Source organism: Rhinopithecus roxellana, chromosome 5 (assembly GCF_007565055.1).
Source record: "Rhinopithecus roxellana isolate Shanxi Qingling chromosome 5, ASM756505v1, whole genome shotgun sequence".
Taxonomy (NCBI): Eukaryota; Metazoa; Chordata; class Mammalia; order Primates; family Cercopithecidae; genus Rhinopithecus; species Rhinopithecus roxellana.
In genome coordinates this window covers 9,052,892-9,156,366 of record NC_044553.1, presented here as the reverse complement: position 1 = coordinate 9,156,366, position 103,475 = coordinate 9,052,892, and the positions used below count along the sequence as shown (strand labels likewise).

General features: G+C 39.0%; 3 protein-coding genes across 5 annotated transcripts; 1 reads left to right on the top strand and 2 right to left on the bottom strand.

Moving 5' to 3' along the window:
* Nucleotides 1-3,527: 3,527 nt before the first annotated feature.
* GNPNAT1 (glucosamine-phosphate N-acetyltransferase 1) lies at nt 3,528-18,554 on the top strand. Of its 2 annotated transcripts, XM_030930992.1 has the most exons (7): nt 3,528-3,761; nt 7,304-7,347; nt 10,424-10,591; nt 11,855-11,917; nt 13,407-13,534; nt 14,582-14,643; nt 16,851-18,554. In XM_030930992.1, the coding sequence occupies exons 3-7, from the start codon at nt 10,438-10,440 to the stop codon at nt 16,996-16,998; spliced, it is 555 nt and encodes a 184-aa protein (XP_030786852.1). In that variant the 5' UTR covers nt 3,528-3,761; nt 7,304-7,347; nt 10,424-10,437; the 3' UTR covers nt 16,999-18,554. The 2 variants fall into 2 exon arrangements, with proteins under 2 accessions (XP_030786852.1, XP_030786851.1); XM_030930991.1 differs by lacking the exon at nt 7,304-7,347.
* Nucleotides 18,555-20,591: 2,037 nt separating this feature from the next.
* On the bottom strand, nt 20,592-72,308 carry STYX (serine/threonine/tyrosine interacting protein). Its single transcript, XM_010372070.2, has 11 exons — nt 71,936-72,308; nt 51,817-51,849; nt 49,392-49,445; nt 44,713-44,810; nt 40,170-40,230; nt 39,396-39,432; nt 38,961-39,000; nt 38,818-38,868; nt 36,976-37,048; nt 26,685-26,778; nt 20,592-24,571 (listed from the first exon to the last, which is right to left on the bottom strand). Exons 1-11 carry the CDS (start codon nt 71,990-71,992, stop codon nt 24,498-24,500), a joined length of 672 nt encoding a protein of 223 aa, XP_010370372.1. The 5' UTR covers nt 71,993-72,308; the 3' UTR covers nt 20,592-24,497.
* A 2,156-nt stretch (nt 72,309-74,464) lies between these two features.
* On the bottom strand, nt 74,465-96,168 carry PSMC6 (proteasome 26S subunit, ATPase 6). Of its 2 annotated transcripts, none has more exons than XM_010372071.2 (14): nt 96,034-96,168; nt 94,950-95,029; nt 94,817-94,856; nt 94,528-94,580; nt 91,852-91,919; nt 91,496-91,610; nt 88,734-88,821; nt 84,589-84,650; nt 84,378-84,501; nt 83,359-83,420; nt 81,466-81,586; nt 81,257-81,337; nt 78,445-78,516; nt 74,465-74,962 (listed from the first exon to the last, which is right to left on the bottom strand). In XM_010372071.2, exons 1-14 carry the CDS (start codon nt 96,158-96,160, stop codon nt 74,844-74,846), a joined length of 1,212 nt encoding a protein of 403 aa, XP_010370373.1. In that variant the 5' UTR covers nt 96,161-96,168; the 3' UTR covers nt 74,465-74,843. The 2 variants fall into 2 exon arrangements, with proteins under 2 accessions (XP_010370373.1, XP_030786913.1); XM_030931053.1 differs by lacking the exon at nt 96,034-96,168 and adding an exon at nt 95,835-96,025.
* Between the last annotated feature and the right edge of the window lie 7,307 nt (nt 96,169-103,475).

The following is a 103,475-nucleotide window of genomic DNA, read 5'->3' as shown; positions in this document are numbered from 1 at the left end:
GATAAGGAAACAGAAGTTCAAAGATGTTACATAGTTTACAAAAGTCTCGTAGCTAGTAGCTCCCCTTCCTTGCCTTGTATCATAATTTTTGAATTATTGAAATCGCAAAGTATTTTATTCTTAAGCAATAGTATTCAAAGAACCCCATAGATCGTATACCAGAAATTATATTTTTGGCTCATCTTTGTGAGAGTAACTTTCAGTTAACTAACTCCTTTACTGATTTAATGGCTTTTCTGCAGTAAACTTTCATTATATCAGTGAGCTGATGGCATATCCCATCTCTGTTTTATTTCTTGATTTGTACACCTCATATGACTACAAAAGAATTAATATGAGGTAATGTGAACAGGATTGTCTGGTGTGGTGGTGCATCCGTAGTCCAGCTACTCTCAGGCTGAAGGCAGGAGGATCCTCTTGAGCCCCAACAGGTTGAATTCAGCCTGGGAAAATAGAGCAAGACCTGTCTGTCTCTAAAAAAAAAAGAAGGAGAGGAGCCAGCAGCGTATAGGCATGATAAAATAAAATAAACAACTACCATAGGCCTGGGCGTGGGTGGCTTAACAACTGTAATTCCAACATTTTGGTGGTGAGTCCTGGCAAGTGGATCTTGAGCTGTAAGCCCAGGAGTTTTAGACAGGACCTGTTGCAAGGGTGGCAAAAACCTGGTCTCTACAAAAACATTTACGGAAATTAGGCAGGCGCCATAGGTTGTGCAGAGTGCCTGGCAGTCCCATCTATCAGGAGGCTGAGGAGTCAGGAGAGATAACCTGAAGCTTGAGGACGTGGAGCTGCCTGCGATGCCCCATGATTGCATCACTGCACTCACAGTCCTGGGTCGCAGAGCATAGAAACACTGTCTCTAAACAAAACCAAAATATTTATAAAATAATAACATTATGTTACACAACTAATCTTTTCAAGCTATATGGCCCTGCCCACGTTTTTTTCTTATTCAGTTGCAATTCATGATTTCGTCACCATAACTGTGTATGTAGGTTGCCGTTAGAAAACGGTTTTTTTAATAGCAAAAAAGTGAAAGTGTAAGCAATCTATATAGACATACAGAACACAAGACTTGTAAGAGGTACCGGCCCAGAGGATCTCATCACTTCCAGATTCCTCTCGCTTACCAATTGGGCCATAAAGAACCCAATTTCATGCAGTATAGCACAAGTCGAGGATCACTCTGGCCAGTACAGTTAACCCCTTTCTTTGCCTGTAGGTAGGTTCAGTTGGCAATGATGAGCCCAAGATAACAGGAGACAGTCTCAACTTCCGGTTTAATGGAACCATTGGCATGTCCTTTGGTGATTTGTATTCATTTTTCTAGATTCTTAGAAGAAATGCTGCATTCCCCAATTTTTTTTTTTTTTTTTTTTTTTTTTTTTTTTTGAGCAGGGAAGTCTACATTTGTAGGCCCACGGCTGGAATACTAGTGGCGATGATGGTTCATTCAGTTCTCGACTGCACCTTCCCACCTCGCCTGGGCCTCCGATTTAAGCAATTCGTACTACTGCAACATCAAGACCTCTCTTTGGAAATAGCCGGGGATGGGGAAAAATTACAGGTATGCCGCCACCACACCCAACTAATTTTTGTATTTCAGTAGAGGATGGGGTTTGGGGGGGGAGGCCCCCGTTGGCCAGTGCTGCTTCTTATCCCTCTCCTGAAGTCCTGTGTGTCTCGACCCCCCCCTCTGCCTCCCCCTTGGTATGTCGCGGATTAAGGTTGGGTGCGGCCTTCTCACGTCCCACCACAACAATACCGTCATTGGCACAGATAACGCTTTATATTATGTGAAATAAAACACAGAGTGATTGTCAATGATTTCACTTTGAGAAATGATTCTAATGATTTGTGCCTGAACGAGTAAGTTTAAATATACTGGCAGCACAGTGGCTGAACGCTGTAAATCCCAGAACTTTGGGGCTGAGGCGAGGCAATACGAGGTCAGGAGGTTCAAGACCAGCCCTGGCCAACATAGTGAAATCGTTTGCTCAGAAAAACTAAAAATTAGCCGGGTGTGGTGGCACACGCCTGTAGTGTCCCCAGCTACTGGGAGGCTGAGACTGATTATTCATCAACGCTTGATACCCGGAGAGACAGATGATTCAGTGAGACCGACATGCCCTCATGTGATTACCAGCCTGTGGTTGAAGCAGAGAATGATACCCAATTACCCACCCATACGCAAAAAAGGAATATCCCTGATAACCCATTTATACTGGTTTAAAGGGCAGAAGCTCGGTGCCTGCGGGTACTCAAATTATATTTTCCTCTTAATGTTGCGCACACGGAAATAGATGATAACAATCCATGTCATTAGTATAAAGAGTTGTATTTCACTAAGTATTAGCAAGTTCCCGTGATATAGATATATAGTTTTAAATTAGCCACTGTTTCTTGTTGAAGTGGGAGTAGTAAAATAGATGGTAGTGTCATCAAGGATATGTGTCGTAAGACTGGATGAAAATCAGATACAGCTGGGCACAGTGGCTCAGCCTGTAATTCCAGCACACTTGGGAGGGCTGAGGTGTGGACAAAAGATCAAGAGGTCAAGAGATCGAGACCATCCCTGGGCCAAAAATGGTGAAAAACCACCATCGCTAAAAATGACAAAAATTAGCGGGTGGGCAGTGAGTGCAACAGTGTCCCAGCTACTCGGAAGGCTGAGGCAGGAGAATCACTGGAACCTGGGGAGTGTTAAAATAGGGACAAAGTGCTACTTAGGTAAGACACTTCAGAAATGGGGCTCTGAAAAAAGTCACTTTTCTTCTCCTAACGAAAGGTTTCTAAACCTCAGCACTCCAGACATTTCAGGCCAGGTAATTCTTTGTTGTGCGGCGCTGTCCTGCCCATTATAAGGCGTTTAGCAGTATTCCTGGCCTCTACTCACCTGTGCCCTCCACCATCTGGAGATTCCAATGGCACCTCTCTCCCAGATGAGAGGCTGAAAATGATTAATACATTGCCAAATGTCTCCCGGGCGGCAAAACTGTTGCAGTTTTTATTGGATGAACATGAACTCCATGTTCATCCAATAAAGGGTTTGAGGGACTGAGAAATGAAACAATAGTCTCGAAGGAGTAGAATGCAGTGGCCCCAACTCCTAGTTTCATGAAGGCAGGAACTGTGACTCAGAGGCCTGGGGATGCGGAGCTCTGAGTTGCCAGTTGGTAGGAAAAGTCCTAATTAATGGATTGAATCATGAAGGGAGGGCAACAAGGGACAAATGGAGAGGGCCAGTGGTCGAGTCTCAGGATCAAAGAGGCCCACACTGGTCACCACTTACGCTGCTGGGCTGACTGCTAGGTAGACGTACGCAGATAAACTGAGACAATGACGCGGTGGGAATGGCCTTGTGGAGGGAGGAGGAGGAGCCGGGAGAGCCCAGCTTTGGTCCGGCGGCCACCGCCCCGGGCGCCAACGCGAACCTCAGGCCCCGCCCCTCGTCCTCCGGGTCCCGCCCCCGCTCTCCGGGACCCGCCCCTCGCTCGATGGGCCTGGGCCGGTGGCGCCTCGGCCGGCGCCTCCGTCTCCGCCTCCGCCCGCCTGTGCGCGGCCCTGCGTGAGGGGGCAGAGGCGGGGTGGAGGCGTTGGCGCTGCCACGTCTGGGCCGCGGTTCCCGACTGTCGCGCGGGCGGTGGAGGAGGAGGTGGGGCTGGCGCTGAAGCCGGATCCGGATCCGGTGCTGTGCACCCTGGTGGGGGAGAGTCCGACGCGCCTGGCAAGGAGCGCCGACCGCGGGGCCTCTACGGGTGAGGAGGGACCGGGGCCGGGGCTCGAGAGCTGGACCTTGTGTCCTGGGGGCTGGGGCGGGCCTGCCTTCAGGTTTATCTAACAGGTGTGACTGGTGCCCCGGCGAGACCCCGGGGGTGTTGTGAAGGAGCCGGGCATTAATCCTCGCCAGCTGGGTGCACATGGTGTGGAGCGCGGGTCCCAGGAAGTTGAACGCACGCGCGCCTGGAGCAGAGAGGTTAACGATGATGGCCAGCGGTCCGGCCATACGAGGGTCTTGGCCTGGCAGGACTGGAACTGGGACTGGGGTCGGAACTTCGCTTCCCAGACTTTGGTGTGGGAAATGAGACAGTTGGTCGCGCTCTCTGCAGCCATCGGTTTTGAATGGGCACGAATGTCCCAGGCCCCTTCTCTTCTCCTGTTCCCGGGCGCATCCCACGGTGGTCGGGAGCCACTGAGGCAGCTGCTCCGAAGACCACCTCCGCACCGACTAGGTCGGCGCTTTCCCCACGGTACAGAGGGACATCCTTTGTCTCCTTTTCCTAGGCTCCTACCTCTAGAAACACCGAGTAGTGTACTGTGATTTCTGTTGTAGGAACTGATGTTTATGTAAGCCAAACTAATTTAAAATTTTCATACAAAATTGAACGGACGATTATACGATTCGTTTTGTTAGGATAATCCCTCATGAACGAATCCTAGAATGGATCTCAAGAAATTTAGGCAGGATTTGCCAAATAGGGGAGAGAGCGCTAGCTGTATGGTATGATGATGTGAAGATTGGGGTCTGCTGAGGATGGTAATCGAGGTCAAGATGCGAAAACAAGAGGATTCTAGCCCCAGGTCACTTATATGCTGTGTTACCTAAGGGGCAAGTCTTGGGAGTTCCAGGTTCTCCAGCTTCCTCATCTGTAGACTGGGAATAACACCTAGATTGTAAAGGTCAAATAAACTATCAGAAAATACTTTTGAAAATTCATGCAGTTACAGTTTAATAAACATGGCCAGGTGTGTTAAAAATCATTAACGAAATAGATTCAGAATGGATTCTTGTTATCGAAATTGTTATAAAATGAATATAGAGGAATCCGAAGTCCGCCCCTCCCCCATTCACCTGTACTTAGAAGGTGCCCCAGGAGCTCTTGAGAAATACATAGGGTGGTTTAGATTTGGCCTTAGATTATGTTTTTAAAATTTGTAGATCGACTTTTAAAATCTTCATCTCCGGTGTCTATTACTTGTTGCTCTCAGTTGGTTGCTTCTAGCAGTAGCCTCTCTCCCCAATTCGTATTCCAATCTGATACCGAGGCTCAGAAGCCAAATAGTTGAAATTTTGTTTAAAAATATTCAATTGAGTGAAAAAATATTAAATTGACGTGATGACTAGTAAAAATGAATTTGGTGTATGTTTTCCGCGGTATTGTGGCAGTTTGGGAATTTTTTTTTTTCTGTCCTTCTGGATTTTCTGAAATGTGACCTACAAGTAAGTCTTATTCGTTATTCATTCACTAGGCATTATTGGGCTAGGGTTAGGCTTAAACGGGTCTTCTAAAAGCCCGCTAATTTAGCAGTTAATCAGAAAAGGTTCTGAGGAATACTTAAGGAGGGTTAGTGTTTACTATACTTTTTAATCTAAAAACTTTAAAGATCCTAATGATACGAGATTTTGCTTCATGCAACTGTGCAATTTTATTTGCAGAAATTTCCTGGTTTTGCAGTATCTGGGCACCTGAAGATGCTAAAAGATTATTTATGTAAAGTTACTTATTTAATTATGTTCTAAAACCCTTTGGAACTGGGTTTCAAGTCATATCTTGCTTCACCTTGCCCAGTACATTAGTTGGGCACCAGCAGAATTTTACCGTTTGAGGACAGAGTGAGCTAAAGTGGGCCTTCAGTATGGCTCTGTTTTGTAGAAGAGCCCATAAAAACATTTTTGATCTTAATTTGATTGCCTGGTTAATAGATTCTTATTTCAATCTGGAATGCTTTGTTTAATGTGACTAGTCTGATTCCCATTTTCCAAATGTAGGTTCTAAGTGCTGCTTATGACTTAATTTTTAACCCTTGTACAATAATAAGGTAGGGAATATATCTACTCTAGTGCATCTTCAGTGTAATGGTTAAGAGCAGAGTCTGAAGTCATACTACCTAGCAGGACTGGCTACGTAATCTGTAGTAATCCAAATTAAAATGCAGAGTTCTTTGTTAAAAAATTAAGAATTTCAAAACAGTGGCAGCAGGGTATTAAACTAAGTGCAGTGTGCCCTCTGTAACGGCACAGGTCAGGGGCTTCTGAATCTGGCCCTGTTGCCTCATTTTGAATCCTCACTCTGTTCCTTATTGGCACTGTAACCTTGAGCAAGTTACTGTGCCTGCTTCCTTATCTGTAAAATTGGGATAATGATACATCGTTCATTGTATTTTTAAGAGTTAACATATAGAAAGTTTTCATTGTTAGCCAATATTATTTATTTTTATGATCATTTGTGGAATAGGACTGTCTCTAAAGTACAAGAAAATATTAGTATTTCCTGGTTAAAACTTATTAGTTAAGGGCTTCATAATCCTAGTTGTTTTCCTGTATACTTCTTCCCTCTCATGAAAATTATTAACCCTATTTTTCATGTTTTCTAGACCACATTTTTATTGTAAACACAGACTTTATAGGAAAAAGGAATCTAGTTAAATGTGGTTAAGGTTGATTTAAATTCTCTTTTGAGTTTTCTTTGAACTTTGTATTTACAACTATGTTTAATAGCGTGACCAAAATGTTTAAATAGTGTGCTGCCTTGAGGAATTTACGTTTTTAATACTGTACACGTTTCACTTTATTAATAAATACTTAGCCTGTTTATCTACATACCTGAAAAACAATGTTGCTACCTACCTTTCAGATGAGAGTACACACAAAAACCTCAAGGATCCAATTTAGACAAAACATTAAAACACATGGATTCAAATTCATCTATTAAAAACTTGTTTCGGCTGAGCATGCTGGTTCATGCTTGTAATTCCAGAACTTTGGGAGGCCGAGGCTGGAGGATCACTTGAGGTCAGGAGTTCAAGACCAGCCTTTCCAACATGGCAAATCCCCAACTCTACTAAAAATACAAAAATTAGCCAGGCGTGGTATAAGTCTGTAGTCCCAGCTACTCGGGAGGCTGATGTGGGAAGCTGAGGTAGGAGGATCACTTGAGCCCAGGAGTTCGAGGCTGCAGTGAGCTATGATTGCACCACTGCACTCCATCCTGGGTAACAGAGTGAAACCCTGTCTCAAAACAGAATAAAGCAAAACAAAAAACCTATTTTGAATGGATATTAAACTTGTTAAATTTGAAATGACTGATCATCACAATTTCTGTATTTTCCTTAATATTGTTAGAACTAGGTATAGTGTGTGCAGCATAATTTGAATCCTTGTGTGTGTGTGTGTGTGTGTGTGTGTGTGGCCGGGGGGACCTCTCAGCAGTTTACATTATAAACTGCGTTATTCTTTTCTATGCAAGAATGCTAACTTTTGGTATAACATAAACATAACAGCCTGTCATTCTTTTTGCAGTCCCTGTAACCAGCACAGTGCCTGATTCATGAATTAAAATAAAGGTGAAAAAAATGAAAAAGAATTTATAAACTTGAATTTTAAATTTATTGCTAACTAGCATGTATCTTATTGAGTACTTGCTGTATTCCAGGTATTGCTAAGTGCTTGATTGCATACAGTCATGCATTTAATTCTCCCAGTAATTTCATCTCCATTTTACAAATGAGGAAACTACATTCTAAGAGCTTAATTACCTTAGTACGTATCACACAGTTGACATTTGAACACCAGGTCTGAATCCAAAGCTCATGCTCTTTCTATGCCTAGGTTTAAATCCTGGCTTCACTAGTTTTGTGACCTTGGGCAAGTTATTTAACATTTTCTCATCTGTTAAACTGTAGATAATAACCACACCTAACCTGTAGGATGGTTGAAATAAATGAATTAGTAAAGTTCTTTCAATAGTCTGGCACATAGGAAGTGCTAAGCAAGTGTTAACTTCTGTTGTTACATCACATCACACTACCTTCCCATAACTACTATATTGTAGCACTGCTTATATAGTTACATAGGATTACACAGGCAGAAACTTATTAGTTTAAGGAAAAGTTAAGAATATTAGCCCTAAAGCATACTGTGACTTATGCAATAAGGAACAATTGGGAGTTAGGTTATTGGGCAAATTGTTCTCTCATTAAAACATGGTTTAACTGGATATAGAAATAAGTTGGGGACTGCTTTTTTTGGATCTCTAATCCAAAAGTCCAACACTCCAAAATTTGAAACTTTATTGAGGGCCAACATGATGCCACAAGTGGAAAATTCCACATCTGATTTCATGTACAAAAAGTTTTCCATGCACAAAATTATTTAAAATATTGTGTAAAGTATTTGTGCTATCCGTATAAGGTGTATATGAAACACAGATGAATTTTGTTTTGACTTGGGTCCCATCCCCAAGATATCTCATTATATATATGCAAATATCCCCAAATCTGAAAAAAAAAAAACCCAAAATCTGAAATATTTCTGGTTCCAAGCATTTTGGATAAGGAGTACTCAACTTTTAATTGTTGGGAAGCATCTGTTTCTTTCAGCAATTCTGTGCTGCACAGAAGCCCCCTGGCCCCAGTTTTATGCTTTATATGATTTGTTTTTCCTCCTTCCTATCGTTACTTCTCTGCTATTTAGTCTCAGTTTTAAAACACTACAACGAGTGAGAACCTGCTCATTTCTAAATGTTCAAAAAAGAGGGGGAAATATCATGATCACTTTTCAATAGCATGAAAAACACCAGCTGTTTTTAAGCTGCTTAGATGCAAGTGAGAAACTTACACTATACATTTTAATTTTAATTATTTAATTTTTTTGAGATGGAGTTTCACTCTTGTTGCCCAGGCTGGAATGCAATGGTGTGATCTCGGCTCACTGCAACCTCCACCTCCCGGGTTCAAGTGATTCTCCTGCCTCAGCCTCCCAAGTAGCTGGGATTACAGGTGGCTGCTACCACACCTGGCTAATTTTTTATTTTTAGTAGAGATAGGGTTTTGCCATGTTGGTCAGGCTGGTCTCGACCTCTGGTGATCTTCCTGTCCCCGCCTCCCAAAGTGCTGGGATTACAGGTGTGAGCCACCATGCCTGGCCCACACTACAGATTTTTAGAAAATCGGCTGTGAAAACAAAATCCTTCAGTGTGTATCTATCATAGCCAAGGTAAAGTATTTCTGAGAATGCCAAAAAAAATTAATTTGAGCCTGTTCATCAATTATCTTCTATTCATAGTTCATTTAAAACAAAACAAAAAGCTACATGTGGCCAGGCATGGTGGCTCACATGGTAGCTCTTACATTTTTTATATTATGTTCTTGGATTTTATTATTGAGACAAGAAGTCATCTGTTTCAACAGGAAATTGCAAGGGGAAAAAAAATTAAAAAAAAAAAGTCATCTCTTAGTCTTACTTGCCAATAAAGAAAACTTTCAGCCATGCGCGGTGGCTCATGCCTGTAATCCCAGCACTTTGGGAGAGAGAAACTCTGTCTTTAAAAAAAAAAAAAAACTACACGCCCAATAAGTTTTCTTTTTCTTTGAGAGGGAATTTCACTTATTGCCCAGGTTGGAGTACAAAGGCACTATCTCAGCTCACCGCAACCTCTGCCTTCCAGGTTCAAGCTATTCTCCTGCCTCAGCCTCCTGAGTAGCTGGGATTACAGGCATGCACCACCACACCCATCTGATTTTTGTATTTTTAGTAGAGGCAGGGTTTCCCCATGTTGGTCAGACTGGTCTTGAACTCCCGACCTCAGGTGATCTATCCACCTCGGCCTCCCAAAGTGCTGGGATTGCAGGCATGAGCCACTGTGCATTGCTGAAAGTTTTCTTTTTTGGCAAGTAAGACTGATAGATTACTTTAAAAAAAAACAAAATTTTTTCCCCTTGCAATTTCCTGTTGAAGCAGATGACTTCTTGGCTCAATAATAAATCCAAGAACATAATGTAAAAAATTTAGGAGCCCATGAAAAGTCAGCTATACATTAGTAGCACAAACCCAGAGGAAAAACGTGTTTTAAAAGACCTGATAATAGCCGGGGGCGGTGGCTCATGCCTGTAATCCCAACCCTTTGGGAGGCCGAGGCGGGCAGATCACCTGAGGTGTGAAGTTCCAGACCAGCCTGGCTAACATGGCAAAATCCCGTCTCTACTAAAAATACAAAAAATTAGCCAGGCGTGGTGTCACATGCCTATAATCCCAGATACTCTGGAGGCTGAAGGAGGAGAATCACTTGAACCGAGAAGGCGGAGGTTGCAGTGAGCCGGGATTGCACCACTGCACTCCAGCCTGGGCAACAGAGTAAGACTGTCAAAAAAAAAAAAAAAAAAAAAGACCTGATAATAAATGGGATTTTATAGTTTAAAACTTACTAATTTAGTCACTTAGCCATTTTTTATCTGATAGTAGGCATGATTTTTCTATTTATCTGTAGTGGTGGAATTTAATGTTAGATTCAGGATAGGTTGCAGTAAAATATCTCGCATATCTGCTAAAGAATGCTTCTAATTGCATTAAATTAACTTTCTCAACAGTCATAATTTTCCTTTTATTAAATAAAATGACTTAATATTTACATTTTTATTTTAGACCTTACTAGAAAGATGAAACCTGATGAAACTCCTATGTTTGACCCAAGTCTACTCAAAGAAGTGGACTGGAGTCAGAATACAGCTACGTTTTCTCCAGCCATTTCCCCAACACATCCTGGAGAAGGCTTGGTTTTGAGGCCTCTTTGTACCGCTGACTTAAATAGAGGTAATGTACACAATCCTGTATAAAATTAGAGTTAGCTTTCCATTTTTCTCTATAAACATTATGATGCAGATAATTTTTAAAAAATATTTGACTTTTGGACTTTTTTTGTATAATACTTAGTTTTTAAAGTGATGGACAGTCGATTCCAATGAGTGTGTGTCATGGCTAAGACCAAATATTACTGTGAAATATTTAAAATGAGTTAAATATGACATCACTCCTTCCTAATTAAGCCAAAAAGATTTCTCATGAACAAAAATTAAATTATCATGTATAATGACACATAAGGAGGAATCTTAAGCTGGTTGGGGAATGAGGGTGGAAATAATTTTCCTTGAATAAGTTGAAAGGGTTTTTGTAGGTTTCTTTCTTTTTTTAACATGTAAATTCTTCAAGTTAACTTCCTTAAACTTTGGTAATTAAAAGTCAACTTTGTACTTTTCACAATTATCCTCTTTGCTAGACAGCCTGAAGGGCCTAATTTTGGCCTAATTAATTATTGAGTGTAGAAAAGTTAAGATTTTCAGAATTCCAGGTGCAGTTTCACATTAATTTCAGGTAACACTAATGAAATTCACTAGAAATTACAATTTTAAAGAGTGTGTAATCTTAACAGTGTTACTTATACTTTTTTTTCTTTTTTTTTTTGTTTTTTTCTGAGACGGAGTCTCGCTCTGTCGCCCGGGCTGGAGTGCAGTGGCCGGATCTCAGCTCACTGCAAGCTCCGCCTCCCGGGTTTACGCCATTCTCCTACCTCAGCCTCCCGAGTAGCTGGGACTATAGGCGCCAGCCACCTCGCCCGGCTAGCTTTTTGTATTTTTTTTAGTAGAGACGGGGTTTCACCATGTTAGCCAGGATGGTCTCGAACTACTTATACTTTAATTTGCAAATATTGTATTTGGCCATATTGTACCTTTAAGTAAAACCAAATCACATATTTGGGAAAATTTGGCACCCTTTACATTGAACTTAATGTAAAATATACATTGAATAACGTATGTTCTGGGTCTATAAACATTGGATATTAAGGTCAGCACTATTTAAAACATCTTATGCAGGCAGAAGCAATGGTAAAACCTGTTATTATTTTTGTTATATGTAGTAATTATAGAAGAATAGGGTTCACTTTATATTCTAATAATTAAAAGATTATAGAAAGTTCTAAAAAAAAATTGCCCATAAGCCCACCTGCTTAATATATTGCTTACTTTCATACTGTCTTCCTTTTGCTCTCGTAATTTGAAATCTGTTTTTCAAAACTAGGTTTTTTTAAGGTATTGGGTCAGCTAACAGAGACTGGAGTTGTCAGCCCTGAACAATTTATGAGTAAGTACTATAATCTCTTTTTCCTGAAATAAAGGGAAACATGATTTCATTTTTGTTTAGAGCTGTTTAATGCCCACTTCTGTTTTTGTTCAAATAGCTGGAAATTATTCAAAGAACAAATTAGCTGTTTTCTTATTTAAATTAATGTGGCTGAGTTGTTCTAGAATCCAAATGTACCAGTAACTTTGTTTTGCAAACTATCTGACTACTTTATTAGATAGTTACTGTACCATAGGACCTAGGTGTTAGCTCTAGAGGTTTTTCATTTTATATTGTAGTATTTCCCTTACTGTGGTTATATTTACATAAATTTCATTACCGAATCAAAGTTAAGACCATATGCTTTAAATTTATTTTGGGGTTTATTTGTATTGAAGTTTAAGGTTAGCAGGTATCTTAAAGAGTCAGTCCACCTGACCCTGTCCCCCTTCTTTTAGACATATGAGAAAATGGGAATTTAGAGAGATCCAAAGACTTGCCCAAGATCACAGGTAGTTATTGCTACGGTGAGGAATAAAACCTTAATTCTGTCCAGTGCTCTACCACTGCTTTTTCCTGTTATAAAGGAAATGAAGTATTATTATCATTACTAAATATTTAGTAATATTTAATAGCTGAGGACTTACAATTCTTCATTTCCTTATAATAGGTAATTTTTGTATTGAACTGTTTGACCCTCCTGAGAATGAGGACCATCATTCTGATTCTCATTTTTATTTTCATTCATTGAATTTATTTCTTTTTCCCATTTTAGATCTCTATCTGGAATGAGACTATTAGCCTCAGTTTTTATTCCTGAATTTTTCTTTGTGTGCACATCAATTAGATGAGAAACCATATTATTTCAGCAATAGTACTGACAATCCATTTGAGGGGAAGTATCTTTGCACCTATTTGCTATGTGACTTGGAAACGTTACTTGGAAACAGATATGTTTTACCTCCTTGCAAGGTGCTCTCAAAGCAAACAAGAGCAAGTCATGTTATCACAAAACACTTTCCATCACAACGGGAAAATTAAAATCTATTTTGTAAAAATATTTTGAAACCGAAAGACTAAAAATTCTAGAATTGAGCCATGTAAACATGCTCTTGTTAAAATGTGCATAGGTTTGTTATATTTGAATATCTATTGAGTATAAAAGTTAAAGAGATCTATTTAAAGTAAATGAAGAAACTGAAGTTTTCATTAGTCATGGAAGTGGCAATATCAGCCATTTACTTGTATTTTAAGTGTTGTTCATCTAAAATAGCTGTATTAGTCTTTATTTTGCTAGCAGATAGTTTGAATGTGTAGGTTATATTCCAAATGATACTAATTGCTGATATTTCAACTACTTGGTAATATTTTCTTTAGAAATGGAAGGTAAATTACTATAGTAAAATAGCTTTAAACATTTAGTAATTAAGTCAGCTAATCCTAGTATTTTTCTGGCTCTGCATAAAATTGAATGTCTACTGTGTAACAGTTTGTTGTCCAATTTCCACAGAATCTTTTGAGCATATGAAGAAATCTGGGGATTATTATGTTACAGTTGTAGAAGATGTGACTCTAGGACAGATTGTTGCTACAGCAACTCTGATTATAGAACATAAATTCATCCATTCCTGTGCTAAGGTATGTGCTGCTTATAAGTAAAATGGATGGGTATTTTCTAGCACAACTGACTGAGTTTCCATTAGACAAATCTGTTTTCTCACTGGTTTTTGGTGCTTCTTAGAAATCCCTTTTCCCAGTGTGTTCTGAGAGCTTTAAGAAAGAAAATGTATTAACAGTATGAATTGTATGCTAAAATTGTTCTGTAAGGTGGATCAATTTGGTATAGCCATAGAGAAACCAAACAATTTAGCAGTAATGCACAAAATCCCTAATGTTACTCTTAAAAAAACAATACTTTGAATATACTACATGAGCACAAATTTGTTTCCAGATGATAAAGGGTTCAGAATATTATTCTGTTTGAATTATGATACATCTAATGCATGTAGTGCCCTTTCATCCTTGAATAACTCACATAAAACAGTAAATAAAAAAAAGAGAGAAAACCTTAAGTAATTCAGTGAGAATAAGGTAGGAACACTTGGGATGTGTTCTGTGACACTTAAGAATGTCGGTGGGGTTTCTGTACTAGACATTAATTTTATTTGGATATCTAAAATAACTTTCTAGCAAGCAAGGAGTAGAATGATCGATATATTCATGAAAAGGTTACATTTTGGTGATGTTGATCAACATCCTAATATTTGTGTAAAGACAACGGGGTGGGAAGGTTGGGGACACAGCCAAAACAAGTTTAGGTCACAAGTTGACTCATATACTATTTCCTCTAATAAGTAAAAACATCTTTAAATTATTAACTTTTAATAGTAGTACTCTCATACTAGTAGGAAACAAACTTTTGGGCTAATCAGATTTGCCCTAGCTTCTCTGTCATATTTAAAAACAAAGGAAATGTTCAACTATTACAGAATATTCTATGATCTCTTTCTCATAAGTTGTAGAAATACATACTAAAACAGCCTTCACTGTATAATATTTTTTGCATTTGGTTTCTGTGAAGTTCAAGTTTACAAAATATACTTCTTATTATCAGTAAATTCTTACTCGTTTTAGCTAAAAACAAAAGTAAATGCTTACTCCTTTAAACATTGTAAATATTTTCAGAGAGGAAGAGTAGAAGATGTTGTTGTTAGTGATGAATGCAGAGGAAAGCAGCTTGGCAAATTGTAAGTAGGCAGAAACAAGGTAACCCTGGATAAATTTTGTTCCAATTTAGTTTCTTACCAAGATACTTGTTTGAAGTTCTTTTTGGCTTCATTAATTTTGAACTCACTCCAATAGTTTAGACTGAATTTCATGAAGAAATAAAGTATTATTATACATATTTTGCCTTAAAGTTTGAAAATTGGAAGCATACTTCTTCATAGACAGTAACATCTTGAAATTATTAACTTTTCATAGTAATACTCTCATACTAGTAGGAGATAAACTTTTGGGCTAATCAGATTTGCCTCAGCTTCTCTGTCATATTTAAAAACGAAGTGTTCAACTATTACAGAATATTCTATGATCTCTCCTTCTCATAAGTTGTAGAAATACTGAAACAGCCTTCACTGTATAATCCCCTATATGTTTATCTAAATCATTTAAAATAAATATAAATAAGTGGTATTGATTTATTGCCCTTTTATACGAACTTGCATCTTATAATTTTTAGTTTTTGAGACAGGGTCTGTTTTTGATGGCTCTGTCACCCAGGCTGAGGTGCAGTGGCTCAATCTCAGCTCACTGCATCCTCAGCCTCCTGGGTTCAAGCAATCCTCTTCAGCCCCCCAGTTAGCTGGGACTACAGGTGTATGCCACACCTGGCTAATTTTTAAAAATTTGTAGAGGTGGGGCCTCATCATGTTGCTCAGGCTGGTCTCAAACAGTCCTCCTGCCTTGGCCTCCCAAAGTGCTAGGATTACAGGTGGGAGCCACTGTGCCTGGCCTAAGAACTTGCTTTTTAACATTAGCTCTTCTGAGTTTTAAGGAATTAAAAAATATTAAATACCTGCTTATGTATCAGATGCTATTCTAGATATTTGGAATACTTCAGTGAACAAAACAGACCAATTTCTTGTGTTCTAGTCCATTTAATTTTATACTTTTTTTTTTTTTTAATAGATGGGGTCTTTTTCTGTTGCCCAGGCTGGAGTGCAGTGGTGCGATCACAGCTCACTGCAGCCTTGAATTCTTGGGGCTCAAGTGAGCCTCTCATCTCAGCCTCCCAAGTAGCTGGGACTACAGGTGCACACCACTGCATCCAGCTAATTTTTTGTAGAGACAGGGTTTTGCTATGTTGCCTAGGCTAGTCTCCAACTTCTGGATTCAAGTGATCCTTGGCCTCCTAAAGTGCTGGGATTATAGGAATGAGCCACTGCAGCCAGCCAGTCATACTTCAATCAAGGTCTTTTGGTTTTTTTTAAAAATAGGATTTTTTAGTCTGTTCAATCATGGGCAAACCCTTCAAATTTATATATCTTTTATAGTTTTTATACTCTAAAGCACTCAGATCCACACTTTAGTAACGGGTTTGGATTCATTAAGAAACTTTGTATAGATGACTTGCTTTGTTTCTACTTCATATTAATAAGACCAATCTTGAGTTAATCTGATACACACCTTCACAAATATTAAAGCAGCTTTAAAAATGATTAAAGAGCAAAGCTATTATGTACTCATTTTATGTGGGAATGTTGACTGCTCCTAAGTTGTTTAAATAGACTTAAAGAAGTTTTACCAAAAAAATTTGGTCATTTTTTTTTTAAATGTTTTCAGTGTTAACATACATCTTACAATTCGTTTTTTTTTTCTTTTTTCTTTTTCTTTTTTGAGACAGAGACTCACTGTGTTGCCCAGGCTGGAGTGCAGTGGCGCAATCACTACTTACCACAGCCTTGACATCCCTGGGCTCAGGTGGTCTTCCCCCCTCAGCCTCTGGAGTAGCTGGGACTTTAGGCATGTGCCATCATGCCCTACTAATTTTTATATTTTTTGTAGAGATGGGGTTTTGCCATGTTGTCCAGGCTGGTATCAAACCTCTGGGCTCTAGCGATCGCCTGCCTTGGCTTCTCAGAGTGCTAGGATTACAGGTATGAGTCACTGCACCTGGCCTTAAATTTCATTTTTAAAGAGGGCTTAGGGTGAGTTTAGTATTTGTCCTATTTATTAGTGAGCTGGAGATTACTAGATAAAAGTATATTTGACTCTAAGTAAAAATGCTTTGGTGATTTAAATGCTTATCTACTTACATGAATGCAATGGGAAAAGCCATAATCTAAACCTGTTTCTAAGGAAACTTAAGTTTTACAACATTAATTCATATTGTTACTAGAATCAATTTTTATTAATAAATGCTATCTCCTCACCCTCCCCCCTTTTTAAATTTCAGGTTATTATCAACCCTTACTTTGCTAAGCAAGAAACTGAACTGTTACAAGATTACCCTTGAATGTCTACCACAAAATGTTGGTTTCTATAAAAAGTTTGGATATACTGTATCTGAAGAAAACTACATGTGTCGGAGGTTTCTAAAGTAAAAATCTTTTAAGAAAATTGTCAAAGGGGCTAATGCTACAATGGTACACTCTTCCTAGAGTTGAAATATTTTGTTGCTGCAGCCGAGTGACCTCCATAAATACTGGACTGAAAAAACATTGTAATACTACAAGTATAATGACATTTAGAAGATTACTTTGGGCTGGTGGGACATGCTGTGAATTTAGATTACAGATGAATATTATAAAGGGGATGATTTTTAACCAAAGGAATATATTTTTAACTTGAATCTTTTCTTGCATTGTATTTTTCTAAAAGTTTGGCTTCATTTCTTGAGTATGGGTAATAAGGAGTTATATGTCTGCTATCTGTGTTGCTCAGTTAAAAAAGTATTCATTGAATAAGGCTGTTTCTTATCACATGCATAAAATTAAATATTTTTGTTTCAAAGAAACATCTCAATACACTTAGGGGTGTATTGTTTCCCACATACTAAGTCAGGGTGAATAAATTAGTTATTATAACTAAACATAGTCTAGTCCAACATTCATCTCAATACAGGCAAACAACCTGATCAGCCTTTTAAAGAAGTAGAAGAAATGAAAATTATTTGACAAGATTAAAACAATTTATATATTATACTAAAAGTTTATATAGTATAGTCTATGTAGATTAAAAAGTACCACTTGTCTTTTCTGTGAATTATAACTATTCATTTGTTAAAAACGCCTAAAAGCAATTATAGTGGGACATCTAAGGTCCTTTTTAAACAGTGAATTAGTAAACCTCAGCATATGTGTTTCTACCCTGATTTATTTTTTCATGGGTATCTGAAGCCTCTAAGTTTTTTCAAAAATGGAGTATCACAAAATTGAGTGAAACACAATACTTAAAAATGTATTGTACTAGATTTGCCAAATTCATAAAATGTTGATGGAAGCTTTACTTTTTACTGTGATTATAATGGCACTATTCTGGTCATTATCCTGTTTTATTTATTTAAATTTTTTAAAGTTGAAGAATTAAATACTTTAATGGTTCTAATCTTTTGCATTCCATGTTACATTAAACCTGTTCATATGAGTAGTCTTCTGTTAGAATCACATCTGTGCTTTTCTTGAGTCTGCTATTGAACTATTAGATTACATCATAATTCATAAAATTTTAGTTTTATGTGCTCTTTGTAAAACGAACTTGCAAAGAAAATACCAGTGTTTCTCACCCCATTGACTCACGCCACGCCATTTTGGATTTCCCTCCATGCAGCCAGCTATAGTTGGCTTTCCAAAACAACAGAAATCCTTCACCAAGAATGCGCTACTTACCTGCTTATGGCCTATGCAGACGAACTGATCTGTCCTTTGTGAAGCACAACAAAGTTAGTTCTGTCTTTTCAGAAGTCCTACAACCTTGGCAAAGAGTAGTTTTATCAGGTAAATCCTGGTAATTAAAAACCCATGTTAAAAATTAGCCCCCCGGGCGCGGTGGCTCAAGCCTGTAATCCCAGCACTTTGGGAGGCCGAGGCGGGCGGATCACGAGGTCAGGAGGTCGAGACCATCCTGGCTAACACGGTGAAACCCCGTCTCTACTAAAAAATACAAAAAACTAGCCGGGCGAGGTGGCAGGTGCCTGTAGTCCCAGCTACTTGGGAGGCTGAGGCAGGAGAATGACGAGAACCCGGGAGGCGGAAGTGAGCCGAGATCCGGCCACCGCACTCCAGCCTGGGCGACAGAGCGAGACTCCGTCTCAAAAAAAAAAAAAAATTAGCCCAAGCTGGGCACAGTGGCTCACGCCTGTAGTTCCAGTACTTTGGGAGGCTGAGGCGGGCGGATCACAAGGTTAGAAGTTTGAGACCAGCCTGACCAACATGGTGAAACCCTGTCTCTACTAAAAAGATAAAGTTAGCCGGGCATGGTGGCACGCGCCTGTAATCCCAGCTACCCAGGAGGCTGAGGTGAGAGAATCGCTTGAACCCAGGAGGCGAAGGTTGCAGTGAGCCGAGATCACGCCACTGCACTCCAGCCTGGCGACAGAGCGAGACTCTGTCTCAAAACAAAACAAAAATTATTAGCCTAGTTAAAGGTAAAACTAAATGCTTTATTACCTTTCTTACCACTGAACAATTTGAGGTAAAATCATTCACAAGGTTGGCACTTCAGTAAATTCCTTTAAATAGTGTTCCTAAGATATCTCTTAAATCTTCCCATAGGAAATAGAATTACAGGTAAGGTACACCATACAAAAATTGTGTCATTGAGAACAATGGTGATGTGTAGTTTTAGTTGAGTATGTTTATGATTTTTGAAGCCATATGGTGACAGTAAATGTAAATATGAAAAAATGCTACATAAAACACTTCTAAATTTTTTTTTTTTTTTTTTTTTTAAATGCTCCTTGTGGAGCAGGACTACCCCACAGGCAGTATACCCACAATAGCCTCTTTTTTTTTTTGAGACAAGGTCTCGCTCTGTTGCCCAGGCTGGAGTGCAGGGGCACAATCACCACACACTGCCGCCTCAATCTCCTGGGCTCAAGTGATCCTTCCACCTCAGCCTCCCATGTAGCTGGGACTACAGGTGCATGCCACCACACCCAGCTAATTTTTAAATTTTTTTTTGTAGAGATGGAGTCTCTGTTACCCAGGCTGGTCTCTAACTCCTAGGCTCAAGTGATCCTCCCGCCTCAGCCTCCCAAAGTGCTAGGATGACAGGTCTGAGCCACTGTACCTGGCCCACATTTTTTAAAGAGACAGTGTCCCACTCCATCACCCAGGCTGGAGTCCAGTGGTGTGATCACAACTCACTGCATCCTCCAGTTCCTGGGTTCAAGCCATCCCTCCTGCCTCAACTTCCCCAGTAGATGGAACTACAGGTGTGTGCCATAACACCTGGCTTTAACTTTTTCTGTGGGGTCTCACTATATTTCCCAAGCTGGTCTCAAACTCCTGGGCTCAAGTGATCCTCTGCCTCAGTCTCCAGAGTATCTGGGATTACATATGTGGGCTACCGTGTCTGGCTGTTCACATTTTTGAGCACTGTTTGCTTGTGAAAAGGTATAATGAAGTAGTTGTCATTTATACTGTGTCTGTTTTGTATATTTTTGTTTCATCAACTAAGATGCATTGTAACATATCTGAAATCTGGATATATTATCAATGGTTTGTCATAGTTGTTGTTAGCCATATATTGCCTTTTAGTGGTGCCTAAAATAATGGTGTAGTTGTGAGGTGATCTTAGATTTGATGAAGCACAGTATGCAGGTAGGCCTAATGGAGGAAGATGGTACTATAAAAGCAAGACGTATTTTTTTTTCCGTAATGACTGAAAGCTGTTCTATGGATGACCTACCCTTTCCTTTAAACACGATTCTCTTCACTTCCAACTCCAAACTTGCTCAACTAATCCTTAAAAATAAACTTGAGGTGGAATTTGAGGCTTGCCTGGAGTACAGACCATAATTTTTTTTGTGTGTGTAACCACAGTGTTTTAGAGTATACTCTTAAAGTGCTTCTCAACATTCAATGTTCATCCACTCTTAACTAGGAATAAATTTGGGTTACTTTTACCCAGTAGATAACAATCTAAGTAAAGAAGTTTTGAGGTATAAGCAGCAGTATGAATGAGCTTTTCAATATTTTGGAGGTATAATGGCACAGCAGTTTTAATACAACCACCAATCTTCACAAAATAATTTTAATACTTTGTGCCTGGGCTAGCAGCATCTTGCACTGTGACATTCCTATACAGACATAAGCATTTTATCCAAGTACAAATGTTAAAAGCAGAGTAACTTAAGCAATTGTATATACAAAGGTATATAGACACTGTAGGTTATTTTTCTTCTTGAATCATTTTTGCTGCATAGTAAACTGCAATTACATGTCAGTATAATGTTACTGATCTATAGAATACACTTTGAACTGTGAGGTATGGCAACTCCCTATGAGAGAGAGCTAACATGTAAACCTGAATATTTTGAGTGATTTTTGTTTTAGCTGCCACAGATGGGAAAGACAAAAAAAAAAAAAAAAAAAAAAAAATTCCAGCATTCGAAGACCCTAGAGACCTTACTTTTCTAATCAGTAATAAAAAAAAAAGGTCTTTCAGTACTTCTCACCTATTTTCTAGCATTCCCTTATTGGAGCACTGGTGAACGAAGAAAGAAAGAAAATACTGAGGTGAAGCTATGTTTGTTATGAGATTATGGATTAAATCAGTTATTAAAAAAAAAATCCGCCAGGTAACTGCTCATTTACTTTACATCAAGTTGAGATCTTGAGAGAGATACATATATATCTCAACTTTATAATTCAAGATTGCAGTTAAATATTTCTAATTCACTTGAATTACCATATTAATAAGACAATTAGAAACCTTATATTTTCTTAATACGGACATGCTTAACATTTTCTGACATTACTTCTAAACTCAGATGAAGCATAAAATCTCCCCACAACTGTTCTAAAAGTTAAGTGGTTGAGCTGGTAGCAAAAGCTATCATGGTTTAACATTTCCACCATAGAGTAGATACAAGTAAACAAAGGACACTGCTGTTTAAACATCTAATAGGTAAGAAATTAACATGAACCAATTAACTGAAATTAGAATACTGCCATTCCAGGTTTGAATACTTTCAATACTCAAGTTTCATATTTTCAAAATGAACAGTAATACAGTTTCCCTATGTTTTGATAACAATTTCACTATAAATTATGGGCCCAGATTACACTTTTAATGTTGGAATTGGGTGATCACTCCCACTTTAAATACTCTAGAAAATAAATCATGATTAAATTTATCATAGTTAACTATCACAAAACATCAGTGGTAATAAAGGAATCACAGAAATGGAATCAAATAGAATAAAGAATAGGAAGAGCTACCAGAACTACTTGAACATTAGGTAGACAGATGTAAGAAAAACAAACTTGTAATATTCCTATATGAAAGAATAAACTTAATGGTTTGTCTGCATTAATATTGTACTCAGCCGGGCGCAGTGGCTCAAGCCTATAATCCCAGCACTTTGGGAGGCCAAGGTGGGTGGATCACTTGAGGTCAGGAGTTTGAGACCAGCCTGGCCAAAATGGTGAAACCCCATCTCTACTAAAACTACAAAAATTAGCCAGGCATGGTGGCATGCGACTGTAATCCCAGCTACTCGGGAGGATGAGGCAGGACAATCACTTGAAACCGGGGAGGTGGAGGTTGCAGTGAGCCAAGATTGCGCTACTGCAATCCAGCCTGGGTGACATTAGAGACTCTGTCTCAAAAAAAAAAAAAAAAAAAAAAAAGAAAAAAAATATATATCTATATCTCTAGAGTACTCAAGATGATGAGAGTCCCTTTTCCCAGTGTTTGTGAGAGACTAATATACAGTACTGGGCAGGCACTTTAGTGACAACATAAAAATTACAGTGGATAGAAAAAGTGGAAAATTACCAGCTACAAATTATCAATAACAAAATCTGTTCTTTTGGCCAGGTTACTAGATTGGATATATGTATATTTATGAAACAAGTTTTTAAAACCTAAACTTACTATTATGAAGATTCTTTTAAGCAGAGTTTCTGCTAAATTAAGTATCACAGATTGTTATTACACTGTAAGAGATCTTTGCTGACCTGCCCAGTAGTGATCTATATACAGGAAAGCTGTGTTATCTGGAACTTTTATCAACTGGAATTTTAGAAAACCCAATGCAAATCTTGACCCCACTAGACCATTGCACACCAAAGGACCTAATCACAAAGCAGAATACTGGATGACAACCAGATTAACAATATGCTGTTTTCACAGTTGTAAGATAAGAGAAGGGAAGGGGAGGGAAATCAGAAGAGGAATATCACCTGGGTCAATAAGAATTAACTCTTAATTAACAATTTTAATTAATCTCTACTCTCCCACTATGCTGGATAAGAAAGCTTTTACTGTATTATCACATCATAGAGAGGAAAGCAAAACAAGTAACTTGGTATAATAGGGTACTTTGCATAGTACCTCTTGGTACCAAGGGAACATAGAGAAATCATTCCCATTAGTAAAGCACCTCAAGAGAGGATTGAGAAAAGTTAGATACAAAGGAGTTTTGTTTGTGCTACCCTAAAGTCATCCACTATAAAAAGTTAAAAACACTCCTCTCTTCCCTTACATACTTAAAATAGCAAAAGTGTTTTCTTAGAACTTTTATACACACAAACTAAAATATAGCCAAAAATCCATAAAGTGACTTTACTAAAGCAAATTATAGGGCAGATATGGACTAACTGAATGTCAAGAATGGATTAAAATGCCAATTTAAAATACAATAGAGTCTCCCACAAATCACCTTCCCCAAAGAAAAGCTTCTGTCTGAGCCGGAACAATCTCACAGAATCATTAAGACAACATAAAAGCGAAGAGTAAACATTCTATATTCCAAATATTTACTAATGTTTCTTCCAGTCTCATACTTTCAGTTTAAACTAATTTATGGCTTAAAAAGAAAGGAAATTACACAAAAATGTTAAGAACTTTTCAGTGTTCTACATACTAATTTAGAGGTCATGAGGATTTAAGTTTTTTAAAAACGATGCAAGGCACTTTTCTTTTTTGGGGCTTCATTTAGAAAAAAATGGTGCTACATTGGTTTATTAGATTCATTTAGAATCTAATTTATTTAGAATCATTTTGGACAAAGGAAAAAAGGGCTGGACAACTCTGAAAAGAACAAATACAACATTTGGCTTTCACCGCCAAAAAATGCAAAAAGGAAAGTCACTTGAAAATCTGACACTATCCTTGTTTTTAAGCACTTGGTACTATAAATGAAAACATTTTCCTTTTATCATTGAAACTGTAGTTTTCTTTAATATAGAATAAACAAATTAGGAAAGTAATAAGAAAGGAAGCAATAATTAGATCACGTTAAAGTAAGGACAGCTAATTAGGGTCATGATTTAAAGATTAATAATGGAACAAGAAGTATAAAAAATAAAATGGTAATTAAGCTATTAAGTTATACTAAAAAAGAAATGTGGCAGGTTCCTGCATTTTGTTAATGTTTCTGTAAGAGGCTCCATCATAAAACTGAACTGTAAAATTATGTTAAAAATGTAATATATAGAACAGAAAAATGAATTTTTAGCAAACCTTAGCAAATTCTTTTGTTATAAATTACCCAAACTTTATAAACAATCCCCCCATACTTGCATTTTGTTTAAAGTAATAACTTTATATCATACAAATAAACTTCAAGTATGAAAAGTGCATTATTGCAATAATACCTCTTTGCAAGTCCAAAATTCTTGGTTTATAATAAAACTTGTAAAGTGTGTGTGTGTGTGTGTTTTTTTTTTAAAGGAGTAAAACCATCAGTGCCATCTACTGCAGAAGTCCAACATCTTAAAATGTTGCTCAACAAGTTGCAGAGAAGTATGTCTGGAAGCAACATGTAATTGAAAAAAAACCTACTTATGTTTTTACCATTTTACATTATAATTGTCTCTTGTATTTTCTCCTTCCCAAATAGAAATTCACACTTTATAATGTTGCTCTTCAGTCAGCCATTCTGTGCAGTTGCCACTTGCATGTTTCCAAAATCATCCTCTTCTTCATGTGTTCTCTTCAAACTGCCTAAAAGTTATTGCATGAAGATTAAAAGGGCACTAAAATAAATTCATGTTAAAACGTTACAGCGAGTACAATTTTGTTATTCATTAAGTGATCATGTATACACTGTGAAAATTCCACAACTGAACTTATAGCAAAATTTAGTAAACTCCTTTGTTATCTACATTACCTAAATATTATAACTTTTTAATCTTCATGACAGATTTTCCTTCTCAAGTATTAAGTATGTCTTAGATATTGCATATAAAATAAATAATAATTTTTGAACTAGTGTGAAAACAGACCTTTTAAAGAGATAATACACAAATGTTTCGTCATCAAGTTCATTGTTTTTCAGGCACCATAAACATGTGACTTAGGGCATAAAATTTAGGAAATTAATCTTGTATTTGTATAATTTTTTGTAGATAATCTTTTTGCTTTCATAGAGGCTGTTATGAAGAGCAGCTGAAAATATTTTTCCACTGAAGCTATGGAAGTCTAGGTTGGGAGAAAGGAAGGCATGTAGCATATAAAGAGATTTTCTTTTATCTATTCTTCACATCAGCATCTGCTAGTACAGAAATCTCCCACATAGAATCAAAGCTATCTCTATATCCCCAAAAGTCATAATCAAGAAATTAGAATCTCAATGGAGGAAAACTTTAGGGAACAGTTAAACCAGCAGAGGGTCCGCTGTGTTTTTTGCCTAACAATGGCACGACCTTAAACTTATGCCCTATTGGACTCTTACATCATGGTAATAATAATGTTAATTCAGAGGGCACATTCTAATATGAAGAATGTTTCACTATAAAATTAATAAAGATAAAAATATAGTATCAACACAATTGAATGAGAAAAAATATCCTAGCCCTTAGGCTAAACCCAGAAGCTGTGAGTAAGTTTCAGATGAAGTGCTGTGCTTCTATGGGAACTCCAAACGACTACGGGTTGGAGGAAGAGTGCGTTAATCATCATGTCTTCCTGAGGAGATGACATATGAACCAAGAATAGGGAGACTAAATGTGACGCATTTTAGGTGGGGAAAAGACACACACAGGAAACCCTCAGTAGTTGTTTTCTGAAATGCAGACATAAAGAGGAACAAGGAGAGAAAGAAACTGAAAAATCAGAGGACTTTATGGCATTCTATAAACTTTTGTAGGAATGAAGCCAAAGGAGGCTTTGGCAAAGGAAAAATATCACTATTAGAAATATCTTTCATGGGAATAAGTCTGGCCACTATGTACAGAACAGACCAAATAACAAAAGTTTGGAGAGGAGGCAAATCTGGACCTGAACTAGATTAAGGTCACTATTAAAAAAAGGAAGGAATGTTAACAATACTGACAAAACAGACCCAAAGGATGTGGAAAGCAATTATTAGATAGATGTGGCGAAGGAAAGAAAACAGTCAATTAGGAAGTTGAGCCTTGGGGATGAATATACAGTCATATCACTCACTATAGGCAGTGCAGTAGAGTGCAATGAATTCTATACTTGTGGATCAGATTACCTATCCTCAATTTCCAGGTCAGTGCTAACTAGGTATATAAGCTGTTCTTACTGCCTTATATAACTGTTGGTTCAAAGGTTGAAGTGAACTGCAGGGTAGGAAAAACTGGAAATAAATTAAAAATACCTTGTGTGCTTTATTAGGAGAGAAACAAAGGTGATAAACACAGGTAGCACGGTCTTGGGAAAGGAAGATTTTGAGAGCATGCCTGGATTAACTTTGAAAATAAGGGGTTTAGGGTACTTCTGAAATAGCAACAGAGGGAGGAAAGGATGGAAATATTGATGGCAAGAGAAAAACAGCTCACATTAGCCACCCTACATGCTATATTAACCACCCTTTACTTTTAATAAGATCACCTAAGCATGTTTAGGGTCCCTTCTCCAGATTCTTCTTCTTATTTTAATCTTTACAACATGGATGTACTACTACTTAAAAGACTTACGCTTATTACAGTACACATTTATTCATTATAAAATGAATCCTTTTGAATTATCTGAGCTCAATAGTTAAACAAGTTTTCTAAACAATTTAAATTGTTCAGTGTAACCTGTAGCAAGTTCTCCACCTTTCATTATCTCTCTTCCCAAATTTCTCCAAAAAGAAAAAAATCCTTACCTGTGGTACCAGAATGAACAGATAATGACCTTTCTATCTGGAGTGGTGACATCATCTGTATTGTTAATTTTGCTAGGTAGATGGCTTCATATTCCTAAAAAAAAAAGTTAATTACCTTGAATATATATTTACATTCTTGGATACCCAAAATAGTGATTAATATGTACACTTTTGGTATTCTTCATCTGTACTGAAAACTCTAGTGCCATATTGTATGAAGATAAATGGAAGTTTAAAATTCCTGTCTCATAAATTCAGAACTACTGATAACACTGATAACTATAAATCAAGTCTGGCTAATAGCTTGCGCTAGGGTACTACATGCTGAACTGCAGTCAGTATGGCATTAGCTATAATGATCTCTGACTTCATCTGTTTAAAAATAACCCAAAAAACACCAAAAACCTAAATTGGCAATCTCAATAGTCCTCTGCTTCCAGTTATAAGAATAAAGGCATTTTTGTTTTTCTCTTTTCTGAAAACAAGGAAAACATTGGATGAAACTAGGAAATATCCATTACCCTGAAAATGAGAAGAAGGAGGGGAAAAGGAATTGATTACCAGCTAGGTCAGGAGAGCGGTTACCTTTACTGGAGGGAGAAACAGATTTGTGTTTGAGAAGGGGCATGAAAAAGGCTTTTGGTGTCCTGGTAAACATTCTGTTTCTGTACTTGGGCAATAGTTACATGGATGTTTATTTACATTTTATGCATTTTCTATATGTGTATTATAATTTCACAATAAAATTTTCAAAAAATAGAACCATACTAAGCTAGGCATAGCAGATAACTCCTCTGTGGGCCAGAATAGGCACAGTTCATAGCTCGCTAAAAAAGGTGACCTAAAATAAAACCAACAAGCCCTTGCATGGTATGACAAAGTCAGGAAATATGAGTGGCCTATGGGAGAAGGTGGGACATATTAAGGAAAATGTGAACATGTATACCTGCCGTTTTTTGCAAGCAGCAGGCTGTAAGTACGGTAAGGAGGAAGAGAAACTTGGTTGTATGTAGCCAAGCATCAGTTGATCCTGGATAGCTAAAAGTAAAGGCTAAATCAGCAATTCTAGCCTGGATATACATGAGAATCACCTGAGGCACTTTAAAACCTACATACCTAGGCCCCACCCTCACAGATTTTCATTTCATTGGCTTGCGTAAGGATTCCCCAGGTGATTCTAACATACATCAGTGTTTATCAATTTAAACAAAATAAACCTGTGATATAAGCTGCTCTGCTTCTTACTCACTGATTTATGCCACCAAAGGAACCTGGGAAAATTCAAGCTATCTGCCTTCCCCAACCACTCCTCTGGCCCCTTTCCCACAATTTTATTCTTGGGTAAATAGCTGATCTAAGACGAATACCTCCAGTTCAAAGACGACTAATAATCAAAAAGGAACCAGTGTTAGGTCTTACTCAAAGATTTTACAAGGAAAAAACCAAAAAAACAGAAAAGCAAGAGTATAACCAAACGTCATAAAGAAAATGCCATAAAACTTATACCATGAAGCAGACGAAAATTATGAACAAATTAATCAAAGAAAATATGGCAGTTAACGGGATTGAATGTTTGCATTCCTCTGAAAATTCCTATGTTGAAGTCCAAACACTTAATGTGGGGACTTCGGCAGGTAATTAAGTTGGGATGAGGTCATGAGGACTGGCCCTAGGATGAAATGAGTATCCTTCTAAGAACTATGCTCCCACCTCAAACCACTAACACTTATTCCTCTACCTCAAATGCTTTCCCCCAAATATGTGCATTTCTTCAGGTCTCTGCTCAAAATACCACTTTTCAGTAAGCCCATTTCTGACCACCCTTCTAAAAACGCAATTCTTGTCCCACCCTCCTTACACGGCCTTATTTTTCTTGGATCCATTACTTCTGACCTACTACATTTTGTTTGCTGTCTGATTCTCCCACTAAATAAATTTCATGAGGTCAAAGATTATTGTCTGTTTTGTTCTCTGCTTTACTGTCAGTGCCTAATTAAAACAATGCCAAATAAATACCTAATGAAACAATGCAGCATGGGACATGGAAAACAACGTGAGAAAAATCAAGTGGAAAAAAAAAAGAACAAAGCTGAAAATAATTACAGAGAAAATAGCAAGTAACAAAGAAAAAAGGGAACATAAACTATACCGGGGTAAGGCATACACTAAAAAGAAACAGAAACAGAACAACCAAAAGGGCAAATACACAATAGAAGACAACTTTCCTGATATAAGGGAAGGCTTGAATTTGCAAGTGGTAAGAGCACACTATGACTCAGAAAAAAACTGATGTAGAGCAATCATCAAGATACATCCTGGCAGAATGTAGTGGCTCATGCCTGTAATCCCAGCACTTTGTGAGGCCAAGATGGGAGGATCACTTGAGTCCAGGAGTTTGAGACCAGCCTGGACAATATGGCAAAACCCTATCTCTACCAAAAATAATTTAAAAAACTAAGCCAGGTGTGTGGCCTCACACCTGTAATTCCAGCACTTTGGGAGGCCGAGGCAGGCAGATAACCTGAGGTCAGGAGTTCCAGACCAGCCTGACCAACATGGCGAACCCCTGTCTCTCTACAAAAAATATAAAAATTAGCTGAGTTTGGTGGCACATGCCTGTAATCCCAGCAACCCGGGAGACTGAGGCAGAAGAATCGCTTGAACCCAGGAGGCAGAGGTTGCAGTGAGCCAAGATTGCGCCATTGCACTCCAGCTTGGGCAACAGAGTGAGACTTCGTCTCAAACAACAACAACAAACAAAAAACTTAGCTAGGTGTGGTAGTGTGTACCCGTGGTCCCAGCTACTCAGGAAGCTAGGGTGGGAAGATCGCTTGAGCCCAGGAGGTCAAGGCTACAGTGAACCATGATCGCACCACTGCACTGTAGCCTGGGTGACAGTGCAAAACCCCTCTCAAAAAACAAAAACACAAAAAACCAGGATACACCTTGATAAAGCATCTTATGGTCATCTAGACGAGGGGTCCCCACCCCTAGACTGCAGACCCCAGAATCGGTCCATCGCCTGTCAGGAACCGGGCCACACAGCAGGAGATGAGTGGCACTCCAGGGAGCACTACCACCTGAGCACCGCCTCCTGTCAGATCAAGAGCAGCATTACAGTCTCACAGGAGTGCAAACCCTATGGTAAACCTATCCCTCCCTATGGTATGCGAGGGGATCTAGGTGGCACACTCTTTAACTAATGCCTGATGATCTGAGGTAGAACAGTTTTGTCCTGAAACCATCTCCCCCACCACCCCATCTACAGAAAAACTGTCTTCCATGAAACTGGTCCTTGGTGAGAAAAAGGTTGCAGACTGCTGATCTAGACAACCTTCTCCTGACACAAATCAATTCACCTAAGGGGGGAATCTTAAAATTGGTCTGCCTTCAAACTTTACTAAAACAATATTTAGGCCAGGCGCAGTGGCTCATGCCTATAATACCAACACTTTGGGAGGCCAAGGCGGGCAGATCACCTGAGGTCGGGAGTTTGAGACCAGCCTGGCTAACATGGTAAAACCCCATCTCTACTAAAAATATAAAATTAGCTGGGTGTGGTGGCATGTGCCTGTAATCCCAGCTACGCAGGAGGCTGAGGCAGGAGAATCACTTGAACTCGGGAGGCGGAGGTTGCAGTGAGCCGCTATTGCGCCACTGCACTCCAGCCTGGGCGACAGAGTGAGACTCCATCTCCAAAAAAACAAAAAAACAAAAAATATTTAATATCAGATCTGTGTACAAAATCACTAGGAAAAAGTATTAAATAAAAATTTTATATCTAGCCACTGTCATTCAAATATAAGGGCAAAAGAAAAATATTTTCCAATATACAAAGGAATAGTTTCCATGGGAATATAGTTTCCATGAACTATCCTTAAAAATAATACTCAAAGTCCAAGAGTTTAATAAAGACACTGGGACAGGTAATAGGATTGGCTGAATCTTATTGAAATATAGGATTAAGGGCTGGGCACTGTGGCTCACGCCTGTAATCCCAGCACTTCGGAGACTGAGGCGGGTGGATCACATGATCTCAGCAATTCAAGACCATCCTGACCAACATGGCGAAACCCCGTCTCTACCAAAAATACAAAAATTAGCTGGATGTGGTGACATATGCCTGTAATCCCAGCTACTCGGGAGGCTGAGGGGTGTGAATCACTCAAACCCAGGAGGCAAAGGTTGCAGTGAGCCGAGATCACACCCCTGTACTCCAGCCTGGGCAGTAGAGTGAGACTTATCTCAAAAAAAAAAAAAAAAAGGAAAAGTAAATAAATAAAACCTTAAAAATTATGTAACAAACATAAACACATCAAAAACTTTTAAACTATAAAAAGAAGTTTAAAAAAAAGGATCCTTTTAAAACAGAAAGCATAATATGAAATAATATAAGATTGTACCTGTCATTTTCAGTAAATGAAAGTGGGTTAAATTCACCTGTTAGAAAACAGATGATACCAGATTTAATAGCAAAACTCAATCCTAGACTATATTGAGGAAAAGCATCTAAAATCAAGTGATTTAGAAACAGAGCGCCAAATCATGAATGAACTTCCATTCACAATTGCTTCAAAGAATAAAATACCAAGGAATCCAACTTACAAGGGAAGTAAAGGACCTCTTCAAGGAGAACTACAAACCACTGCTCAGTGAAATAAAAGAGGACACAAACAAATGGAAGAACATATCATGCTCATGGATAGGAAGAATCAATATTGTGAAAGGTAATTTATAGATGCAATGCCATCCCCATCAAGCTACCAATGAGTTTCTTCACAGAATTGGAAAAAACTGCTTTAAAGTTCATATGGAACCAAAAACGACCCCGCATTGCCAAGACAATCCTAAGTCAAAAGAACAAAGCTGGAGACACCACGCTACCTGACTTCAAACTATACTACAAAAGGCTACAGTTACCAAAACAGCATGGTACTGGTACTAAAACAGAGATATAGACCAATGGAACAGAACAGAGTCCATCAGAAATAATACCACACATCTACAGCCATCTGATCTATGACAAACCTAACAAAAACAAGAAATGGGGAAAGGATTCCCTATTTAATAAATGGTGCTGGGAAAATTGGCTAGCCATAAGTAGAAAGCTGAAACTGGATCCTTTCCTTACTCCTTATACGAAAATTAATTCAAGATGGATTAGAGACTTAAATGTTAGACCTAAAACCATAAAAACCCTAGAAGAAAACCTAGGGAATACCATTCAGGACATAGGCATGGGCAAGGACTTCATGTCTAAAACACCAAAAGCGACGGCAACAAAAGCCAAAATTGACAAATGGGATCTAATTAAACTAAAGAGCTTCTGCACAGCAAAAGAAACTACCATCAGAGTGAACAGGCAACCTACAGAACTGGAGAAAATTTTTGCAATCTACTCATCTGACAAAGGGCTAATAACCAGAACCTACGAAGAACTCAAACAAATTTACAAGAAAAAAACAACCCCATCAAAAAGTGGGCAAAGGATATGAACAGACATTTCTCAAAAGAAGACAAACATACAGCCAACAGACACATGAAAAAATGCTCGTCATCACTGGCCATCAGAGAAATGCAAATCAAAACCACAATGAGATACCGTCTCACACCAGTTAGAATGGCAATCATTAAAAGGTCAGGAAACAACAGGTGCTGGAGAGGAAGTGGAGAAATAGGAACACTTTTACACTGTTGGTGGGACTGTAAACTAGTTCAACCATTATGGAAAACAGTATGGCGATTCCTCAAGGATCTAGAACTAGAAGTACCATATGACCCAGCCATCCCATTACTGGGTATATACCCAAAGGATTATAAATCATGCTGCTATAAAGACACATGCACACGTATGTTCACTGTGGCACTATTCACAATAGCAAAGACTTGGAATCAACCCAAATGTCCATCTGTGACAGACTGGATTAAGAAAATGTGGCACATATACACCATGGAATACTATGCAGCCATAAAAAAGGATGAGTTTGTGTCCTTTGTAGGGACATGGATGCAGCTGGAAACCATCATTCTCAGCAAACTATCACAAGAACAGAAAACCAAACACCGCATGTTCTCACTCATAGGTGGGAACTGAACAATGAGATCACTTGCACTCAGGAAGTGGAACATCACACACCAGGGCCTATTATGGGGAGGGGGAAGGGGGAGGGATTGCATTGGGAGTTATACCTGATGTAAATGACGAGTTGATGGGTGCAGCACACCAACATGGCACAAGCATACATATGTAACAAACCTGCACGTTATGCACATGTACCCTAGAACTTAAAGTATAATAATAATAATAATAAAAGCCTGAAGGCAAAGGAATAGGAAAACTCAAAAGGGAAATGCAAGCAAACAGAAAGAGTAGGATTTACAATATTAAACCAGGTTAATTGCAAGGTAAAATAACCGAAATCTGTCCGGGCGCAGTGGCTTACACCTGTAATCCCAGCACTTTGGGAAGCCGAGGTGGGCGGATCGTGTCAGGAGTTCAAGACCAGCCTGGCCAACACGTTTCGTGAAACCCTGTCTCTACTAAAAACACAAAAATTAGCCGGGCTTGGTGACGCACGCCTGTAATCCCAGCTACTTGGGATGCTGAGGCAGAAGAATCGCTTGAACCCAGGAGGCAGAGGTTGCAGTGAGCCGAGATTGCACCACTGCACTCCAGCCTGGGCAACAGAGAAAGACTCTGTCTAAAAAAAAACAAACAAAAAAACCCCCAAAAAACCCTGAAATTTAAATAGGGTACAACTAAAATAAAAACCTAACTTGAATTTTTATGTACCAAATAGTAAGTACAGAAAACAAACTTGCAAAACCGAAAAAGCGGAAAGAAAAAGTAAACATAAAAATAAGGAAAAAATAAAAATACAGTAATAGATTCCAGTTCACTGATTTCAGCCCAAGACAGATCAAGTGGACAAACACATTTAACTTTATCCCCTGAAAACAGAATACATCTTCTTTTCAAATGCCCATAAAATTCATGACAACAACTACATATTAAACCACAAAGAAAACATCAAAAACAATGTACTAAAAAACATTCTCTGATTACAATAAAACTAAATATGAACAAAATTAAAAATTTTGAAACCCAGTCACCTATACAATTAAAAAAAAATCTAAACATACATTAGATTTAAAAAAAAAACAAAACTGAAATCACAGACTATCAAGCTATAACAATAAAAATAATGCCGATGAGAATCTGCAGCATGCGAGTAACACAATGCAAACAGGATAATTAGTGGCCTTGAATTTTTTAAAGAATAAAAAGAAACCAAGTTTTCAATTCAGGAAATTCACAACCACAGCAGCAAACAACACTAAAGCAAAGTACCAAGCAAGCAGAAATTAGAATACAGAAAAATGGCATGGACTAACCAGAAGAAGAAAAAAAATAATAGAACCAAAAGATACTAAAGTACAAGATACTATTTTCCGTAACTCTATGTAGAACTCTTATGAAATCGATGATTACACAGAGTATCATAAATACTTCCAAAGTGACCTGAGGGGTATCAGAAAATCAAACCAGGCCAAGGTGGGCGGATCACCTGAGGTCAGGAGTTTGAGACCAGCCTGGCCAATACGGTGAAACCTCGTCTCTAATAAAAACACAAAAATTAGCCAGGCATGGTGGCAGGCGCCTGTAATCCCAGCTATTCTGGAGGCTGAGGCAGCAGAATCACTTGAACCCAGGAGGCGGAGGTTGCAGCGAGCTGAGATTGCACCACTGCAGTCCAGCCTGGGCAACAGAGCACAAGACTCTACCTCAAAAAAACAAAAAAACAAAAAAAAAAAAAAAGAAAAAAAAAGAAAGAAAAGAAAACCAAACCGATACACCGAATGAAGAATGTTGTCTGAGAATTGGTCTACTGTCAAAATATATGAATGAATGAAATAATGAATAACTGAATTAGATAAAACATTATGGTCAGATATTTCACGGGTGCCATATACTAATGCATTAAGAGACAAGTAACTCCAATCTAATTTAAATTGATCCATGGCACAAAGAGAAACGGAAAGTTTCCATTAAAAAATGAGAACACTGATAGAGACAGTAAAACCAGAAAAGGATAGTATAGAAAAAAAAAAAAAGACAAACCAATTTACTATTTAACTGATTCCAAAATCCTGAAAAAAAAAAAAAGATTAGCAAATACAATCAAGCAATACATTAAGAAAACAGTGTATCATAGCCAAGTGGGATCCATTGCTGGACCAAAAGGATGATTCAATATTAGGAAATCTAATCTAATGTGATCCAGTAACTCAAGTCACCATATTAACAGTTCAAAAACTAGAACTAGCACTTTAAAAAAGAAAACTTCAGACCTCTAAAGGACACACCAGAATTTGTTATAACGAACCGAGATGGCACCATTGCACTCCAGCCTGGGTGACAGAGCAAGACTCCATCTCAAAAAAAGAAAAAAAAAAAAGAAAAAAAAAATCATTTTTGGCTACTGATGTTAATTAGGGTAGGAGGAAATAGGCACTCCTTGTTTTCTGGTGGTATAAGTTTATATTATTTCATCTTTTTTGGAGACAATCTGGAAACATCTATCAAATTTCAGATGCACTGGAACCCACCAATTCCACTTCAGTTACCTTACAGGTATATTCACACAGATACACCTATCAGGATCTTTCCAATATTCTTTTTTTTTTTTTTTTGACACGGAGTTTCGTTCTTGTTGCCCAGGCTGGAATGCAATGGCGTGATCTCGGCTCACCACAACCTCCGCCTCCCAGGTTCAAGTGATTCTCCTGCCTCAGCCTCCTGAGTAGCTGGGATTACAGGAATGCATTATCACGCCCAGCTAATTTTGCAGTTTTAGTAGAGATGGGGTTTCCCCATGTTGGCCAGGCTGGTCTTGAAACTCCTGACCTCAGGTGATCCACTCACCTCGGCCTCCCAAAGTTCTGGGATTACAGGCGTGAGCCACTGTGCCAGAACCATTTTCTTAAACATATGCATATACTGCTCTTTCAAATACAAAAATTAATTTTAAAAAAGAATGTTTTTACACATTTAAAAACAAGTAAGAGTATAATTGGATTGTTTGTAACACAAAGGATAAATGATTGAGGGGATGGATACTATTTTTCCATGATGTGATTATTACACATTGCATGCCTGTGTCAAAATATCTAATGCACCCATGTATATACCCACTATGTATCCACAAAAAAAAGAAAAGCTTAAAAAATAATTTTAAAAAATGAAAAAAACAAGAATGTTCTCTACAACATGGTAAAAGGTAAAGAAACTTATAAAGTTAGAAGACAAACATTTTACATGAACAGGTTGAACACAGATGACACTGTTTCTCTTTTGAATGTAGTAAAAATTAAAAGTAAATATTAAAATAAAAATTAAAGCTTGGTAACTACAACAATATATTTTGTAATAAATATTCTTGATGTTGAAACATGAGCTTTATTCCTACATAACTGGATGTAATCAGCTAGAGCACATTCTGCAGCCTATGATTTGGCCTCTTGGAATAAACTGAATAACCTGGTCTAATCAGATTAATTCACAGATTTATTGTCTTCTTCAGTGCATCTGCCAGGCATCAACAAAATATGAAACAACATGGAAAAGATAAACATGTAATGGAAAAAGCTGTTACAGTTAGTATACTTAGAATCAAAACTGTCTTATGCTCTGTGTGATCAAAATGAAGAAAAAAAATCAAAAACATTTCTAACAGTCATTATTTTACCTTAGATTTGATAATGTGTCTTTAACCTTTTTTTCTTGGTAATGCCAGCTTTTAAGAAAAAAACTTTTAAAAAAATTTTTTAGGGATGGGGTCTCACTCTGTAGGCCAGGCTGGAGTGCAATGGCACAATCACTGTTCACTGTAGCCTCAAACTCCTGGGCTCAAGCAATCCTCCCTTCTTAGCCTCTTGAGTAGCTGGGACCACAACCATGCACCACCACGACTGGCTAATTTTTGTTTATTTTTTATTTTTTAGAGATTGGGTATCATTTTGTGGCCCAGGCTGATCTCATACTTCTGGCTTCAAGTGATCCAAACGCCTTGTTTTCCCACAGTGCTGGGATTACAGACAGGTATGAGCCACCACACCCAGCCAAGAAAATTCTTATAAATAGAGATATAAACTTGAATAAAAGATCAAAATAGTCAGATTATGGCAATTTTAAGTATTTACAAAGTAAATTGTACACCTACATTACATGTACAGAGGATTTTATATCTTACTTTCCAACTACCTTAAAGAGGAAGAAAAGAGAAGTTACCTGAAGTTGATGGACAAATCCAGCATTAGGATTAATACAAAATCTTCTTTCTTGAACATAAGCAAAAGCATCTCTGAAAACAGAAAAGAATATTAATGTGACAGCATTATTTAATGAATTAAATCATAATCATACAACTTAGTATTAGAGACGGGTAATGAGTTGTAATGGAAAAAGCATGATGAGATTAAATATAATTCCTTTGCTCACCAGCTATATGCTTATGGCAGCTTGCTCAACTTCTCTAAGTTCTATTTTGTCCACTGGTAAAATGAAGAGTCTAATAACACCTACCTTGGGAAAGTACTATGAATAGGAGATAAGTGTAAAGTGGCCAGATGCAGTGGCTCATGCCTGTAACCCCAATCCTTTGGGAGGCCAACACAGGAGGACTGCTTGAAGCCAGGACTTTGAGACCAGCCTGGGCAATGTAGTCAGACCCCATCTCTACAAAAAACTTAAAAATTAGCCATGCACAGTGATGTGGTATAGTCCCAGCTTCTTGAGAGGCTGAGGTGGGAGGACCGCTTGAGCCCCGGCGTCTGAGGCTACAGTGAGCTATGATGGTGTCACTATACTCCAGCCTGAGAAACAGAGGAAGACCCTGTGTCTAAAATAAATATATAAAATGTAAGCATTTTGTGCATATAGTACAAGTTCAAGCTCAAAATATTATCGTTGGTTAAAGAGGCTTATTTACTTTTGTTGTTATGAGGCTTAAATTAGATAAAAGTGCCTATAATAGTACTGAGCTCACAGCAGAGACCCAATAAAACAAGTTATTTCCAACATTAATGTTCTGACAAAATTCCGAATAAAAAGAATATATACAACATAAAGTCCATCAATACATGTTCAATCTTTTTTCAATTAAATATTTGTATTCAGGCCGGGCGCAGTGGCTCACCCCTGTAATACCAGCACTTTGGGAGGCTGAGGCTGGCGGATCACAAGGTCAAGAGATCGAGACCATCCTGGCCAACATGGTGAAACTCTGTCTCTAATAAAAATACAAAAATTAGCTGGGCATGGTGGCGTGTACCTGTAGTCCCAGCTACTAGGGAGGCTGAGGCAGGAGAATTGCTTGAATCCGGGAGGCGGAGGTTGCAGTGAGTCGAGTTCACACCACTGCACTCCAGCCTGCCAACAGAGCAAGACTCTGTCTCAAAATAATTAATTAATTAATTAATTAATTAAATATTTGTATTCAAATAATATTCTTTTAAGAATAGATATTTTCAAGCAAAGTTTTCCATTCTAATTTAAATATAAAAGGGGACTGAAATAGAAAGAGGTATCAATGATTACTACAAGATTTCTAATTTGTAGAACAAGAAAAACTGAGGAAGGAAATACTGTACATTGCCCAGGCTTTTGCTTTGTCTTAGGGTAAGAAGCTCATGACCACCCCCATCTTTTAAAAAATCTATATAGAATGCTTGGAAAAGATGATTTTTGATAAGACTACTCTGAATTGTAAACAGATGCTGCACACAATTCCTAGGTAATTTTTCATCCAACTATTGTTAAAGTAGAACATGACAAATTAGCCTTTTAAATAAGGCAAGCACTAACATTTGTGTTCAGGAGTTTTCATACTCAGACCAACCAATTCTCTTGTTGTAAGTAGTTTTTCATAGAATTTCCATATTAGCCTATGCATATCTATACAACTAGATAAATTAGGTTGAGACTAACCATGGAATAAGGGCCTGCCTAATCAAACATGACTACATGAAAAATAATCAGGGGAATAAGAACTTCAAACTTCCAAACCATTCCCATTAAGCTTCATTTTAATGAGAATTTAAACTGTGGCTAGGTTTTAGGGTATTTTCTTACCTGTACTTCATTCCAAATGTTTCCATAATGTACGCAATAACAAAGGCTGCACTGAAGAGGGGGAAATACTTTTAGAAAACAACCAGAAAATACAACTCATTAATTAAATGTTACAGAAAGAAAGATTATTTCTAACTTCATACCTTCTGGAGATCCCTGCATTTCCATGCACAAGAACTTTTCCTGAAAAACATGAATTCGTTATTCTAATAGAAAAACACCTGAGTCAGCAGCTGAACTATATTGAAACCACAGTAAAGTAACTCCTTCCTTATATACTATAATCGCTTGGATGTTTATTTTCAAATCTTTACAATTTGTTATTATTAACTGTGTAGAGAATATACCAGACTCTTATTAAAGAAATTGAAAGCTCACAGGGAATTTGAAAACAGTTTACAGGGATACTCCAGAAAGCCTATCCAAATGAAACAAGTAATTGGGAAAATAAAAATTTGGGAGTAAGCTACTACATGTAATTGTAACTTCCATATCCTGCATTTAGGACAAATACCAACTAAAAAATTAACAAATAATCAAAATATAAACATTAGTTAAGGAAAGGAAATATTATTTACCTCCCGTTTGTAAGCTCCCATCAATAAATTCCTTAGTCTGGAGGCAAAAGACATGTGGATTAATGTAAGCATAAAATAAATGCATATAATGAAATAAAATGAAACCTATTGAAAATAATTTCCTAATTTATAGGTATAAAAATTATCTTAATTCACAAATTTCCAAAATGCTACAAATAATTGTCTTGTAGTAGACATGTCCAAAAAAATAAAAAATAAAATAAAGAAGGCAAAATTTAATTTGAATCTAATACATTCACAATATGATTCCTCAAATTTCTGGAGATCATAAAAAAATTTTCTACAAATAATTCATTTTTTTAAAAAACACAATCACATAATTTTCAGTCATAGCAAAGTAAAAGTAGTAAGCTTTACAAGCACAATTAACGGGGCCGGGTGTGATGGCTCACACCTGTAATCCCAGCACTTTGGGAGGCTGAGGCGGGCGGATCACCTGAGGTCGGGAATTCGAGACCAGCCTGATCAACATGGAGAAACCCCGTCTCTATCAAAAATACAAAATTAGTTGGGCATGGTGGCTCATGCCTGTAATCCCAGCCACTTGGGAGGCTGAGGCAGAAAAATCACTTGAACCCAGGTGGCGGAGGTTGTGATGAGCCAAGATTGCGCCATTGCACTCCAGCCTGGGCAACAAGAGTGAAACTCTGTCTCAAAAAAAAAAAAGAAAAGAAAAGAAAAAAGAAGAAGCACAACTAAGAAGTCAAATCATAAATAAATTTAAATGTTATTTTTTAAAATACTGGTACCTACCATAGGGAAAAAACGTATTATATTTTCAACTGGATTATCTGCAATATCCAGGACTAAATATCTGAAAATAGAGTATTTTGTGATAAGCACACTTTAAGTAAAACACTTAACGTATTTTTAAAAAATAACTCATTATTTCTTGGTAACCATGACAAGAACGCAAAACAACTTTCAAAGTATCATATTCCCAAGAACTGTGTGGTAGATTTTACATTGCTTGAAGGCATTAAAACCTGAAACACCATGTTAACATCTCTGATATTTTAGTATTTAAAAAATCCATTAGCCTGGGCACAATGGCTCATGTCTGTAATCCTAGCATTTTGGGAGGCCAAGGTGGGAGGATCACTTGAGCCCAGCCTGAGCAACAGAGGGAGACTCCATCTCTAAAAAATATTAAAACATCGGCTGGGTGTGATGGTGTGCACCTATAGTCCCAGCTACTCAGGGGGCTGAGGTAGAATTGTGTGAGCCTGGAAGTCAAGGATATAGTAAGCTATGATTGGGCCACTGCACTCCAGCCTGGGCAACAAAGCAAGATTCTTATCTCAAAAATAAATACATATTTTATTGGCATATAATGAACCATTTGGCTAAAATAGAAAAATCACAAGCAGGAAGATACATTCCTCTAGATCAGAGTGGACCTAGAAATAAAGACAAAGGTACCTGTAATCGTTATGTTATTCTTTTATTTCTATCAATTTCTCTAAGACCAGAAGATTGTTCTCTAAGTGGTCCTGTGACCCCTGCTCATAAAACTACAGAGGACATTTCAGAGGAAGTCCAAAGTCTAAAAGAGAAGGAACAAATAAAAACAGAAGGCATGGTCTATGGAACCATGACTCAAACATCCACTGTTTGAACTAATTTTTAGTAAAGCAAAAAAAAAAAAAAAAAAAAACCCGCTGAGAGACCACCTGTCCTGAATTTTACACTTTACAAAATACTTAAAAATAAGGCATTTTTAATATGTTAGCTTGTTTTATTTTGTAAAAAACTTCCATTTCTAAGCATTTCTAAGACCACTGTTTATTAACACAACTATAGGCAATTAGCTAAGTTATTAAACTAGTTTCAAGGACAACTTTGCATTAAAAATTACAGTTCTTCAATGATCAGTTACCCGGTAACAACTTCAAAGAATTCAGGACTTTAATACAGAGAAGCTGAGGCCAAGCATGGTGGCTCACCCTTGTAATCCAGCACTTTGGGAGGCCGAGGCAGGTGGATTGCCTGAGGTCAGGAGTTCAAGACCAGCCTGGCTAACATGGTGAAACCCCATCTCTACTAAAAATATAAAAATTAGCCAGGTGTGGTGGTGCACACCTGTAATCCCAGCTACTCAGGAGGCTAAGGCAGAGAATCACTTAAACCGGGAGGGAGAGGCTGCAGTGGGCTGAAATTGTGCCACTGCACTCCAGCCTGGGTGAGAGAACAAGACTCTGTCTCAAAAACAAAACAAAACAAAAACACCGCAGAAGCTGAACCCCAGGATCTGAGGAAAATCCAAGATTTAACCCACAAGGATTTCAACAATGACTGTAGCCTGAAGTGATTGGGAATTCCAGTTATATAAAACAGCTCTTCAAAGGAAAAATGTTAACTCAGAATGAAATTAAATATTTTAATGCATAACATATTCTGTGTCAAGAACTACTAGTAGAACTACCAATCTCTAAAAACTAGTACTATAAAAGTTTAAGGAGAAATGGTTCTTCCATTAGGATAAAGAACCTGCACCAACAACATTATAATTTTAACAAAAATTCTGTACACATTAGAAATGAATAGTATGATTTTTTGGTTGGTTTGTTTTTTCTTAAGATTAGTTTCACCTTATATAGTTTGATATTTTAAAACACAACATTCTCATTTTCTTTAATAATTCTATGCGTATACACATAAATACACATACACAACAGAAAAAGACTTTGGGAGGCCGAGGCAGGCAGATCACGAGGTCAGGAGTTCGAGACAAGCCTGGCCAACATGGTGAAATGCCATCTGTACTAAAAATACAAAAATTGGGCCGGGTGTGGTGGCTCACGCCTGTAATCCCAGCAGTTTGGGAGGCTGAGGTGGGTGGATCAAGAGGTCAGGAGCTCAAGAGCAGCCTGGCCAAGATGGTGAAACCCCGTCTCTACTAAAAACACAAAAAAAATTAGCCCGGAGTGGTGGTGGGCCCCTGTTATCTCAGCTACTGAGGCAGCTGAGATACTACTCAGCTGAGGCAGAGAATTGCTTAAACCTGGGAGGCGGAGGATGCAGTGAGCCAAGATCATGCCATTGCATTCCAGCCTGCGCAAAAGAGCAAAACTCCATCCAAAAAAAAAAAAAAAAAAAAAAAATGAGCTGGGAGTGGTGGTGTGCACCTGTAATCCCAGCTACTCAGGAGGCTGAGGCAGGAGAATTGCTTGAACCCAGGAGGCGGAAGTTGCAGTGAGCCAAGATCATGCCGCTGCACTCCAGCCTGGGTGACAGAGTGAGACTCCATCTCAAAAAAAAAAAAAAAAAAAACCATGAAATAAAAATATGTCCCTGTACCATCACAGGCCCTGAATTTTCCTTCTTAGAAGCAATCACTATGAAGTTTCTAGCCTGTTGGTCCAGAAATATTCTATGCATATACAAGAATAAATATACTTAATGTAGTATATATGTATTTACTCAACACATTGCGAATATATACACATTGTTCCACACTCTGCTTTGTTCATGCAATGCATTATTTTGGAGATCATGCCAGATCCAAACACATAGATATATTACATTCTTTTTCATGGTTACATAGTATTCTATTATATGTTCAAACAATGTATTTTAGAGTATGTATCTTGTATTTACAGATATTTATAGATTGGTTTCATTTTAAAAATAAAGCAGAGCATTAAATTTTTTTTTTTTTTGAGACAGAGTCTCACTCTGTCGCCAGGCTGGAGTGCAGTGGGGCAATCTCGGCTCACTGAAACCCCCGCCTCCCAGGTTCAAGTGATTCTCCTGCCTCAGCCTCCTGAGTAAGTGGGACTACAGGCGCACGCCTACCATGCCCAGAAAATTTTTGTATTTTTAGTACAGATGGGGTCTCCCTATGTTGGCCAGGATATTCTTGATCTCTTGACCTCATGATCCACCCCCATCAGCCTCCCAAAGTACTGTGATTATAGGCGTAAGACACTGCACCCAGCTTTTTTTTTTTTTTTTTTGAGATGGAGTCTTGCTCTGTTGCCCAGGCTGGAGTGCAGTGGCACGATCTCGGCTCACTGTAACCTCTGCCTCCCGGTTTCAAGCAATTCTTCTGCCTCAGTCTCCTGAGTTGCTGGGACTACAGGCATGTGTCACCATGCTCAGGTAATTTTCGCTTTAGTAGAGATGGAGTTTCGCCACATTGGCCAGGCTGGTCTCGAACTCCTGACCTCAGGTGATCTGCCCACCTCGGCCTCCCAAAATGCTGGGATTACAGGCATGAGCCACCGCGCTGGTCTAAAATATTTTTAACATATATACTTTTCCATAGATATTGAAGGAAGAAGCTGCCTCCTAGGAGAGGAGCATGGTGGCTTGGGTTTAGAGGAGAAAAAGCAGAGTTTTTGTACCAGGTGTAACATACTCTATTTTAAAAACGAAGTTAAAAAATAAAGAACATTAAAAACCATTACATGCTCAACTGAACTTGTAAGATAAATAAGAACATCAAATGAGATGCCATTTTTACTCCATTAGACTTTGAGTAATTAAAAATGTTTCATAATTCCATCTTGGAGAGATACCAAGGGAAGAGTCACTCTCATATACTTGATAGTGGGAATGTAAACTGATACAATGCACTGGAAAACAATCTGCTACATCTATCAAAATTTAAAATGTTCATACTCATATCCAGCAATTCTACAAATTTGCCCTATCAATATGCTCACGTATTGAGTAATATGTACAATGATAGTCACTATATGCTATACATATTAGTATAAGGCCAGAAACAATCTAAATGTCCAACAGACTAACTGAATAAATTTTAGTATAGCCATACAGTGGATTACAATGCAACTTAAAAAGAATAAGCAGTTTGATATACATACTGATATAAACCAATCTCCAAAAAATACAAAGTAAAAAAAAAAGAAAGGCAATGTAAAAAACAAAAGTTTATCTATAAGAATATGCTCATAAATTTAACCTAACACTGGAAAGCTACCCAATAAAGAGGTAATAGTAGATGTTGTTTCCCTATACCTATCCCCTACTCAATTCCTTTATCCCTCAAGAGATAAAATAATGTATACTAAAATCTACTTTTCAGTATATGTTATTTTTAAATTCTTTTTTATTTTTACTTTCCAAGAAACTTCTTGACAATATACACTATTTTGAACCTTTAGAATTCTGCATTATGGGCATAAATTATTTAAGTATTTTAAGTAAAATTTATTGTAAAAAACTATGTACTATATGACCCATTTTTTATATACAGAAAAAACTGATGGTACAAAACCTGAAATGAAACTTCAGTAAGTGTTTTACAAATCATAGCAATAATTCTTACCTAAATAACTGCTGAAAGTTTGGTTTAATAAAGTTTGCTTCAATATTTTGTCGTATGCATATTATATGGGTTATTCCATGTTTCTGTAGTATAGGTAGCTGTAAAAAAAAAAAAAGCAGGAGGAGGACAGGGAAGATGAATATTTTAAAATATCAAACATCCTCTTACTATATAACACAGATGTTTGAAAATACACAGAACCCAAGTCTCTGCTTAAGTCCAGGGGATTAAAGCTAATTTTATAATATACCTGAAGTGGGTAGCAAGATATTTCAATGATTCAAGACTAATACACTAATGTCCTCAAAAGGTTAACAGGGATATTTCATACCTATAATTTTAGAGCTTGATGGAACCTTTATGTAAGATGTTTGGCATAGCACCTGGGACACACAGCAAGTGTTTAATAAATGGTAGTTATATATATTGACTGCAATCTTTATTCTTTAGAGGGGACTACTAAGACATAAACAGTTACATTACCAAATACTTGGACATCACTGACCTACTTAACAGCAGTACCTTAGCCCAAATCTCTAGACAACTCCTTGCCTCTCCCAGTATACCTTAAGAGTCAGAATTAATTTATATACTTCACATAATCTACTTAACCTTTCACCATTTAAAAATTTTCCTGAAGTTAAAAATGGCAACTTCAATGGCATGTTATTATATTCCATACAGGTTGAGTATCCCTTATCCAAAATGCTGGTGCCAAGATAGGACCATAAGTGTTTCAGATTTCAGATTTTGAAATATTTGCCTTGGCTGGGCGCAGTGGCTCATGTCTATAATCCCAGCACTTTGGGAGGCTGAGGCAGGCGGATCACGAGGTCAGGAGATCAAGACCATCCTGGCTAACACAGTGAAACCCCGTCTCTACTAAATACACAAAAAATTAGCCGGGTGAGGTGGCAGGCACCTGTAGTCCCAGCTATTCGGGAGGCTGAGGCAGGAGAATGGCATGAACCCAGGAGGCGGAGCTTGCAGTGAGCCAAGATCGCGCCACTGCACTCCAGCCTGGGCGACAGAGACTTTGTCTCAAAAAAAAAAAAAAGAGAAATATTTGCCTATACATACTGAGATGTCTTGGGGATAGGATCCAAGTTTAAACACAAAATTCATTTATGCTTCACACACACCATATACATATACTCTGAAGGTAATTTCATACAGTCATTTGGTGCATGAAACAAAATTTTGACTGTGACCCATTACATAGGGACAGGTGTAGAGTTCACTTGTGTTTTCATGCTGAAACTCAAAAAGTTTCACTTTGGAGCATTTCAGATTTTTCAGATTAGGGATACTCAACCTGTAGTGCTTTTGGCTCCATACTTAAAAGCAATTTAACATGACAATTCTAGAAATTATCAAATAATAAATTTTCATTTGCAAGTGATGATAAGTTTAAGTGAGTTTATAGATGTTATTTTATTACCTAGAGCATTAAGTTCCTTGACAGAACAGATTTATATTTGTTCACTGATACACAGTATGTGTAAAGTGTACAATACACTTAAGTATCAAATATGTATAACTAGTTAAGTGTTCAATAATTATCTGTTCAATAAATGAACTAACAAGTCACAATGGCAAGAGAATCAGATAACCTTGAATTTCCTGACACATTCAGTTTAAAATCCTATATATTTAATTCCCATTTCCTGCATTTTAAATAGTACAAAACAGTAGCACTAATTCATGAGCAAAGAAAAAAATAATAATTTATGTGTTATGAACTAAATGTTTGCATCACCTCAGATTCATATGTTGAAATCTGTACCCGCAAGATGTGATGGTGGAGTCTCTGGGAGGTAATCAGTTTTAAATTGAGGTCAAGAGGGTAGAAACCTCCATGACAGGATCTGTACCTTTATAAGAGGCAAGAACTCATTCTCTTGGCTGTGTGAGGATACAGCAAGAAGGGAGGGATCTGCAAACCATCAAGAGGGTCCTCACCAGAGCCGGACCATGACTGTGGACTTCCCAGCCTCCAGAACTCAGAGAAATAATCATTTGTTGTTTAAGCCACCCTGTCTATGGTATTTTGTTTGAAGAGCCTGAGCTAAGACAATATAATTTTCAAGTTTTAAGTGTTAATTTCTGCAGCAAGTTTTATGTCAGCATAGATTAGAATTCAATTATCTTTGTATTTGAGTATAACCTGAGTTAGGGAAAGTGAGATAAGCATTTGGTAAGCTTAATAATTAACCAATGTTCTATATCGAGATTTGTGCCAATTCCACAACAAATTCAAAATTAAGTCCTTCGTGTACACTTGATGACCTATGGAGTTTTCTTATCTACTTTATGAATGTGAGAAAGTACAAGATGATGCACATAATTATGTATAAATATGCTTAAACAAGCTTTGAAGGCCCATTAGACTACTACTAAGTAAAAATAAACTATCAAAATAGAGCCCTAACATAACAGCAAATAGAATTATTTTGTACTTTTCAAAGGCAGTTGCTTTTGCACCAACCTAATATAAAGCAAATTATGACCTTACCTCACATTTAAAAACAATAGAAAAACTTTACAAATAGAGATAATTTACTAGTTACAAAGGCCCTAAATTTGACTCTTTTATTTAAACTGTATTTGAATTTAATAAAAGATATACTTAAGTAAACGTGGCCAGGCATGGTGTGTCATGCCTGTAATCCCAGTGCTTTGGGAGGCTAAGGTGGGAGGATCACTTCAAGCCAGGAATTTGAAAGTAGCCTGGGTAACACAGCCAGACCCCACCTCTACAAAAACTTTGAGAATTAAGCCAGGCATGGTGGTGTGTGCCTGTAGTCCTAGCTACTTGGGAGGCTGAGGCAGGAAGACAGCTTGAGCCCAGGAGTCTGAGGTTACAGTGAGCTATGATAGCACACCACTGTACTCTAGCCTGGGTAACAGAGCGAGACCCCACTCCTCTCTCACAAAATAATAATAACAATAAATGAGTGTTTAAAAAGGAGTTTATCCATTTAGGTTTATCTCCAATATTATTTTTTGTTGTTGTTTTCAGATAATGGTATGAAAACAAATATGGGCTATATTATGGTTACCTAGGGTGGGAAATATAAAATACTGCCATAGAGGCTTTTTCTCTATCTAATAAGACCATGGTGACATTTCAAGAGAAGAAGTTTTGAAGAACTAGACCTTTTTTTGTGTGTGTTTTTGTTTTGTTTTGAGACAAAGTCTCACTCCGTCAACCAGGCTGGAGTACAGTGGTGCCATGTTGGCTCACTGCAACCTCTACCTCCCAGGTTCAAGCAATTCTCGTGCCTCAGCCTCACGAGTAGCTGGGATTACAGACACGTACCACCATAACCAGCTAATTAATGTATTTTTAGTAGAGACGGGGTTTTGCCATGTTGGCCAGGCTGGTCTTGAACTCCTGGCCTCATGTAATCTGCCTGCCTCAGCCTTCCATTGAGGAGACAGATCTTTAAACAAATACTTTAATGTGATAAATACTGTATGTATATTTATAAAGTACAATGGGAATTTTAAAAATGAAAATTATCTAAAACGATCTGGAAGACTAGTACTTGGTGAATAGCAAATTATATGGACAATAACCTCGTTTACATCTGTCTTTTACAAAATAAATTATAGCTATGTCTATAGACCTGCTCTGTCCATTCCCTAGTACTTACTTTTACTAACTCCCTATCTTTCCAACTAAGCAAAAAGTCATCAAGATGTCCAGGTTTACTCTTAGCCATGTTTCAGCAGTCAAAAAAATCTTCGAGTTTCAAAATTAATGACCTTTTAAAACCGGTTAAATTCCTAAGAACATTTTAAATTACAGAGATGTCAAACACAATTTAAGTATACTGACTTCTGAACAGGCAAAGTATTGGGGAAAGACATTTGTGGTATGTTTCATGTTGTAACTCAAAGAGAATTAGTAGCACTGAATCTTTTAGAAGTGGCAAGAACATATTAAAATGAGATCTACCTATTTTAACTGCAACTGAGTAAGTCCATTAAAGTTTGACTATGTAGACTATCTATACAGATTGAACATCCCTTATCTAAAATGCCGGGGACCAGAAGTATTTCAGAGTTTGTATTTTTCTGTTTGTTTTGCATATTTGCATTATACTTATAATTGAGCATTCCTAATCCAAAAATCCAAAATCTGAAATACTGCAATGAGGATTTCCTTCGAGTGACATACTGGTGCTCAAAAAGTTTCAAATTTCATATCAGGGATACCAACCAGCCCTCTAAAGTCTGGCTGGCAAAACAACTAAGGTGAATCACTTTAACACACACAGTCTTACCCTTGATAAGGAAGGTTTAACTAAACATAGAAATTCCTTATTTTGGGCTTTAAGTATACCTCATATTGTTCTGAAGCTATGATTAGCAATTACAGATGCCTAGTATTTTAGAGAGTAAATAAGTTATTAAAGATAAGTTATCTGGTAAATCTTTCAAACATACAAATTTCATGAGGAAAAAACAAAAACTGTGATTTGTGGTGAAACACTTGAGAACTACTGGTCTAGTAAAATAAGGAAAGAGGAAGGTACTCCAAAGTGACAATTACTATTAACAGACAGTACTTGTGGATGCTCCCTAAAATAAAACTCGTTATTGCTAAAAAACTTACCCAAGAAAAGTTGGTTAATAAAAGTCTCTCTTGGTGAATCTAACAAAGTTCATACCTTGCTTTTCATAGCAGATGAATATGGGCCTAAGAACAATCCAGGTAAAATTTCCTAGAAAAAAAAAATTGAGGTATTTACCATCAGCAATTTAAATCTATCAGACTATGTACCATATACCTGAATTTGTGGGGTGTTTTCATAGTTGTTAAAACAATTTGCTTAAAAGTTTGTTATTTAGGGAGCATTTCCTATCCACGATGAGCAAATGATTGGGTAGAGAAATGCAGGCATGCTTTATAACATCAAATAAGACACTCAAGTTTTATTTAAACAGCTTTATTTTATATCAACAGCTCTGAAAAGTTGGATATGTGAACTTATACAGTTTTTTATAAGCAGTTTGGACGGAATTAGTACATTGTAATGTTGCATTTTAGATTAATAAAATCTTTTAAATTTTACTTCTATTCTCTGCTAAAATCTGGAAATAAAATAGGCATAAAGGAAATCATCCCTTTAAAGCTACACAAAACCTTATTCGGCCAAATCAAAAGCAGCACAAGATACAACAAGATTGGAACTCTTATCTATTTTTTTAATCTTTTTTTTTTTCTTTAAAAAATAGAGATGAAGTCTCAGTATGTTGCCCAGGCTGATAAGGAACTCCTGGGCTCTAGTGATCCTTCCGCCTCAGCCTCCCAAACTGCTCGAATTACAGACATGAACTCCTGTGTCCGACCTAAAACTATGATCTATAGTTAATAGAAGCAAATTATTACTGTAACATAAAAAGTCCAAATTCAAATATTTGCCAGTTGACAAAATTTCAACAATTTAAATATGTACCTTCTAGAAGCTGAATTCAAATTTATTCTATGTAAATTCAATATAGAAAGCTTTCAGTCTGGATATATCACACCCTAGATCCTAACAGTAACTTTATAGTTCAGTTCTATAAGTCATAATTATTTGTATATAAAACTGATTTCTCCCACCAGGCTTTTGCGGGCAGAAATTACATTTAGTCATCTTTGCATTCCTCATAGCACCAAACAAAATGCCTCATAGGTACTCACATAGTTTTTCAAAGTGAATTTTCATTACGAGAGAAAAGTAACAGATTTTTAGAAGTCATGGGATTCCCAGGAACAAGATACTGCTTAATCCTGGGGCAAACAGACCTCACTGTAAAAAGTATGAAATGCAAAAGAAAATGAGCTGCTATGAGGGTTAGCTATCATTTAATTCATTCCAAACTGAAAGTATTCAATTTGATCTTCTAAAAGACTTAATTATGGAAGTTGATTGAAAATCGGACACAAAGTGAACAATGCTTATTTGTTGTACAGTGAACTCTCCCTAACTTATCTATACAGAGAAAGCAAACTGCTTTCAAAAGGAACACAAAAATAGTATCCAATTTTTCACATGAGGAAAAAGAAAGTGACTCATTGGCCAGGTGCAGTGGCTCATGCCTGTAAGCCCAGTACTCTGGGAGGCCAAGGTAGGTGATCACCTGAGGTCAGGAGTTCGAGACCAGCCTGACCAACATGGAGAAACCCCACCTCTACTAAAAATACAAAATTAGCCGGGCATGGTGGCGTATGCCTGTAATCCCAGCTATTCAGGAGGCTGAGGCAGGAAAATCGCTTGAACCCGGGAGGCAGGGTGTCCCGACCTGCAGGACAGTCGAACGGGCCCTGGAAGGGGGAGTGGGAATGGAGAAGACAAGAAAACACAAGAAATGGAGACAAGACAAACAGCCTGATCAAGTCTCGTTTATTGAGTGTAGGGTCATGCCTTATATAGGCTGGCAGGGGAAGAGGTTGGGCCAGGGCGGTGATAGGGGGCCGGGTCTTCTCAAATTACAATCGCGCATGCGCCGTGGGTTTGTACTTTTCCCGGGCGCGGGATCGCGCCTGCGCCCTGGCCTGCATATCTTCCTGGGCGGGAAAATGTTTGCGCGCGCGCGGGAAAGGTTGGCGCGCGCGGGAACAGTTTTGGCGCGCGCGGGAGAAACTTAGGCACAGGCGGGAAAAGCTTTGGGAGTGCGCGGGAAGGGTTTGTAAATAAAGAACCCGGGAATGTGCCCTCTTGTCTCCGCTTTGCGGAGATCAGAGATCAAGCAACAGAGGTCGGCTAATTCCGGGCCTCATGGCTCCGGACAGCAGGGGTTGCGGTGAGCAGAGATCGTGCCATTGCACTCCAGCCTGGGCAACAAGAGCAAAATTCCATTTCAAATAATAATAATAATAATAATAAGAGAAAGTGACTCATTAAGTACAAACACCTATTATTATATTCCTCTAATTTCCCATCTTTTTAAGATCCAAGATTAACCTTAAATATTTAAAATAATTAATTATTTAAAATACATAATGATGAACCTACAGATCATGAATCAGCAGGTCTCAAATCCTATAAACTAAGGTTGTTACTATGATAACATGGGTTGGTTTGAACAAACAAAAGGTTGCCATACCTGCATCTCTCGTCTCATAGGGTAGGTCCACTCCTTTAAAAGGGGAGGAAAACATAAGAATAAAAGTAGATAACATTTAAAAAGTCACCCAATTAAAGGCTAAAGATGTGACATACAAGTATGTAGATTTTTTAAAGTTACATTATACTTTAAGAATATTTTATTAAAATAGCAGACTTGGTTTCACAAACATCTGAAAATTAAAGTAACAAGAAACAAAGCTTAAGGCATTCTTTAAATAACTAGGCTTCCAGAATTATTATATTACTTCATATAATGGATGAAACTGCTCATTAAACTTAAGAATAGAATAGATATTCCAGAAGATTCTCCCCAAAACTGATCTTCTAAGTCAAAGATGTCACTAGATTTTTTTTGTTTCTCATGCCAACTCTAATCAACTGACAGTAGATACCTAAAACACTGTGTGGTCCAAGACAGCAAGAAGAATGTCTGATCAACAAATAATACCTGAAATGGATAAAAGAAAAATGCTATGTCATAGGTACTTGCCATGTCTGATCTAAAATGCCAAAAGCTTATCAAAGAGCCTTTCCTACATCTCACTTGGTCCTAACATTCTTGTCTAGTTCAATTATTTTAACACATATCACAAAAGATAAGAGACTTTGTTTTGTCTTTGGAATGCAGACCAATATAAAGAAGCTGTAAAATAACACAAAATGTCAACTGGTAAAAGATAAAAAATATTTTAAAAGTTAGAAAAAGAGAAAACTAACTATAGTAAATTGAAATGAAGAATCGAAACAGACTAGAAGGCCAGGCTTCTGTGGCTCATGCCTATAATCCCGGCACTTTGGGATGCCGAGGCAGGCAGATTGCTTGAGCTCAGGAGTTTGAGACCAGCCTGGGAAACAGAGTGAAACCCCTTCTCTACTAAAAATACAAAAAAATTAGTTGGGCATGGTGGAGCCTGCTTGTAATCCCATCTACACAGGAGGCTCAGGTGGGAAGATCGCTTGAGCCTGGGAGGCAGAGGTTACAATGAGCCGAGATCACCCCACCACTCCAGCTTGGGTGACAGACTGAGACCCCCGTCTTAAAAAAAAAAAAAAATGATAGTACAGATAGTCCTCATTTGTTAATGGATTGATTGCATTCCAAAAGTTTCTAAGTTGGTTGCTTAAAACTCAGAATTATTACTAGTAATTAGGTTTCCAAAGCATTCTGGAAAATACCTTTTTAACCTTTTATTTTGAAATAATTTTAGGATTACAGAAAAGTTGCAAAAATAGTACAAGGAATTCTATTTACCCTTCACCCAGATTCTCCAAGTCAGAAAAGTAATTTTTTGTTTGTTTGTTTTTTGAGACTGAGTCTTGCACTATCGCCCAGGCTGGAGAGCAGTGGCATGATCTCGGCTCACTGCAAGCTCAGTCTCCTGGGTTCATGCCATTCTCCTGCCTCAGCCTCCTGAGCAGTTGGGACTACAGGTGCCCACCACCACTCCAGGCTAATTTTTTTGTGTGCTTTTAGTAGAGACGGGGTTTCACCGTGTTAGCCAGGATGGTATCGATCTCCTGACCTCATGATCCGCCCACCTCAGCCTCCCAAAGAGCTGGGATTTCAAGAGTGAGCCACTGCACCTGGCCCAGAAAGTATTTTTAACACAGAAGGTAGAAATGGTATCCATCTGTAATGAAAAGAGAGAATAATAATCCTACAATGAGAGACAGGTTTTTTTTTTTTTTAACCACGTGATTTATTTTTTATTTTATCTTTTTTTATTATACTTTAAGTTCTAGGGTACATGTGCACAATGTGCAGGTTTGTTACATATATATACATGTGCCATGTTAGTGTGCTGCACCCATCAACTCATCATTTACATTAGGTTTATCTCCTAATGCTATTCCTCCCCCCTACCCCCTCCCCACAATAGGACCCGGTGTGTGATGATCCCCTTCCTGCGTCCAAGTGGTCTTACTGTTCAATTCCCACCTATGAGTGAGAACATGTGGTGTTTGGTTTTCTGTTCTTGTGATAGTTTGCTGAGAATGATGGTTTCCAGCTGCATCCATGTCCCTACAAAGGACACAAACTCATCCTTTTTTATGGCTGCATAGTATTCCATGGTGTATATGTGCCACATTTTCTTAATCCAGTCTGTCACAGATGGACATTTGGGTTGATTCCAAGTCTTTGCTATTGTGAATAGTGCCTCAATAAACATACGTGTGCATGTGTCTTTATAGCAGCATGACTTATAATCCTTTGGGTATATACCCAGTAATGGGATGGCTGGGTCATATGGTACTTCTAGTTCTAGATCCTTGAGGAATCGCCATACTGTTTTCCATAATGGTTGAACTAGTTTACAGTCCCACCAACAGTGTAAAAGTGTTCCTATTTCTCCACATCCCCTCCAGCACCTGTTGCTTCCTGACTTTTTAATGATTACCATTCTAACTGGTGTGAGACGGTATCTCATTGTGGTTTTGATTTGCATTTCTCTGATGGCCAGTGATGACGAGCATTTTTTCATGTGTCTGTTGGCTGTATGTTTGCCTTCTTTTGAGAAATGTCTGTTCATATCCTTTGCCCACTTTTTGATGGGGTTGTTTTTTTCTTGTAAATTTGATTGAGTTCTTCATAGGTTCTGGATATTAGCCCTTTGTCAGATGAGCAGATTGCAAAAATTTTCTCCAGTTCTGTAGGTTGCCGTGTTCACTCTGATGGTAGTTTCTTTTGCTGTGCAGAAGCTCTTTAGTTTAATTAGATCCCATTTGTCAATTTTGGCTTTTGTTGCCGTCGCTTTTGGTGTTTTAGACATGAAGTCCTTGCCCATGCCTATGTCCTGAATGGTATTCCCTAGGCTTTCTTCTAGGGATTTTATGGTTTTAGGTCTAACATTTAAGTCTCTAATCCATCTTGAATTAATTTTCGTATAAGGAGTAAGGAAAGGATCCAGTTTCAGCTTTCTACTTATGGCTAGCCAATTTTCCCAGCACTATTTATTAAATAGGGAATCCTTTCCCCATTTCTTGTTTTTGTTAGGTTTGTCAAAGATCAGATGGCTGTAGATGTGTGGTATTATTTCTGATGGCTCTGTTCTGTTCCATTGGTCTGTATCTCTGTTTTGGTACCACTACCATGCTGTTTTGGTTACTGTAGCCTTGTAGTAAGTTTGAAGTCAGGTAGCGTGGTGCCTCTAGCTTTGTTCTTTTGGCTTAGGACTGTATTGGCAATGCGGGGTCTTTTTTGGTTCCATATGAACTTTAAAGCAGTTTTTTCCAATTCTATGAAGAAAGTCATTGGTAGCTTAATGGGGATGGCCCTGAATCTATAAATTACCTTGGGCGGTATGGCCATTTTCACAATATTGATTCTTCCTATCCATGAGCATGGTATGTTCTTCCATTTGTTAGTGTCCTCTTTTATTTCACTGAGCAGTGGTTTGTAGTTCTCCTTGAAGAGGTCCTTTACATCCCTTGTAAGTTGGATTCCTTGGTATTTTATTCTCTTTGAAGCAATTGTGAATGGGAGTTCATTCATGATTTGACTCTCTGTCTGTTACTGGTGTATAAGAATGCTTGTGATTTTTGAACATTGATTTTGTATCCTGAGACTTTGCTGAAGTTGTTTATCAGCTTAAGGAGATTTTGGGCTGAGACTATGGGGTTTTCTAAATATACAATCATGTCATCTGCAAACAGGGACAATTTGTCTTCTTCTTTTCCTAATTGAATACCCTTTATTTCTTTCTCTTGCCTGATTGCCCTAGCCAGAACTTCCAACACTATGTTGAATAGGAGTGGTGAGAGAGGGCATCCCTGTCTTGTGCCAGTTTTCAAAGGGAATGCTTCCAGTTTTTGCCTATTCAGTATGATATTGGCTGTGGGTTTGTCATAAATAGCTCTTATTATTTTGAGGTACGTTCCATCAATACCTAGTATATTCAGAGTTTTTAACATGAAGGGCTGCTGAATTTTGTTGAAGGCCTTTTCTGCGTCTATTGAGATAATCATGTGGTTTTTGTCTTTGGTTCTGTTTATATGCTGGATTACGTTTATTGATTTGCATATGTTGAACCAGCCTTGCATCCCAGGGATGAAGCCCACTTGACTGGTCGTGGATACACTTTTTGATGTGCTGCTGGATTTGGTTTGCCAGTATTTTGTTGAGGATTTTTGAATCAATGTTCATCAGGGATATTGGTCTAAAATTCTCTTTTTTGGTTGTATCTCTGTCAGGCTTTGGTATCAGGATGATGTTGGCCTTGTAAAATGAGTGAGGGAGGATTCCCTCTTTTTCTATTGATTGGAATAGTTTCAGAAGGAATGGTACCAACTCCTCCTTGTACCTCTGCTAGAATTCGGCTGTGAATTCGTCTGGTCCTGGACTTTATTTTGGTTGGTAGGCTATTAATTATTGCCTCAATTTCAGAGCCTGCTATTGGTCTATTCAGAGATTCAACTTCTTCCTGGTTTAGTCTTGGGAGAGTGTAAGTGTCCAGGAAATTATCCATTTCTTCTAGGTTTTCTAGTTTATTTGCGTAGAGGTGTTTATAGTATTCTCTGATGGTAGTTTCTATTTCTGTGGGGTCGGTGGTGACATCCCCTTTATCAGTTTTTATTGCGTCTATTTGATTCTTCTCTCTTTTCTTCTTTATTAGTCTTGCTAGCGGTCTATCAATTTTGTTGATCTTTTCAAAAAACCAGCTCCTGGATTCATTGATGTTTTGGAGGGTTTTTCAGTGTCTCTATCTCCTTCAGTTCTGCTCTGATCTTAGTTATTTCTTGCCTTCTGCTAGCTTTTGAATGTGTTTGCTCTTGCTTCTCTAGTTCTTTTAATCGTGATGTTAGGGTGCCAATTTTAGATCTTTCCTGCTCTCTCTTGTGGCCATTTAGCGCTATAAATTTCCCTCTACACACTGCTTTAAATGTGTCCCAGAGATTCTGGTATGTTGTGTCTTTGTTCTCATTGGTTTCAAAGAATATCTTTATTTCTGCCTTCATTTCGTTATGTACCCAGTAGTCATTCAGAAGCAGGTTGTTCAGTTTCCATGTAGTTGAGCGATTTCGATTGAGTTTCTTAGTCCTGAGTTCTAGTTTAATTGCACTGTGGTCTGAGAGACAGTTTGTTATAATTTCTGTTCTTTTACATTTGCTGAGGAGTGCTTTACTTCCAACTATGTGGTCAATTTTGGAATAAGTGCGATGTGGTGCTGAGAAGAATGTATATTCTGTGGATTTGGGGTGCAGAGTTCTGTAGATGTCTATTAGGTCTGCTTGGTGCAGAGATGAGTTCAATTCCTGGATATCCTTGTTAACTTTCTGTCTCGTTGATCTGTCTAATGTTGACAGTGGGGTGTTAAAGTCTCCCATTATTATTGCATGGGGGTCTGAGACTCTGTAAGTTTCTAAGGACTTGCTTTATGAATCTGAGTGCTCCTGTATTGGGTGCATACATATTCAGGATAGTTAGCTCTTCCTGATGAATTGATCCCTTTACCACTATGTAATGGCCTCCTTTGTCTCTTTTGATCTTTGATGGTTTAAAGTCTGTTTTTATCAGAGACTAAGATTGCAACCTCTGTTTTTTTTGTTTTCCATTTGCTTGGTAGATCCTCCTCCATCCCTTTATTTTGAGCCTATGTGTGTCTCTGCATGTGAGATGGGTCTCCTCAATATAGCAAACTGATGGGTTTTGACTCTTTACCCAATTTGCCAGTCTGTGTCTTTTAATTGGACCATTTAGTTCATTTACATTTAAGGTTAATATTGTTATGTGTGAACTTGATCCTGTCATTACGATATTAGCTGGTTATTTTGCTCGCTAGTTGATGCAGTTTCTTCCTAGCATTGATGGACTTTACATTTTGACATGTTTTTGCAATGGTTGGTACCTGTTGTTCCTTTCCATGTTTAGTGCTTCCTTCAGGATCTCTTGTAGGGCAGGCCTGGTGGTGACAAAATCTCTAATCATTTGCTTGTCTGTAAAGGATTTTATTTCTCCTTCACTTATGAAACTTAGTTTGGTTGGATATGAAATTCTGGGTTGAAAATTCTTTTCTTTTAAGAATGTTGAATATTGGCCCCCACTCTCTTCCAGCTTGTAGAGTTTCTGCCGAGAGATCTGCTATTAGTCTGATGGGCTTCCCTTTGTGTGTAACCTGACCTTTCTCTCTGGTTGCCCTTAACATTTTTCCCTTCATTTCAACTTTGGTGAATCTGACAATTACGTGTCTTAGAGTTGCTCTTCTCGAGGAGTATCTTTGTGGCATTCTCTGTATTTCCTGAATTTGAATGTTGGCCTGCCTTGCTAGATTGGGGAAATTCTCCTAGATGATATCCTGCAGAGTGTTTTCCAACTTGGTTCCATTTTCCCCGTCACTTTCAGTCACAACAATCAGACGTAGATTTGGTCTTTTCACATAGTCCCATACTTCTTGGAGGCTTTGTTTCTTTTTACTCTTTTTTCTCTACACTTCTCTTCTCGCTTCAATTCATTCATTTGTTCTTCAATCGCTGATATTCTTTCTTCCAGTTGATCAAGTCGGTTACTGAAGCTTGTGCATTTGTCACGTATTTCTCGTGTTATGGTTTTCATCTCTATCAGTTCTTTTAAGGTCTTCTCTGCATTGATTATTCTAGTTATCCATTCATCCATTCTTTTTTCAAGGTTTTTAGTTTCTTTGTGCTGGTTACGTAGTTCCTCCTTTAGCTCTGAGAAGTTTGATCAACTGAAGCCTTCTTCTCTCATCTCGTCAAAGTCATTCTCCGTCCAGCTTTGTTCTGTTGCTGGCGATGAGCTGCATTCCTTTGGAGGGGGAGATGCGCTCTGATTTTTTGAATTTCCAGCTTTTCTGCACTGCTTTTTCCCCATCTTTGTGGTTTTATCTGCCTTTGGTCTTTGATGATGGTGACATACTGATGGGGTTTTGGTGTGGGTATCCTTTGTGTTTGTTAGTTTTCCTCCTAACAGTCAGGACCCTCAGCTGTAGGTCTACTAGAGTTTGCTTGAGGTCCACTCCAGACTCTGTTTGCCTGGGTATCAGCAGCGGAGGCTGCAGAAGATAGAATATCGCTGAACAGCGAGTGTTGCTGTCTGATTCTCACTCTGGAAGCTTCGTCTTAGGTTTTTTTAAAATAAGATAAACAGAAAGCATATTTGTTTTTGATCTTGAAAACTGTTCTCAGCAATATAGTAGAAGACTATAAACCCTGAGTAATGACAGTTTAAAAAAAAAACAAAAAGCCAGGTGTGGTGGCTCACACCCATAATCCCAGCACTTTGGGAGGCTGAGGTGGGTGGATTACCTGCGGTCAGGAGTTCAAGACTAGCTGGGCCAACATGGTCAAACCCCGTCTCTACTAAAAATACAAAAATTAGCTGGGCCTGGTGGCGGAAGCCTATAATCCCAGCTACTTGGGAGGCTGAAGCAGTAGAATTGCTTGAACCTGGAAGTGGAGGTTGCAGTGAGCTGAGATCATGACATTGCACTCCAGCCTGGGCAACAACAGTGGAACTCCGTCTCAAAAAAAAAAAAAAAAAAACAAAACAAAAACCCAAAAGATTCATAGCAATCAATCAGAGGAGGCCTGTTATCCTGAGCCAGCATAAGGAAGTCCTCTCTGTTTCTCTGTTTCAACACTATAAAGAAACTAACTTGGAAATGACCAATCTACTTTTTGTTTCATTTCTGCTTTATTTAGCTAGATTTTGCCTATAAATCCAGCCTCCTCTGCTCAGCACACTGAAATGCCTTTTCTAAATCTTTTGATGACACACTGCCTGATAGATGAACCACTAATAAAAGCCAGTTAGATTTTAAGCTAAATTTGTTGTAATTTTGTCTTTTGACACAGGGTAGAACTATGTTTGGCTTTACTAGATATTGCTAAAACTTTTCCAAAACCACTGTACACTCCCACCAGCAATATATGGGAGTTCTAGTTGTTCTACATCTTCACTATGGCCTTATTTGAAATGGAAAGTACTTGTAAACACAAGATAAAGTCTGTGATCTGCTCAAAGTCGAACTCATATCAAGATCAAACAGCTGGAACTCCCAAAGGCAACATCCTCAGTGAAAGATAAACTAGGGAAGGAAAAAAAAAACAAAAATTCAACTCATCCCATAGAAGTGAGTACTCTTGTCTTTCCTAGCTTTGGCTCTGGGTAGGTACTGGTAGTGGTGGAGTGGGGTCTTCCTAATCACAATCTGGCATCCACTCAAGTTTGGGGTTAGAATTCAATTACTTCTGTGAGGCCAAGTGAGAATTTAATGTAAGTGGTTCTGGGTAGATTGCATCCTGGATTCCTGGAAGAAGCAAATGCATACTCTCTAGAAAAACACACCTTAAACCTAGATCAGAAATAATTCACACAGATAAAGTCCCAACAAGCTCACAATCAGAAACTAATTGAAAAACAAGAAGTGAGCCACCATAGGAAGCAGAAACAACTGAATTACACTTACAAAACTGCACAGATTATAAGCAATAATGAAAAGTATAAAAAATTTAAAGAAATTAGGTATCAAAATATGACCAAAGACTAAGAAATTGATTTTTAAAAACACAGAATATGCAGAAATAAGAAGTATAACTGAAACGAAAAATCAGTGAGTAGGCCAGGTTCCATGGCCTACGCCTGTAAATTACCCAGCACTTTGGGAGACTGAGGCAGGCGGATCACTTGAGCCCAGCTTGGGCAACATAGTGAAACTCTGTCTCTACTAAAAATCTAAAAATTAGCCAGGCATGGAGGTAGCACGCCTGTAGTCCCAGCTACTTGGGAGGCTGAGGCAGGAGAGCTGCTTGAATCTGGGAGGTGGAAGTTGCAGTGAGCCGAGATCGCACCACTGTACTCCAGCCTGGGTGACAGAGTGAGACTCTGTCACACTCACACACTCACACACACACACACACACACACACACACACACACGAAACTCAAAAATAAAATCAAAAGATACCACTACATACCACTAGAATGGTTAAAGTTAAAAAGACTGACAACATCAAATGCTGGTGATGATGTGGAGCAACTGGGACTCTCATACATTGCTGGTAGGAATGTAAAATGAAATGTTAAACATACACCTACCCTATTATAATATCCAGCCATCCCACTCCTAGGCTTTACATATATATAGAGAGAGAGACATATAGCCACACAAAGACTTGTACATGAATATTTATAGCAGCTTTATTTATTGTAGTCTCTAAGAACTCAAATGTCTATGGTCTCTTCATACAATGGAGTAGTACTCAGGGATAAAAGTCTACGGAGTACTCATAAACACAACAACATGGATGAATTTCATTGACATTATGTTCAGTGAAGAAAGCCACACACAAAAGAGTCCATTTGCATGATTCCATTTGTATCGAGTTCAAGAGCAAGGAAAACTAATCTATGTTGATAGAAATCAGATTACTGGTTGCCTGTTGTGGAATGCGAGAGGAAATGCCTGGAAATAGATGTAACCTTCTATGCTAATAGAATATTCCTGTATCTTGATGGGGTAGATTACACTAGTGTATGTTTATCAAAACTCAATGAATCGCACACTTATTATTTGTACATTACACTATATAAATTTTACCTTTATTAAAAAAAAATCTACACAAAAGACATTACATACAAAGGAAGGACAATCAGATGGACACTGACTTCTCAAGTGCATGAAAGAAGCCAGAGGACAAGAATAATTCATTCAAAGTGGCAGGACAAAAACAACTGTTAATTAAGAATATATGCTCAGAAAAATATCTTTCAAGAAAAAAAGTTAAGATGTTCTTTGAAGAAAGGATACTATCATTGTCTATTTTAGTCATAGAGAACCTAAGTAACTTGATTTTGGGTCCAGATAGTCTGAATCCAGAGTTCATTCTCTTAATCAATACACTACACAGTCTTTCAATGTAAGAATGAACTTTACGGCAAACATATAGTTAAAATTAAACAAATTAATTAGCTGCATAAAATAATGATTAATTTATGGATATTAACAGAATAGAAATAAAGCATGTAATTTCTAAGCCAGCAATAAGGGAAACATAATTGTTTACTAGATTATCTTTTTTTTTTGAGACAGAGTCTTGCTCTGTCACCCAGGCTGGAGTGCAGTGCAGTGGCACGATCTTGGCTCATTGCAACCTCTGCCTCTGGGGTTCAAGCAATTCCCCACCTCACCCTCCCGAGTAGCTGGGATTACAAGTGCTCAGGTAATTTTTGTGTTTTTAGTAGAGATGGGGTTTCACTGTCTTGGCCATGCTGGTCTTGAACTCCTGACCTGGTGGCCCACCTGCCTCGGCCTCCCAAAGTGCTGAGATTACAGGCGTGAGCCACCGCGCCCAGCTCAGATTCTTTAACTTACTAATGTGTTATGGTAATCTTTTTATACATAAGTCTTTTTGTCAGGTATGGTATCTTACACCTGTAATTCCAGCCCTTTGGAAGGCTGGGGCAGGAGGATGGCTTGAGCCCAGGAGTTCAAAACCAGCCTGGGCAACATAGGGAGACCTCATCTCTACAAAAATTTAAAAATTAGCCAGGTGCAGTGGTGGTGCATGACTGAGGTCCTAGCTACTTGGGAGGCTGAGGCAGGAAGATCACTTGGGCTTGGGAGGTTGAGGCTGCAGTGAGTCACGATGATGCCACTGCACTCCAGCCTGGGCAACAGAGACAGACCCTATCTCAAGGGGAAAAAAAAAGGAAATGAAACAAAGAAAAAGAAAATAGTTTTTAAAGACTTTAGGCCAAAGACTCTTTTTAGTCATGGTACTCCTAATGATAAGCACAGTGCCTGACACAGAATAAGCACAAACTAGATGCATTTCAGAGATCTACTGCACTAAATGCTATTGACTTTGTTTTTCTTTTTAAAAGATTCCTAAGTAGTCTAACAGCTAGCCTTATCTTCCTGAAGCAACTTGTCAGAGCTGTGAAAAAGAAGAAAATCAATTAAAGAAATGTATACTTTTGAATTTATCTGAAGTGAAATCACTAAATTTTGTATAATTAAAGAAAAAAAAACCAGGGCAACACATATCAAGGAATGGTGTACATATATTCTGGGAAATACTTGTGTAAGGGAGGGAAAACTTTCCCTCTACCGACAGGATTCGGTAACAGTGTATTAAATAAACTAAATGGAGAAAAGGTATATAAATTTATTATGTGTATGGGAGTATCACAGGAAAAAAAGTGTATCAAAAAAAGTGATATTTTTAAAAAGTGTATACAAAAAAAAAAAAACAACCCAGTGATATTTAAAACCAGTCTATGAAATAAACTAAAAGGAGAAAAGGTATAGAAATTTATTATGTACATAGGGGTATCACAGGAAAGAAAAGTGTATACCAAAAAAAAAAAAAAAAACAGTGATATTTAGGAGCCTATATACCCTTTCTATAGGATGGGGATAGGGGTATATAGGCAATTTCGTATCACCACCAATGATCTATTTGAAGCTACTATAATTCTGGAGAAAGACAAATGGGCCCTCAGAATAATAATAGATGATACTTTGTGACAGTTTGTCTGGGTGTGGTGCTGACTTTTACTTTCCTCTCCAGTGATGAGTTAATCTTCCCTGGTTGATGAAACTCCCTGGGAGCAAACTGAGCTTCTTTTGGATGATCTGTCCTTAGGTAGATAATAGGAGTTCAGAGAAAGGCTTTCTCCCCATTTGCTACTTTGCAAGTGTTTCCAACTTAAAGTAATCAATCTACCAAGGTGTCATATTTTGCAGTGGCATTTCCGCAATACTTTCATTTGGTAACATGCCAAAAGACACTCAAAACTACTGAAGTATCAATTTTATCAAAAAATTTCTTTAGGGAGAAACAGTATTTTCACTGGTTACTAATTTAAACAATTTTGATATTAAAACAAACAGGTACATATGGGGTAGAATGCAAAATTTACCTGAACCTTTCAGCAAAACAAGAGGCTTCAAATAAATGTTGAGCTTTCTATAAGGTTATATGTAATACAACATGAAAGACTCTCTTGATATATATACAAGGAAGATATTATAAGAGGGAAAAGCAAGCTGTACACTAGGAGAGAATGAAAATATTCCTAGTCACAGGACAGATAAGAAGCCTTCTTCTTTCTTGAAACCTAGAAAGCTTTCTCTCACAGAAAAGTTCATTTGGAACTATTCCTGGTGTTATCATCAGATGCTGATCTCAGAATCCACCTTCTTCGATGCCCTGACCCAGATTACTACCTACAGAACAAACCTTAAACCTGGCTGTCGGCCGGGCACTGTGGCTCACGTCTGTAATCTCAGCACTTTGGGAGGCCGAGACGGGCGGATCACGGGATCAGGAGATTGAGACCATCCTGGCTAACTCGGTGACACCCCGTCTCTACTAAAAATACAAAAAATTAGCTGGGCATGGTGGCAGGCGCCTGTAGTCACAGCTACTAAGGAGGCTGAGGCAGGAGAATGGCGTGAACCCGGGAGGCAGAGCTTGCAGTTAGCCGAAATCTCGCCACTGCACTCCAGCCTGAGCGACGGAGCGAGACTCTGTCTCAAGAAAAACAAACAAACAAAAAACCTGCCTGTCTATGGATCCTACTAATCAAGATTTTAAGTCTGAATGCTCATAGTCTTCTTCTACCACATATCCATCTATCTGAACACGTGTCTAATAACCAAGTCTTACCACTATCACACTTAATTCTTAATCTCAGCCTGCCCACACTACTCCTGAAATCTATCCTTTTAGAAACCGTGGTATTAATGGAAGCATCTTCGTATCACCACCAATGATCTATTTTAAGCTACTATTGTAATTAATTAGTAGAATCAATTCCCCAAACCTTATGAGTAGCCAAGCAGTTCAACCACATTTACCAAACCAAGGCAAGCCAGATAAACCAAAATAACCCTCTATTGTGAAACACACCATGATTCTGAGAGAAATTAATTCACAAGTGAAAATCTTTCAATCAACATGAGCTACAAGGTACTACATGTTAAAACATCCTTCAGAATTATCTTCTTCCTTCCCATAAAAATGATCTATAAAACTGCATTTGGATAGAAAAAGAAGTTACAAAAATATCCAAAGACCCTCAAACATATCAGTGAAGGATATAGACTGTAACCATTAGACAAAATAAAAAATTCTTATATGGATTGAAATATGAAATATGGGCCGGGCGCGGTGGCTCAAGCCTGTAATCCCAGCACTTTGGGAGGCCGAGACGGGCGGATCATGAGGTCAGGAGATCGAGACCATCCTGGCTAATACGGTGAAACCCCGTCTCTACTTAAAAATACAAAAAAAACTAGCCGGGCGACGAGGCAGGCGCCTGTAGTCCCAGCTACTCGGGAGGCTGAGGCAGGAGAATGGCGTAAACCCGGGAGGCGGAGCTTGCAGTGAGCTGAGATCCGGCCACTGCACTCCAGCCTGGGTGGCAGAGCGAGACTCCGTCTCAAAAAAAAAAAAAAAAAAAAAAAAAGAAATATGAAATATGAACTTTTACAAATACAGTAGTCCCCTTTATCCACAGGTGATATGTTCATATGTTTGAGGATAGTGCCGAATCCTATATACACAATACTAAAATAGAATACAAATTTTACATAGGCTGGAGGTGGGGAGCAACAGTTTGGAGGAGAAAAAAATCATCAGAATACTAGACTTACACTGGGACATTCCACAAAACAGAAAAGTTAGTATTGTAGTTTCTCTGCTACAAAAAATAGGTAAACCCCTCCAAAGTCCTTTTCCTTTAACTCCCACACCAAGCTTGATCTTTGCTTAAACCAAAGGAGAAAACAAAATGTTTCACTCAAATAAAAAGAGAGGGTGGGCAGGGACTGCAGGTGTAGAAGAGCACTCGAGTAAGATATTTTCTAAACCAGCAATTTTTAAACCTGACTGCACATTAGAATCATCTAGCTTCATTCAGACAAATTAAACTATAATAGGTGCTGGTAAGGTCCAGGCATCAGTATTTTTAAAAATTTCCTTACTCTACAGTAAGGGTTAATAAAAGCACCATTCTAAATAAAGGAGCTAGAAAAGGAATCCTCAGTCAGGTATGTTAAGTAATTCCTACCTTTGATCCTGTACTATGGGATCCATAAGAAAAATGGAAAGGGAAACATGGAAAGTTGCTAAACTGCAATGTAAATAAATATTTCATTTTCTATCAGAAGAGAAAACATTAACTTTTAAATTATAAAACCTACTGCCCCAGCTACAATCAGTTTGCTTAAAAAATGGTACTATCAGCTGCTCCTTCTTCCTAACATCTAAGTTCACTTATGAAAGGTTCAGTCTAAATGGAAAAAAATAGACAATGACCAAAAATTGTAAGTGTTACAAAGGTAAGTATTATTAAAGTACCAAGTGCTATAGTACCTGGGGAAGTGAACCAGTCTAGGGGATGAGGAAAGGAGTTAGAGCAACTGGCAAACAGAAAAAGCTTCTCTGAAGAAATGTTGCCTAAAGTGGGATTTAACCCAAGGGTAAGCAGTTAATTAGGTGAGGGTAAGGAAAGTACTGGCAGCCAAGGCAGGGGAAAATAGCAAACATAAAGGTGGGGGGGTGGGGGTGGGGAAGGGAATTAAAGCATATCAGGAACTGAGAGAAGATAAATATAGGCTAGGGCTTACAGAGAAGTGAGCAATAGTAGCAGCTCATAATGAGGTTAGAGAGGTATGCAGATGCCAGACCATACAGGACCTTGGAAATAATGTCAAGGGTTTAAACTTCATCTTCAAAACAATGGAAAATCATGAAAAAGTTTTAAACAAAAAAAGTAACACTCTTTCTGCAAACTGACTAAATTTTTGTTAGCACTGTCCTATACAAAGAATACCAATATTTCAAGAAACATGAAAATAATATTCTTGTAGAGGTGACAGAATCATCAAGCTGACACAGCTTGATCACATTAACATTAAAAGCATTCTGCTTGAATTCCATTGTTATTAAATTTGGTCTATAATTTGGCTTTCCAGGTAGTGCTCCCTATGTCAAAGAAATAATGCTGGCTGATCACTCTAACTACTTAAGACCATTTGACACTTTATCTCACTGGAGATTAGAAAATTAACAGCATTTATTAGTCAGTTTATTATGAATAATTATATGCTACTATTTAATAGTTTATGTGCCCTCTATGTATACTTTTATCAGCCCAGAAAGTACCCTTTAACTGTGGAAATGTTCCTATGGTTTTGGTGGGAGGGCTACCAACAATAAACTTCACTCCTCTAGTCAAGGAATTAGGGATATGACCTAGATTGGGCCCCTCGTATCTGCCCTTTCCTGGCTACAGTGACTGATCCAAAGTGTGGGAACATGACCTAAATGAGGCCATTCCTCTAGATTTCAAACACAGGAAGTGCTGTTTTATTCCTCAATAACCAAACTCATAAAGGTGTGACCCCAGAGCAGCTGATGGCCAAGCTTGACATCTTGGAGAAGCTGGAGAGAGAGCAGACTCAGAGAAAGTAGAGATAAGAACTCACCAGAGGCAAAAGCAGTTGTGATGCTTTATAATACCTGGGTCTAGTCAAATGCTTCAAACTAGCTGCACCACTACCTTTCTGGATTTAATTACTTTTTTTTTTTTTTTTTTTTTTGAGATGGAGTCCCGCTCTGTCTTCCACACTGGAGCACAGTGGCTAGATCTCAGCTAACTGCAAGCTCCACCTCCTGGGTTCATGCCATTCTCCTGCCTCAGCCTCCCGAGTAGCTGGGACTACAGCCACCCGCCACCACGCCCGGCTAATTTTTTTTTTTTTAATTTTAATTTTTTATTTTTAGTAGAGACGGGGTTTCACCATGTTAGCCAGGATGGTCTTGATCTTCTGACCTCATGATCTGCCCGCCTCGGCCTCCCAAAGTGCTGGGATCACAGGCGTGAGCCACCGGGCCCGGCTGCATTTAATTACTTCTTCTTTTTCTTGCTTAAGTTCGTTTTTGTTGCTTGCAACCAAAAGATACCAAACATGCAATATTATGAAATATGGAATGAATTGGCTTTCAGCAGACAATACTTGCATCATTATCCACTAGCTTTAAGCATTACCTCTGTCCTTGTGATGCAATATGATATACATGGTCTTTCTCTCCAGTTCCTGTCAGAGTCCTCCTAAAACTCTCGGAATTTTCTAATAGGAGTGTCTTTGGTTACTTATGAGCCACTATTTATGATCAAACCTGATTATGCTAATGAAATGATTTAGGGTGGGGCCAGTCACCAGAAAGACCATGTGACTAGAGGGTTGCACTCTCAGCCTCATACACACACACCTCTATGGGAGGGGCTGGAGATAAAGTTCTATAAAAACCTGTTGATAAGATTTGTTGAGCTTCTGGATGGAGCTCAACACTGGAGGTGCTAGTGAGACAAGTAGGAGGCAGGGAATCTAAGGCTGTTTCACCCTGACTTCCCAGAACTAAACTGAAAGGAAAACCCTAACTTTCCACGCCTAAGTAACAAAAGGACCAGAGGATACTCCTGTTGCAACCACCCCCCCACCTTTTCTGCACAGTAGACGGGAAATCGGCTGTCCTCAACAAATCAAGACTGAATGCCGGTGGAATCTTCGTTTGCAACTTTGTAACTTCACTCTAGCCACTGAATGGTTGCTGTCCACAACCAAGCCCACTGATGGGAGGTGGGGGGTTTGGCAACCAATCAGGCCAATTGCAAGCCACCTCTTCATTTACATGAGGTGTGCTTGGAGTGGCCAATGGGAAACTTCTAGGGGGTATTTGGACCCAAGAAGATTCTGTAAAGCGTGGGGCTTCTAGGGCGGCTGCCACACTGTGGAGTGTACTTTTGTCTTCAATAAATTCCTGCTTTTGTTCTTTTGTTGCTTCATTCTGTCTGCTTTGCCGGGAGTTTTGTCCAATTCTTTGTTCAAAACGCCAAGAACCTGGACAACTTGCAATCACGACTCTCCACTGGTGACACTGGGATGGTGTTGTGCCCCTTCCCCCATACCTTGCCCTATTCATCTCTTCCTTCTGTCTGTTCACTGGATCTTTTGTAATATCCTTTATAATAAATCCGTAAATGTACTTCCCTGAGTCCTGTGAACCACTCTAGCAAGTTAACTGAACCAAGGAGGGAGTAACGGGAACCCTGATTTCCAGTCAGTCAGGAGTGTATAGGTGACAACCTATTACTTGTGGTTACCATCTGAGGTTGGGGGCAGCCTTGTGGGACTGAGCCATTAACCTGTGGGATCTAACTAACTTTAGGTACATACGTGACAGAATTGAATTATGGGACATTCAGTTCATGCCTGCTGGAAAACTGCTTGGTATGGAAAAACCCCCACACATCTGGCAGCATAGAAAAAGAGTATGTTTTCAACAGTCCCACACAGAAAAGACAGGTATATTCCCACCAAGAATTTATCAGTTTTGCAGGAATAAGGCATACATAATGATATATACAGTACCAGATTAAATGCAAAGTCTGGGAAAATTTTAAACTAGAATTTTTAAGATTAGGGCAGGGAAGAATTGAAGTGTATTAAAAAGAACAATAAGGAGGCCAAGGTCCTCCTGGTGTTTTGTGCTACTGTGTTGTTAATTTGGCACATCACTTATTTTCAGTAAGGTACAATTTCTTCACCTGGAATGTGGGACTCTACATTATTTGTAAGGTTGCTTGCAGTTAAGTGCTGAAATTACTGTATCATTTTGAGGATATAAAAGCATACTCCTTCGCGGTAGCTCAAACCTGTAATCCCAGCCCTTTGGGAGGCTGAGGTAGGCGGATCACTTGAGGTCAGGCGTTTGAGACTAGTATGGCCAACATGGTGAAACCTCGTCTATACTAAAAATACAAAAATTAACCGGGCGTGGTGGCGGGCACCTGTAATCCCAGCTACTCAGGGAGCTGAGGCAGGAGAATCTTTTGAAGCCGGGAGGCGGAGGTTGCAGTGAGCGGAGATAGCGCCACTGCATTCCAGCCTAGGCAACAAGAGCGAAACTCCGTCTCAATAAACAAACAAACAAATAAATAAATAAATAAATAAATAAAAAGCATACTCTTCATTCACATTATTGTATGTTAAATATAAATTCATTTTTATAACTAGCCTAAATATGACCTCCTTTTTTCTTATTTAAGAGTATATCCGGCCGGGCACGGTGGCTCACGTCTATAATCCCAGCACTCTGGAGGCCAAGGCGGGCGGATCACAAGGTCAGGAGTTTGAGACCATCCTGGCCAACACGGTGAAACCCCGTCTCTACTAAAAATACAAAAAAATTAGCCAGGCGTGGTAGCGGGTGCCTGTAGTCCCAGCTATTCGGGAGGCTGAGACAGGAGAATGGCGCGAACCCGGGAGGCGGAGCTTGCAGTGAGCTCAGATCGTGCCACTGCACTCTAGCCTGGGCTACAGAGCGCGACTCCGTGTCAAAAAAAAAAAATTACCTGGGAATAGTGGCGCGTGCCTGTAATCCCAGCTACTCGAGAGGGCTGAGGCAGGCGAACTGCTTGAACCGGGACCCGAGGCAGAGGCTGCGGTGGGCCGAGATAGCGCCATTGCACTCCAGCCTGGGGCAACAAGAGTGAAACTGTCTCAAAAAAAGAAAAAAAAAAAAAAAAGTCTATTTTTGGGCCAGGTGCGGTGGCTCACACCTGTAATCCTAACACTTTGGGAGGACAAGGCGGGAGGATCTTGAGGCCAAGAGTTCAAGACCAGCCTAAGAAGCAACCCCATCGCTACAAAAAAATAAAATAAAAATAAGCCCAGTGTGGTTCCAGCTACTCGAGAGGCTGAGGTCAAAGGATGGCTTGAGCATGGGAGTTCGAGACTGCAGTGAACTGAGATCGCACCACTGCACTCCATTTTGCAACGGTGATACCCAGTCACAAAGTCTCTACTCTTAAAACAAAAGTAATTGTCAAGCATCAACACCACAAGAGCGCCCTCCAAACAAAAATGTGAACCTAGGCCGGGCGCGGTGGCTCACACCTGCAATCCCAGCACTTTGGGAAACCGAGGCGGGCGGATCACAAGGTCCGGAGATCGAGACCGCCCTGGCCAAAATGGTGAAACCCGTCTCCCCTAAAAATACAAAAATTAGCTGGGCGTGGTGGTGCGCACCTGTATTTCCAGCTACTCGGGAGGCTGAGGCAAGAGAATCGCTGGAACCCGGAAGGCGGAGGTTGCAGTGAACCGAGATCACACCACATTGCACTCCAGCCTGGCGACAGAGCAAGACTCCGTCTCAAGAAAAAAAAGAACCTCAAATGAAGATATTCAATAGAATAAATATTCGGAATAAACTGAATGGTCTCCTAAAAATAGGGCTTTATTTTTCCCAACTACTTTAAAGGTATTTTTAACTAGCGATGTTAGATTTTCTTTCTTAATCCTACTAAAGCATAGCTGAGTATCTTCGTCTTGTTAATTTAGTCTCCAGAAAATTCTAATTTAGTAGTCTGTAATGCCGCAAAACGTTAAACTAGCAACAGATGAAAAATAAAATCCGAGTAGAAACAGCAGGCAGGGATGTAAGGTGGAGTAAAAATAGCCACGAATTAGAAACCAGGAGAAAAGGTATATAGATTTTTACTTTCAATATTAATTTTCCTCCAAAGGTCGAGATTTCTGATTAAGAGTTATCAGATTCAGATGAGCTAGCTTTGAGACACTTTACTGTGCGGGTCATAGCTTTGTCTAAAAACAAAAAACTTTGGGAAACTTTTCAAAGGCGCGCTTCCAAACTTCAGGCGCCGAGTCTATTCCGCATGTGGGGCCATGTGTCCCATAAGTGAATCGTTTACACCACAGATATTCCTCAAAAGGAGGTTAAAACCAACTTCGCTTTCAAGTTACTTTGACAATAAAAGAGGAACCTTACTCCAGGTCAGTCCTGGATGCCAAGCCTAGGGACTCAGGGATTGCTTTCCCTCTTCTCAAATGTAAGTACACCGGACGCTGTACCTCCGCGGGGTCTGGAAAGGACGAGGAACTCAGTCGGAATTGGAGCCGACTGCTCGGCCTCAGAGGTCCCGGGACGCCTTCAGGAGGCAGGGCGCCCGCGCAGGTGGGGGCTAAGACGGTTGGGGACTGGGATTGCCCCTCGGCCGGAGCCACAGGGAGAGGCCTGTGCGTGGCAGCCACGGGGCCGACTCACCTCGGCGTCTTCCTTGCACTGTGGAAGGGAAGGGAACTCCAGCTTCATGTCCTCCATGGTGCTGGCCCGCGGGCTGGTGGGTGGGGTGGGAGAGTGTTACACAGCCGGCCGACCCTTGGGCTGGCTGCGGCGGCGGAAGGAAGGAGGGCCGGCGGAGCGGAGGGCTCACAGGCGGGCGGCGGGCTTAAACTAACACACGCAGACTAGAGGGTCCCAGTGACTCCAGCGGCGGGCGGCGAAGACGCGGAAGAGGAGGGTCGGGCGTCTTACACCCGGCCGCCATGCCGCTGCCGTCTCCCTCCCCTAAAGTCTCCGCAACCCTCAGGCCGCCCAGGATCCAGCACGGCACCAGCCCGACAACCGTCTCGTCGCCTCCCTCCCGCCCCCTCCACCCGCGCCGCCTCAGCCAATCCCAGCCCACGTTCGCCTTCTGCCCGCCCTCCGCCGCCGCCAGGTGTCAGCGCGCCGCCACCCCTGCTCCGCCCCTTCGCTAGAGCGCAGACGCCGGGGGTTGGGGGGGCGGAGCCTCGGTTGCTGCTAGGCCACAGCTCACCCGGCGTGGAGGAGGCGGGGCTGCGGTGGGACAGGACAAGTGAAGGTCCTGGGAAAGGCAGTGGGGCGGTCTGAGCCAGCTCCGCCCTTTCCAGACAGGACGTAGAGCCCTTCTTTAACGTTAGAACAGACAGGCAAAACCTGCTACCCACCAGATAGTGGCATCCGAAAGGAAAGCTAGAGTTTCTCCCCTCTCAAAATTCTGCACAATCTATGCTGAGTTTATAACCAAATGAAGAGTTCGATTTAAAATCACGTAGTGCCATACAGAAAATGAAACACCCATCACCTTTAAGCAAAGAATTAAACGGCTCAATGCTTTAACAATTCTTAAAAGTATTTTAAGAGTACTTGAAAATACAACTCCATTTAGATTACCTACAAAATATCAAGAATGACAACTGAAAAAAATCAGAAAAAGGAACTGATAGCTGACTCAGTAAATTGTATATAATACTGTAAAGCTTATTCCATTAATTATTATATTTTGAAATAAAATTAATAAACCACATGGCTTTCAATATCTTTTAAAAGGAGTTTGCCAGCCTGGGCAAAATAGTAAGACCCCCCCCCACTAAAAAACTTCTTTTTTAATTCCCTGGGCGTGGTGGCGTGTGCCTGTAAACCCACAATGAAAAGATTTGGACCAGGCACGGCGGCTCACGCCTGTAATCCCAGCACTTTGGGAGGCTGAGGTGGGCGGATCACCTGAGGTCGGGAGTTTGAGACCAGCCTGACCAACATGGAGAAACCCCGTTTCTACTAAAAATACAAAAATTAGCTGGGTGTGGTGGCGCATGCCTGTAATCCCAGCTACTTGGAAGGCTGAGGCAGGAGAACCACTTAAACCCGGAAGGCGGAGGTTGCAGTGAGCCGAGATAGTGCCATTGCCCTCCAGTCTGGACAACAAGAGCAAAACTCCGTCTCAAAGGAAAGAAAGGATTTGTACACCAAATTGATTCTTTAAAAAACCACCACCGGCACAAAGGTAAAAGGCAAGTCACTCATTAACTAAATGCAAATTATAAGTAAAAAGATCACGCAGATACTTGACTTAAACCTCCCCCTACATTCTTTTCATATTGTCACATAAAATGCACTGCCAACACATAGAAACAGAACTGTATAATAATTTGAGTATTAGATGGCTAACTTGAGCACTCCATTTTCTCTATCACTATTTTAACTGTTCTTCGTCTTTTAAAATTAAAAAAAGGCACATAATATCCTGCTAGGAAGTTTTTAATTTGAAGAATTATTGTGTAATTAGCTAGGTCATATATTTTTGGTTCTTTAGTGTTTATGAAACTGAAGTTGCCTTTTCTTTTCACCATCATCTTTAATAACTATTTATGCCCAATGATGATTCCTTTGTGTACTGTTATAATTTTATTGCCAGATGATACGAGAAAGAATTATGTATAGGTAACAGAAATCTTGTTTTGAACATTTCTGACACTCCTACATCCCCTACATCATACACTCTTAGCCAGGTATCCATAGATACCTAAAGAGTCCTTGGATGAGCCTGGGAAACAATAAATTTCCTGAAAGTATAGTATATGCAAAATTGTGCGTATGTTATAATTTTTCCTGGAAGAGGGTCCAGACCTTCACATCCTCAACAGGGACCTATCATCTTACATAAACCAAGAAAACCAAGTCACATATTAGCAAATATTCCATTGAATCATACTCTTTAAAAAGTTATGGATGTGCATGTATATTTTCAATTAATCAACAATGAGCTTAATCACAGTAGATGAAGAATATATAAATACTATCTGGAAGGAGGAGTATAGACATACCCACACATCCATGTTTTATTTAAGAAGATGATCTTATGAACACCAAGTATGGGTACTATTTTAAAATAATATTCAAAAATCCACAATCCATCTGGGTTATCAAATAGTTTACTTGCTAAAGAACCTAAAGGACCATAGTAAATGTACTCTTAGAAAAGACAAGAATATATATGTAGGAGAACTAAATCAAACAGATTTTATTCAACGTTTTAGATGAGGAAAACAAATGATACAAAATAAGTCATAAGAAATGCTTTCTTATACCACTATCTCAAACAACTTTCAATGTTTTACAAAATGCTCACACAGCAAATATGAAAAGCTTCAACACTCTTCCTTTGTAACTTGCTGCAATAAATGCAGCTTTAACAAACATACAAATTTCTTCTGTATCATAAAAGTTGAATTACTAATTTTTATGATGTTACTCATATTTTTATTCATATACTTTTAATGACATCATTGCCAATACATACATTATTTTCTTTAACTTTATTTTTACATTAAGCCAATATCTGTCATGCAGCCATCAAAAATCTTACAGTAAATTACACAGGTTTGTAGTCCAGTTTAGACTCTAGCTTCTTAGAATCAGCCACTTTTCTGACTGCTTTCATGAAGTCTTCTTGTACTACAAAATCATGATCAGCACGAATTGCGAACATACCTGTGGAGAACAAAACAACATGACTGCTATATATCACATATGAATTATATGTTCATTATATGAAAAACAATATAATTATATGGAATAAATGTGAAGTTTGTAATTTGCTAAAAATAGTTCTAATTTGCTAAAAACCAGTAGTTCTAATTTGCTAAAAACCACTATCTTTTTTCAATTAAAATCCACAGGCCGGGTGCAGTGGCTCACATCTGTAATCCCAACACTTTGGGAGGCCAAGGTGGGCAGAGCGCGAGGTCAAGAGATTAAGACCATCCTGGTCAATATAGTGAAACCCCATCTCTACTAAAAAAAAAAAAAAAAAGAAAAAAAAAATTAGCTGGGCATGGTGGCGCACGCCTGTAGTCCCAGCTACTTGAGAGACTGAGGCAGGAGAATGGCTTGAACCCAGGAGGCAGAGGTTGCAGTGAGCCGAGATCGCGGCACTGCACTCCAGCGTGGCAACAGCAAGACTCCATCTCAAAAAAAAAAAAAAAAAATCCATAGTAGTGGTGTGATTATTTTCTAAAACAAAAACAGGTGAGACAATTATATGACTATTTAACATCCAGTTCAAGGCTGGGCACGGTGGCTCAAAACTGTAATCCTAACACTTTGGGAAGCCAAGGTGGACAGATCACCTGGGGTCAGGAGTTTGAGACCAGCCTAGCGAATATGGTAAAAAGCCCATCTCAAACACAAAAATTAGCCGGACGTAGTGGTGGGCGTCTGTAACCCTAGCTACTTGGGAGGCTGAGGCAGGCGAATTGCTTGAACCCAGGAGGCGGAGGTTGCAGTGAGCCAAGATCATGCCACCGCAATCCAGTCTGGGTGACAGAGTGAGGCTCCATCTCAAAAAAATAAAATAAAATCAGGCTCAAATGGTCCCTGTATCTGACTGTAGATCTTACTAAAAACAAACATAAATAATCAAAGCAAATCAAAACTACCAACAACACGTACACATTTTAAGCATAATTTAACTTGACAGGAAGCAATTTGCTAGAAGGCACACGTTTCTGGGGAAAAAAAAATCTTGAGTAAGTTTGATAGCCATTCTTTGTTAATAATCAAAAACTTTGAGAATAGGGAATCACACAGAAAGCCAACAGCGGGTTTTAGCAAAACTCAGAGTCATTATTCATGTGTTAAAATTTACCCAATTTATGTACAAATTGGTATTTTTATTTGATTCATATTTGAGTATCACAACTCAACTTTTTCCTTCAACTTTTTGACAAGTACCTTCTCAAATACTATTTGACAAAGAGGTGAAGTTTCCTTGTATGCAGTTTTTTAAACATTAGTTGTGTCATGGATATGGGTCCCAGATTTTGAGATAATCCTAACTCATGATAAACTAAAGCAGGTAAGGTTATTGCTATCTACTAATTAAATGAATTCTATATTTCCATTGAGGATCTGCCTGTATCGAATTTTCACTTACATAAAATAAGGGAGTTAAAATAGAAGATTTCAAGGATTATTTCCTATCTTGTTTCCTTTCTAGATGTCTACATAAGGAAACAATCTATGTTGTCCTAGAAACCAGGTGAATGGAAATGACTGATTTAAAAAAAAAAAAAAGTTTCAAAACTTATTTAGAAAGCTACAGTGAAACTAGGTAAGTTATTTTTGTAAACCCTGCACACATAGCTGTTTTCCAAATCTCTTTAGTGAATGAGTAAATCTGCACAAGAGATGCCTGGCCAGGCCTGGTAGCTTGCACCTGTAATCCCAGCACTTTCAGAGGCCCAGGTGGGTGGATTACTCGGGCCCAGGAATTTGAGACCAGCCTGGGCAACATGGTGAAACCTGTCTCTACAAAAAAATACAAAAATTAGCTGGGCGTGGTGGCGCACGCCTGTAGTCCCAGCTACTGGGAGATAAAGGAGAAATGATCAGGTCTGGGCTACAGGGAGCAGTGATCATGCCACTGCACTCTAGCCTGGGCCAGAGTGAGACTCTGTCTCAAAAGAAAAAATAAAACAGATATATTCTAATCCAAAAAAAGAAAATGTCAGGACCTGAACAGGAAGGGCAACTATAGTTGAATCAACTGTATTTTAACTTACAGAAAAGTGTTAACAAAAAAGGCTTGAAGTCTAAAATGAAAATAAGAATTTCAGTATGCTTCCAGATGTGAATATCCCACCTAGTTAAAAAAACTAAAATTTTAATCCACACAGAAGTTATAGCTCATTTGCAATAACTAAAGGTAAATTTGTAAGAATATGTAGGGGGAAAAAAAGCATATAATTTGATAGCAACAGCCTTTAAGTTCACTGCACAGCTTGCATTTGGATTACAATCTAACCAAAACAATCTTCTGATAATAATTTGGTTTGGTTTACATTTTGGAAAGAGAATGTCATAAATTACTCTAACTTGTTCAAGCTATATGATAGTTTACCTCTAAACAGTTTAGTTTATTGATAAGGCTCTGTGAGCATGATTTACCCTGATTTGTATTGACAGCATTTCTAGATGTGAACAGAAGTATCCGACCTGCATATTGATGCAGATACTGACTCACAGCATACCCAGTACCCATGAAGATACTTGTACTGAGAAGCCCTCCCTGAGCAGCCACTTTAAACACTGTGTTGAATTTACTAAGGGTAAACATGATATGAAAAGCAAGAGGAAATCACATATTCTAATACTTAAGAAAATCTATAACCTATAAAGTCAGTAACTATACTGTAGAAGTTTATTTTTTCTATTTAAAGATTCTGTATGGAAGACAAAAACTAAATGATTCTAGGTAGGGTATGAAAGCTACTTGGTACTGGAAATAAAAATAGCATCACACAATTTTTACATACAATGTAGAAGTGAAAAAAAAAGTATCACACAATCCACAGAGAATTATATTTAAATACTACATTTTACACAAATGGCATGATCACATAATTCATAAATCAATCATTCAAAACACTGCTCATAGACTAGTATCAGACAACATACATGATCCATTTTGCAGCAGATACCTCTGGTGCTTGCCCATTCTAATTCCAGCCACAGGTGTAGTAGGCAATTCTGTAGAGCCTCAGACTTACTTCAGGGGGCCAGTGTTCTATTACATGCCTCTCCTTCCACATTCTGCCCTAAGGCATGTGGAAGTGCAAAGGAGTTAACACTACCAAGGGCAAATCACATCCAATGGGGGAAGAGTACTGGTAAATCAATGTTCTAGTCTCCCAACTTTCAGCTGGGTGATCCTGGTAGGCATTCTCTATGTTTCTCTGAGATCTAACCTCCCTTTCCCACAGCACCTACCTCAATGGTGCACCCTCATATTAGCTTTCCCTCTTTCCATCTCGCTTACTCTGTTTCTCCTATTTCCTGGAATCAATTCCTAAAAGAACAGCATCAACCGAAATCCTTGCAAAGTGTAGGCTCTGCTTTTGGACAAACTCAAAACAATTTCAGCAAATTTTAAAAATCAAAATCAATAGTAAAACTGTACTTTAAACCCTTACCTGCTTCAGTACAAACATTTCTCAGGTCTGCTCCATTAAAGCCATCTGAAAGCTTCACAATTGCTTCATAATCTGTTTAGAAAAAATACTGGAAATTAGTTTTAAAAATTAGACCTTTACTTGATTTATGCCCACATCGAAAATTTAAACTGAAGAGCTTACTTTGAGTTTGATCAGCTAGACATCACCTCTGTTAACATTCCACAATATTAATATGCAAAAACTAAGACTTCTGTTAAATAAACCAGCACCAAGCAGAATTAGACACACCCCTGAAACTTTAAAAACAGGAAATATCACCAAAATCTCAAAATACCTTAACCTATTTTTATACAGTGAAATAGCTATGCACATGTGAACTCCAGATACCTGTTAAGCTATGACTTTTATCAAAACTGTAACCAAATCTTTAATTTGAATAAACCTATAACACTCAAAACCAATTATAACAATGGAATTTACTTTGTTTAATCATACAAGCCAAATATAAAGTATAGCAAAACTGAAATGTAATCAGACATAACTGTATCACATGGAATTTTTGAATGCTACTGCAGGCATTAGCTAGCTTCTCTGGTTTCTGTGCAAGATTCAAGTGGTGAAGTATCAGATCTATGGTAGCAGTAATAAAGTGAGTTCTCCACCCACCCACATAACAGACATGAATCGAAGAGCTATAGGATTGGGGTAGCAGCAATGGATCTGATACAGAATAGGAAGAGAAATAAGACAGCACAGGCTACTACAGTTTGAATAACTTTGATGATGCACGCTTTGGTCAGGCAATATAGGGCATGTCGTTCTCTATTTGAAATCATACAGATATTCATGAATTGTCTTTAATCAGGTTTAAGTTCATTGTAAACTTCCTGAGAGCAAGAATTCCCAAGGCTAGCACAATATCTGGCATCTAGCAAGAGTTCAGTATTTGTGGAAGAAACCTACACATTGACATCCTTTGTTCAGTTCAGTCTTTCCAGTTCAAAACTCTCTAACAGGAGCAATGAAGATAGTGAAAGGCAACAATCAGCTATTTGTCATTATTTCAGACCATTAACTTCTAAAGAGTTTTTAAGGCTACCTGGAAATTATACTAGATTTCCCTAGTTTGGAGGTCAGCAAACTTTTTATGTAAAGGGCCAGAGAGTAAATACTGTATGCTTTGCAGTCCATATGGTTTCTGTTGTAACTATTCAACTCAGCTATTCTAGTAGGAAAGCAGCCATAGACAACAGATAAATGAGCATGCTTGGGTTACAACAAAACTTTGTTTCCAAAAACACAGAGCAGGCAGAATTTGGCTCACAAGCCATGTTTTACTGGCCTGTACCCTAGTCCAATCCCTCACTTCCATAGGTAATGACTTTATACCTTCTCCTCTGTCCTCAAATCTCTAATACTTCCCTATCTTCATTCTGAATGTGCATTCTACTTCACTGAGAAAACAGAAGCATTCAGAAAAAAACACTTCTACAAGTTCCTGCACTATCTAAGAACCTGTCCTCATAAGCATCTATGTACTCTGCCTTTCCTCCAGTCTCATAAAAGTACACATATATATAGGGCCAATTCGCCTTCAAGGAAAGAACACTGCCAATTTCTCTTTCTCCTAGGTCATTCCCAGCAGCATTATTAAAAAAAAAAAAAAAAAAAGAGGGGGTTGTAAACTCTTCCTTCTTAAAGAAAACTCTGTCAAATCCTCATCAGCATTCCCCTTCTACTTCTTCTGTCCCCTCTGTGGAACTCTTAAAAGAAATGTCTAAACTCAATGCCTCTCTTCTCAATCTCTCTGAAACCCATCTGAAATAGGCTTCTCCACCACTCCCAAGAAGCTACTTTTGACAAGATTACCAATTACCTCCACATAGTTAAATCCAAAGGTCTACTCTGAGAACTCTTTATCTGACCTATTGTCAGCATTTAACAGGAATAAATTTAAAACAAAACAACAACAAAAAAACCAAACCAAAAAAACCAGGCCGGGTACAGACGCACATGCCTGTTATCCCAGAACTTTGGGTGGCTGAGATGGGCAGATTGCTGGAGCCCAGTAGTTCAAGATCAGCCTGGGCAACATGGTGAAACCCCTTCCCTACAAAAAAAACAACCCAGGGTTGGTGGTATGTGCCTGCAGTCCCAGCTAATCGGGAGGGTGAGGTGTGAGGATCATTTGAGCTTAGGAGGCAGAAGTTGCAGTGAGCTGGGATCACACCACTGCACTCCAGCCTGGGAAAGAGTGAGACGCTATCTCTAAAAAATTACCTTCTTGGTCAGTCCTTCCCTATGCTAATCCTCCCTGTCGTTTAAAAATCTATATCCTCATGCCTGCTCCTGGCACTTCCCTAATTTCCTATCCCCCTTTTCTTTTTTTCTCTCCCTGAAACAGGGTCTTGCCAAACTGGAGCACATGATCATAGCTCCCTGCAGCCTCAAACTCCTGGCCTCAAGTGATCCTTCTGCCTCGGCCTCCCAAAGCATTAGGATTACAGGAGTGAGGCACCATGCCCACCCCCACTTTCTTGCTTTATTTTTCTCCATAGCACTTATCATCATCTATTATACTTTGTTTTACTAACTTTATCTGTTTTTTCCTAACAAAAATGTAAGTTCTCTAATGGCAGATTTGTCTGTTTTGTTCCTTGATATATCGTCAGCCCTTACAAAACACTTACAATGGTTCCCAGCATATAGTAGATGCTCAATAACTATTTGCTGAATTTAAAACCAGATTTAGGAAACTATCAGTAATTTCTAACAGTATTTTTCTTCATTTACCAAATGTAAATACATATAAAATAGATGACTTCCTTACCTATTTCACCATGCTTTGTAATGGGACCTGCGTGGATTTTCAGTATGTCTAACCTTGCTTGTTCATTTGGCAAATCAATATCTGAAAATAAAAAATTATTTTATAGTCCAGTTTTATCTTTTATAAAATACAGTGGAAGGTGAAGTGAAGCACAGAAAAACAAATGGGCACAAAGGGAAATGGATAGTAGGTGAAGAACCTTAACTCACGTATTTTTCTATCTAATCTTCCTGGACGCAGCAAAGCAGGATCCAGTGTATCTGGTCTGTTTGTAGCCATGATCATTTTAACTCTATGCAGAGTATCAAATCCATCCATTTGATTCAGTAACTAAGAATATTAAGAATCAGATTTTACAAACATTCTAACCATTAAAAAAATAGCATGCACCTTTTATATATCTAATGCCATGAAATGTATTGTCTACAGATAGATATGTTCTATCTTCAGAATGGTCATTTGATAGAATTCTAATTTTCTCTCTATTATATAAAGGGATATACTTTCTAGCCTCAAAGTTCTAAACTAGATTATGTGCCTTTTAATAACTATGTATCTTTCTATAGCTACCAGGTAGTTTTAATAAATCTGAAGGCTTCCATCATGTCAAGAATTATGAAATTAAACTATGTGGATCTAATTTCCAAAGTCCAAAATTTTATTATTTTTTTAAATAAAAGCTAATAATAAAATCCAATATATAAAGTGCTTATATGTCAGACATAACATTTATATTAGGATAACTGGATACAAAGATTTTTCTACAAATTTGATAGTAAATCCATAATTTTTTTTTTTTGAGACAGAGTTTCACCCTGTCACCCAGGCTGGAGTACAGTGGCCTGATCATCGCTCACTGCAACCTCCGCCTCCTGGGCTCAACCAGTCCTCCCACCTCAACCTCCTGAGTAGCTGAGGGACTGTTTTTTGTTTTTTTTTTTTTTTGAGACAGATTCTTGTTCTGTTGCCCAGGCTGGAATGCCATGGGGCGATCTCAGCTCACTGCAACCTCCGCATCCTGGTTCAAGCAATTCTCCTGCCTCAGTCTCCTGAATAACTGGGATTACAGGCACGTGCCACCACACCCGGCTAATTTTTGTATCTTTAGTAGAGACACTACATTGGCTAGGCTGGTCTCGATGCCCAGACCTCATGATCTGCCCATCTGGGCCTCCCAAAGTGCTGGGATTACAGGCAGAAGTCACCATGTCTGGTCTGTTTTTTCAAATAATTCTGTACACAGAAATATTGAAAGACATAAAAAATATTGTCTCAATTTCTAAAGTTTTCTTGAATAAATGAAAAACCTTACTGCATTTAACAAACTAAAATATAGCAAGTCTGACAATGTGTTAGTTGATGATATATTAGTTACTTGAATAAAATTAGTATTTGTGTCATTTAAAAATATCTCAATTTAAGGTTTCTAAGATATTTTATAATTTCCAAATACTATGTATCTTCTGAGCAGATCTGTATAATTTATGAAAAGAGATTTTTCAAATACTCCTAAGAAGAAAGAATTTGACACTGCATTTCCCATGCTACTTAGCTTCTATTTGAAGTGGCAAATGTATTTGGACTCTTGCTATCATTTTCACAGAATTTGGAGTGGGGAAAGGTAAAACTGGGGGAAAGCTTTATGTGCATTCTTTGTGTCAACTATCCTCTTCAATTATCAAAACTATTTTAATTGCCTCAGTCTCAGCAATAAAGTGAGAGAAAAAATAATTTTTAGAGCAGCTGCATACATAATTATAGCTCATTTATTGCCAACGGTCTTAATATGACCATTACATAAAATGTCTTCATAAAACTACCACAAGATCACATTCATAAGAATTTAAATATATGAATGACTGATCTGCTCAAAAACACACAGAATAGTACAGGTATATACCAAATGGAATTTGGCAGATAGCTTTATTTTTTAGTAGTCATTTTCTTAGAGTTTGTGAGAAACATGTTCGTTCCTGACAATATTTTCAAATTTTATATTTCATTTAAAATGTTCTATATATTTTGACTATGAAATATGCAATGTTCAGTTCTTCATTTAATAAACATTGGTTTCTTTATAAACCCCCTTTACCAAATATTACCTCCATTAACGTTCTCTGAATCTCTCTGTCAGCTGAAGTACCCTCAGAAAACCGACGACCACCTAAAATAGTAGATTTGGAAATTTATATGCATTACTCTTTTCCTCTATAACCATCATTTAAGAAAACAGAACATAACAGTCTGTGCTTAAAACATTAAGATGAAAACTAAAGAGTAAGAATTATGCTGACAAAGTTAGACTGGATTTTGGTGTAATATTTCTCATTTTGTTAAAGTGAAAGTTTTATTTATTTATTTATTGAGACGGAGTTTCGCTCTGTCGCCAGGCTGCAGTGCAGTGGCGTGATCTTAGCTCACTGCAACCTACACCTCCTGGGTTCAAGCGATTCTCGTGCCTCAGCCTCCTCAGCTGGGATTACAGGCACGTGCCACCACATCCAACTAATTTTTGTATTTTTAGTAGAGACAGGGTTTCACCATGTTGGCCAGGATGGTCTCAATCTCCTGACCTCGTGATCTGTCCATCTCGGCCTCCCAAAGTGCTGGGATTACAGGCGTGAGCCACCGCGCCCGGCCGTGAAAGGTTATTAAAACCGGTTAAAGTAACATCTAATTCATTGTGGTATCTACTTCTTACAAATCACAATTACAGATTAAGAGAGGGGGGGAAAAAGGTTCTTTTACATTTATTTATTTTTATTTTATTTTATTTTATTTTTTTGAGACAGAGTCTCGCTTTGTCACCCAGGCTGGAGTGCAGTGGCGCCATCTTGGCTCACTGCAAGCTCCGCCTCCCAGGTTCACGCCATTCTCCTGCCTCAGCCTCCGAGTAGCTGGGACCACAGGTGCCCGCCACCACGCCCAGCTAATTTTTTGTATTTTTAGTAGAGACGGGGTTTCACCCTGTTAGCCAGGATGGTCTCGATCTCCTGACCTCATGATCTGCCCGCCTCGGCCTCCCAAAGTGTTGGGATTACAGGCGTGAGCCACGGCGTGCAGCCGTTCTTTTACATTTAAAAAAATGTCCTAAAACTTTCAACAAGGGTGTTATTCTTACCAATAGCATCTATTTCATCCATAAAAATAATGCATGGTTGATGGTCTCTGGCATAATTAAACATTTCTCTGATCAAACGAGCACTTTCACCAATGTACTTGTCTACAATAGAACTAGATACAACCTGATTAAAGGAAAAACAGGAAGGTAAATATAAGATAATTCAAGTAAAATTAAATTTCAATTAAGTACAAAATAATCTTCCCTTTACCTTTAAGAAATTGCAGTCCAGCTGGCTAGCAACGGCTCGTGCCAAGAGTGTTTTTCCCGTACCTAAGAATGACAAAAAGAAGTCTTAATTAGATGGTAAGGTAGAAAAAATTTGTTTTGAGACAGGCAATCACTCTGTCACCTAGGCTGGAGTGTGACAAGATCACAGCTCACTGCAACCTTGACCTCAGGCCCAAGCGATTTTCCCACCTCAGCCTCCCAAGTAGCTGGGATCACAGGCACGTGCCATCACGCACAGCTAAGTTTTTTGTTTGTCTGTTTTTTCAGAGACGGGGTCTCTCTGTGTTGCCCAGGCTGGTCTTGAACTTCTGGGCTCAAGTGATACTGCCACCTCGGCCTCCCAAAGTGCTGGGCTTACAGACAGAAGCCACCGCACTTGGCCTATGTGAAACAAATTTTTAAAATCCTTTTAAGAATATAATCGTTTGGCAAGTAAATTTTCCAAAATGAAAGCTAAATCCTAAACAGAATTTTCATTTAAAATTCCAAAGTACTTGGCCAGGCATGGTGGCTCACGCCTATAATCCCAGCACTTTGGGAAGCTGAGGCGGGTGGACCACAAGGTCAGGAGATTGAAGCACAGTGAAACCCCGTCTCTACTAAAAATGCAAAAAATTAGCTGGGTGTGGTGGCACGTGCCTGTAGTTCCACCTACTGGGGAGGCCGAGGCAGGAGAATCGCTTGAATCTGGGAGGTGGAGGTTGAGTGAGCCAATAATCTCGCCACTGCAGGCCAGCCTGGGTGCCAGAGTAAGACCTGGTCTCAAATTAAAAAAAAATTCCAAAGTACTTTTGCTCTCAACATTAAAATTTTAATTAAAATATAATTTTTTAAAATCAATTTTAAATTGACAAATAAATTGTATATTTATGGGTTAAATTATGATATATGTATATACTGAAGAATGATTAAATCAGGCGAATCCACATATCCATGACCTCACATGCTTATCATTACTTTGTGGTTAGAACATTTAAAATCTACTTTTAGCAATTTTGAAATAGCTAATACGTTATTATAGTCACCATGCTATGCAATAAATCACCTAGAACTTATTCCTCCTAAGTGAACTTTATATCCTTTGACGAACATCTCCCCATCCCCATACACCACCACAACTTCTGGTAACGACCATTCTACTCTTGGTTTCTATGAGTTCAATTTTTAACACATGAAAATGAGATCATGTGGTAACTGTCTTTCTGTGTCTGGCTTATTTCACTTAGTATAACATCCTCTAGATTCATCCATATTGTCACAAATGACAGGGTTTCCTTTTTAAAGGCTGAATAGTATTCCAATGTGTATATTTATATTTCTTTTTCTGTTTTTTTGAGACAGAGTTTCACTCTTGTTGCCCAGGCTGGAGTGCAATAGTGCGACCTTGGCTCACCGCAACCTCCGCCTGGCAGGTTCAAGTGATTCTCCTGCCTCCGCCTCCCGAGTAGCTGGGATTACAGGCATGAACTACCACACCCAGCTAATTTTGTATTTTCAGCAGAGACGGGGTTTCTCCATGTTGGTCAGGCTGGTCTCAAACTCCTGACCTCAGGTGATCCACCTGCCTCAGCCTCCCAAAGTGCTGGGATTACAGGCGTGAGCCACCACACCTGGCCACCACATTTTCTTTATCCATTCATCCATTGATCGGCAATTTTTAGGCCGTTTCTGTATCTTGGCTATTGTGAAATAATCATGGGAGGGCAGCTATCTCTGACACACTGATTTCAATTCCTTTAGATATAAACCCAGAAGTGGGACGGCTGAATCATACGGTAATTCTCTTTTTAGTTTTTTGAGGACCCTCCATGTTTTCAAAAATGGCTGTGCTAATTTACATTCCCATCAATAGTGTACAAGGGTTCTTTCTTTTTTCTCCACATGCTGCAAACACTTGTTATCTTTTGCCTTTTTTAATAATAGCTCTCTACTTACAACATGGACTATGACAGAAACTGCTATTACATTAAAATACGTTGGTCTATCCTGTACACTGACTGGATCTTTTACTTATGCATATTTTAACATCAAGCATTGATTATTTGGAAACTACTGGTTGAGTTATGGAAATCTTCCAAACGTTGACATTTTTCATTACACAATATAAAAAATTTTTGCTATTCTCACGACTTATCTGATCAGAAAAGTCTTTAAGTATTAATATATTACAAGGCTGCCGTGGCTGGGCAATGTGGCTCATGTCTACAATCCCAGCACTTTGGGAGGCTGAGGTGGGTGGGTTGCTTGAGCCCAGGAATTCAAGACCAGCCTGGGCAACATGGAAGAACCCTGCCTCTACTAAAAACACAAAAATTAGCCTGGCATGGTGGCACACACCTGTAGTCCCAGCTACTCAGGAGGCTGAGGTGGGAGAATCACCTGAGCCCAAGAGGTAGAAGTTGCAGTGAGCCAAGATGATCACGCCACTGCACTCCAGCCTGTGCAACAGAGTAAGACCTTATCTAAAAAAATTTAAAAAGGAAAAAGAAAAGAAAAAAAAGAAAAAGCTGTCAACCACATAGTGCCAGATATATGTTTTTAAAAATTCTAATTTTCACCTGAGAATTCAAATTTTATCACTGGCAACAGATGGGGTCAGTTGTTTAACATGACAGGCTCAATTTGTTCGCTTCGGAAAAAATGTGAGGCAAATAACCAAAAACCAGTCTTGAGTAATCAATAACTAATAACCAGTAACCAGTCATGATAATCACAGCATGTTTGTAAATGGTCCATTCAAGCAAAAATACTATTGCATAAAAAGCAACGAATTCAGCTGGCAACTTAAATAACTGTGCAAGTGCTTTTCTTAAAGACAACTATCTTATTCAATATGCAGCAAAAATACTTTATATGTATTTTCCATTTCATCACAAAGAACACAAAATATTACACAAAGATGAAGATTTAATAAAATTAATAATTTTTACTGTTTCACCAAGGACTTTAAAGTGAAACTGACTTTTTTTTTACACAGCAAGTATGTGGCAGTGAAGAACACAATGGTTACTAACTGGCACTGTTTCGTGCCACTAACGCTGATTCACACTACAGTGCAAGTAATTTAATTTTACCCATGTTGCTCTTAACACCATCAGCACAAATGTCAGCACAGTGGAAGAGCCAAACAACATTTTAGTTTTTTGTTTTGTGTCATTGTGGGGCTATGTATGTCAAGCAGTACGCTATAGGTACATTTCTCTTATATAAAAAAAAAAAAATTTTTTTTTTTTTTTTTTTTTTTGAGAAGGAGTCTCACTGTCAGCCAGGCTGGAGTGCGATCTCGGTTCACTGCAACCTCTGCCTCCCAGGTTCAAGCAATTCTCCTGCCTCAGCTTCCTGAGTAACTGGGATTACAGGTGTGCGCCACCAGGCCTGGCTAATTTTTGTATTTTTAGTAGAGACAGGGTTTCATCATGTTGGTTGGCCAGGCTGGTCTCGAACTCCTGACCTCCGGTGATACGCCCACCTCGGCCTCCCAAAGTGCAGGGATTACAGGTGTGAGCCACCGTGCCTGGCTTAACATTTTAGTATTATAGAGTAGTTTTGACCTTACAGATTCCATGAAAGCACCTCTAGATCTGTGAACCACAATTTGAGGACTATTAAACTAGAATCACATAGCCTGTTAAGATAAATATACTGTGAGGCACGAATGCACTAAGCATGCCTGAAAGAACAGTAAACATAAATATTCTCTCATTCTCACTCTGAACAGAGTGGAAGTTGGAACTACCCACATCAAATTTCCATCTTATGGCCACGTGCAGTGGTTCATGCCTGTAATCCCAACACTTTGGGAGGCCAAGGCGGGCAGATTGCTTGAGTCCAGGAGTTTGAGACAGCCCGAGCAACATGGCAAAATCGCTTCTCTGCAAAACATACAAAAATTAACCAGGCATGGTGATGCATGCCTGCAGTTTCAGCTACTCAGGAGACTGAGGTGGGAGAATCACTTGAGCCCGGAAGGCAGAGGTTGCAGTTAGCCAAGATTGTGCCACTGCACTAAAGCCTGGACAATAGAGAGACCCTGTCTCAAAAAAAAATAAAAATAAAAAAATTTTCATATTTTTATTCCTTAATTCATTTATCTTATTGGTGGAGTAGAAATAATTCAATACCAACCTGGTGGTCCATATAACAAACAGCCTTTTGGAGGTATTATTCCTACACGCTGAAATAACTCTGGGTTTGTAAGAGGTAATTCTATCACCTAGAAAGGAAGTTAAATGTTTCTTAAAAAGTTAGTCAAGATTTTTAATGTACTTTCAAATACTTTAAGTCAAATATCACCTTAGTTAGGTGTACACATCATAATTCATAATAGACCTAGACTTCCATGCTAGGTAAAACCATTTATATTAAGAGGTTTTGCTTTAGGTAGATTTAAGATCTCTTAAATCTAAAAAAATTTAAATAATGTTTTTTAAATAAACCACACACTTGATTGGGGTGATGGTTACGCAGATATATTACTTGTCCAAACATATTTGAAATGTACACTTGGCCGGGCGCGGTGGCTCAAGCCTGTAATCCCAGCACTTTGGGAGGCCGAGACGGGCGGATCACGAGGTCAGGAGATCAAGACCATCCTGGCTAACATGGTGAAACCCCGTCTCTACTAAAAATACAAAAAACTAGCCGGGCGAGGTGGCGGGCGCCTGTAGTCCCAGCTACTCGGGAGGCTGAGGCAGGAGAATGGCGTGAACCCGGGAGGCGGAGCTTGCAGTGAGCTGAGATCCGGCCACTGCACTCCAGCCTGGGCTACAGAGCGAGACTCCGTCTCAAAAAAAAAAAAAAAAGAAATGTACACTTAAGAATCTACATTTTTTTTATGTAAATTATACCTCAATTAAAAATTAGACTACAAAAAAATCAGTTAAGTCAAAAGAACATATAAACAAAAAAACCAACTCAAAAGATCTATACTAGTTTGCATTTGAAAATACAACACAAAATAATTCTAAAATGGGGGATGGATTTGATAACATACCAAGAGAAAAGGTATATAAAATTTTTATCTGTTGGCGTTTTCCCACAGCAGCTTTAATAGAACAGTATGTTCTGCTCTCAAGATTGATTCAAGGAAGAAAAGTGGAGACTAGAGATATTGAGGGATATTGAGGATCTGAAAGTCCAATTTAAATTACTTATAGTACCAGTAACTTGAGAGAGAAATTCCTTTTTTTTTTTTTTGAGACGGAGTCTATTGCCTAGGCTGGAGTGCAATGGTGTGATCTTTGCTCATTGCAACCTCTGCCTCCCAGGTACAAGAGATTCTCCCGTCTCAGCCTCCTGAGTAGCTGGGACTACAGGCACCTACTACCACACCTGGCTAATTTTTATATTTTTAGGAGAGATGGGGTTTCACCATATTGGCAGGCTTGTCTTGAACTCCTGACCTCAGATGATCCACCCACCTTGGCCTCCCAACATGCTGGGATTAATAGGCCTGAGCCACCACAACCTAACCGAGAGAGAAATTTCTATTGAATAGTTGTGTTGGGCTAGGTGTGGTGAATCACGCCTGAAAATCCCAACACTTTGGGAGGCCAAGGCTGGAGGATGGCTTGAGTTAAGGAGTTCGAGAACAGCCTGGACAACATGGTGAAACCCCGTCTCTACAAAAATAAAAAAATTAGTCAAGTGTGGTGGCGCATGCCTTGAGCTACTTGGGAGGGTGAGGTGAGAGGATGACTTCAGCCTGGGAAGTAGAGGTTGTAGTGAGCTGAGATTGCACCATTGCATTCCAGCGTAGGCAAAAGAAAGAGACCCTGTCTCAAAACAAAAAAAAAAAGTTGTGTCCATTTGTGCATAAAGTGTGACTGCGAAAAATCAGAAGTGAGAGAAATCAATACTCTAAAGTGCAAAGTATCTGCAGACAGTAAAGGATACCGCATGTACACATGGGATTCTTTCTGCTCCTATGGCTAATGCAGCAAATCACTGTTGAAAGTAAGTTTTCACCGTTCTATGAAGCACTTGTTCTTCCTCTGTTGCCCTTTCATTAAATACAGGTGAGAACTGCCTTTTTTTTTTTTTTACACTTAGACCAGTGTTTCCTCAAGTATTGTCAAAGAAAAATTGGGTTTCATAATCACCTGGAATGCTAATTCCTGTGCCTACTCCCAATCTAGTCCATCAAAACCACTCAGAGGGCCTAGTAATCTTTATTTTTAATAAGTGTTCCAAAAAAATTAATGTACTGAAGTATGAAAACTGGCTTAAGGCTTAAATCAGATTGTGTAAGACATTCCAATTACTCCCATTAACTCCTAAATATTCACAGCCTAAACATTTAGGATGAAATCCTTAGGACAATGTAATTTGCTTTACAGATAACAGTTAAGAAGCTGTCTGTGCTATGAAGTAAGGCAATCCTGATTTGATTCTTCACCTAAAAGCTTAAAAGATTTAAGACAATTCTAAAGCCAGTGGTTTTCTTGAATGGCAGCAAACAGCTTTAACAAAATAAAATATTTAAGGAATAGGTACCCTACCCTTCAGTAAGCGTGGGAAGCTAGCATTAATGAGGTTATGGAAAAAACTCATTGCACACATTATCCCAAGTAACTGATTATGATAATCAAAACCACAGGACATCAGCCTACATCAATTATTCTTAGCTTTTTCTCCGTTCCTTTGCCACAAAAAGAGCAGGATTTTTCTAAAACCAATTTATCTCCAAATTAAAAAAAACAGTAATTTTCACAGCTAGAAATTCAGTGTTATTCTTCTTAGCAAGAATAGTAAATGCATAATATTCTTAACTACCATTTAGATAATTTAGACAAAAAGTACTTTTTCATCCTGTTTCTCCTGTGAAGAATCCTAAACCTACTAGTATTTATTAGCTAAGCTCAGAGAACAAAGCACACAGTACCAACCTCTCTTAATTCCCGGATCTGTTCTGATAGCCCTCCAATCTCAGAATAAGAAACATTCCCAGGGTCCTCATGAGACATGTTATAAACCAATGGATCCACCTCTCTTGGCAAATATCTAGAATGAAAAGGTAAGTATTTTTATTTTGGAAGATATATTTTCTCTCAGCCTACAGATAGCATACAGATAACTTGCTCATACAAACACCTGCAGCTGATCTCAAAAAGATGTGCTTAATTAGAAACTAGTAAAAGGTAAAAAGTGCCAAAATATTCAGTGATCTCAAGAAGCATATATCTCAGATAAAAACCACCCTTTGTGAAAATAAAAGGTAAACTCAATAGAATAAGAAACCCACCTCATGATAGTTAGTGTAGTCATATCCAAAGCAACTCTCGTTCCTGGCTTCAGCTTACTTTTGTCAAGCTAGTTTTGTAAAACAAAAGATATTATATAAACACTTCAGAAAGGAATAACACCCTACCGAGAGTTTAATATTTAGAAGTCAAATACTCATTTTTACCCTTCAGAGAGAACACAAATATCAGACTATAAACTCCATGCTAACAAAATGGCTTATAAAATAAGTAATTTAAAGTGATTTCCGCCTGCCCCTTAAAATAATGCCCCTTTGTGTAATCTCAGTGTAAAATGTGAAATGACTAATATGCAAAGCTTGAGGTGGCAATGGTACAGTGACTTTGGGAATTGCTACCAAAGCATTTATAGAAAAATCCCTTAGTGAACATTTTAGGGAGAGGAAAGGGAAGCATTTTAAAGGTGTGCTCATCAGATTTATTTTGAAATGTACAGCTTCTGGGAAGAATGTGTGTTAAATGCTCATAAGAAAAGGGAAAAATGCAGTTTCCCCTTAGAGATTTTTATTAAAATGCTTTAAAATTAAAGTCCCAAAACCCAGCAACCATCATTCATGCCTTTGCTACATGACAGGCACATGCTGAGCACATTACACATTAGGTTCAATCATACTAAATAATTTCTTGGCATATCTGGCTAAAATTAGATAGAATTTAATAGATCCACCTCACATTCAGGATGTTGTTACTTTTCAAAGATGAAGTTCCTCTGGTTTTTTTTTTTTTTTTTTTTTTTTGAGACGGAGTCTCTGTCGCCCAGGCTGGAGTGCAGTGGTGCCATCTTGGTTCACTGCAACTTCTGCCTCCTGGGTTTAGGCGAGTCTCCTGCCTCAGCCTCCTGAGTAGCTGGGATTACAGGTGTGCGCCACCACGCCTGGCTAATTTTTTTTTTTTTTTGTATTTTTAGTAAAGACGGGGTTGAACCATGTTGGTCAGGCTGGTCTCGAACTCCTGACCTCATGATCTGCCCACCTTGGCCTCTCAAAGTGCTGGGATTACAGGCATGAGCCACCCCATCTGGCCCAAGTTACTTTTTTCTTTTTCTTTTTTTGAGACGGAGTCTCACTGTCTCCCAGGCTGGAGTGCAGTGGCGTGATCTAGGCTCACTGCCAGCTCTGCCTCCCAGGTTCAAGTCATTCTCCTGCCTCAGCCTCCCGAGTAGCTGGGACCACAGGCGCCACCACCGATGCCTGGCTAATTTTTTTGTCTGTTTTTCAGTAGAGCCGGGGTTTCATCGTGCTATCCAGGATGGTCTCAATCTCCTGACCTCGTGATTCACCCACCTCAGCGTCCCAAAGTGCTGGGATTACAGGCGTGAGCCATCGCGCCTGGCCAAGTTACCTTTTAATAGTTTAAAAAATTGCATGCCAATACAATTTCAGGATCATATAAATTACCACTTGTCACAGGATTTTACAAAGAGCTCAAATTTAGGAAGATGGGCAAAACACTAGGATTAATATAACAATTAAGGAAAGAAAAACGGCTAAGAAGTGAGGTTACTTGAAAAAAGAAGAGGACAGATCAATATGAAGCTATTTCAATGTTTACATCTATAGGGAATACAGGCTGAGTATTCTTAATCTGAAAATCCAAAACGCTCCACATGTGAAATTTTTTGAATGCTGACATCATGCTCAAACAAAATGCTCATTGGAGCATGCTGAATTTTTGATTTTTTTAATTAAGGATGCTCTATGAGTATAACGTAAATATTCTAAAATCTGAAGGAAAAAAAGGCCAAAATCTAAAGCATATTTCTGGCTCAAGTATTCTGGATAAGGGATACTCAACTTATATATACTTTGGCTTTTCTAATGTTTCTAGTTTTCAAATATAGTCTTGTCCCTCATGCAACCTGAAATATCTTAGAAATGCCAACTTTTGGCATCCACAGAGCCCTGAAAGGGACATAAAAACCCCTTGTCAGTTTAGGTATCTAATATTTTGACTTAGAAAATGTCAACCACTTATATACTAGGCAAAATCCTAATATGAGATTTAGTTTCTGGATTAAATTATCCCTTACAGCCATGTTCTGTGAACGTTTTAAAACCTGAACCTGAAATGACAATTAAACAGAGAAAGCTCTTCCAATGAATTTAAAAGAATTCTCTATCTAAGGACACTTTCTAAAGAATAGTACATAAATTGATTTCAGACACTACTGAATGACTTGAGGTCATTTGTTGGCATCGTTGATAACTATAAAATAAAATTGAGAATTATTTCGACTTGCCCTACCCTAATCTAAATGACCTCATACAAAATTAACCTAGGCCATGGTACAGTCCATAAGTAACAGTTCTGAATGTCTAAATATAAACACAGGTAACTGCTGGTATCTAACACTTGTAAGTCCTCTTTAAAAATGACATTAAAATGTCTATTTTCCAGTTCTAAAATACTTTTATTTCTAAGTGGCTATTAATAGATCTGACTGAGACAATGTAATACAGTAGCAAGCACGGAATGCTAGGAGTCAAAGCCCATGGTTTGAATTCAGGCTTTGTTAATAACTAGCTATGTCTGAACAAATCATCCTTGTGAGTTATGGGAATAAATGCCCAACCTGCTTGCCTCAAGAATTAGAGACAATAACTTACATGAAACTACTTTTGTCAATCATCAGGCCCTACACAAATATAAAGTATTACCTGTCGACGACAACCCACAACATATCTTGGTCCATTGGTAGCTTTAACAATGACTAGAAGAAAAAACATAAAAGAACTAATTGAAAAATAGAAAGTAAAAAAATACATATCCACGTTGATAGAGGGTTTAGTTGTATTTCTGTCCTTCAAGAAGAGATTAGTTGAAGGAAAACTTAAGTTTATGCAAAAATACTCTCTCTCTGCATTATTGTCATTAAAATAATAAGCATTTCAAAAGTTAGAGAGAGGTGGGCTATTTCTTTACTAATTAATAAGCTAATTCACTCACATTTTTCTTCAGTTAACTGTTTAAGCACTTCACCCACAATCTAAGGAAGAAAATAAAAAGCATTACTTTTTGGCAACAGCTAAATAAAAAAGCAAATTACCATGACCCCTATTCCCCAAACTTCATTACCTACCTGCCCGACACTTTGTAGGGCCTTCAGATCATTCTCAGACTTTTCGTACTGCTTGGTAAGTTCTTTTAATTGTTCCCTTACTGAAATAATACAATTTGAACATTTTTAATTGAACAGTAATCTTAGTGTGTTTAAGTGGCTACTTCTCACTTTACTGTTTACATAAGTCTATTTCACTTTACCTAAGTTTCACATCCACTATTTCAAATCATACAAGACACAATGCTGTTTGTAATGAGTAGGTGGCATGTATAACAACAAAATGTTACAGAGAAAGCACCCTATTTTTATTTTCTTGATCGGCAATACTTGTTTAAGCACATCTTAAGTTATATTAACAGATACTGACACCCTGACACTTAGGATTTGCGACTACAAATCCCAATGATAATCAGACCCTTCCTCACCTCTTCACCTACCCCTTGGATTATTCTCTGATATTCTACCCTAAATAAAGTCAACAAATGCAGTTCTCCACTGAATCATTTAATTATGGTCCTCCTTCATTTAATTAATTAATTAAAACCACTCATGCTTTTCAATGAAAATGAAGTGAAAAAAAGTTAAGCACTAAGGAGGTAAGGGAAATGTGTATGCCTGATACAGTACAACACGAAACACGACAAAAGACGATATGGGTTATTATGACAACTGGAACACTTCTCTCTAAAGCTCTGCGGCCGTCTTTCGACTCCAAGAACAAGCCGACTCCCTGAGTCTCATCTCTTGTTTGAGCTTGCTTGACTCAAGTGCCTTTCCCTCTCCGAGTCCCGGGGCTCCACCAGCACTACCTTCCTTGCACCCTAACCTGGGAAACATCCTCGGCCCACTTCCCCACTCCTCCTCTACTTCTTTTTCATTTCCACCTCAAGGCCGTTCTGTCACCTGGGCTGGACTGGTCCATTTCTACACCCGAAGGAGTGCTGCTCCACAAGCTCAGGGCCGGATGACAAAGCGCCTTGTCCGTCACCGAGGCCTGGTCATCTCTAAGGCTCGGTTGCTGGGCTCGGCCAAAGGCTTCTACTTTGTCAGAGGCAGAAGCGAATCGAGGCACTTGATTACATGGAAAGAAAGGTGCACTCACACTCCTTAAGACGGCCGTCGATCTCCTTGTGCTCAAGCAGCTTCTTGCGGTAGTCCTGAAGCGCCTTATCTCTAGGGTCCGCCATGATGAGAAGCCGTCTCTCATAGGGGATGCCGGGAATGGCCATGGCCGTCCGGGCGGGGGAAGGGGCGGGGCGAGGGACGAAACCCGGCCTGGAGGGGTGGGTTCGCCCATGAACCCGCCCCTTCCGGTTGGCCCCGCCTTTCTCCTCCGCTTCCACCTCTGTGTCTCGGTTCACCTAGAACGCCGACATACACTGAAAGAGGCCTACACCCACGCCGTTTCCGGCAGGCCGAGATGGGTAAAGCAGGACTCAGTTATCTCGGTCTTCCCCTTAGAGGCCTCAGTATTAAGTCACTGCTGTCCCGGAAGTATAAAAGGCTCTATAATAAACTGAGATGGAAGTTAAGTAGGGAATGTGTAATACCTCAAAAGATTTCCGATGGCCTGTCAACACAACACAGATGGCCTTTGGTATAACACAGTACTGTCCAGGACCTCCACGTGCTGGAGAAGTAGGCAGTTTTATTCATCCATTCAGTCAGTGAATGAAGTATTAAAGGTAGATCTGCTTATCATTTGGTGGGAAATAAAAAAAAATCAGTTTAACAAATACTGTGAAGGAATTAAAACACGGTAAGAAGTATGGTGGGAAGAATTAATCTAGAACAGATGTCTCAGATGAGAAGGAGCCAGCCTCACAACAACTGAAGAAAACCTAAACAGTGCAAGTCCTGGAGTGGGGTGGGCCGGAGTGGGTAGAAAGCTTGGCTCACTTCCAGGAACAGAAAGGAGGCCAGTGAGACCAGTAGGGGGTGGGTTGTAGAGATGCAGGGTACAAGATAAAGATGCTGAAGTAGGCTGAGGCAGGAACTTTGAAGTCTGATAGAACTTTCAGATTTATTTGTTTATTTTTGGGATGAAGTCTCGCTCCTGCCGCACAGGCTGGATTGCGGTGGCGCGATCTCGGCTCACTGCAACCTCCACCTCCCAGGTTCAAGCAATTCTCCTTCCTCAGCCTCCGGAGTAGCTGGGATTACAAGCCTGCGCCACCACGCCCAGCTAATTTTTGTATTTTTAGTAGAGACGGGTTTTCGTCATGTTGGCTAGGCTGGTCTGGAACTCCTGACCTCAGGTGATCCACCCTCCTCATCCTCCCGAAGTGCTAGGATTACAGGTGTGAGCCACTGTGCCCGGCCAGTTTTTTTTTTTTTTTTGAGACTGTGTCTTGCTCTGTCACCTAGGCTGGAGTGCAGTGGCGCAATCTCAGCTCACTGCAACCTCTGCCTCCCTAGTGCAAGCAACTGCCGTGCCTCACCCTCCTGAGAAGCTGGGATTACAGGCGCCCACCACCACTCCAGGCTCATTTTTGTATTTTCAGTAGGAATGGGGTTTCACCATATTGGCCAGGCTGGTCTCAAACTGACCTCAAGTGATCCGCCTGCCTCCGCCTTCCAAAGTGCTGGGATTACAGGCGTGAGCCACCATGCCTGGCCAGCTTTCAGATTTTGTGATTTGGGGAAAATTACATACTGCCTCAATATCTCTGTAAAATGATCATAATAGTTGCACTTATCTAATAGGGTCATGGTATTAAATAGGATAATATGCCTAAACACAACGTCTGCTGCATAGTAAGTACTCAATAGTGTTCTTTTGAATAGATATTTATTTTAAGGGTAGTAATGACTCCCATTTTTGCAGTACAGGTCCTCATTGCTATACCTCTTGCCATCACTGTTCCTGGGGACAATTAATTGTTGTCCAAAAAAATGAGTAAAATTCTCCAAATAGATTCTGTTTAGTCTCACCTTATCCAATGGCCATGAATGTTTGAGTTTAAATATGCATATCCTAAATATACAAATAAAGTACAAATTTATGTAAATTAATGACCCAAAGTCACATAAAGGATGCCTTCAAATTTATTAGGAAAAATTCTCATGGGTATTGTGTGACTATTCCATTCTATTTTTCTTTTTTTTTTTTTTTTTTGAGATGAGTCTTGCTCTGTCGCCAGGCTGGAGTACAGTGGCGTGATCTCGGCTCACTGCAACCTCCACCTCCCGGGTTCAAGTGATTCTCCTGCCTCAGCCTCCTGAGTAGCTGGGATTACAGGCATGCACCACCACGCCTGGCTAATTTTTGTATTTTTAGTAGAGACGGGATTTCACTATGTTGGTCAGGCTGGTCTTGATCTCCTGACCTCATGATCCACCCACCTCAGTCTCCTAAAGTGTTGGAATTACAGGCGTGAGCCACCACATTCCGCCAATTTTTCTAAATATGACTGGGTTCTTGCAGTATACAATGAACAAAGAAGCTGTATTGGGCAGGGATAGTCCCTTCTCCCACTCAGTTGCAAGTACTCTGGTCAAACTAGTCCATCCATACCAAAATATGTAACCTCTGACATCAAGAAGTAAAGAAGAGAGGACAAGGCAGAGAAAGAAAGATAGTTCAGTTTGGCTCAATTTAACAAATATTTATGAGCACATACTGATAGGTTATTTTAACATTAATCACATCAATATTTTAAATTCCCTTAACCCTTGTTCTTTTTCTGTCACCCATCTGGCAGCATTTCAACTTCAGATGAATCTTCTATTTTCCCCATGCCTACACTAGCCCTGTTACTTTTTTGGGGTTTTTTTTTTGTTTGTTTGTTCTTTATTTTGAGCAGGAGTCTCACTCTGTTGCCCAGCTGGAGTGCAGTGGTGCGATCTCAGCTCGCTGCAGCCTCTGCCTCCCGGGATCAAGGGATTCTCCTACTTCAGCCTCCCGAGTAGCTGGGAGTACAGGTATGCGCCACTACACCCAACTAACTTTTGTATTTTTGGTAGAGATGAGGTTTCACCATGTTGGTCAGGCTGGTCTTAAATTCCTGAGCTCAGGTGATCCACCTGCCTAAGCGTCCCCAAAGTACTGGGATTACAGGTCACCCCACCTGGCCGTTACTTTTTTATACACGCCTATAAGACTGTATTCCTCTCCATCTGAAAACGTAGCTCAACTTGTAATTATATATTCTTAAACGTGACTAAATGTTTAGAGTCTTTTCCCTGCAGTGGACTGTAACCCCTTGGAAAACAAGGACTATAACTATTTATTTCTCGTGATTGGATCCCCAGTGTCTAGCACAGTGTCTGAAGTAAAAGAGATACATGTATATTGAATGAATGAATCTATCAGGCACTAAGATAGGTAAGCAGAGTTATAAAAAGACTAAGAAAAGTGACCAGGACTCAAGGAACTTAAAATATCATAAAGTGAAAACAGAAAAATACAAATGTGACCAAAAAATGAAAATTAGAACATATAGGGTGGAAGAGATATAAGAAGGTCAGGCATATCTTAGTTTATTTTGGAGTCATTAAAAGTGATGTCATAATAAACGGTGATGAAATTGATGTAGACCTTCAAAAATCATGTAAGGATAGTTTCTCAATCTATTTTCCTATAACCTGGCACAGATGAGTGTGATCATTTTAAAATATGTACACAAATTATTTGACACTTTCCACTTCAAGAAGTGGAGCATAATTCCTCTTCCTTGGCCCTAGTGACTTGCTCTTGATAAATAAAATGGAAGTGACAGTGTGCAACAATGGAGACTAGATCACAAAAAGTGTTGAGCCTTCCTTTTGAGTCTCCCTTGGATGACTCCCTGTGGAAGAAGCCAGCTGCCATGGCATGAGGACACATCAACAGATCTATGGAGAGACCTACATGGCAAGGAACAGCCATCCAGGAACTTAAGGCCTCCTGCCAACAGCCATGAGCAAGCGGTTCTTGGCAGAGATCCTCCAGCTCTAGGCAAGCCTTTAGATTACTGCAGCCCTAGTATTGATTGCAACACCATGAGAGACTGAGTCACACAACTCACTTCAGCTGCTACTGAATTGCTGGTCCTTAAAAACCATGAGATGATAAATGTTTGTTGTTTGAAGCCATTTAGTTTTGGGGTAATTTGTTACACAGTGATAGATAACAAATACAACAGGAACAGATTTATTTTTAAGAGAAAAATTGGGAAATGGTATCAAATAGGCAAGTAGCAACTACTTTTGCTCCCACACTGGCCACAACACTCACGTGTTTAGAAATGTTTCATCCCAACTGTTTACTCCCAAATACCTACGAAAATGCACTTAAATTAGGCCAGGCGCGGTGGCTCATGCCTGTAATCCCAGAACTTTTGGAGTTCGAGGCAGGCGTATCACGAGGTCAGGAGATTGAGACCATCGTGGCTAACACAGTGAAACCCTGTCTCTACTAAAAAATACAAAAAAATTAGCCAGGCGTGATGGCTGGCACCTGTAGTCCCAGCTACTGGGGAAGCTGAAGCAGGAGAATGGCGTGAACCTGGGAGGCGGAGGTTGCAGTGAGCTGAGTTCGTGCTACTGCACTCCAGCCTGGGCGACAGAGTGAAACTCCATCTCAAAACAAAACAAAAACAAAACAAAACAAGAAACAAAGAAAGTGCACTTAAATTAATGTGTCTATGTTTAAGCAGTGAGATGCTGAGGTAGGAATAGACATTAGAGTTCCGGCCGGGCATGGTGGCTCATACCTGTAATCCTAGCACTTTAGGAGGCTGAGGCAGGTGGATCATTTGAGGTCAGGAGTTCAAGACCAGCCTGACCAACATGGTGAAACCCCATCTCTACCAAAAATACAAAAAAATTAGCCAGAAGTGGTGGCACATACCTGTAGTCCCAGCTACTCGGGAGACTGAGGCAGGAGAATTGCTTGAACTGGGGAGACAGAGGTTGCAGTCTCTGGAGCCAAGATCTTGCCACTGCACTCCAGCCTGGGAGATGGAGCGAGACTCCATCTCAAATAATAAGAATAAAATAAAATAATAAAATAAAATAAAGAAGTTAGAGTTTCTAGGCTTCTGGGATGTGCTTTTAATAAAGTAATAACATAAAGAGAGCTTTTTAAAAAAGTACTAAAGATTAAATTGAAAAAGAGGTGTCTATTGTCTCACTTTCTGTAATCCCGAGTTCCACTCCCTTCATTTTTAAATGTGTTTCTACTATACTTACCTTTGTATTTCTAAATAATATCCTTATGCTGCTATTTCTTGATATATAAATTATAGGATTTATCTTCTAAACAAATTAGGAAGGTAAAGATTTAGCACCCTCACTCCAGACTCCCAGTTTTCCTGCTTGCATCCTCCATGCATGCAATATATGTAAGTTTTGGTTAAATTGCTATCCAATATTTGTGTCATGGTGGGGCTATGTATGTCAAGCAGTATACTATTTGCTTTATTAAAAAAAAAATTTTTTTTGAGACTGATTCTTGCTCTTGTTGTCCAGGCTGGAGTGCAGGAAATCAAATTGAAAGAGAGAGGAATCAGCATTTTCGGAACGCAGCAGAGATTTCATGAAAATTGGTCATTGGGTTTGGCAATAGGAAGGCCATGTAAAGAGGAGTTTCAGGGGAGTAGAGCTGGAAACCAGAGTGCACCATGGGTTAAAATGTGAGTGGGAAGTTGAGGAGTTAATGAGAAGTGAAGTCAGTGACTATATACAGCTTGCTTTCAGGAATGTGAGGTAAAGAAGGTGAAGATATTATGTGGCATGTCTTCCCACTTCAGATGATTCTAAGCACCTTGAGACAAATATTTAGTAATGTACCACATGTGCAACCTTAATTCAGTAAATATTAATGACAGGAATGATTCTAATAAAAATATCAGCACCAAACCCATTAGGTTTTTACTTAGCCTTTCTTCTTTTCCCAAATTATTTCCTTTAAATTATTTTCTTCCAGTCTATCCAATGACAGAAATTGTTTAGGTACTGAGAAGCTTCCCACAGAAATCCCCACATACCATTTTGAGACATTGGGCTCAAGCCATTTCCTGCTTTGGTCATTAAAAAAAAAAAAAAATAGTAGCTGTTATTTACACAGTAATCAGAATTCCATCAGGAAATGCTGTGTGCATTAAATCTAAGTCATGTTATTGTTAAAATCGCTAGTATCAGAAAAACAAGTTTGTGACCTTGTTCGTCTCTAAAAAATTTAATGTTATTTAGCAGAGTTGTAATGAATGGGAAGCTGGGCTTTCAGAAATCAAAGGTTGATCTATGTACCCTGTGGGTGCTCTTTAAATAGTTATTGAATGACTAATCAGTGATTGCATGGGCCCTAACACAGGTGAGATGATTGCCTGAGCAGGTGTATTTCAAGAAGCAAATTCATACAAAGGGAGTTTCCTTCTGGCCTGAAAGATTCTCAGGGACACTTCAGTGATATTCATATCACACACATAAAACTGTATTTACTTATTCTAAAATCTCTTACAAATCTGAAAGAAAACATTATAATTATCTAGACAATAAAGTAAAAAAATGTGGATACTTTTTCTAAGTTTGCTAGAAATTTATTCTGGGAAAGAGTTTGAGTTTTATGGGAAATAATTTCTATCATGGGAACACTGCCATTTTTAAGCTCCCCTAGGTTACAGGTCATTGCATTAGGGTAAAATTTAAGCTGATTCATATTCAGATTGCTTCCTTCTAAAATCATAGGCTTTATTCATTTCCCCTTTTCTTATTGTGTTTCTCATTTTTGATGGCCTAATCTTCATTTATTAGTACTGTGGCCAATGAAAGGTTTTCATGTATTCCACGAACATATACAAAGACAAGATCCTTGTTAAGGATCTCTGGGAGTCTCAGGAACATTTGAAACACAATCCCTGCTCAAGAAGTTTAAAGATGTTACAATTCAGTGAAGAAATATGAAGTAGAAAATATCATTAAAGATTACATACTAATGCTGCAATGAACATGGGAGTGCAGATATTTCTTTGACATACCAATTTTACTTTTATTTATTGATTTATTTTTTAAAGACAGAGTCTCACTCTGTCACCCAGGCTGGAGTGCAATGGTACGATCTCGGCTCACTGCAACCTCTGCCTCCTGGGTTCAAGCAATTCTCTCACCTCAGCCTCCCGAGTAGCTGAGACTACAGGGACACACCACCATGCCCAGCTAATTTTTTGTATTTTTAGTATAGACAAGGTTTTACCATGTTGGTCAGGCTGGTCTTGACCTCCTGACCTCAAGCAATTCGCCTGCCTCAGTTTCCCAAAGTGCTGGGTCAGGCGTGAGCCACCATGCCCGGCCTGACATGCCAATTTTAATTCCTGGGTCTGGCCCTAAAAAGGATAACTGGGGCCTGTATATAGGAATATGAAAAAGCTTTTGGCCAGGCATGGTGTCTCACTGAGCCTGTAATCTCAGCACTTTGGGAGGCCAAGGCAGGTGAATCACGAGGTCAGGAGGTTGAGACCATCCTGGCTAACATGGTGAAATCCCTGTCTCTACTAAAAATACAAACAAATTAGCTGGGGGTGGTGACGCGCGCCTGTAGTCCCAGCTCCTCAGGAGGCTGAG

Excerpts from the sequence above, each read along its gene's own strand:
- GNPNAT1 (XM_030930991.1), top strand. The coding sequence starts at position 10,438 with ATGAAACCTGATGAAACTCCTATGTTTGACCCAAGTCTACTCAAAGAA. Across the intron at positions 10,592-11,854 it reads TACCGCTGACTTAAATAGAG|GTTTTTTTAAGGTATTGGGT; the intron begins GTAATGTACACA and ends TTTCAAAACTAG. Across the intron at positions 13,535-14,581 it reads TCATCCATTCCTGTGCTAAG|AGAGGAAGAGTAGAAGATGT; the intron begins GTATGTGCTGCT and ends AAATATTTTCAG.
- PSMC6 (XM_010372071.2), bottom strand. The coding sequence starts at position 96,160 with ATGGCCATTCCCGGCATCCCCTATGAGAGACGGCTTCTCATCATGGCG. Across the intron at positions 81,338-81,465 it reads AAGATTAGATAGAAAAATAC|ATATTGATTTGCCAAATGAA; the intron begins GTGAGTTAAGGT and ends TTTTATTTTCAG. Across the intron at positions 78,517-81,256 it reads TACAAAGCATGGTGAAATAG|ATTATGAAGCAATTGTGAAG; the intron begins GTAAGGAAGTCA and ends TTTTCTAAACAG.
- STYX (XM_010372070.2), bottom strand. The coding sequence starts at position 71,992 with ATGGAGGACATGAAGCTGGAGTTCCCTTCCCTTCCACAGTGCAAGGAA. Across the intron at positions 39,433-40,169 it reads TAATACGTTTTTTCCCTATG|ACTAAGGAATTTATTGATGG; the intron begins GTAGGTACCAGT and ends TTTTGCCTCCAG. Across the intron at positions 24,572-26,684 it reads TGTTCATTCTGGTACCACAG|GCAGTTTGAAGAGAACACAT; the intron begins GTAAGGATTTTT and ends AATAACTTTTAG.